Source organism: Euleptes europaea, chromosome 13, assembly GCF_029931775.1.
Source record: "Euleptes europaea isolate rEulEur1 chromosome 13, rEulEur1.hap1, whole genome shotgun sequence".
Classification (NCBI taxonomy): Eukaryota; Metazoa; Chordata; class Lepidosauria; order Squamata; family Sphaerodactylidae; genus Euleptes; species Euleptes europaea.
Genome location: NC_079324.1, coordinates 39,115,688 through 39,237,453, shown reverse-complemented (window position 1 = coordinate 39,237,453; position 121,766 = coordinate 39,115,688). Strand labels below are relative to the sequence as shown.

The 121,766-nt window shown below is 48.2% G+C and overlaps 4 protein-coding genes and 1 non-coding gene across 6 annotated transcripts; 2 read left to right on the top strand and 3 right to left on the bottom strand.

Annotated features, from left to right (window-relative positions):
- The first annotated feature begins 226 nt into the window (after positions 1–226).
- LOC130486403 (tumor necrosis factor ligand superfamily member 10-like) lies at positions 227–12,297 on the top strand. Its single transcript, XM_056859668.1, has 5 exons — positions 227–454; positions 8,224–8,370; positions 9,206–9,242; positions 10,120–10,230; positions 11,856–12,297. Exons 1-5 carry the CDS (start codon positions 242–244, stop codon positions 12,293–12,295), a joined length of 948 nt encoding a protein of 315 aa, XP_056715646.1. The 5' UTR covers positions 227–241; the 3' UTR covers positions 12,296–12,297.
- A 2,607-nt stretch (positions 12,298–14,904) lies between these two features.
- On the bottom strand, positions 14,905–65,062 carry CLCN5 (chloride voltage-gated channel 5). The gene is made up of 13 exons (XM_056859410.1): positions 64,989–65,062; positions 33,788–33,941; positions 27,508–27,659; positions 26,890–26,989; positions 26,470–26,660; positions 26,127–26,249; positions 25,167–25,373; positions 22,726–22,806; positions 21,696–22,238; positions 20,356–20,542; positions 17,493–17,891; positions 16,074–16,290; positions 14,905–15,013 (listed from the first exon to the last, which is right to left on the bottom strand). Exons 2-13 carry the CDS (start codon positions 33,921–33,923, stop codon positions 14,923–14,925), a joined length of 2,427 nt encoding a protein of 808 aa, XP_056715388.1. The 5' UTR covers positions 33,924–33,941; positions 64,989–65,062; the 3' UTR covers positions 14,905–14,922.
- A 13,202-nt stretch (positions 65,063–78,264) lies between these two features.
- On the bottom strand, positions 78,265–89,651 carry LOC130485870 (regulator of cell cycle RGCC-like). The gene is made up of 5 exons (XM_056859017.1): positions 89,624–89,651; positions 84,792–84,950; positions 83,787–83,867; positions 82,842–82,904; positions 78,265–78,347 (listed from the first exon to the last, which is right to left on the bottom strand). Exons 1-5 carry the CDS (start codon positions 89,649–89,651, stop codon positions 78,265–78,267), a joined length of 414 nt encoding a protein of 137 aa, XP_056714995.1.
- A 1,527-nt stretch (positions 89,652–91,178) lies between these two features.
- Positions 91,179–91,250, bottom strand: TRNAE-UUC (transfer RNA glutamic acid (anticodon UUC)). The gene has a single exon. It is a non-coding gene; the product is annotated as a tRNA-Glu (tRNA).
- Positions 91,251–92,265: 1,015 nt separating this feature from the next.
- Positions 92,266–99,200, top strand: LOC130486063 (ras-related GTP-binding protein A). 2 transcript variants are annotated; one of them, XM_056859242.1, is made up of 10 exons: positions 92,266–92,375; positions 94,058–94,091; positions 94,356–94,455; positions 96,198–96,264; positions 96,579–96,801; positions 97,319–97,414; positions 97,641–97,763; positions 98,289–98,380; positions 98,489–98,604; positions 98,884–99,200. In XM_056859242.1, the coding sequence occupies exons 2-10, from the start codon at positions 94,065–94,067 to the stop codon at positions 98,979–98,981; spliced, it is 942 nt and encodes a 313-aa protein (XP_056715220.1). In that variant the 5' UTR covers positions 92,266–92,375; positions 94,058–94,064; the 3' UTR covers positions 98,982–99,200. The 2 variants fall into 2 exon arrangements, with proteins under 2 accessions (XP_056715220.1, XP_056715219.1); XM_056859241.1 differs by having other exon boundaries at positions 92,271–92,494.
- The last annotated feature ends 22,566 nt before the right edge of the window (positions 99,201–121,766 follow it).

Here is a 121,766-nt window from a genome sequence, read left to right as displayed (position 1 = left end):
AATCCATCTGCAAAGTGCACTGAAAGTGCATTATTCGGCATGTGTGAAAGCGCCCCTGGTCGGCTGAGCAACGCCTCCTCCTCCACGTGGTTGGGCGGCCTTCTTTGTTTATCCGGCGGGCTGGGGGGTTTGAACTTCGTCCGCCCAGCCCACGGAGGCGGGCCCGAATCACAGCCGGAGCCGCCGCCTCCTCCTCGGCCGGGAGCGGAGAAGTTCTGGATCGCCTCTGGATGCCGCCAGCATGGCCCAGGCAGCCCCCAGCCAGCCGTACTGCCGATCCGACAGCAGCGACTCGGCGGCCCACATGCTGGCCGACGGGCCGCGGGCCGAGAAGTACCGTCGGAAGAAGCGCTGCAGCCCGGTCTGGCTGGCCGTGGCCGCCATGGGCATCCTGGCCCTGCAGATCGCCTCCAGCACCGGCCTCTTTGTCTACTTCACGATGTCCATCTCCAAGGTGAGGGGAGCGGGGAGCGCATTTTCTGGCCCGCCGGCTGCAAAGCCCTTCAGCCGGAGGGGGCCCAAGCCCCCCTCCCTCGCCGACTGGTTGGAAAGTCCGACGGCAGAGCCTTTGGCCCCCTGGCCACCTCGGCGCTGCAGACGCGGGGTCGGGTTTGGGTTGGCGGGTCTGGGAGTGCCTTTCTCGGGCAAAAGGCCACGAGAGTTCGGTCCGCCGGCGTCTAAACCCCCCTCCCCTCCCCGCTTTAGTCCCATCTGGAGTCGGAGTGGCTTCTCTCCAAACGAGCCCTCTTTTGCTCGCGGGAGAAGCCCTCGGTTTCGGCAGCGAGACGCGCTTTCAAGTAACTCTGTTGGAAACCGCAGCCCGGGTAGTACGAGTCAAAGCACGCTTCCTCCAAAGCCAGGCCATTTCGGCACGGGAAGTTTTGCCTCGGGTTTGCCGCTCTCCAGATGCCCATTTCCCCCATCCAAATGCTCAGAACTCGGTATGGGGGCTTATTTTGCAGCTTTGAGAATTTGGACGGGGGAAAGGTGCATCTCTCTGTGTGTGTAAAGTGCCGTCAAGTCGCAGCCGACTTCAGGCGACCCCTTTTGGGGTTTTCATGGCAAGAGGCTAACAGAGGTGGTTTGCCAGTGCCTTCCTCTGCATAGAGACCCTGGACTTCTTTGGTGGCTCCCATCCAAATACTAACCAGCGCTGACCCTGCTTAGCTTCTGAGATCTGACGAGATCAGGCTAGCCTGGGCCACCCAGGTCAGGGCAACGCGCACCTAGAGAGTGGTCACTCCAAAGCAAAACCTCCCGTGCATAAATGGCCTCAGTCCCGCGGCGGTCAATGGGACTTGCTCCTTAGCAGGCGCGTTTGAGATGAACAGCACGCCCAAGTTGCTAGCCCTCAGCACTCTTGCAGGCGGCCCTTGAATTGGCGTCTCTTCAGAAACTGGCGTGAAGAGCCAGCCCCCCTCTCCAGTTCTTCGGGTTGGCTGCCCAGAGGCCGTCCTTGCGCCGCCGGGAAGGAGCCGAGGGTGCGTAAGGGGAGGGGGGGGCGGCAGTTTGCAAACCTGCGATTGCCGAGCCGAAGTTCTAAAGAGCCAGCTATGCACGGGAGGTTTCGCCTTGAATTTGCCACCCTAGATGCACATTTTCTCCATCCGAATTCTCCAAACTCAACAATGAGCCCCCATTCAGAGTTCTGAGAATGTGGATGGGGGAAATGTGCATCTCGAGAGCGGCAGACCCAAGGCAAAACCTTCCCCCCCCCCCGTGCATAACTGGCACTTCAATGCAGGCGCGCCCTCGGGGATGGGGACAGGGGCTTAAAGCCTCTCTTCTACGTTTTTCCGACCTGAAACGGACCCGGCCGCTGTTGGGCTAAATTCCTGTTGAGGTTGTTTGGAGCGGCAGAGATCAGGAATTGGGGGGGGGGATGCTTCGAGCCAGAGCTCCTCTCCCCCCTCCAGTCACGCTTTCCAAGTATTTTGACGGGCTGCACCAGGATGGCCGCGCTGACCTGAGCAGCAGAGGGATAAACAGCCCTGCGGGAAAGTGAAACCAGATTGCTGCCCTTCCCACAGCTCCCATCTCTTCCCCCCCCCTTCCTTGGAGGAAAAGCAACAATGAAAAAGGGTTGGTTGTCCTGGCCCAAGACCGGGATTTGGTTGCGAGCCTGGCTCTGGAGGGTTTGTGGCTGCCTCAGATTAGGAGCTTGCAGTTTTTACAGACGGGCTCCTTCATTTGCAAAGATAAACCAAAGGCAGGTTCGCGCTCCTTGCACGTTTAAGGCCTGAGTAAACATCAAGGACTTCGATGTTTTGAAATCTTCAGGTTTCCGATTGCCGGAGATACCACGGAGGGTGATTTTCCAAGGTCTGCAGTAGAAACTGCCAGTCCAGTTTATACCTAACTTGCTGAGCGAGAAAGTGCCCTCAACTCAAGATACACAGACTTCCACAAGTGTTGGTGTGGCTTATCCAAAACACAGAACACACTAAATAAAGCATGTGTGTGAGAAAGAAAATCAGTTTAGTATTGCATTTGCTCTATGTTTAGGGTTACCAGCGCCAGGTTGGACAATACCTGGAGATTTGGGGGTGGAGCCTCAGGAGGGGAGAGTTTGGGGAGGGGAGACCCTTCAATGGGGTATACTGGCATAGAGTCCACCTTCCAAAGCAGCCATTCCCTCCAGGTGAACTGATCTCTGTCATCTGCAGACCAGTTGTGGTCCCAGGAGATCTCCAGCCACCACCTGGAGGTTGACAACCCTACCTATGTTGTGCAACAGTAGCTGTTTTTAATTCCACCCCTCCCCTTGGGGAAATGTGGAGGCACAGTTCTTTAGCTAGGCTGCTCTTTGTAGAAATTCCCTCAGTCTGCTGTGATGGCAAAGGGGCTTTGGGCATCTTTCAGAAGGGCCCCAAAACCACTATAGCAAGTCACATGTGTATAATTTTTTCCATTCCCCACATCTGCCATTTGACAGTAAAATCTGTATTTACATGTAACAAACCTGGCTGTCTTTTGCATTTTGTCTGGGCATTAACAACATTCACATACAGGTGCAAGAAAGATATGGGAAGCTCAAAGTTGCTGTGGCCTTCCCCTCTCCCCTTGGCCTGGCTTTTGAGAGGTTGGGAGAAGACTGGAATCTTCTCCCAACCCCTCAAAAGTCGAATGGGATCTTTCACAGTTGCATTTTGGGATGGGATGGACATCAGATAACATAAATACATTTTTGGTTCCTATCAAAATTTAGAAGGAAAAGACTACAAGTTACAGCAGAATGGATGCATGCAAGATGGGCTGTGTTCTGAAGCTAATATATCTCATTTCTGGGGTGGGGGAAGAGTTCTCATGAATCTTGAACCCTTTACTGATGTCATAGTGTATGGGGGAGATCAAACCTTCCTTTCTGGAAGTGCAGGAAGAGAACTGTTTTTCATCAGTCAACAGGTTGTATTCAGGAGGGTTGGAGTGGGACAGATTCTTGGACAGGAGGAAGCCACTGTAGACTAAGTGGATAAGGGTACCCAAGAATGTCTAGACAAGCTGATAAGAGTGTGAGTAACATTCTGCAAACACTGATCAGTAACTTCTGATGGCAAAGGTGGGGACCAGCATCAGAACAGATATTAAGCAGTCTCAGTGAAATGGGGATGTTACAACCAGGGGCTCCTGGAAGACTGTTGGGTTGAGCTGGGGTTCAAACACTACTGACCATCAGTTCAAGTGAAACAAAGCCAGAGTGTGCAGTCCTGTCCCCCCAGGAAAGGTTGCGGCTGTTCAAATGCATCCTAACAGAAAAGGCTTTTGAATGAGAGAGGCCCAGGTTGCATGTGGGGGAGATTTGATGTGAAGAAGCTGCAGCAGGTGAGATATTGGTGAAGGAAAGTGTCCGGCATCTTCAGCCATGGCCTGCTTTGCATGTGGATCTTTTGTACAATAATTAACCACAGTGGGGAAAAGCATTTCCTTGTAGCTTCTTAGAAGTGACCCTTACAGTTTTTTATACACATTTGGCAACCTGCCACTCAACCCTAGGATACAGAAAACGCTGTCTGTTTAGTTTCCTCCGTGCCTGTGGGGGGTGTAAATATTGCCCCCCTTTTCTAAAGGACTGGTACTTGTCTGTCTTTAATACCACCACACCAGGCTGAAATTCACAGGGGAAGTTTTTGCTAACATAGAAAAGTCGTGACTAGTAGAGCTTCCCCTGTTGACCTCTGCCAGTTACCCAGCCGCTGGAAACACAAAGCCTCCATCCATAAAACACAGCAGCCGCACTGGGGCCTGGTGTCTCCAAAAGCCAGTGGGTGATAACAGAGAGGTCCTTCAGTGCAGAATTGCTGCAACTATTTGGTAGAAGACGAAAAAGAAGAGTTGGTTTTTATATGCCAACTTTCTCTACCACTTAAGGAAGAATCAAACCGGCTTACAAGCCCCTCCCCCTCCCCACTATAGACACCCTGCGAGGTAGGTGAGGCAGAGAGAGTTCTAAGAGAGCTGTGACCAGGGTCACCCAGCTGGCTTCATGTGCAGGAGTGGGAAAACAAATCCAGATTAGTGTCCGCCGCTCATGTGGAGGAGTGGGGAATCAAACCCGGTTCTCCAGATTAGAGTCCACCACTCCAAACCACTGCTCTTTATCACTACACCATGCTGTTAGCTTATACTCTCATCCAACAAAGAATTAGAGAAGACAGGGTTATAAGTGGCAGTTGTTCCCAATGAGGTCATGGCAGATGCTGGGCCTGCTGGCACCGAGCACCCCACAAGACATGCATGACGCATGTAAGCAAGGTTCAGGAATATACAAATCCAATGCCTCTGTGACTGACATAATGCCTTTTTTACTAAGCGATAGGGACCCCAAGGCTACATTGTCAGTGGCAAGATTTGTTTCAGTCCTTATATCCCTCCAACACTAGATATATGCTGCTCAAGATCAATTGATCAAGGAGCTTCTAAGGGATAAAAGGAAAGGAAAGCAAGGTTCAGGGTTCCTGAAGTAAGCCAGTCGGCTCCCTGTGCCAGCAGCCTCCACCGTCTCCTTATCAGGCAGTGCCACAAGAGTGGCAACTCCGCGGCGATAAGAGTCTGGCTCTTGTAATTCTTGGAGAAGGTCAGTAAACAGGTGTGTGTTTTGTTGCTGGAGAAGGATGGGAGTGGCCGTCACAGTTCCCCGAACTAAACTCAGAGGCTTAATTTGGGTTTCATTTTCCCCTCAGCTGCAGTCTCAAGTTTCCAACGTTGCGTGCAGGAAAGGAAGGAAGGGAAGTACCCTCCGGCTCAAGAGGAGCCTGTTGCAGGCTGGGATGTTGCTCAGAAGAGCGACTGTTACTAACTTTGCTGCCTTTTCAAAGCTGAACGTTGGTGTGCTCACACATTGCTCCTTAGTTGCTGTTTCTGCCATTACGTCTTGCATGTGGAATTGACCACTGCCAATCAAACAGCTCAAACACAGTTTTTCGTTTAAATGGGAGGCTTGATCACACAAGGCTGAGCAAGGCTGTCAAAGATAGGACATTCTGGAGGACATTAATTCATAGGGTCACCGTGAGTTGGAAGTGACTTGACGGCACTTAACACACACACACACACAGATCACACATCTATATGGTGATGGCTAAATGGAATCTCCTTGTGTAGATATAGTATACTAATACCAGTTGGTGGGTGTAATATCAAAGAGGGCTGTTGTGTTCATTTTTTGCTTGCTGCTTTCCTAGAAGCACCTTGTTTGCAAGATACAAGACCTTTAGTCTGATTCTGCAGGATTCCTTGTGTGTGATTCAGGCCTGAGATCCAGGGGAGGGGGAGGTCAAATCAAGCAGGTGGTGTTACCTCGATCACCTATGTAGTATTTAGTTCTTTCTACTAATTATCCTAACAATAACTTGCTCCCTTGTCTTTGGTGCACTGCCTGATGCACTAGCTTAGATCCTGCAGCTGCTAAAAGCACAGGATCTCTGTTAGGAAAAAGGTGACAATCCCATTGGCGTGTGACGAGCTCTGGGGAAGAAAGTGCTACCCCCTCATCCTTCTGTACACACCCTGCCTATTCTCTTTCTGGATCTTTGACCATGAACTATGAGCATGTGCCTGTGTGTGCTGCCTGCATGGGGCTGAAGAGAAAGGCAAGCAGAAATTCTCTGTAAACATCTTGCCACCTCCCAGGGAGTTAATGAAGATTAGCATTGGTCAGAGAATCTCAAGGGAGGGAGCATAGTGAGTATCTGTGATGTGACACATGTAAGGTCAGAAGAAAGTGCCATAAAGGTTGAAATTGTGTACATAGTTCTTGATAGGCGGTTTAAAAGGAAAGAATATGGACTGGGAGGGGGGAAAGTATGTGAAATGCAGTGAGCAAGTAGCAGAACGAGAGAGGAGTGAAGTGTTCTGATTGGATGAGATGATGTAATTGAGGTGGGAGGTGTGTGTGTGTGTGTAAAGTGCCGTCAAGTCGCAGCCGACTTATGGCGACCCCTTTTTGGGGTGTTCATGGCAAGAGACTAACAGAGGTGGTTTGCCAGTGCCTTCCTCTGCACAGCAACCCTGGACTTCCTTGGTGGTCTCCCATCCAAATACTAACCAGGGCTGACCCTGCTTAGCTTCTGAGATCTGATGAGATCAGGCTAGCCTGGGCGATACAGGGAAGTTAAGAAAGAAAGTTCATTTTTTGTTCTTTTTCGGTAGAGCTAGGTTAGATAAGTACCTTGAGCCTGATGGCCCCAATTAGCCTAATCTCATCAGATCACAGAAGCTAAGCAGGGTGGGCTCTGGCTAGTACTTGGATGGGAGACCAGCAAGGAAGTCCAGGGTCTCTCTGTGCGGGTGATGGCAAACCACCTCTAACCATCTCTTGCCTTGAAACCCCTGGGGAGTCACCGTAAGTTGGCTATGACTTGACAGCACTTTATACACACAGGTTAGATAGGTAGCATTTTCATAAAGTGAGTCAGTAATGGAAGATCTTAGGGATAGGATTAGAAAAGGTTAGGTTTATTGTACACTTTGAACTTCGTGTTTCTTAAAATTAAGTTTGTTCTTACTGGTTTTATTTTATAAACACAATATCCTCAGTAGTTCTGTGTCCTCAACAGTTCTGCAGAAACCTAAGATTAATGGTTTCAGGAGCAATGCCCATGCTGGTCGGCCATAGTTAGCAAATGGGGATTTAAGTGAATGTGGGTCCAGTGTGATCTGCTGGCATCATAGCTGGTGGGAACTGAAAGAGGCCAGGAAACAGATGGCACTTCAGTGAGGGAAATGTCATAGTGTCCTGGTAGGAAGCATCTCAGAGACCAGGAAGACCTATATTAAAAGATGGCCGGCATCTTGCTGTCCCCCCCAGGTGGTTGGAGACAGCTCATCTGCAGTGAGTGGAGACCGTCTCATTCAGCCTTAGTCAGGTCTTAGCAGTGTCTGCAGGGAAACGATGTGCTGACTCAGCCTCACCAGTAGCCTGCAGGCATGTCTGTGGCCCAGCTCTGGCAGGCTCTCTCTCTCGTGCACACTCCTGTTTTTAAACACAAATGTACACACACACACAGAGTTCATTTCACAATGCCTGACCCAGTTCCTCGGGGATCACTGAAGCAATGGGCTGGATGCCCAGTTTAACCACAGTGAGTCACTGCATTGCTGCTCCGTGCTCAGCAGATACAGACTTGCTCCCTCTGGGTCTTTGTTGCCTCCATTTGGTTGGCAAAAACAACTGCCCTCTTGCCACCTCTAGCTTCCTGCTGGCATGTGGGGGAGACATTCCTGAAAGGGGGACAGGAGGAGATACAGCCTCATCTCTGGGATGTATTTTCTGCTTTAGAAACACGCGGCTGGGGCAGCGGGCCTCGTACTGCTCTATTTAACCCCTTGGCTAACCTCCAGCTGGTCAGGCCAGAGGCCACAGCTGTTGCTGTCTGTACTTAGCTTACAGCCAGCTGTAAGGCAGAGATATACAATGGGTTGCAGGCAGTATATTCGCATACACGTTTGTTCATTAATTTACAAAAGGCAGAACTGAAAAATCTTAGCTAACTCTCTGACAAAGTAATTGCCTCCAGGCAGGAAATTGCTCAATGCTTGTGCATAAGGAGATGATCACCTGTGTAAAAGTGCTGTGTATAGAAAGATAGGCACCATTTTTACCCAGCAGAGGCTTCAACTGAGGATACAGTGAGAGGCTGCAGGCTCTCTCCCATCAATAGGCAGGCATTTTGCCCCCTGTCTCCATCTCCCTCCCTAACAGACCCCTTCTTCCTCCTTGCTCAGCTCAAAGCCCAGGCCCAAGGCAGCTCTGAGGAGGGGCATTGCCTCTTGCTCCTCAGCCGAATGCAGGAACTCTCAGACCTGGATGAGTTGATCGGCAACCAGTCGTGCCTCAAGCTGGCCAGCAACATCAAGACCTACATCGCCATGGTGAGCCTCAGGTGGGGGAGATGGTTGGGAATATAGCAATATGGGGGGGCAGGGAGGGCCAGGTTGAGCTCTTTAGTTGCTTCTCTATCCCCTCCTTCTGGTAAATTAATCTCAGCGTTCTCAAAATAGTTGCCAGAGTTCAGGGTTACCACATTTGGGTGTTGACCAGGGCATAAGAACAGCCCCTGATAATGATGGGGGGGTTTCAGGTAGCCGGCTCAAGGTTGACTCAGCCTTCCATCCTTCCAAGGTGGGTAAAATGAGTACCCAGCTTGCTGGGGGTAAAGGAAAGATGACTGGGGAAGGCACTGGCAAACCACCCCATAAACATAGTCTGCCTAGTAAACGTCGGGATGTGACGTCACCCCATGGGTCAGGAATGACCCAGTGTTTGCACAGGGGGACTACCTTTACCTTTAGGGTTGCCAAGTCCAGGTCAGAAAATTCCTGAAGATTTGAAGGTGGGGCCTAAAGAGGGTAAAGTTTGGAGAGAGGATGGATCTCGGGGTTTAATGCCATAAAACGCACCCTCCAAAGCAGCCATTTTCTCAGAGGGAACTGATCTCTGTCACCTAGAGATGAGTCGTAATTCCTGGAGATCTCCAGGTCCCACCTGGAGGTGAGCAACCCTGTAGGGGAGAAGGCATCACAGATTTGGCCAAAAGCATATGCTGCCATCTGAAATAAACCCTGCCCCAACTCAATCTCATTTTTGTCTCAAAATCCAGTTAAAATCAGGCGACCTGCGTTCTCCCTGCCAGTCAAGTAAATCAATTGGGATTACCAGAACTAAAGAAACATTCTCTGAGCTTGTCTTTCCTTCCCTTTCTTCTAGGTGACAGAGAACGTTATTCGTAAGAGTGCTCAGACTGGTGAGTCAAAACAGGGACGGTTGGGCAGGATGGCTCTATGGGTTAAATAATTCATTGCAGAAATCAACTAATAGGTGCAAACTGGGTTCAAAGGAAATTTGGGCAAAAGCGTCTGTTTCCATAACATGGGTAGGCAAGGACGCTTGGACAAACCTAGGATTGGCTGCACCACAGCTGGTGGGGTGGGGAGAGAGAGTTCTTCCACCATGTCTTGGAATGGGTTCCCCCCCATCTGTTCCTCTTTGATCCTCTTGCCTAAATTTTCAAACACAAAAGCCAGTAGTGACCAGCACATTCCGTCCCTCCTCCCTCTAATCCAAGGGTGGGGAACTTTTTTTCTGCCAAAGGCCATTTAGATATTTATAACATCATTCGCGGGCCATACAAAATTATCAACTTAAAAATTAGTCTGCTATATTTGGTGAAACATTTAGCCAAGAGGAACGACCGGAGACGGCTCCAAGTGTCTGCCATGTAGAGCGACTTGGCTTTTGAGCAGATCGCCAGTCTTAGATCCTTCTGAGCTAGAGATCTGCCAGGACCCACGTAGGGCCAGACAAAATGCTTTCGTGGGCCTTACACGGCCCCCGGGCCTGACATTCCCCACCCCGCTCTAATCAAGCTATGATTGGCCGGAGCAGTTTGAGAAAGCGATGCTTCCATTTGCTTCTAGGAAAACCACACCCTGACCCCAAAGGCACCGAGTCCCCAGTAGCAAGAGGATTAAGGAAGGCTGGCTTCTCTTAGGGGTGGGGATTTGGTACCAGGGACAAATCCTCATTCCTCCGACAACACTTGAACTACCCCACCCCCCCATAACCCGTTTCCCTTAACTTCTGACACACACAGGTTGACAACTGTCTCTCTTTTGCTGCAGATACCTCCCAAAAGCCCACCAACTCTTCCGGCAGGCAGCTGGTGATCAGGCAGCCGGGCAGCAAACCTTCAGCACACCTCACGCTCAGAGGGTGGAACCCATCCCAGGCAGGTGAGTGATAATTTAAAGCCAAAGGGAGGGTAGTCTGAGGGGTCAAGTGGAGCCCATGAGCCCACATCACTGTAGACCTCAGTCATGCACGTCTGTTATTGTTGGAGATTTCCTCCATGTGAGTTCATTTACAGGCTCTCACATTGCCCTAGCAGAGCCCCTGCTTGAGCATCATAGAGGCTCCCTGGCTTTGGCACACTTGTCGAGGTCAGACTCTGGCCATTTATGCATGGGAAATTTTGCCTTGGATTTGCCGCTTTCTGGATGCACATTTTCCCCATCTGAATTCTTAAACCTCTGCATGAGGGTTTATTTTTGAGTTTTGAGAATTCGGATTGGGAAAATGTGCATCTAGAGAGCGGCAAATCCAAGGCAAAACCTCCCATGCATAAATTACCTCTGCCTTCTTTTGCTCTGCTGCTGCTTCTTCCACTGCTCTAAGCCAACGATGCCTTGCTGTGGGGGCAGGTCACATGAAGCTGCCTTATACTGAATCGGACCCTGGGTCCATCAAAGTCAGTATTGTCTACTCAGACCAGCAGCGGCTCTCCAGGGTCTCAGGCAGAGGTCTTTCACATCACCTACTTGCCTAGTCCCTTTAACTGGAGATGCCAAGGCTTGAACCTGGGACCTTCTGCATGCCAAGCAGAGGCTCTGCCACTGAACCACGGTCCATCCCCAACGGCTAGGAACTGTTCCAATTGTCCTGCCGGGCACACAGCTTCAAAGACCATGGCTCCGTGGCAGAGGTCAGAGGTCAGTCAATTCTAGTGTGGTTATTCTAGCACGCTACAGTTTATTCTCCTGTAGCAACTGATCAGATGCTTCTGGGAAGCTCACAAGTAGGACAGTAGGGAGGAGGTATCCTTGTCCCGCTGCTTAACTCCAGGTTTTTGCATACATCTACACTGTTACAGCTATCCTTGCAAAGGTCAGTTAATGGATCTTCTCTGTATGGGTTTGTCTGCAAGCAGCAGTGGAAATAGCAATAGCTGCCATTACTAAAGTGAAGGCACTGGGACCTTTGTCAAGATAGGAGGAGAGAGCTGGTCCTGGTTCCCTCGGAAGTTCCTAAAGACAGTCCCCTCTGTTCATGAGCAGGAGAGAGCATGCCACTTCTAGACAGCCAGCATGGTGTAGTGGTTAATATCAGTGGTTTGGAGCGGTGGCCTCTAATCTGGAGAACCAGGTTTGATTCCTCACTCCTCCACGTGAGCTGCGGACGCTAATCTGTTGATCCGGGTTGGTTTCCCCACTTCTCCACATGAAGCCAGCTGGGTGACCTTGGGCTAGTCAGAGCTTTATTAGAGCTCTCTCAGCCCTGCCTACCTCACAGGGTGTATTGTGAGGAGAGGAAGGGAAGGTGATTGTAAACCGGTTTGATTCTTCCTTTGGTAGTAGAGAAAGTCGGCATATAAAAGCCAACTCTTCTTCTTCTCCCATCTGTGCAGGGGAGCTTCCCAAGCGACCCCCACCTGGCTTCACTGCCCCATAAGCTACTCTTGCATGTAAAAGCAGATTGGGCAGAGATACCTGTCATCCATCATGCAAATGCGATCCCAGCCCTAAATGGCTGCTCAGACATTGGCTTCCCTGTGATGCCTCTCCTTATGTTTTCCTTGCAGGTAGCCCAGGGCTCTTTGGGGAGCTGCCTCAGTCCTGCCAGCTCCCAATTCCTTACTGGGCCAATAGAACCATGCATTCACACCTGCAGAACCTCTCCTACCAGGATGGCAAGCTGCAAGTGAGCCAGCCAGGAAAATACTACATCTATGCCCAGATCTACTTCCGCTACCCCACAGAAGGCATGACTTCCCAGGCCGTGGGCCATCAGCTGGTGCAGTGCATCAACCTCCAGAGCAACAATGGGCAGACCATCACACTGCTGAAAGGGGTGGGCACCAAGTGCTGGGCGCAGGATGCCACCTACGGGCTCCATGCTCTTTACCAAGGGGGCCTCTTTGACCTCAGAGCTGGCGATAGGCTCTTTGTGTCCGTCTCCACGCTGGATATCAACTACGATGAGGAAGGCAGCTATTTTGGAGCCTTCCGTCTTGATGCGTGAAGCAAGTGGAACGTCTTGCAAAACAGACTCCTGCTGGAAGTCACGAGCTGCAATGCTGGGTGGGTCATCATATGACCCTTCCGCTTAGGGGGTGAATGTATGGGCATCTGAACCAGATGCACTAGCTTAACTTAACAGACAATGCCCTGTGTCAGGGCTCCTGCTTACTGTCGCAGCCTAACTGCAGGCTCAGCATCTCATAATTTTTTCCATTGTTAGTGGCTCTCCTCAAGAGGCAAGAGCCAGGAACTGAGGCCTCTTGAGACCGAAAATCTCCCTCCCTTCTAACATGGGTGGAGAGGACCCTGAGAGCATCTTGCAATCTGTGGCTCCTGTGTCAAGAACTTCTCTTTGTTGTATGTCTGTTCACACATGGCCAAGGGAAAGGAGGCACTGCTGCCGCGCAGGCCATAGAAAGCAGGTACCTTCTGCCAAGTGGCTAGAACTGGTGAAATAAGAGGGAGCTCCAGAAGCCCCATCCACTTAACAGACGTGCAGAGGGATACGATACACTAGTCTCATGTCACTGTTTAGCTAGTAGGTTTCGAGGCAGGCTGGTGCTTGGACCGAGGGCACAGAAAAACAGCCTCCAAGAGGGCATCTGCAGGGCTTTCATGGATCACAGTGACTGTCTCTCAAGTCTTGCCTATATGTGATTTCTTTTCTACTAATCCAGACCTTGCTGGGACTATTTACTTAAAAATGTGAAACTCATCTCCCCATTGCGCTAGGATCGCTTCCTGAAGATCACCCCATTTCGGGTTGCTCACATAAGTGACCTGACAGCTCTCATGGCATTCAGACAAGAACCACGCTCCTCCGCTTGCTTCAATTAAGACAAAAAATTCACAGCGTCACTGCATTCGCCCAAATGTAGGTCAGTATGTCACCCATTCGCAGAGTCTGCGGGCATCTCGGAGACAGGGGCTAGCGTTTCACTTCCTTTCAGGAGTATATGGACCCAGGTACACCCGTTCAGAGCCAGGCCTCCTGTAGCTTCCCTGCTTTCTTCTCCCAGTGATGCTTACCTACAGGACCCTCCTTCCCCACTCTGCTAAACTGCTGGAGAGGGAAGAAACCAACCATGACTTCTTGGCAGATTAAGTAAACTCCAGAAGTCGATCCCAAAGGAAAAAACGACAGCAAGGGAGGGAGCAACCCCCCCTAATTAAGTCTTAAAGCAGGAATCCTGGAGCCTTTTGGATTTGTCCTAGGTTGCCAGTGTTTTCAAGGCCTTGCTCCTGTGTTCTTAGCAACTATGGAAATGAAGCCTTTTCCTGCTCAAGGGGAAAAAAATGTCCTGCTTGCTAAATGCTTTGTCCTGGATGCTGTTAAAAGCAGAGGGGCCAGGCCCTCCCCAAATCTAACCTCGGTTTGCCTCTGAACAAACCTGAGCCCTTTGTTCTTATAGAGGCAGCTGCCCCTACACTGCATTCTCCCCACTGTTAGATTTGCTAGGCTCCAGTAGCAGCAGAGATCTCACCATACAAGTGACCTGTATTGCGATCCCTGAACCAGATCCTTGTTCCACTGCAAGCACTGGGTGCCTATGTAAGTTTTCCTTACAGCTTGCTGTAGTGCTGAACTCAGCAGGGAGCTTTCCTAACCATTTCTGCCTGGGTCTGCCACCTTCCTGTATTCGTAGTCTCTGGCTTTCTCACATTTCACAGATGGGCCCACTTTAGTGGTGCCCACGCAAATTAAAGCCCGTAGAGGACTGTTGGTGTGATATAACATGGACTTACCCTATTTAACCGTCTTTGGCAATGAGCTGGAGCCTTTGCCTCCTACCCAGACATTTGGGCAACAGGAGGAAGTTATAATCTCAACAAAGTGCGGAAGCCGGGCTCCATCTCAGCTGTTTTGTTTCAAGACAGCACCAAGCTATGACCCAGGCAAAGGGGAAGATGGTCAGAGCTAGAACAGGCAGGAAGCTGCAGGCCAGGCAGCCACTGTCAAACCACCCTGATCTTTCAGCGAGGCTCCATGGATGATGAGGAGAGCAGGGAGAGTCATAACAGCAAGGGTTAAAGGTAAAGGTCCCCTGTGCAAACATCGGGTCATCCCTGACCCATGGGGTGAAATCACATCCCAACGTTTCCTAGGCAGATTTTGTTTATGGGGTGGAAGGAAAGAGTAGGACTCTGCAGAGTTGCTGATTTCTCTCCCCCAGCAAATGTTTCCAAGTAGCAAATCCCATTATGGAGAGGCGGAGTGTTTCTTTTCATAGTGCAACCTTCATTCTGACTTCTGCAGAACATTAGGAAAGCTCCCCTTCCCCAAAACTTACCAGAGCAGAGAGATCTGAATTAAAAAATAAAGCAACAATTTTATTCTGTTATATTGTTTCTTTTACTCCTTCAGGGGTTTTGTTTCCCCAACGCAACTTCAAAGGGTTATATAATAAAGTCTTTTCTTCTAAAAAGAAGATTAATTTCCACAGATTATATATAGTGCAATTGGTTATCTTGTAGAAAAAAAATAAAACATTATTATTGTTCGCTCCATATGGGGAAAACTGAAGACAGCTCTGGATTCTCAATAAAAAAGAGAAGCAAAAAAATGTGGGAGTCCATCTAGAAAGTTCCTTTAGGGAGGGGCGCTGCAACCCTCCTCCACACTTGGGCTCAATTGAACAATATGGAGTCCGGGTCCTGGTTTGCCATTTGTGCGATATGCTTTAATACATCCTTTTTCGTAATGATTCCCAGGAGTTTCCTGAAAGAGGCCATCAACATAAGTAGTTAGCGCAGGGATCTAGTGCAGGGATCTACCCACCCATTGTTATCAGACAGAAGCCCCGCCTTGGTGGCAAAGAGCCCCGACTTTCAGAATTCAATTAGCATCCTGTTTCGCAGAACTTGTGTTTTCTCTCTGTTTAGAACCTACATGATGAGCCAAGCTAACTAACCACACGGTCACGCTATTAAAAACCCAAGCCCATTTCAAGCTGGTTTGCTGGCTGCCTTCTCCCAGTGAAGTATGAGAAGAAAAGTTCTTCGCAAATGCTTGAAGAAGATTCCTTCCCGCCCCCGTACTGCAGTTTCCGAGGAACTTCTCTGTGTGTTTGGGGGGGTGGTCACTTCTGTTAAAAAGCTTTGGAAGTCTTTGAATTTTGTTGTATACAAGAAAACCCGTGCCACAAAAGCACTGATTTACTGCTGCCCGGGCTTTCGAAAAGCAAGAACTGATTGCATCCACTACTTCAGTCGCAAGGTGTTGCAGATTGGTTTTCAGCCGGTTAAAAAAGCGGCATCTTTTAAAAACCAAAACAGACTTGCTAAACTTTGTTTATAGTAACTTTATTTTCCAGCCTTTTTTATATGTGTGATTTGTATATACAATATATTTGTGATTACTGCCACTTATCTCTTGTCGTCTCTCCTTTTCTTGATCCACTTTTGACATGGGAAGAGACTTCGAAAGCTCCTCCCCATCCAATACAGCAGAACCGGGAAGGCACTGTGTTCCGGGGATGGCCAGAAACGCCCTCACCCGAAATGCAAGCAGCACAAATAATGCAACTAACTGGGTCACACCGACCATAAACTCCTAGTGATTCCATTGCACCCCGTTTTAATAGGGCCCCCAAAGATGGATAACCTTTCTTTTAGAGGGATCATTTCAGCTTGTTTTTTCACGTGCCAATTGCTCGTGGCTGTAGTACCAAAAAGATCACATTGATGCAATTTGTCAAGAAGCACCCAAACGCTCAGACAGAGCTTGAGGTAGCCAATCAACCTGCCCCTCTTCACCTCCCACCCAGTATTATCCTCACCCGTTGTGCGTGACCAGGCACTGACGTAGACCAAGTTTGCGGAAAATGTCCACCACAATTTCCATGGGTGTTTGGTCTGTCACAGTGAAAGGACTGAGGTCAAGGATGCTCCGGAGTTTGAGTGTGGACGGGGAGCTGGGAGGCAGCGGCGGGGAGTGGTCAGTGAAATAAATAACAGAGCTGCTCACAATTCCATCTTGCTTCTTCCGGGCGTTTTCTGGGGGAGGAAAAAGGAGAGCTGTTGGGAACCGAACTGAACAAGCTGACCACACACACCACCCTTCTCTTTACCCTTGGCAACTGCCACTGGAGTACCCAGAGGTTTGGGGTGGGTGGGTTTCTCTCGCTGCAGAATTTGGGCCACTTTCACACAGACATTTAACATAACATTAGAACATAAGAAAGGCCATGCTGGATCAGACCAAGGTCCATCAAGTCTAGCAGTCTGTTCACACAGTGGCCAGATGCCTCTAGGAAGCCCACAAAGAAGACGACTGCAGCAGCATTATCCTGCCTGTGTTCCACAGCACCTAATATAATAGGCATGCTTCTCTGGTCCTGGAGAGAATAGGTATGCATCATGACTAATATCCATTTTGACTAGCAGCCATGGATAGGCCTCTCCTCCACGAACATGTCCACATCCCTCTTAAAGCCTTCCAAGTTGGCAGCCATCACCACATCTTGGGGCAGGGAGTTCCACAATTTAAGTATGTGTTGTGTGAAGAAATTCTTCCTTTTAATTTACATTTTTAGCCCTGACCACACCATTCTCCTAGTCCCCCTTCAGTCTAGATCCAACCAAACAGGGCAAGACAAGGCATCAGCACATGGAACTGGGAGGCCTCCGCAAACCCTGTGGTCTCGGGCACCTGATCAAACTACCTTCTTGCGAGGTGCAGGCCTAAAGTCTGCAGTTATCACAGATGGTATTCTACCACCTGTGGTGAAAGCATCCCAAAATGACATTGGGTAAGGTGCAAGATTACTCTAAGGTACAGCTTCGGAAAGGAGAGAAAGGAAATCCTCACCAAGGTCTTACGTGGGGGAAGAAACCTTCTTGACCCCAGCAGCCCACAATTGGGGGGAGAGGTTGTGGCTCAGTGGTAGAGCATCTGCTTGGCATGCAGAAGGTCCCAGGTTCAATCCCCGGCATCTCCAGGTAAAGGGACTAGGCAAGTAGGTGATGAGAAAGATCTCTGCCTGAGACCCTGGAGAGCCGCTGCTGGTCTGAGTAGACAATACTGACTTTGATGGACCAAGGGTCTGATTCCGTAGAAGGCAGCTTCATGTGTTCACTGTGTGAACAGACTGCTGGACTTGATGGGCCTTGGTCTGATCCAACAGAGATGAGAACAAACACTGTGCCTCCCCTCCCAGTGTACAATAACCTTTATGAGTATCTCTCTGCTCACTCACCAATGGAGATGATGAGATCTCGCCGGAGGACAAACCCCACCAGCCGCTGGGACTCTCTCGACACCACCACAGGGTAGCCACTGTAGGTGGTCTCATTGACAATGGCCTCCACATCTTCGACGGTCATGCTATCTTGCGTGAGGACTGTCAGGGCGGGGTCACTGTGCCGCGGCCTCATAACGTCCATTGCTAGAGTCTTGTGAGAGAACTCCTCTTTGGCCTCCAAGAAAGGGTACCCGTTGAGGCGGATGTGGGCATCATAAATGCCCTCCCGGCCGATGGCATCAGCCACCCACTTGCTGGTCATGGCAGCAGCCATCAAAGGCACAATGTACTCCAGCCCCCCGGTGAGTTCGAACATTATAACCACAAGGGACACAGTCATGCGCGTCACTCCTCCTGCAATGCAAAAGCATCTGTGAGCAAGATGAACACTTCCAGACCTCTGTCATACAGATTCTCCCCTTTTACGTGTGGTATAAACTATGTGCATCATGCAGAGCTTGCTAGGACAAGGTGGGAAAAGCAACAGTACAGTCAATCCTCAGTAATGTTAGCTTTGATTTAAACTAAGCAGAAATTCAGGAGCTTGGAAAAAAAATAAATTGGCCAGTTACTCCTAAAGACTAGATGCAGCCCACAGAAGAGTGGAGGCTGCCTCCAGTCCAATAACCATAATGAACCATTATTAACTCAAAAAGCTCCATGTATATATAACCAGACAAAAGAAATCAAGCTGACAGAACACCCTTCACTTAAGATGAAGAGCCTTGCTGGAATAGACCAAGTGGCTATCTAGACCAACATCCCATTCCCCAACAGTGGCCAACCAGAAGTTTCTGGGAAGTCTACAATCTGGCCAGGAAAGCAACTGCCTGTCCACATGGTATGTCTCCAGCACCTGACACTCAAAAGTATACTGCCTTGGATCATGGAGGCTTAAACCTATCATAGCTAATAACCACTGCAGACTTGCTCTCTTTAGCTTTCCTTAAAGCTATTACAGCTAATGGCCATCACCAGGTAAAAACATTCTACTTTCACAGACATTTGTCTGATGTTCATAGTTTGGTTCTTTTAAATCAGCTTTTTTTATTTTAAACACCTCTGAACTTTGGTCTCATGACTATGGCTCTCAGAAAGCGACTTTGTGCTGTCGTTTATAGTTGTTTTATTTTGCCGGTTTGGTTTTCATTTTTATAAGCTGCCTTGCAAGCTTTTCAGGTGAGCGTGTAGCATTTTATTTTTTGAAAAAAAGTTTTAGATAAATGGATTGTGGCAGTGAATTCCGTACGCAAATTGTGGCTTATGCGTGAAACAGTACTTACAAGCGGACCGGATTTGAAGCCGATCCCAGGACGCACAAGAGTGCTGGAGCGCTACAGCTTAGAAATGGTGACCGCTCCCCCAACTTTGATTTCCTTCTTGGGGACAAAGAGCTATTCTTAGGGTGACGATGATGTGTTACTTATAGCAACTTCTTCAAAAGCCCTTTTAAAATAGCCGCTGCTTCAAAAGAGAAGGTAACCTTATAGTGGTAAATCAAAATTGGTGTTCTACACTGATTTGTGCTCCAGTTAACAGAGGTGAGTTTAAGTCAAGTAAACAAGCTTGCAGTTTTACAGCTATTCCTTAATGTTCAAAACATGTGATATTCTTAATTGCCCTGACATACTTATGAAACCGTATAGAATGATTATGCTATTTCAACAGGGAAATTCAGGCTTCAATTTAAAAATATATATCAGTGAGTACTGTATCCCCTCCCCTAACAGTATGTAAATTACCAGAGATAAAGGGCCAAACTTCACACTGATTTGCTCAGGTGCTGAACTCAGAATGGGACCATGGAGCAGAGGCAATTTAACCCTTCATCTCTGCACCGCTAGGAAGCCGCTGTTTGCCCCACTACAGCAAACACACAGAACACCTGTTAAATTTATCCCAAAGGATCAGAGTATCACCGGAGCTGATTCAGGTCGGAAAATGGAATGGAAGAAAGAAGTTAAAATCACCTCCACCCCCCAATAGCCATGCTCCACACATTGTCCCAAATGACTGCTATTTGGGAAGAAAAATACTTGGGAGTTTCAGTCGCTGAACTCCCAGCATCACACAGAGTTTGGCTGAAATAACACCTTTACATCTTTCATAGACTCATAGAGTTGGAAGGGACCACCAGGGTCATCTAGTCCAATCCTCTGCACAATGCAAGAAATTCACAACTACCTCCCCAACACACCCCCAGTAACCCCCTACTCCATGCCCAGAAGATGGCCAAGATGCCCTCCCTCTCATGAACTGCCTAAGGTCATAGAATCAGCATTGCTAACAGATGGCCATCTAGCCTCTGCTTAAAAACCTCCAGGGAAGGAATGCTTATCACCTCCCGAGGAAGCTTGTTCCACTGAGGAACAGCTCTAAATACTAGAAAATTCTTCCTAATGTCTAGACGGAAACGCTTTTAATTTAATTTCAACCCGCTGGTTCTGGTCCGACCTTATGGGGCAACAGAAAACAACTCGGCACCATCCTCTATATGAAAACCCTTCAAGTACTTGAAGATGGTTATCATATCACCTCTCGGTCTTCTCCCCTTCAGGCTAAATTTTTTTACCTGGTGCCTTAATGCAGTAGCATGGAATAAGAAACAAAACTTATGACAAGGGGAGACAATGATTAGAAACAATGACTAGAAACTTCTTCCTTGGAGCTCTGCCCTGAAAATGGAAGACAGGTCATCTGGGTTTCCTCCAGCTGCAGAACTAGAGAGAGTTTCAGCTCAGATTCGGAGGGCCACCAAAGCACCAGCCTGCCCAGCCTTGGCCTTCGTGCCCATGCAGCGAGCTTGCCCGACACTCACCTAGGCAGGCGGCAGCTCCCACCATTGCATAAAGGCCAGGAGTGATGCAGTCAGCCCCCGGGCTGCACCAGCCATGGAAGATGCCCCAGTCGTGGTGATAGTACGCCAGCTGCTCCATCCCCACTCCCAGCAGCCGGCCCACGATGGCCCCAACAGCCATGCTAGGGATGAAGAGACCTGAAGGCACCTGCAACAGAAACAGACCCGCTTGGGGCAACTGGGCAACGGGAAGCAAACTTCGGATCTGTTCGACAGCTGGACCAGTAAAGAGTACTGGGCAGCTCTTTCCCCAGAGACCTCAAAGCCACTGCAGAAAGCTCCATAAGGAGCACTACAGACAGCAAAAAACGCTCAGGCATCCCTGCTCGAAGGTTTGGGGCCCCATGGAAGAGGATGAAGAAACTGCATGCAGATAGCCACAGCACTTCACAATGCGTTCACGTGTGCTCTCGCTACGGCTTCTTATAGCCAAAAAAGGAACGCCTTGGCTCACCCTGGCTCTGTTCCTGTGTCCTGCCCTGTTCCTGCTTCCATTCTCTCCTCCACCCGCTTTGTGCCTCTGCCACCTCTATGTGCCCTGCCAGCCCGATTTTACACTCTCCACTCCCTGACTGCAGCATCTCTCCTCTTGCTGTTTCTTGTCAATGGAACACTTGGCTCCTTCTGTCGGTATATTTAACACGCACCCAGATAAAACCACAGCCCTTCAAGCCGATCTTTCGCGCTTGCCATTTCTCCCACCCTTCTCCCCTTTAGGTATCTCTCTTATTTAGACTGCAAGCCTGAGTCAGGCCTTGCATTTTTTAAACTATACTGCACATATAGTGCGTGGTTTAGGCAAGCACTCCAGAAAGGTGTTATTAGGTGAAGGCAGTCCCCTGTGCAAGCACCGGGTCATTCCTGACCCATGGGGTAATGTCACATCCCGACGTTTCCTAGGCAAACTTTGTTTACGGGGCGGTTTGCCATTGCCTTCCCCAGTCAAGGTGTTATTAAAAAGGTAAAGGTAGTCCCCTGTGCAAGCACCGGGTCATTCCTGACCCATGGGGTGATGTCACATCCTGACGTTTCCTAGGCAGACTTTGTTTACAGGGTGGTTTGCCAGTGCCTTCTCCAGTCATCTTCCCTTTACCCTGAGCAAGTTGGGTCCTCATTTTACCGACCTGGGAAGGATGGAAGGCTGAGTCAACCTTGAGCGGGCTACCTGAAACCGACTTCCGTTGGGATCGAACTCAGGTCGTGAGCAGAGCTTGGACTGCAGTTCTGCAGCTTACCACTCTGCACCACGGGGCTCCTAAGGTGTTGTTAGATATAAACCCTTGACTGCATTTCCTTCTTACCTTCATGCCGAAAGTGAATATAGTGATGACGGCCTTGAAGATGAGAGCCAAGGCCAGCAGCCACATGGCCTTGTAGACTCCTGGCCCGGCAGCTCTATCGGGTAGATCGTCCCCCTTGGTGCTGTTGGCATCATTGATGTAGTCACAGAGTTGGGAGGAGTCCAGAAGGCCACAGTCATTGAAGAGCTCAGAGATCAGCTCGCTGGTGCTCATCCGGGTGTACTCGTTGGGGAAGGCCAGGATGGCTGTGATGGCAGTCACCACAATCACCTCCGTCACAGGGTACTTGCCCAGCTTGGTGGTTTTGCGCCTCCGACACCAGGCTATGTTGCTGCGGATGAAGAAGGCCCCCCAGAGGCCACCGAAGATCCCCAAGAGGATGAAGGGCACCAGCTCTAGCAGATGCCATGGAGTGTGGAACTCCACGTAGAACAGGACGAGGCGGCTGTTCCCAAAGGGGTTGATGGAGCGCAAGGTGAAGGCTGCCACCAGGGCAGCAAAGAAGGACCGCCACAGCGTCTTGAGAGGGAAATAGTAGCTGACCTGGGACAGAGAGGGAAGATTCAGTCCTGGTGGCCTCACGCCGGAGACATGGCTTCAATTACTTGGTTTAATATTACTTTGCCTCCCATACAGTCAGCTTTGTAGCCATGAGTTTCTATCTTCACAGCCATAATGGCTAGAAATCTGGGGTGGTCAATGCTCTCAGGAAGTTGACGTTACAAATTCACGCAATACAAACTGCAGGATGCGCACAGCCAGCAACCAGCTCCAACCCTCAGGACCACCTGCACGGGACTTCCGAGGGATTGCGGCCATTTCCGTGAAAGCGCCACACAGCCAGCAAGTAGGGCTGCTCCAAACTCTGACATCAGAATGCAAAGCACCAATCCAGCGGAAGCAACAGGGCTTTCACGTGGGCATGGGAGCCCCAGGGGTAAGCAGGCTGCGCCTTCCCTGTGAGCCAACCGAGTGAGCTTGTCATGCACTGAAGGAGGTGGTCAAAAGCAAACCTCAAATTCGTACTAACCTCTTCTAGACTGAAGAGCACACCACCAATGGGGGCACCGAATGCAACAGATACACCAGCAGCTGCAGCAGCTGATAAGACCTAGGAGAGAGATCCACGATATAGCTAATGCTGAAGCTGATCCAAGGTACTAATAGATGGTGAGTACTAACATGCATACACTCACACACAAACTTCTCTCTGAAAAAATAACTTTCTAGCCTTAAGGCAGTTAACTTTGCAGCCTTTGGGTATTACAGCTGCATCACTCTCATAGAGTATGTTAGAAGTACAGACTTCAGGGGAGAGAGGCCAAGTGCATCAGTCCCAGTAGGGTAGCTCAGCTTGCTCCAGAGCTACAAACCCTTCCTTTGGAAATTAAGGAGGCAGTTATCCATCTGCTACTTAAAAACAACAACCTGTCCCTACAGAAAAATGGTCTCTAACCTGCCCTTTCTCAGCAAAGTGATTGAGAGAGCAGTAGTGGACCAACTCCAGGTCTTCTTGGATAACTAATCTACTCTAGACCCTTTTCAGTCTGGTTTCAGGACGGGCTATGGGACAGAGACAATGCTGCTAGCTTTAGTTGATCACCTTTTCCTGAGTGTAGACAAAGGCCAAGCCTCTCTCTGCTGCTGTTATTGGATTTACAGTTTACTTTGATACAGTAGATAATGCCGTCTTGTTGAGGAACCTGGAGGCAGAAGTAATCAGGGGATGCGCACTAAACTGGTTCAAGTCATTCCTTGCAGATTGGACTCAAAGGGCTGCTGTGGGAGACCAGTTGTCATCAGTACGGACCTTGTGGAGTTCCACGGGACGCAATCCTATCTCCCACACTTTTCCATCTCTATGTAAAGCCCTTAGGACAAATCATTTGTAGCTTTGGGGTTGGATCTCATCATTATGCGGATGATACCCAGCTCTATATATCCTTGTCTAAATCCCCTGGTGATAAGGTAGAGGTCCTGACTGCTGAGTTAAATTGGCTAAGAGTGAACACATTGAAACTAAACCCTGAACAGACAGAGATAATGCTGGCTGGGAAAGTGGAGCTCTTGAAGGACACTGTGCTCCCCACTTCTGATGGAGTTAAGCCGACCCTTACTGATGCATTTAAGAGCCTTGGGGTTATTCTGGACCCGGCTTTATTACCGGAGAAGCAAGTTACAAAAAAAGGCTTTCTTCCAACTCAGCCTAGCCTGAAAGATGGCCTCTTACTGTGATACAGCTGAGCTGGCCATCTGGATCCATGCCAAAGTAACATGGAGGTTAGACTACTGTAATGCTCTGTACATTAGTCCCCCCTCAAAATCAATTCAGAAACTCCAGATGGTGCAGAACGTCACAACAGCTATTATCGGGAGGTAGATGGAGCACTGTTATTACTCCCATCCTCCAATCCACTGGCTGCCCATCAGTTATTCAGCTCAATGTAAGGTATTAGCTATCACGTGTAAAGCCCTTTATGGCCGCGGACAGTCACATCTGGGAAACCAGCTCTCCTCCTATGCTCCGCCATGACAAGCTCCGCTCACTGGAGCAGGGTCTTCTGCAGGTGCCAACTTGCAAATTGGCAAAATCAACAACTGCCTGTCCACGTGCCTTTCTCTGTTGTGGCCCCCACCTTGTGGACAAGCCTGCCCGAGGAGATCAGGTCGGCTCCCGATCTCATGGCTTTCTGCAAACTATGCAAACCTGAATAATTCAAGAGGTTTTTTTCTGCACAGGCAATAGAGTTGCGCTGCACTACGTGATTCAAAAAATTACTGAGAAAAATTATTAGGGACTGTGGACCATGCTAGCGTGTATGGCTTGCTGCAACTAGGATCCTATGATGGAATTTTGTATCATTTAAGAAGAATTGGTTTTTATATGCTGACTTTCTCTACCACTTAAGGGAGACTCAAACTGGCTTACAATCACCTTCCCTTCCCCTCCCCACAACAGACAACCTGTGAGGTAGGTGGGACTGAGAGAGTGTGACTAGCCCAAGGTCACCCAGCTGGCTCCGTGTGTAGGAGCAGGGAAACAAATCCAGTTCACCAGATTAGCCTCCGCCACTCATGTGGAGGAGTGGGGAATCAAACCCGGTTCTCCAGATCAGACTCCACTGCTCCAAACCACCGCTCTTAACCACTACGCCATGCTGGTGTATGTTTATGATTATGTGTATGTTTATAATTATGCTTTGCTTCAGTTCTCTTTTTTAAACTTCTGGTTGGTTCTTCGACCTTAACCCTGTTGCATTGTTTATAGAATGCCCCATTCGTTGAAAGTATTGACTCACTCCGGGTAATCCGCCTTGAGTCCCAGTGAGAAATGTGGACTACAGATAAACGTAAATAAAAAAACCATTCAGGAAGCCATCTTGTTGCATCCCTTCCGAGAAACTCTTTGCTGCCCAGCCGGCCCGTGCTACCTTCACGACGAGAGAACACTTGCAGCAGCCCTTGACTTACCTCTCGGCGCTTGGCCTCATTCTTCCTATACTTGGTGAAGAGATGACAAAGGATGTTCCCGCAGCAGCAGGCCACGTGCACCAGGGGGCCTTCCTTCCCCAGGCTCAGGCCTGAGGAAACGGCCAGCACCAGGGTCACTGTCTTGATGAGCAGCGTCCACTTGCCCAGGTAGCCCCGAATGATGAAGCCGCTCAAGATAGTTTTAATCTGGAAGGCAAAACACAAACAGGCTGCAGCACAAACACAGCAGTGGTCTAAACAAAGCGGACTCATATAGCTGGAAACCCACTCAATATGTAGGGGAAGAAGCCAGCTTTATATTTATTTACTTCATTTATACCCTAGTGCAGACCCAAAATGGCTTTCATTGTTCTCCTCTCCTCCATTTTATCCTCACAACAACCCTGTGAGGTAGGTTAGGCTCAGAGTGTGTGACCGGCCCAAGGTCACCCAGCAAGCCTCCATGGCAGAGCAGGGGATCAAATCTGGGTCTCCCAGATCCTAGTCTGACACTCTAACCACTGCACTACACTGCCTCACGATGTGCATTAGTTTTGCGTGCCCATTTTTAAGATGGCCAAGTTGAGGTCAACGCACAGCCTTCCAAGCAATCCACACCATTTTCCAGCAGTTGCACTCCTACTGAACTCACTGAGAAAGGAATTAAAAACCAGGAGGCAACGAGAGAAAAAGACCCGCTTTTGAGAGAAGTCCACACCCCTCTTCTCTGAACTGGTTTGCTCTTGCCATCTTTCCTAGGGTTCCTCATGCAGAATATCTACTTTCTGTGCTAGATTCAAGAGATGAAACTGGGCACATGTGGGGAGGAGGAGGACATGCCTGCAAACGGCACGGAAGGAAGGTCCACCCTCTCGAACGAGCCCTCCGGGAAGACCTATCCCTGTTCTCCGCTTGTTCATCAAATGCAGCCCAAGAAAGAAACCTACAAGCCAAACTTACCTCTGGGATCCCTGAGCCACAAGCATAGGGAGCAAAGCCTCTGACCAGCAACACGGCAAGCAGGGAGAACAGCAGTGCCCAGAGGACGTACATGAAGTAGTTGAGGACATAAGCAAAGGCCTCCTGAAAGGCAGAAACACAGAAGGATCCCTGTCAAGCTTCTGCCATGTGAGGAAGAAGATGCTTAGCAGAGGCGCACTGGCATTGCCCCCCAGGGCTTCTGCCTCGGTTTGGTCAAGCAGGACACATGTATTTTGGGAGCAACAAGACTAATGCATAGATATACATTCAGATGTATGCCACCAGTGCCCCTACCCAGGATGCTCCAGTTCCCATTACAAACCCCTGCTTGGTCGCTGGTCAGAAGCTGTGCCCACGTCTTCCATTCCGGACATTTGTCCCTGTCCTGAAAGGTGGTTTCCTGAGAAGTCCAGCAGCAGTGCTCGTGGTTGTACCAGAAGCCCTGCAGGCACACACCCTCTTTCAGGTCTGTCATCCAGTGGGCAGAGATGTCGATCAAACCTGCTATCGCCCCTGTGTTTGAAAATCAGTAGTTTAGCACAGAGCAGAGGACGGCAGACAACCAAGAAAGCCAAACAGGGACCAAATGGGCTCTCTCTGGCTTCTACTTCCACCAATAGGGAGATGTGGGGACTTATGGGGATTCCTTTGCACTCGGAGGAATTTCAAAGGCCTGGGAGTCACAGCGTGAACTGGTGAAAATGGAAGAACAGGCATAGTCCACTAGGTTTTGCCATCTCACCTGCCAACAGGCCGATTTTCAGCATCAACAGCCATCCTGAGAAAGCATCACTGATGCTGTGGATCAGGGCCCAGGTGGACTCTTTGCTTTTATTGGTGATCTGAGAAAGGAGATTTGAGAGAGAGAGAGAGAGAGAGAGAGAGAGAGAGAGAGAGAGAGAGAGAGAGAGAGAGAGAGAGAGAGAGAGAGGCTACACATTTAGCAGGCTGCTGGCAAGAGAAGACCACTTAACATCCATGGCTTTTCCCACCCCACCTCCCCGCACCCCACCATTTGTGCAAGGAGCCGATAAAATGTCAGATGCAGCAAACCAACCCCACCCCCAGCTAATATTACAGCTGCATGTGCAAGGAAGATTTAGACACACTGTCTCCCTGCACCACTTTCCCGGCCAAATCAAGAGCCCCATGCAGCTGCTCTGAAGCTTTTTTTAAAAAAGGAGAAGGAGGAAGGAGACACCCTGAGGACAGATCTCCTGTGCCGTTTCCAGTTTTGCTGCCAAGTGGGAATTCTCAGAACACTTCCCCGCAAACACACCCATCCTGATGCCTGGAGAAAGGAAATGCTCAGAGATGGAACAAGAAGCAGCTCCAGCCTCCCTGCGAAGCCCCGACTGACCTCTCTGTGCCTGTCACGGTCCCGAGACTTTTCCCGCACCCAGTCTATTGTGTTGAAGTCTTCGTAGGTCCCCACGCCAGGCAGCGGCTCTTCCAGGAAATCCATCATCTTGCTTGCGCCGTTCATCGTGCCTCCATTATATGAGGAGAATCCTGCAGAGGAGACAAAAGAACAAAAAGCGCTCTTGATTGATGATACTAGGGCTTGCTAAAGGCCTGGAGGGAAGGATGGAAAGTGGTGGACTGTCAGGCTTGCCTGGAAGGGTCAGAACAAAGAATTTCCAGCACTCTACCTGCAGACAGCCAGGTGCCCTGAGAAGCCCAACAGCAGCAGTGACTGTCCCTAGTAATCAAAGATATTGTACCTGCTTTTGTGCTGGTCGTGGACCGTAATAAAGTTTTAATGTAATGTAAATGTAATCAAAGATAGCTTAAAATGGAACCCCATATGCAGAAGCAGGCTATCACACCAACAACTACTAATAGCCCTTTCCTCCATGAGAGACTAAGGGGTGGGGGAGGAGCTAATGGTGTGGCATATGGGGATCGCTCCTTCCTAGTAGTGGTCTTCACCTGTGAAATCTAGTGACTTCTGGGCCTCCCTAAGCCCCTGGAGCATCTCTGCTATAAATAGTTGGCTGCTGCTGGGACTGGTGGAGGGCTTGACCTTTTGCACCTTAATACTGCATGCTCTTCTGCCAAACAGACAGCTAATGTTGGGTCAGGGGCCTGGAAGGTAGAGTAAACTTAAGGGGAGGGAGGGAACATTCCAGAAAGAGTCAAAGTGGACCCTGAAGAGGCAGGTAGATTACCCAGCAGAGGTCCTTATATCAGTCGGGCAGGCTCAGTCCATGCCAGGCTCCTGATCCTGCCCTGGTGCAGACGACAGGGCACGTGTGCCACTGGGAACAGATGGGCATCTAATCCATGCCTCTGCACAATGGTGGAGCGAGTGCCAGCTGGCTGTTGGAAATCCACCCCACCCCTCACTCTCCACCTTGGCGTGATGCACTGCCACTTCAGCCAAGGCAAGCGACACAGTGGGGAGCCTTCCCCTCCCCTCCCCCACCCCCCACAGACCTGGATGGAAAGTTCCATCTGCAGACTCCTGGAGACCATCGAGCCAGGGAGAGCCAGACGGACCCTTTTCCATTGGGGTTGAAAACGCTGCTGCCGAGAACACCCACAACAGGCAGCCCAGAAAAACTCGTTATAAACCCACAGAAGGGGACGCAGCGTCCCAAGAGGGCAAAGTCGTTTCCCCAAGCAGGTGACTGGGCCAAGTTAATCTTTAAGCGGCTTCCCCTTTAAAGCAAGAGGTAGGCTGAAGAATAAAATGGCTGCTGGGCTCTGAGTGACTTCTCCTGCTTCTCTGAGCCAGGTCAGCAGAGCCACGGGGCTCTCTGTTGATGGTGACCGAGTCAGTTCTCCAAGTGGCACTTGGGAGCTATTCCCCTCCCCCCAAGACAGCACACGAGTGAGAGAAACTCCCTCTTTATCTCTCTTGACCTCCTGAAATTAGCCCCTCTTGCCTCGCATTCCTGCCCTAGCCAGGCCTGCCTTTCTTCCTTTTGCAATCTTTTATAGCTTGGAGCCCTTCCAGCCACGCAGCTTCTGCAACATTGCAAATACAGCTTAAAGGGCATCTCTCTAATCCTCGTGCTGGAACGAAGGAGGGTGCCGCCCCGGGGGGACCTGGCAAACAGCCTCCCCTGCCCTTGAGCAACTCAGAGGCTGGCAGAGGCGGGCTGCCTCCGAAGACAAAGCGCCAGTTCACAGCAACTGGTCAGCAGTGCAGAGAAAGCTGCCCCTCCCCACTTGTCTTCTGGTCCCAGAGACAAGGTCTTCCCGGGGCCACACAGTCTTGGCAGCTAACCCCTGAAAGGGACTGGGGTAAGACTGATGCTCCCTTGGAGCAGGCAGCCACTTTCTCTTCCTTTCAACGGCACAACACCCTTGGGGAGGGAGAAGGGGGGCTGGCAGAGGGTGCTGCCGCAGCTGCCTTCTTTCCCTCGCCAGGATCCCAGCTGTGCTGCCTTCCCTTCCGCTCAACACTCCTGCCAGAGCCCCACGCTGCCGGCACGCCTGGCAGCCTCTTGAGACAAGCTGGTCAGAGCCTGCCCTCTTGTGGAAGAGGGAGGGTTCCAGCTACGGGAAGGAAGCAGCAACAGCAGCATCTTCCCCTTCAGGACAGGGGGGGCAGAGAGACAGCAAACATGCGAGGGGGCTCTCAATTCTCCTTCTCTCCTTCTGTTTCTATCAATAGGCACTGACTTCCCAGTTCCACAGAACATTCAAAACAGGACCTTGGGCACGAGAGATAAAAAGATACCTGCCTTGCAATGGAGTTTCTTATATATTCCTTGGCTGGACCCTATCCCCACCCTTTGCTGACACCAGCTGCTATTCATAGAATCTACAGTTGGGAGGATCCATAAAGGCCATCTAGTCCAACCCCCTGCTCAATGCAGGATCAGCCTAGAGCATCCCTGACAAGTGTTTGTCCAGCCTCTGTTTAAAGACAGCAAGGATCATGGTGAGGGAAAGAAGGCAGCTGTGGCAGTGCCCTCTGCCAGCCCCCCTTCTTTCTCCCCAAGGGTGTTGTGCCATTGAAAGGGAAAGTAGGTTGAGAGCAGATGTGTACAGCTAATGCGTGCTATCTGACTTCTGCTTTGGATGCCTATGTCAAAAGAACGGTTCTGTGAAGTTTGAAAACTCATGTCCATTACTTCTGAACATGAATTGGCCCCGTGGAAAGAACTGCTCACACTCCACATGCCCGTCCCCCCCCACTGAATCAGTGGTGGGGCTTCTAAGATCCCAGATACTTTTGAAAAAGACATCAGAGACAGCTAAAGAATAGCACAGCATAAAGGTTAGGAACATAAATTGGAATCTTCCAGTTCAGATCTCAGCCACTTTCTCAGCTTCAGTATGCAGTGCAGATAATACTAGCCTACCTTACAGGTAGGTACTGTGGGGTCATCAATTCATAGGGTCGCCATTAAGTCGAAAGCAACTTGATGACACTTAACACACACATACACCTTACAGGGCTGTTATTAAGGAGCACCAACACAATATATGCAAAGTGCTCTGGGCCCTTAAGAGAAGGGCTATCTAAATACTCAGCATTGTTCAGCTACCCAGACAATTCATAAAAGAAAGAAAAAGGGGTGCCATTTTGATTTTGTTCCTTGCAAACATTCTCCATCAGCCACTAGAGAGCCAACGTGGTATAGCAGTTACTGTGTTCAACTAGGATCTGGGAGATCCAGGTTTCAATCCCCACGGAAACTTGCTAGGCTTGGGGCCAATCACAAACACAGCCTACTCACATGAACACATGAAACAGCCTTATACTGAATCAGACCCTGGGTCCATCAAAGTCAGTACTGTCTACTCAGACTGGCAGCAGCTCTCCACGGTCTCAGGCAGAGGTCTTTCACATCATTTAGTCCCTTTAACTGGAGTTGCTGGGGATTGAACCTGGGACCTTCTGCATGCCAAGCAGATGCTCTACCTCTGAGCCACGGCCCCTCTACATCATAAAGTTGTTGTGAGTATAAAATGGAGGAGAGGAGGATGGCGTGAGCTGCCTCTCACCCCACCTGCAAAAGTTCTCCACGGTTTCCAAGCCTCTGAAGGACATGGTCCCTATGCCCACTTTTTATGTCAGAGTCATTGCTTGGGCACGACCACTGAAAGCAGCAGGCTCAACAAGGAACAACACCCTTTGCCACAGGAAAGCTAGTTTTGCAAGCTGCAGCACCCTACAGGGATGAAGCACCTTCTGCACTTGAGGACATTCTGAAGAGGCTCATCACTCTGAGCCCCTAAAGAAGAGCCTTGCTTACCATTCCCCACCCACATGCTTCAATACCCAAAACTTCCCTGCTCTTTTCATTACAGAAGGCGATGGGCCAAAAAAATACAATCAGGACTTTTTCCATGGCAACCTCTGGCAAGCTGCTAAGAGACTGTATATCATATTTAACACTTGGATGCTGGTTTGCAAAAGGGGACACAGGAATTCGGAAAGTGCCACACCAGCAGAGGGGTTGGAACAGGCTGCCAGAGGAAAATGCATCTCAGGGACAAGTTGGCCCCTTCCAATGATACTGCTGCTGGTTTGCTCCCGTCTCCTAATTTTATGGCTGAGGCCACCTCCCAGCTAGCCAATGGCAGCAGCGACTGCAGCAGAGGCCAATGGCTGGCTGCTGCTAAATACACAGGATAGGCTGCTGTCAGAAATTGACATCCTCTATCAGCTGCTGAGACTCTCAGAGCCCTGACAGGACTGACCACTAACCCAACCTGCTGTGTCCAGGAGCAGGAACAGGCTCCTCCCTCCCCACTGCAGTGCTGCGCTGTGCCACTTTATGGCAAGAGCGGTCTTAGCCAATGGGCAACTCTGGCAGCTGTCCTGGGCCCTGAGAGCCAGCGTGGGGTAGTGGTTAAGAGCGGTGGCCTCTAATCTGGAGAATCGGGTTTGATTCCCCACTCCTCCACATGAGCAGCAGACGCTAATCTGGTGAACTGGGTTGGTTTCCCCACTCCTATGCATGAAGCCAGCTGGGTGACCTTGGGTTAGTCACAGCTCTCTTAGAGCTCTCTCAGCCCCACCTACCTCACAGGGTGTCTGTTGTGGGGAGGGGAAGGAAAGGTGATTGTAAGCTGGTCTGATTCTTCCTTAAGTGGTAGAGAAAGTCAGCATATAAAAACCAACTCTTCTTCCTCTTCTACACTGGGAGGAGCCCCAACCACCCATGTTTCCCCAGAAGGAAGATGGGAAAGAAGATGACCAGGCTCCTGCCACCATCCATGCCTGCCCCATCTGGGGCCTGGGGCAGCTGGCTTCCAGTGGCGGCTCCTGCCCACCTCGCACAGGCAAGGGCCTCCCCTTGCTCAGCTCTGGCAGGGGGGCTGGCAATGGAAGTGGCGGTGATTCTGGGGCCCCATCCTGGACTTCTGCCCAGGGCCCGAGAATCGCTAAGACCACCCCTGCTCCACGGCACCTCCCTTTCCTACTCTGCCACCCCCTTGAGCAAGTGGCGATGGAGGCTCAGAGCAGCAGTTGCCACTGCCGCTGGGGGAAAAGAGGCCACAGGCAACACAACAAGAGGAGGTTGCTCTCTGTCCCACTGCTGGTCCCCACAGCAACCACGATGTTGCAGCTGCTGCTGCCTCTTGCCTTCACTCCCTCCGGGTGCTGCTCCCTCAGGTGGCAGCTCCACACCTCTTCTTAGCCGCAGCTTCCATTCCCACGCGTGCTACCACTGTCAGTCATTCACCTGCACAGTAGCAAGGGCAGCTAGGCGTCTGCCACTGCCCCAGGGGAGAAGGCAGCAGCGGCCAGGAACAGCACCCCCTTGCCCACCTGCCTTCTGCTGAGCATCAGCTATTGCTGCTCCTAGCTACCATCACAGCCTGTTCAAATCGACAGGCCAGGGATTGGCAGCTGTGGCAGCTACTTGCCTGGCATCTTGGGCCGAGGGAGGAGCCATCACTGGTGGCAGCATAGCTCGTGCAACTGGAGGAGGACCTCACTGGACAGCATCTTGCCCAGGATCCCCCTCCTAAACCATCCTCGAGTCAGCTCTGTGTGATGTGAGGTTTTAGCCCTCACTGCACGTGGGGCGACACTGTAATACGTGATCTTCAGAACAATACCACAGCCTACTCCAGAGTGCCCCAAGACAGCTTCTTCCCCACCAGTATGAATGAACCGCAAGACCCACTATACTTCAGCTGTACTAGAAGCTGGCAATATATAACAAAACCAGAACACCAGGCTAAAGAATAAAGAAATCTATCCATCTATCTATCTATAAAACAACAGGCATAAATAACCTATAAATAACTGATCTCCTTTGGATTTCCTTATCTCCTCTGGACTTCACCCAACTTGTGTTGGTGATCTCTGGTGGCTGATATCCTCCCACGGAATTTGATGCATCCTACTTGACTTTTCATTTATTTCTATACCACGTAGTGGGATTGGGTTTGTTGTTACTTTGTATATCTAGGTGATTTATATTTCATAGTAAGTTATAGGTTATTTATGCCTGTTGTTATATATATTTTTATAGAGATAGACAGACAGACAGATTCTTTAGCCTGGTGTTGTTTTGGTTTAGTTAGATATTGCTATTTTACAACACTATTTTTTGTTTTGTATACTAGAAGGTAGCAACAGGTGTACAAGAGCTCATGTTAGCCAGAAAACTTGGCAACTAAGAAGAAAGATACCGAGAGTCTGCAGGCAGCCCCAGCATTACCTTCCGCCATCTCTCTGTCCAGAGGGGGCACATCATCCACCATAGAGAAGTCGAGGGTTCCCCCTGCGACCTCCACCATGTCTTCATCACTGGTGCTGCTCTGGAAACTCCCACGTCGGTAGCCTTTATTATCCATAGCCAAGAGGTTCAAGACCTGCAATGGGGGAAAGAAGAAACATGTCAGCCATGCCACAAAGTGAAGAAACTTTGTCGAAGCTTGCCTCTTAGATGGGCCTATCACAGCAGTCTGGGCTGAATAGGAAACCATCCAAGTCAGTAGTCTTTTGAACAAAGAAGGCTCCTTTCTCTCGAATGAAACATACTGAGACCACTGAGAGAGCCAGTGTGGTGTAGTGGTTAAGAGCAGTGGTTTGGAGTGGTGGACTCCGATCTGGAGAATCGGGCTTGATTCCCTACTCCTCCACACAAGTGGCGAACGCTAATCTGGTGAACCGGGTTGGTTTCCCCACTCCTACACATGAAGTCAGCTGGGTGACCTTGGGCTAGTCACAGTTCTCTTAGAGCTTTCTCAGCCGCACCTACTTCACAGGGTGTCTGGTGTGGGGAGGGGAAAGGAAGGTGATTGTAAGCTGGTTTGATTCTTCCCTAAGCGGTAGAGAAGGTCGGCATATAAAAACCAACTCTTCTTCACTGCACTGCGAGCAACTGTGTGTGTGTTAAGTGCCGTCAAGTGGCTTCCGACTCATGGCGACGAGGGCTCTGGAATTTGGCACCTGGGAAACCTCAAGTTTTACTTTAAAACAAAACAAAATAGTAATCTATGCAGTCTTAATGGCAAGGGTCTCCCAACCTCATTGAACCAGCAGGCGCTTCCACAATTCTGAGAAGGGGTAGTGGGTGCCATCACTAAGCGGAAGCCACTGGGCCCCCTAATGCAAACCCTCCCCCCCTTATCTATTTCTAAAATAAAGTTTCAATTAAATGAAACTTGCAGAGGGGCGAGTAGAACACTGCAATTTTGGAAGGGGGTCAGGGAAATGTCCAGGTAATGGGACAATTGCCAGAGCTTCCTAACATTTATCCAGTGGCCTCAGTTGCCATCTGCAAGTCTTTGCAGGATCAGGAACACTAACGGGAGAGTTCAACTGAAATCAGTAATGTGGGATTCATTAGTCTGTGCACTATGGTCTCTATTTGGTATGCCAATGCATACACTGACTGAAGGGATTCTGGATATAACAGATGCCAGGAGGGTGGGGTGGGTTTCTATAGCTGACTAGGGGAGTTGAAATCCTACATTCTCTTCGTCTCTCATCCTGGTTCCTCTTTTATTCACTTCAGCTTCTCACAGCAAGGATCCTCCCCCCTCCCCTTCTGGTGCTGGTGGCAAAGTAGCACTGGAGCCAAGCTGTGAGCTCAGGAGCATGCGCCTCTTTTAAGTTGTGGCTACTCCCCGAACTTTGTAGAAGGCAGCTGAAGCGAAGCTCTCTTGCCCCCACTGCATTCGAGGAGGAGGAGGAGAAGAAGAGTTTATATGCAGACTTTCTGTACCACTTAAGGGAGACTCAAACCGGCTTACAATCACCTTCCCCTCCCCACAACAGACACCCTGTGAGGTAGGTGGGGTTAAAGAGCTCTAACGGAGCTGTAACTTGCCCAAAGTCACCCAGCTGGCTTTGTGTGGAGGGGCGGGAAAACAAACCTAGTCTACCAGATTAGACCCCCGCCGCTCATGTGGAGGAATGGGGAATCAAACCCAATATTCCAGATCAGACTCCACCACTCCAAACCACTGCTCTTAACCACTACACCACGTTGAGGTCTAAGATGGGAAAGGGCTTTCCTGGGACAGTTTCAAGTTTTCTGTTGCATTAAGAATCCTTAATCAAACACAGAAAGCTGCTCTGCAGCAGCAGAGAACAAGGAAAGGGGTGGGGGAAAGAAACCCAGCATGGCGAGCAGACCAGAGACAGGCCAGTTCAGCCTGTCTGTGCATTGAGAGTTTCCACAAGTCATTCCCAGTCTCTCACTCGTCAGGAAGTCAGGATAACCTGCAATACACCCCTAGCCTCAAGACTCTGCTCCCAAGAGGTGCAAATACAGATCCAAAGCGGCTAGCTACTCTAGTGTAGTGCAAGGTTTCAGATGCAGAGGAGAGGGAGCTCACAACTGCACATGGCTTTCAGGGGCCTGGCTCACCCTTGCACTGTGTCATCGTTGTCCCATGGGTGGCTAAGATGCAAGTGTACAGTTATGGTCACCACACCTAAAAAAGGTAATTACAGAGCTTGAGAAGGTGCAGAAAAGAGCATCAAAATGACTAGGGGACTAGAGCAACGGCCCGATAAGGAGCGGTTAAAACACTTAGGGCTGTTTAGCTTGGAAAGAAGGTGGCTAAGGGGAGACATGATAGAGGCCTATAAAATTATGCATGGTTTGGAGAGAGTGGACAGGGAGAAGCTTTTCTCCCTCTCTCATAATACTAGAATGCGGGGTCATCAGCTGGAGTGTGTCAGATTCAAAACTGATAAAAGGAAGTATTTCTTCACGCAACGGATAGTTAAATTGTTGAACTCCCTGCCCCAGGATGTGGTGATGGCTACCAACTTGGAAGGCTTTAAGAGGGGAGTGGACATGTTCATGGAGGAGAAGGGTATTCATGGATACTAGTTAAAATGGATACTAATCATGGTGCATACCTATTCTTTCCAGGATCAGAGGAGCATGCTGAATATATTAGGTGCTGTGGAGCACAGGCAGGATGGTGCTGCTGCAGTCGTCTTGTTTGTGGACTTCCTAGAGGCCCCTGGTTGGCCACTGTGTGAACAGACTGCTGGACTTGATGGGCCTTGGTCTGATCCAGCAGGGCTTTCCTTATGTTCTTGTTTGTAGAATTGGTGTGAGAACTAGGGGTGAGACGAAAGGGCATTGCCACAGGGGGCCATAAAACTTGGACCCAAATATAATACATGAGCTATCCAGTACTGAAAGGGCTCATGGTGGGAACCATCTTCTGGACCCAAAGAACTTGCAGTGGTCTCAGAACTACAAACCTGCTTTGGACTTTGTGCCCAGTAGGAAAGAAAGGCAGCAGGGCCAAATAAGTTAAAACACTTATAGTCAAAAGAAAGCTGACAAGCACCAAGGGACCGGCTCAACTCCATGAACTGGGACCCCTGGAGAAGGGAATGGAAAGGAGGCTTTATGGTGAGGAATAAGCAGTGTGTGTGTGTGTGCGTGGGGTGGGGGGAATCAGGAAGTACATGACAAACACTTTCCTGAAACATTACGAGCGCTGCAGAATGTGCATGAAGAGAACTGGCAGTAGTGATGCCGGGGGACGAGTTAGCAGGATCCTGGCTTTGGAAGCAGAGTGGAGTGTGCTGAAAGTAAAGGGGGGAAATGCATACGGAGTCTAACTCTTTGGGGGCTTGAGGGGGGCAAAAAAAAAAAAAAAGAGAGTCTGAATCAGCCCAAAGCACCTTCCGGTGTATCTCAGCTGTAGAACAGGCACTGCCTGTAGCAAATACACTCGAGCACAATTAATTACCTTGAACGCTTTGCAAACACTCATAGGAAGAAAAACCACGCCGTTCTGCCACAATCAGTTCCACCGGCAAACAGTTATTTTAAAAAGGTAATGCAAAGCAATTGGACTGTTGTGTCAACACCTTCAGGGCTTGGCCAGATGCCAGTGCCACGCCAGATGGCCACAGCGCAGCTGAAAGTTGGCTCAATTGCTCACGCTGAAGCTGGTGCCATGGCATCTGACAGCGAGATTTCCTAGCCTTGAGGGGCTACTAGCCAGTGAAAAGACAACTCATAGCAGTAAAAAAACACCCCACAGAAACAGCAGCTTTGGCTTCAGAATGAGCATTTGCAAAAGCTATCTGCACACTATTCTTCACGCAACGCAGAGTTAAATTGTAGAACTTCTTCACAAAATGCATAGTTAAATTGTGGAACTTCCTGCCCCAGGATGTGGTGATGGCTGCCAACCTGGAAGGCTTTAAGAGGGGAGTGGACATGTTCATGGAGGAGAGGGCTATTCATGGCTACTAGTCAAAAGGGATACTAGTCATGATGCACACCTATTATCTCCAGTATCAGAGGAACATGCCTATTATATTAGGGGCTGTGGAACACAGGCAGAATAATGCTGCTGCAGTCGTCTTGTTTGTGGGCTTCCTAGAGGCCCCTTGTTGGCCACTGTGTGAACAGACTGCTGGACTTGATGGGCCTTGGTCTGATCCAACATGGCTTTTCTGATGTTCTTATTACACTACTAGAAAACACAATAACACTAGGAAAAGTTGAAGGCAGTAGGAAAAGAGGAAGACTCAGCATGAGATGGATTGACTCAATAAAGCCACAGCTTCAGTTTGCAAGACCTGAGCAAAGCTGCTAAATGATACAATGTTTTGGATGTTATTAATTCATTGGGTTGCCATAAATCAGAAGTGACTTGATGGCACATAACATGCACTCAGCCCTGCAAATTTAAGAGGAGAAGCACAACAAGCACAGCTTAGGCATTTGTTTAATTAGCAAAGTTGATCCTGCCCACAAGATTCAAATTTTCTTGGCTCTCCGACCCAGTCAATGTGCAAGCCCCCTCCCCTTTCTCAAAGTCTCTGGCTAGGCAGCTTACAGCTAAGGCATTCTTCAAATGGCCAAACTTGGAAGTCTACTGGGCAGATTAAAATGCTGAGTATCTGTCGCCTGGGATCCTAGACTGTAATTGAGAGGGCAACAACAAGCTGCTGCTCCCTCCTAGCCAAAGGAAATGCTTATGAAACTGGGCCAACACAGCAGAACATTGTGTATCGAGAAGAGGCCGCCTCCATCTGGAAATACTGGTCCAACGAGCCGTAACACTTCCTTCCAGTACCCACCAACGCACTCAGATACGGACTCTCTTTGGCAACTCTCTTGCTTTTTCTTCCTGTGGCCTGCAGGTGGTGCACTTCCTCACCAGACTGGATATGCCCAGCGCCACATTCACAGCCTGCTCAGCAGTTATGACACAGCAAACCCCTTTGTAAAAGCGTGGTTCATGTGCCCCTTGATGACTCGGAAACCGATGATGCAGACACCCTCCGCTGAAGATATACGGCAGGCTTGGGATGATATCGACATGAATGTTCTTAACTACAGCGGTGGCTCTGAAATGGCTCGTTCACACACACAAATCACTATGATGTTTCAGTCACTGGGTGACGAACACACATGTGCGAACCTGCCCATTTAACACACAACCAACATACAAGTTTACAGCTTGGATTAAAAACACCATGCCTGCCCTCACATTACTTGAGAGAAGCAGATTTTACGGTGGAGAAACTGAGGCCGAAAGACAGTGACTCTTCCAAGGCCACCTTCCCATTTAACTCCTACAGTTGCGTCAGTGTAAGAATTTATATTTTGTGACACTGCACCCACTATGACTCCTGGTTTTCTACAGGCTTGCATGCAAGGTGCAATTCACGCTGGAAACGTCTTATGAACAGCCCCATACTCTAGAGCAAAGGTTCCCAAACCGTGCTCTGCGAAACATCTCCTAGTGCTCTGTGAAGAGATTAGAAAGAAAAATACTGCTGTCATTCGGTTTAGTACATAGGTGCTAGGTGAAAATTAGTGCTCCGTGACAAATTTCTCTCCTGAAAAAGTGCTCCATAACTCAAAAAGCTTGGAAAACTCTGCTCTAGAGTATATGTTCACCTGGTGCATCAAGAGAGAATTTTTCACCACCAAGCTCAGCTCCAAGGGCAGGCTATGGGATCCACAAAAAAGGCATCACCCAACACCGAATGTACCTAAGGCAGCACAAGCCTGCAACATAAGAACAGCCATGCAGGATCAAAGGGGAATGTCCATCTAGCCGAGCATCCCGTTTCCCACAGTGGCCCTCCAGATGCTCTTGAAAGGCCTATAAATAGGGCACAGAGGCCAAGGCCCCCCTGCTATTCAGAAGTACTCCATCTCTGGCTGCAGAGTGATCACGGCCTAGCCTTGTTTGTCTCAAAAAGTTTTCCAATGGCCTTAAAAAAGGTCCCGTACTTTCAAAAAGATAATTTCTGCAGGAATATTATACTAAACCATTCTTTGTTTTAACTTTTAATACTTAATCTCTGTTCTTTAGGAGTCTTATACATACATTGATTATAATAAAAAATATTAAAATGTATTAAATATGTATTAAATGTATCAAAAATGTTTTGTATATATAAAAAATCTTAATACATGCAATTCATACCTATAGGCTGATGAAGCCTCATTTGGTGAAACACAAATAGTTACCTGGGATTTGCGTCCTTTTCTATGCGGTCCTGAACATCCAACTTGTGGGTCCCATCAGGAATAAGAAGTTACCCTTTTCAAGGGATTTTTTGACCTTGGTACCACTAGTGAAACAGAATACAACCGTCGCATTCGTGAGATTGTTCTAGCCGGTTTTGTGGCTTTTGGCTTTGGACTGTGTGTGTACCTATGATCACTATCAGTACATTGTGGGACCATTTTGACCATCTTGACCATTTTGGCTAATTTGGCCACGTTGTCTTTTGTATATATTGTACATAGTTGCTGTTCAGTACCTCTTGTGTGTTTAGTCATATCTTTGCATGTTATCATATAGGTTAGTTAGTCATGTTCTATAGTATGATTCATTTTTTATAAACTGTGCACGTTTAAATATTGAGAGTGCTGTGATTTGTTTTGTTTTGAAGTTAACAAAAGCCCTGGCAGCTTTCCTGGTCCCCAGCACTCAAGAGTGGCTGCTTCGTAATCCCCAGGAATGAGAACATTTAAACAAAAAGCAAGTGGGAACGCTTTTGCCAGCTGCTGGAGTAAACAAGCAAGCAACAGAGAGAAAGGAACAGGGTTTGGCCAGATGCCAATGTTTAAAAACAAGGAAGACAGCGACGGAAGGGGTGAAACAAATGTACACATACACACTCTCCAGCGAGTGGTTTTCCCTTGTCAGAAAGACAACTGGGAGAGCCACCGTCAGCGGATGCATCCGTTGCCGACAGCAAGTTCAACTTCCCCAGCCGTCAACTACCACCATATACACAAATGTCATCACCACCCCATCCTACCATTAGGAGAAAATGCTCCTAACATAAGATGTCCAAGATTGGGGACATCAAGATTACATTATGTGACTCTAGTAGTAAGGTAAAGGTTCCCTGTGCAAGCACCGGGCCATTCTTGACCCACGGGGTGACGTCACATCCCGACGTTAACTAGGCAGACTTTGTTCGCGGGGTGGTTTGCCAGTGCCTTCCCCAGTCATCTTCCCTTTACCCCAGCAAGCTGGGTACTCATTTTACCAACCTCGGAAGGATGAAAGGCTGAGGCAACCTTGAGTCGGCTACCTGAAACCAACTTCCGTTGGGATCGAACTCAGGTCGTGAGCAGAGCTTCGACTGAAGTACTGCAGCTTACCACTCTGCACCCCGAACCTCAGTCTTTTTGCAAGGTGGGGCTTGAAAGTTAAATGTTCTTATCAAGCGTAAAAAAGAACAGAGGACTGTTCAAGGTGGGGCTTGAAAGTTAAATGTTCTTATCAAGCGTAAAAAAGAACAGAGGACCTTTCCTTCCACATGCTGAATTCTCTTTGGCTTACCCTCCCCAACATCCAACTGATGAATAAAGAATACATTATCGGCCACCACTGTGCAGAGGCATGAAACTCACAGGCTGACTTGGGCCACACACAATTTCTCAGACCTAGCCTACTTCACAGGTTCATTGTCATGATAAAATGGAGAAGGAGAGAACCATGGTTGGCACCTGGAGCTCCTTGGAGGAAGGGGGAAATGTGATTTTTAGATATAGCCCTCAGATCCAAGACCCTGCCTCTTCAATAAAAGACAGGGATCCTTCGGCACACTAGGAACATGGCCTCGTGAGGAGATTCTTCTCCAGCAGGACTGGCCGGCTGCCACTCCGAATGAAGATTTGTTGCACTTAGGCCTATTCCAATAATTATCAGTTTTGGTGCAGCGAAGGTGATACAGGAACAAGAAGAACTTCATGCACATGTGATGAAGCCAAAGCACATCTCAAAGGAACATCCGGCAAAACTGCTGCACATGATCTCCATGGGACACGGGGCAAGGAACAGCTTTCAAGTCAACGCGCTTAGTGTCATTTTACCAGAAAAATGCTCCCAACATCCCAGCAGATTTCGATCAATTTTAGTGCCCCCCCACAAAAGTTTGGGGGTCCCGCTGGGGGTTTGCACATTGGAGCAAAGGCAGAAAGAGAGGCCAAAACTGGCAACAGTGCTGACTGAAGGGAGGACCTTTCTTCTTGTGTGCCACAAACAAGTCACATTTGAAACCATATCAGTACTTTGGGGATACCCTTTCCGGAAGAACCTGAACACTAGCAAGTGTTCCCCCACATTCGCCTGGCCTTCTGCTGCCATTTCTTTGGACACTCAAGGGCTTGTTAAGACCACGCCAGGTCCCCATTAAAATCACTGTGCAACAAAGGGGCCTACAGCCGACCTCACCTTGCTCCTGAAAGCCTCCCTTTTTATGTTGACAGTGGCATAACGAAAGCCGCCAGATCCTCCCAGGGAGCCGGAGCGTATAGCAGCCCTTAGCAACAGCTGCTCCTTCTCCTTTTTATTATAGCTATGTGGGTGTTGCTGGGTGTTTGCAAACTGAAACCGCATCTCCCATCCCCTCCACCCCCTCACGTGCTGAATCACAGTGAGACCCCTCGTCTACACCCTTAACAGGTGCCGCACAGAGCTGAACGCTGACCTCTCACAACTTACGCGCACACACAGAATGGCAAATAATCCAGACGCAAGAATCTGGTATCACTTCAGCTGACGGGACAGCAATTTCCTTTTTGAGACACTGTTGGAAATAGGGTGGCTGACCACCAGAAATCCAGGCAAGCCACTCTGCTAAAAAAAGCCACAAGTCTACTGGCTGCGACTCATTAACCCCCCCCACACCATACACAAAACCCTTCATATGCCGTTACAAAGGTGTGCAATCCATGCCTCGTACCCCTAAATGCCTTCAACTGTCACTTGGAATATTTCCCAGATGGCTGGAAATGTCTGTTGGCCTGGACCTCCTCCACTTCGCCCTGGCACCTTCTTTTCCTCCAGGAATGGATGATACTCTTGCATCTAGGCTTAGGTGCCTTAACTTTATTTATAATCTCTTTCATTCACCCAGCAGAGGCTGCTGAAGCATCTTCATCAACCAAGGTGCAAACCAAGAGGGCAGGGATCTGTGAAGGTGTATTTGGCACAGAGCCTTCTGGCCCATTGCAGCTGATGGTATAGCCCCGATTGCAGACCCAGAGGCAGAAGGAGCTCAGAAGAAGAAGAGTTGGTTTTTATACGCTGACTTTCTCTACCACTTAAGGAAGAATCAAACCGGCTTACAATCACCTTCCCTTCCCCTCCCCACAACAGACACCCTTTGAGGTAGGTGGGGCTGAGAGAGCCGTGACTAGCCCCAGGTCACCCAGCCGGCTTCATGTGGAGGTGCGGGGAAAACAAACTGGTTCACCAGATTAGCGTCTGCTGCTCATGTGGAGGAGTGGGGAATCAAACCCAGATTAGAGTCCATTGCTCCAAACCACTGCTCTTAACCACTACACCACACTGGCTCTCAGGAGGATTCAGGAGCTGGCTGTTGGTAAAGGTTTGACAGAAAGTGATTGGTTCCCACTCCACGTTTGTTACTGATCTCAGCTGCCTTCAGTATTCAGCTCACACTGGGAGGGAGTTAAAGGTAAACACAAGTGTGCTCTTGCAAGGGAGAGAGGAAGGGTACCCGGGATGCATATGCTGCCAGATCACTGGGAGCATCTGATAACCCATGCAGTTTGCATGGGTGGGGGGAGATACAAAGGAATCCAAACCCATAGTCCCTGTGTGCCACTGGGGAGTTGTGAGTTCCCTCACTGCTGCCTCAGTGGCTGTATTCCCTGTAGGTCTGCCTGGTCCCTCTTTGCCACCAGTGGGAGGTTTTTGGGGTGGAGCCTGAGGAGTTTAGGGAGGGGAGGGACCTCAATGCCATAGAGTCCAATTGCCAAAGCGGCCATCTTCTCCAGGTGAACTGATCTCTATTGGCTGGAGATCAGTTGTAATAGCAGGAGATCTCCAGCTACTACCTGGAAGTTGGCAACCCTAATCCCCTGTGTTTGGCAAAAGGCTGGTGCTCCCAAGCCCCTCCTACTCCAAGACCTGAACCTTGTGTGGGAGAGGTCCTGGCAGTTCTATCGGCATGACGCGTGCAGACTGAGCTACATGAGCATGCGAATGCTGTGGCTGGAGTAGTCATGTTTCCTTCCCTGTGCAAAAGGGAAGTTGGTTGCAGGAAGGGACACAAATCGATATCTACAGAACTGCCTGGAGTATATTTACCCCAGGGTTCCTCCTAGCCACACTGGGGGAGAGTGCTGTTTGCCTCCTTAGGGTGTTCTATGTAGAGGCAATGGTGGCTTTATTGGGGGGTCATCGCCACCTTAGCGTGACTACTTGTCAACCATCTCTGTCATATGAGTGTTTGCAGTACACCACAGGGATCGGTGGCTTGTGGTGGGTGGCTGTGGCTCTCCACATCATGGTGGGGTTTTTTGGTTGCATATTTGCCCTCTGCTGAGCAGGCATGGGATACCAGCTAGCACCACAGGTACCACACTGGCAGTGGGGTCATAAGACTAAGCTGTTACTTCCTTATCAAACCTAAACTTATTTTACTGCTTTAACGTAAAATGCATTATTTACAGGTTACCACGTAAACAAAACAATGTTAAAGTCCCAGAGAGGTAGCCATGTTAGTCTGTTGCAAGTAAAAACAAACAGGAGTATGATGGCACCTTAAAGACTCACAAAATGTCATTCCAGCATACGCATTCAGGGACTAGAGCCAATTTCTTCAGTTACTATACGTCTTCATTTTCTACAAGCAACAGTGCAATGCCCACTCTCTCTAGTATTTGCAAAAATAAACTACTGCACACTATGCTACCTTAGAACAAGTATCCTGAACACACAAACCTGATTCATACTGAGTCATATCTTTGGTCCATCAGGGTCAGAACTGTTTACTCTAATAGGCAGCTGCTGTTTAGGGTCTCAGGCAGTTTTCTTCCACATTACCAGTACCTGATGCTTTTTTTTAACTGAAGATGCTGGGGATTAAACCTGGGACTGTCTGCATGCAAAGAGATGCTTAACCACTGAGCCATACCCGCCCCCGTCTTAGTTTTTGCTATTTGAGGGGTAGGGAGAAAAGACTGAAAATAGAAAGCAACGTTTGTAGTAAACACAAGTGTGAAACTCAGACAGAAATTGTCTCAGTTGCAACAAGACTAGCAGAATATTTATATTGTACAACATGAAAAACAATGAACTCTTCAATACTATATAATCATTATACACATTAAAGCATTAACTGTGGACAAAATTAGCCACAGTTAAATAAATGTATCATATACTGCATATGTCTACAGTATATACGAGCATTGTCTAATGCTGTAGATAGTCTGGCATAAACATGATACACATTTTGAGTGACTAAGCCTTGCCTTTAAAAGCAAAACTCATTCCCAAAGAAGACATTTTTCATATAGGTTTTCCCCCCAGTGCGCCTCCAAATTTGTATTTTCATCTCTATTAATATTCTTGCAAGATCTGTTCTAAAATATTACTTCTATGACTGCAGATAGCTTTAGATAGCTTTGTTTGCTCTCCTGGGCAGACTCACCCTGGCCATGACTTCTGCTCTGAAGGTCCTCCTACTATAACTGAGCGCTGGAAAACTGCAAGGCCAGAGATCCCATGCCCCAAAGACAAAAATGATGATTATAGATAAGTTAGCCAATCAGCTAAAGTGAAGTTAGATGACACTAGCAGCTCTAAGGCAAATTTTCAAGCAAGATGCATGACTGCATTTTCCATGAACTGACCAGCTTCTTTGAAGGTCTCCCTACACTGAATTGCTTCCTGCTCTCTGACTGAAATCCCAGAATATACGCTTGCTGCTTTACCCACTGACATTGCACCATCAGAGTCTGACGATTTCCTGCAAGCAGCAGAACACTGCCTTCCTCTTCTGAAAAATCAAGACTACCCCATATGAGATCCTGTCTTTAACAACGGGTGGGGGGGGGATATCTTAGAAGGAGCACCAGGCAAACTTTCTGTATTGACCAAGATTTCTTCTCTGGATGCTGAATTTTCAAAAGATGTCACACGCTCCAGACATCAATTTATTCGAGACTATGCCAGAATTCAAAAGATCTGAAGAACTCCGTTGTTGTTTTTCAAATTAAGGAGTGTGTTAAGTCAACTCCTCTCTACTGTTCAGAGAATTCAGCCTTCTAAACTAGGATAACAGCAAGATACATTAATGTTGTCCCTTAGCCACAAAGGGACACCCAGAAAAGACATGCCAACCTTCAGCCTGGTTATTAATGGCTTGCCTTTCCCCCTTCTTGCTGTCCTTCAGATATCACTTTTCTAACAGATTGCCAGAACTCTCTAGCATAATCTTTTGGAAGGACATGACAGGCCAAGTTCCTGGTCAAGCTCCTCCCTCTCCCAGGTTTAGGAATTCCTTGGACCACTCATCCAGAGGTAAACCAGCAGGTGCAGCCATCACAGCCCTTTGTGTTTTCACAACCTGCTCTGAACTTCCCAGCAGGCAAGTCTATTGGATGAACTTCATCACTGCAAACCAATGACCGAGCACGCAGCAGGAAACCTTTTTTAAAAAAGCACACTACTCGGACGAATAGTTTTGGAGAACATCCCTGAAAGACTCAAAATACAACAGCTTCAACTTTCAAATGCTGTTTGCAAAGAACAGAAAGGGGAAACAAACAGGAAATAAGGTAGTTGTCTAAAATGGACCCTGGGCATCTGCTGCAAGATGCAGGAAAACGGAGCCTTGTGTACTCACCGTGACAGCTCCTTCTGTTCTGGGTTGAAGGGCATCTTGTCAATCGCGGGTGTTGCCATCACGTGCCCAGGGAAGCAGGACTAAAAAATTTTTTCTTCAGCTTCCTGTCTCCCTGGGCAGGAAACCCAGTTTTTGGACTCGCTAAGCTAAGGAGACAGGTAAGTGCACGCAAACAGCAAGCAACACAATGCACTTATAACAAACTATGAACTCTTATGAACAATAACACATAAAGGACAACCAGGAAAGGGTTCCATAATTGACTTTAGAAAAAGATGGCGGACATAGGGAGTAACCTGTCGCAACAGTAATTTTGAAGATGCCCCAAAACATCTAACCCCTCTGACCCACAGGAACTTTAAGTCTTGGAACTAAATGGGCGGGCAAGATGCCCTTCAACCCAGAACAGAAGGAGCCGTCACGGTGAGTACACAAGGCTCCGTTCTCGGTTCTGGGTGGAAGGGCAACTTGTCAATCGCGGGATATCCAAGAGCTAGAATACTGGGTGGGATTTAGGACTTATCCAAGACCTGCTGCAGAACCCTTCTACCAAAGGCTGCGTCCGCAGAGGCCATGGAGTCAATCTTGTAATGTTTAATGAATGTAGAGGCCGTAGACCAAGTGGCCGCCCTACATATCTCATCAACAGAGGCTTGCCTATTAAAAGCCGCTGAGGTAGCAGCACTACGCACTGAGTGTGCGGTGGTCCCTGTTGGGGGAGGGATCTTACAAGCCTTGTAGGCTTCAGTAATGCACTGTCTGACCGCTGCACTGATAGCAGAGCTAGACATTTCCCCCCCTTTGGATGGGTTAGTTAAGGAGATGAACAGCGCGTCTGATTTTCTAATGGGAGCAGTGCGCTTGAGGTATACCTTTAGGAGCCTTCTCAAATCTAAATGGTGCCATTCCCTTTCTTTGGGATGGGTGGGATCCGGGCAAAAGGAAGGTAAGTGAATCTCTTGAGAACGGTGGAATAAAGAATTCACCTAAGGAATGAAGGTGGGGAATGAAGGCCTGAGGACCACTTTATCTTTGTGAAATATACAGAGGCCCTCACGTGCGGACAGTGCCCTCAGCTCGGAGACTCAACGAGCAGAAGTTACCGCTGTGAGGAAGATGGCCTTCACTCTCAACATCCTTAAGGGGATTTCCTGAAGCGGCTCAAAGGGAGGTCATGTCGCATTAAGCACCACGTTGAGATGCCATGTAGGGAAGCGATGGACAACTGGAGGTCTAGTTTGAACCACCCCTTTTAGGAAAGATATAATGTGTGGATGTCTAGACAGTGGTGAGTTATCCATCAAGGATAACACAGTGGACAGTGCCGCCACCTGTCTGCGTAAGGTGGAGGCTTTGAGACCCATTTCTACTCCCTCGTGGAGAAACTCGATTATGGGTATCTCTGGGGATAGCGGGTCGACGCATTTGCGCCTACACCACAGTACAAAGGCTCGCCACGAGGTATTATAGATCCTTCTAGTGGATGGTCTTCTGGCCTCTATCATGGTGTCGACCACCGCTGTAGAATATCCTTCCTCTAAGAGGGATTTCCTCTCAATTTCCACGTGGTTAAGCGCAGCCATTGAGGGTCTGGGTGGAATAGGGGACCCTGATGGAGTAAGTCCAGGGTGATTGGGAGTTCCCAGGGTGGTTGGACTGACAACTCCCGTAGGCTGGGGAACCATGGTCTCCTCGGCCAAAGAGGAGCAATGAGGATAACTGTTGCTCCTTCCTTCCTGATCTTTCTTATTACCCTCGGGAGGATGGGAATGGGAGGGAATGCAAAAAGAATTTCTTTGGGCCATGGGGACATGAGAGCGTCCATGTTCTCCGCTTCCGGATGGAAATAACGAGTGAGAAACCTTGGGAGGAGGTGATTGCTTTCTAAAGCAAACAGATCCACCCTGGGCTGACTGAACCTCTGAACTATCTGTTCGAAGACCGACCTGTTGAGGGCCCATTCGCCCTCGTCTAGCACTTGTCGACTCAACCAGTTGGCCTGGAGGTTGAGGACCCTGCTGATGTGTTCTGCTGACAGAGACAACAGATTCGATTCGGCCCAGGATAGAATGGTCTCCGCTTCCTGATGTAACCTGGAAGACCTCGACCCCCCCCCTGCTTGTTGAGGTAGGCTTTGGCTGATGTGTTGCCGTCTGGACCAAAATGTGTTTATGACGGAGGAGGTGCTACCAATCGGATCGCCCTGAGTTCTAAAAGATTGATGCGCAGTTTTCTTTCTCCTGTGGACCAGAACCGCTGGGTCATGAGGTTTTGGCAGGTGGCTCCCCACCCTTCCAGACTGGCATCTGCATAAATTTGTATCTGATTCTCTATGACGAAGTGCATCCCCTTGTTCAGGTTGGTGTACTTGCACCACCACAGGAGCGAACATCGGAATATCAAGGGAAGCGGGATTGTCTTGTCTCTGCTTTGAGTAATGAGATCCTGGTGAGGTTGTAGCAGTCTCTGAAGTGGCCTTGGGTGAAATCTGTCCCATGGTACCGAGTTGAGGCAGGCTACCATTTTTCCTAGTAGTTTGGCCAGAGTCATAAGTCTGCCCTGACTGGAGCTGATTGTGGTTTGAATCATGGATCGTATTTTGACAATTTTGTCCTGGGGGAGAATCACTAGATTCTTGTGGGTGTCTAGGATGACCCCCAGGTGTTCCAATCTTTGTGTCGGAATTAGATGGCTCTTCTCCATGTTTACGAGAAAGCAGTGGTTGGTGAGGATCTGAATCACCCTGGTGGTGTGAGACAACGCTTGTTCTCTGGTATTTGAGCAAATCAGTATGTCGTCTAGGTAAGGAAAGATGGTTATTCCTTCCTGACGAAGTAATGCCACCAGTGTCACTAGAATTTTTGTGAAGACACGGGGAGCAGATGCCAGGCCAAAGGGGAGTGCCCTGAACTGGTAATGTTTCTTGGAGTAGCAAAACCTGAGGAACCTCCTGTGAGTCCGGTGTATTGGGACATGGAGGTAAGCCTCCTTCAGGTCCAAGGAAGTTAGAAATTGGTCTATTTGCAGGGCTTCCAAGATGGATCGGAGTGTTTCCATGCGGAATTTTCTGTATTTCACCCTCCTGTTGAGATGTTTTAGGTCTAAGATAGCTCTCCAGTCCCCATTTTTCTTGGGGACTGTAAAGAAAATCGAATATACCCTGCTGCCCAGTTCTGATAGAGGAACTGGTTCTATGGCCTGTATTTGTAATAGATGTGAAATGGCCTCCAGAGTTCTCTGGTGCTTTTCTTTTCGAATTGACCTTGGGGAGTTTACGAATTTGTCATTGGGGAGACTCGTGAATTCTATTAGGTATCCCGTGGATATGAACTGAGATAACCAGGCATCCGTGTAGGACCTCTCCCACTTTGCGTGGAATTGTAGGAGCCTGCCCCCAACTTCCGGATACCTGGCGTCACTGTTTTGTGTTCTTGGAGAACTTGTCTACCCTATTGTTTGCAAACTGTTGGTGTCCCGGGGGGGGGGGGAAATCTGCCGCCCCCTCTACGAAAGGAGCCCCTGCTGTTGTTACTCCATGCACCCTACAGTTGTCTGGCCTAAAAGGTGCCAGAGTGCGGGATGATCAGAAGTTGGGAAATGAAGTTGAGGACTTCCCATCCTTCTTGTATGATTTTGGAAGGACCTTCTTTTTATCTTTATTCTCTACTAGAATCTTTTCTAGTCTGTCCCCAAAAAGCTTCCCTCCGGTAAAAGGATATGACATAGTCAAAGTCTTAGTTTTAATTTAATTTTGCCAGGGCTGGATCCAGAGTGCCCTTCTAATGGCAATATTAGATGAGGTGGCCCTGGCCGCGAAGGACATGGCATCCAGGGACGCGTCTGCCATGAAGGCAGAGGCCTTGATGAGTCTATTGAGTCCCTCTGATAATTTACGATTGTCTCCTGTGTAAAGCTGTATTATTTTTCTGAGCCACACTATTGTGGTTCTAGCCATAATAGAAGTAGCTGCGGAGGCTTGGCTGGCCAAAGTAGAAGCCTCATGGACTTTTTTGGATAGGATCTCCGCCTTCCTGTCTATCGGGTCTCTGATTGTCCCCATGCCATCCTCAGAGGGGAGGTCTGGGGAGTGGACCGCTGCTACAGGAGCGTCTATCAGGGGAAGTTGGAAGAGAGCCATGGCTTGTGGCACCATGGTATAGAGCTTCTTCGTGCTAGCGGGGAACTGTCTATTGGCTAGAGGTTTATCAAATTCGGTCTGAACCTGGTTCTCGAAGAATTCTGGAAAGGGAATTGTGAGGGAGTGCTCTGTTCCATGTCTGGACTGTCCGTACAAGCGACAGCCCAGGTCTCTGTCAGATCTCTGTCAGTAGAAGGGTTCAGGCCTTGGCTGGTCTGTTTCCCATTTAGGCCCCAGCTGGAATGTCCCGTTCACTTTCCTTTCCTCATTCCTTCCTCCCTCCTCCGATCTTGGCTTTCTCAGGCTTGAGTTAATGAGCTCCTCTGATGTCTTTGATGTGTATTCAGTAGCTTAGCTTAGCACTGCTATCTCTTGGTTCTCAAAACATGTAACCGCCATCTGCATTATGAAACAGTTTATATTCTAGCCCTTTTGACTATGTGAGCACTTGTAGCTTTGGACCATGTAGGCCCTGATCTTACCTGAAGCCTTCCAATAAACTTACCTGCTTCTGAACGGTCGTCTGAGCGAGTGATTTTATGGAAATTGCCCAGGGAGGTTGGAGAACCTCACAGGAATTTCCCAGACTTGAGGTTTGGTGCTTGGGAAAAATTCCTTAGTTCCTTTCTTTTTGGATTTTTGTCTTGGACTCTGCGATAGGGACCGGATCCTCATTAAGGTCCAGGGCTATTAAGGCCTTGTTTAACAAGCTCTGGAAATCCTCCACCAAGAAGAGGGGAGGATGTTGTTCCTCTAACAAAACAGGGTTGTCCTCATCAGAATTGAATTCGCCCTCTTCTTTGCTCTCTGTGTCAGAAACTACTGAGGATAAATCCTCCGCAGGTTGTAGAGGTTGGGAGCCAGGCTGGGCTTTTAGAGCCGCCTTGGTGCGCCATTGTGAAGAAAGGCGTCCTTCCTGACCTCCCTGCTCCTGTTGAGGGGGAGGGGGAATAGAGTGAGAGGGGCCTGGGTCGTCGCCCTGTAAGATAGGGGCAATGGACTCTTTGAGGGCAGACATCATTTGAGCCTGTCGATCTAACACCCCGTTAAACAAATCAAGCATCTCCCTTCATGAAACAGGAGCCTCGTGCTCCGATTGAAATACATTACCCCTCTGTTGCCCATCAGATATGGATGAGGTGCCTTCCATCAGTGGGCTTCTTGGGCCGAGGAAGCTCCTGGCGCCGTCGCGCGCATTTCGCCGCCATGCACACCATTTTGAGGCGGCTCGTCCGAGCGCGCCTTCTTTGGAGCCGCCGGTCCCTCAGAGCCACGTGCCGTGGAACCACCGTTCCGGCCGCTGGCATTCTCCCTATGACGTCGCCCTGTCGAGGCGACGAGGGCTAAGTCGTGATCTTCCTCGGACAGAAGGTCTGAGTCAGAATCCCTCCTGCCGTCCGCCATCTTGCCAAGCAGAGCGAAGTGTGGGAGCGGAGACGGAAAGTTGAAGCGACTGGGAAGGGGAGGGGGCGGCCGTGGCCGTAATCGGGAAGCGGTAACAACGAAGGGAAGTCGGACAAACAGGAGGAAAGGTAAGCTAGACACAAAGGTAAGCACACAAAGAAAAGTTCTGAGGTAACACGGAGTTCACTAACGAAGCTGCCACCCTAACCAAGGCAGGACGGAAACTGGGTTTCCCGCCCAGGGAGACAGGAAGCTGAAGAAAAAAATTTTAGTCCTGCCTCCCTGGGCACGTGATGGCAATACCCGCGATTGATAAGATGCCCTTCCACCCAGAACCGAGAATGAGGACATTCTGTATGCCTAGTTAAACTTGCAGAAACAGAAAGCTTTGAGCTGGTCATGTTCCTGCAGTACATGATGGGCTCCTTAATGTCAGCCTGCTGAAATGTATACTGCTGATCCTTTAAGCTCTGTGGGCAGATGTTTACCTAAGTCTACTCCAAACTTAAGTCCTGGATACAAGGGGCCTTAGGCAGGTCCAAGGAGAGGCAGGGTTACCAGCAGTGAAGCTGAAAGCAAAAGCAAAGCCAAAAGGTCCAATATGAGCAGAAATAACCTTGAGGACACAGCTAGGCTGGATTGCAGCAGAAAAACCCAAGGCTCATCTCCATACCGAGCTTCCCAGGCTGGTTTAAGGAAGTGGCAGAGCTAGAGGAGGAGGAGGAACAGGCAAGGAAGAAACCACAGAACTGTCAGCACAAGAGGGAAAGACTCCTTTGCATGGCTTAGATATCCTCCTTGCCTGGTTATCTAGTCTACTCACAAAGAGGGTTGCCAGCTCTGGCTTGGGAAATACTTGGGTATTATGAGGGTGCAGGCTGGGGTGGGCAGTTTTGGAGGGGAGAGACCTCATCAGGGTATAATACCATAGAGTCCACCCTCCAAAGCAGCCATTTTCTCCAGGGGAACTGATCTTGGTAATCTGGAGATCAACTGTAATAGCGGGAGGTTGGCAGCCCTACTCACAAAAATGTATGTAACACCTTCACCACAAAGTGGTATGCATGATTTAAAACAGACTTTGTAAAACACGCACAAGTTTGGATCTATTTTGGCTTTTTCAAAATGGCAGCAAACAGTTGAAAGGCAGGACAAGAAGCACCAACTCTCCAAAACCACAGTGGAAGAAGACTGGCTTTGCTTGTTTGTGGAGTACAGGTAGCGATGGAGGAAAAGGAAGACCTATTGGTGCAGGTTTGAGAGTTCAGGAGCTACAACAGATAAGGCCCTGCTCTGCATGGAAGCTGGTTCAGCCTCCATAAAAGAGAGAAACTGAAACAGGATGTGGGAGGCTAATATGAGTGACGGCACCTGAGATAACTGGGACCCTGGGCCATTCAGATCTAGAAAACTCAAAAACAGCACCTCAACTTGAGCGCAGAAACAAAGGGATCATGACTGCATGCCAATATGGCCAAGAGCCAGGCAGGCAAGACCTGGGTACAAAACCTTTTGCTGAGGATCAAGCATTTGGAAAGCCTTTCCCTCCCCATAAAGGGACTATTGGCACCCCAATATATAAAGTACTCAGCAAGACGAGCGGGCATCACCAGGGCCGTATTCTTCAGCCTCCTCCATGGAAAAATCTCCTGGCAAACCCACCAGACCCAACGTTTTTGGTCATCATCACAACTGAAGCACTCTCCAGGTCAGTGCCTGAGATGTTGCTTGCATTAAATGACCAGTACGCAGCAGGTAACCTCAACAGCGCTTTGCAATACGGTACAGGAGGAAGGGATTTACTCTGTGAAGGCAGAAGAATTGCACTGGTCACGTACAAGCTTTCTGAATCCCAGCCTCAGCAGAGGAGGAAATATTTATCTAGGCAAATGCAAAACAAATTAACACAATTCCAAACTGGTAGCCGTTTTAGTCTGTATTGGCAAACAGAACAGGTGTCCAGTGGCACCTTAAAGACCAACAAGAATTTATCCCCAGAATAAACCCATGTGAATCAGAACTCAAATACATCTGACAAAGTGAGCCCTGACTCACAAACACTGACACAAGAGATTACAGCGGTGGAGCGCGCTGGAAGAGAAGCAGCACATTCTTGCTCACTCCCCAAACCACAGAATCCAAGCTGTAAGAACAACTTAACATGAAATCCCTTCACATAAAAGATGTGACCCAATTTTCCAGGAAACCATTGAGAAAGTTGAAAGACTGCATCGCCTCCAGAAGCCAACAATTGTGCAGATAACTTTTCCTTGGAAATCTCTAGCTACTGCCCTCAATAAAGGCAGACCTGTGAGCTATCACTCCAAGTTCCTTCCTTTATGCATAATAAGCCCAAGCTGTTGGTAAAGCACTGGTGTGATGATCTGAATCACACATGTCGCAGTAGACAGCATCTTCCCATGTGCCTGCCAGATTATTATAAATTGTTAGTAAAAACCTGATAAAACACAGAGCATCTCTTGGGGAGGGGCTGTGGCTCAGTAGTACAGTATCTGCTTGTCTTGCAAAACATCCCAGGTTCAATCCCTGGTATCTCCAGTTAAAGGGTCTAGGCAAGTAGGTGATGTGAAAGACCTCAGCCTGAGACCCTGAAGAGCTGCTGCCGGTCTGAGTAGGCAATACTGACTTTGATGGACCAAGGTTCTGGTTCAGTATAAGGCAGCTTCATGTGTTCATATGGTATCTCCACAAAAGCCCTAGAAAATAGAAACCAGAGACTCCAGCATGAAGCTACTGAAATGGAATTCAAGAAGTTTGATTTAATCTTGCAAGTGCTTAGGATCCTCGGCCTTGACAGGTGCTGTTAACTAGCTTAGCAAAATGAAGGAAATCGCATTCACCACAACTTCTGCTATTGTGAAGGGTCTCTATATTTTTCTTCATTGCATTTGAACTTTATCTCTCACCTTGCTTTTCCAGCAGTTCAAGAACCTTTCACCCCGATGATTACCAAGTTATTTTCAACATAACCTCATGTACTATCTGCTTAGTGCAGACCCACCACACATATATGACCAAGTGAGCTCTAGTTCACAACAGCTTATGCTGGAATTAAAAAAAAAACCTTTGTCATTTATGTGTCACAAAGCCCTGGGCATATTATTCCTAATATAACACAATTAATGTGTGTGGTGCCTGCATAGATACACCTGGGCCAAGCAAAATCTGAATTCAAGGGCTCTGTCTAAATTATGTAAATGAGGCAAAAAAAAAATTCAGAGAGTCCAGCTTTCCAGATGCAGAAGGCAAACGGTAGGTGGTTCTCTTCGCCACAGACAGCTGGCTGGCGACTGCTGGAAGGAAAGCGCTGGGCCTTTGGCAAGGCAGTTCCAGTGTTCTGACTGCAGGGACCAGGGACCTGCCCTCCAAACTCAAGAGCTGCTGATTTGATCTGAGCACCTGAAGGGGCTTTAGATTGGTGTTCCACAATCTGTCAGACCCATCACCAACCACAGCAAGTAACAAGCTGCTTTCAAAAATGGGTGGCATTTTTTAAAAATTCTTTCTGTATATAGAGAATCTGTCCACTTCAACATCTTGTCTACAACAGCAGCCAGCCACATGACTCTGCGAAGCCCACAATCAGAACACAAAGGTAACATTTGTTTGATTCATGGCATCTGGCAATCAGAGAAATACTATGTCTGAACATGGAGATTCCATTTAGCTATCATATTCCCTGAGTTTCATAAGCCTTTCTGAACGCTATCTAAGCTACTGGGCCTTATCAAATCTGGTGGCAGTGAGTTCCATATATGTGTCGCCTGAGAAATGGCACTTCCATTCCAAATCTGGTGATTTTGATTGGGTGGTCCCAAGATATAGTGTTAGAAGGGGAAAAGAACCCCCCACACACACACACAAACACTTTTTGTTTTGTTTTATAAACCTCTGTCACATCCCTACCCCATCCCAGTCCCCTTTATCCTACACTTCCCTTTCCTCAACTCACAGATTGTTCCAGTTGGCCTGGCACCATGGGGTTTGCTGTGAGGGTTCAATGGAGAGAACAAGAAAATCCCACTGGGCAAGGGCAAGCCTTGGCTGCCAGTTCTAATGTGCTTCTCGGGATCCCTACCTCAGATTCCTGATGGAGTATGGGGATTGTTTGTAAACAAGATGCCAACATGACTAAACAGCAAGTTCCCCAGGAGCTCCATCCTACATCCAAAGGGTTTGGGCAATTATGTCCCTCCCACTGTATTTAAACAGACTGCCAAAACATAGGAAATGAGGCACCCAGTTTGATAATGAACACTCTGGCATTTAGCACTAAGCCTGAGGGAGCGTGCTTGATGCCGGAGCCTGAAACGCCAGGATGAAATACCACGGGCCCAAACTACAATTTGGGACAAATTTATTCTGAGCCAAGGATCTTAGAGCTTTGTCACTGGGCACCTTTATCAGTAGGGCAACATATTCCATGCAAGTGAGCAAGCGAAACTGGAAGGGAGGTGACGGGAAGAAGGTTGGGAAATTCTGTGGCAACTCTTCTGCCATCACCAACCATGCCACAGGCCAGCAAGGGGTGGGGACTGCCATCAAAAGTGACCATGGGCAAGGCTGCATTTATTGGATGCAACCCCATTCACCGATGAGCAGTCCAAACACTGGGTAAGACAACAGGGCAGGGTGCACAGAGCTGCTAAGGGTGTGTGTGTGTGGTGGTGGGGAGAATGGTTCCCTCTCCATAGCTGAAGAAACTGCCGCCATGTATTTAGGTGTCAGCATGAAATTTCCAGTTCCAGAGATAGTTCTTAGCTCATTTTCCTCACACATACATAACAATGAGAGAATGGGAAATATTTCTCTTATCAAGTCCAGCAGTCTGTTCACACAGTGGCCAACCAGGTGCCTCTCGGAAGCCCACAAATAAGATGGCAGCAGCATCCCTGACTGTGTTCCACAGCACCTAATATATTCGGCATGCTCCTCTGGACCTGGAGAGAACAGGTATGCATCATGACTAGTAGCCATTTTGAATAGTAGCCATGAATAGCCCTCTCCTCCATGAACATGTCCGCTCCCCTCTTAAAGCCTTCCAAGTTGGCAGCCATCACCACATCCTGGGGCAGGGAGTTCTCTCTCTCTCTCTCTCTCTCACACACACACACACACACACACACACACACACAGAGGAGTACTTCCAGTTTCAAAGCATTTCCACAAGGAACCATCCCCACAAATAGGTCTTCCTAAATGGAACCAAGCTCTCTTGGTGGCTGCGCAGACACACAGACAAAGGTTTTCTGAAAGAAGAACACAGAATGAGGAGGCTCCGCTTGCCCAGTTCTTTTCCTGTCCAATTATGGTGTCCAGTCAAACAGGTTTTACAATGTTTTAGGTTTTACGGGGTTTTGTAGTACTTCAAAAACCTGTCTGTCCGATGTTGACACTGGAATAGGGGGGGAAATGGACGTGTGCACCCACAGAAAACTGGCTCTATCACATCAATGCTCTGAAAAACTATAATATGTACATAGCGAACCTTCCAGAGATGATGTAACTTTTTTCTGCACTTGAGGCTCTCTCATGGACTCCTCTGTGTACAGAACAAGATACAAGCCTCACAATTTCAGAGGCATTTGGTTCTAGGCAACGCAGTTCTAGCCCGAGCAAATTTCAAGATTAACCACGGCAGTAATTTCTGCAGAGATCACATGAACACATGAAGCTGCCTTCTACTGAATCAGACCCTCAGTCCATCAAAGTCAGTACTGTCTACTCAGACCGGCAGCGGCTCTCCAGGGTCTCAGGTAGAAATCTTTCACATCACCTGCTTGCCTAGTCCCTTTAACTGGAGATGCCAGGGATCGAATCCGGGACTTTCTGCATGCCAAGCAGAGGCTCTACCACTGAGCCACGGCCCCTCCCCACAGTCTTACGGCCAGAGTGACTGGCCGATTTAAAGAGGGAAATTTTAACATTACTAATCTTACAGCCAGATGCTAATTGTCTTATTAAAAATATACATCTACTCTATTATTCTTCTGCGATTATAATTGTTATTATTACTGAACCTCAATATGCTTAATTATTATAATTAAACATCAATATACTGATAAAATAGTTTCCATTTTTCATGAAACTGTTCATAGTTCTTGTTGCTACTTGCCATAATAGTCATTTTAGCCATGGTTGAATATTCCATTAGTTTTTCCTTCCATTCTTCTACATCTGGGAGGAGTGCCTGTTTGTGATTTGGAAACTGATCTGGCCGCCAGTTTGTTATCTGGCTGCATTCAAGATGCTGCTCATTTACCTCCACAGCTGGGACCCGCAGTTTTGGGGGACTGGCGTCACACACTTCTGTCCAAGACACAGATGTATATGTTAAACTCACAATGCAAATGTCATGACAACTTCACTTGCAGCCCTGAAAACTGGCACTTACAAGAATATCTGCTAGCCTGGGAGGAAATGTGTTGAGAACTGTGCCAAGAACTGGTCTTATTTATAAGATGTTCTTAATGTTCAGCACATACCAAAGACAAAAACCTGTACGTAATATTCCCATTTTGCAGATGGGTAAAATAAAGCTAAGTGGAACAACCCACTGGAGCCAGCATCAAGCCACTTTTTCCCAGGTCCAAAACAGCAAGCTGCCAAGTACTGCAGTCTAGATCTAGGCTACAGAGGCAGTGTTTAGTTTGATTTCATTAGACTACTTGCTCTTCTTATCGCCTGTGATCAAACTGTAAACTGTCTCCCCCTCCCGCACAGAGAAACAACAAATCAAGGTCCTACAGCTAATCCATACATAAAAAACACAAAACCTGATTACTAGCACAGAGAGGAAGGCATTTAATCCTCACACTTCTCCTCCCCTTTCCCAAGCATTACTAAAATTATGAACCAAGGTTTGCTTTGACTTTGTTTTCCAAAAAGAAAATACACTTTGTTGAGATGACGAACTTCTACTTAGCTATACATATGCACTTGTTCTAACAGCCCTGTAAAGGTGTGTGTGTAAAGAGCCGTCAAGTCACAGCCGACTTATGGCAACCCCTTATGGGGTTTTCAAGGCAAGAGACTAACAGAGGTGGTTTGCCAGTGCCTTCCTCTGTATAGCAACCCTGGACTTCCTTGGTGGTCTCCCATCCAAATACTAACCAGGGCTGACCCTGCTTAGCTTCTGAGATCTGACGAGATAAGGCTAACCTGGGCCATCCAGGTGAGGGCTCTGTAAAGGTAGGACAACATTAGTATGGCACACAAAATGCCAAGACTAAAAAATGTAGTTTGTTGGAAAATGGCAAAGAAAGAGTTAAGAGGCAGACATTGTGGATTGTTCTCAGAGGTGAACCGCTTCAGGTGTTCTTCCCCACTGGTTTTAACTTGGTCAGCTGCATTCCAGACCTTGGAAGACAAATGTCAGGGGACAGAAAACGTTTTTCCAACTCCACCCAACTTCCTTGGAGCCATTCCTGCACAGGGCTGGAAAACAAAACCGTTCAAACACCCAAGCTCCAGCCTTCAGTTTCTAGGAGCTTGGTGAACAGGCACCTGGGACCCTTCCAGCCCTGCTTTAACCTAAGACACTGTTGTGTCCATCCTATTAATTAAAAACAGTAAAAAGTCATCTGAAAATTACACACCTAAACCCTTTGAGCACAACATCATGTTTTCCCCCCTCTCTCCTTCCCCAATGTATTTTTAAACCAAATAAGTGCATCCATATCTTAGCAAGCAGCACAGGCCACTCATAATGGGAAACGGGGGGGGGGGAGGCTAGAAGCAGCTGGAGCCCAAGCCGCAGGAGGACATTGTGCAATGGTGTTCTTGGTGTCTGGTGCCAAGCGCCCACGAGCCTGCATTGGCCATGCACGCCCCTGGCCTGCATTCTGTGGCCAGGCTTTCCTCCTGTTGGCTGGGTACCACCTGACAGGCAGAGCTGCCAGCCCACAGTGAGCAAGCTGCAAACAGACACGTCACCCCACACACCCAGGCCGCCTCGGCTGAAGCAGACCTATTATCCCTCCTGCATCATTACATACCAAACATTTTAACCCTATGGTATATGCCCACGCTCGCAACTAGTTTTGTGGACAGCCAGCCAGAGGGGAGGATCCAAGGCCCAGATTTCCCATCTGGGTAGCCTGCAAAGGAATACAACGGCCACCAGTTCCTCGGGCAGCATCACAGGTGATGCCAGGACAGTCATGCCAAGGGCTACCAGTTATTGAACACACACCACTCCCTATAATTTGCAATTAGGAACCCATCCCCCCAAAAAGTGGAGGAAGGGCAGCACATGTAAATTGAGAGAAACAAGAGAAGATCGGCCTTAAACTGTTACCAAATCAGGTTCTCATGAAAGAGAAATCAAGAGAAGCCTTCTGCATTTCTGTTTTAAAAGAGGCAATGTTTTCTGGCATTCTTTTCCTGCATGGAAGCTCGTATCAGGGCGACAGTTCAACACCCTGCTCATCAAAGTGCTTGATTCAACCACCTTAACCAAAACAGGATATTCCAGTAGAAAAGAGCAAGAGTCCAGGACCCCTTAAAGGCTAACTAAATTTCTGGCAGGGTATGAGCTTTCGTGAGCCACAGCTCACTTCTTCAGATATTCTGAAGGATATTCCAGTCCTCCAAACTGAATCTTACCAGAGCTTTTCAGAGACGCAAGGATGGATTGGAGTGAGTTGATCCCGGTGATTGAAAGGGGTTGGTCTTGACATGCTTGACAGAAGCTGGCAAATGTAAAGGCCTAACATTAAAGCTTTCCTGCAGCTCTGTGTGTTCTCACTTTCCTTGAATGTATGAATGAACACAGTAACTGGGATGCTATATTGACACTGTGCTAGTGTAGTAAATCATTACTGCTGCACAAACAAATCTTCTGGCACATCAAAACAAACAATGGGGGTGAGCCATCGCAACTATACAATGAGCCAAGCTGTATGGAATCTCTGTGCACTTCTTCAAACCAAAGCCCCAAAGCAAGGCACTCTGCTTCGCCCCCCCCCCCCCCCAATAAAAAAACAGGCACACTGTCAGAACCTTCCATATCAGTTGGGGACCATCATCACCAGGCATTTCCAATTTTTTTTGCCATCAAGTCACAGCTGACTTATGGCAAACCCGTAGGGTTTTCAAGGCAAGAGACTTGAGGAGGTGGTTTGCCGTTGCCTGCATCTGTGTCAGGACCCTGGTATTCCTTGGAGGTCTCCCATCCAAATTCTAGGCAGGGTCAGGGCTGAGTGTGTATGACTGGCCCAAGGTTACCCAGGAAGCTTCCATGGCGCGAACGGTGATTTGAACCTGGGTTTCCCAGGTCCTAGTCCGACACCTGAACCACTACATCACGCTAGCTCCTAGGCATCCCCATAGCCTTACTATAATCTGAGAACATGATGCCAAACTCTTGCACCCTCCCCACTGGGAGACACAGGCCACTGTACAAGCCCCTAACACCAATTCCTCTTTCACATCCTTTTTGATGGGAAACTTGCACAACCCCCAGCCTTCCCGGAACAGTCAGGGAGTAACACGCTTGTACTTTGAAAGAGAACAGTCCATTTATTGATTGAAATTTTACTCCACTTTCAGACAAAAATAAAAACAGATAAAATGGTTTTCATTATTATACATTTATTTGTTAAAAGGGGGGAATTTTTCTCCTGCACTACAAGAAACTACCATTAGAAGATTGTGGGGGAGGTAGTTGTGAGTTTCCTGCATTGTGCAGGGGTTGGACTAGATGACCCTGGGGGTCCATTCCAACTCTATGATTCTATGATTCTAAGACACTAGCGATATTGTGAGATGGGGCATGTGCCAAAAACCCAAATCTTCCCCTTTTGGGAAGCTTACAGTTCTTGCTAGACAGCAGAGATGCAAATCTTTGCTTCCCCTTCCCTAAGCCTTATTAAGTAGCCCGGCCATTCCCTAGGAATCCCGGTTCCAACCTGAGAAACGAAGTATAAAGAAACTGCACCAGAATCCATGATCCTTCCTTTGACCACTGACTAAGCAGTAGGCTCCAGTAGGATGCTTCTCCCCCCCTTATAACACTTTTCCAACAGAGCTCTTTGTTGCCTCCTTTTCCTTGGAATCAGCAATTAATGCTGTCGAGCAATTACTCCTTACTTCTACAAGAATCACACCTTCTGAGAGGTGATACGATAACTATCTTTAAATACTTGAAGGGCTGTCATATAGAGGATGGTGCCAAGTGGTTTTCTGTTGTCCCAGAAGGTAGGACCAGAACCAACGGGCTGAAATTAAATCAAAAGAGTTTCCATCTAGACATTAGGGAGAATTTTCTAACAGAGCGGTTCCTCAGTGGAACAGGCTTCCTCATGAGGTGGTGAGCTCTCTTTCCCTGGAGGTTTTTAAGCAGAGGCTAGATGGCCAACTGTCAGCAATGCAGATTCTATGACCTTAGGCAATTCATGAGAGGGAGGGCATCTTCTGGGCATGGTGTAGGGGTCACTGGGAGTGTGGGGGGAGGTAGTTGTGAATTTCCTGTATTGTGCAGGGGGTTGGACTAGATAACCCTGGTGGTCCCTTCCAACTCTATGATTCTATAAGTATGCACAGGCAGAACTGAAAGTTCAAGAGGTGCCCCAAGCATGGGCCTACGAAGCCGGCACCATCACTTCAATGATGCAAAACTCCAAGAACAAAACAGAAGGAAACCCCCATCAGACTCTAGCTTTTGCATCTGTTTCTTCCTGGTTCCCTTTCATTATTTTCCTCGACCAAATCATTGTTCTGTTAAGCGGCTTTTTCTGTGGGGGAAGCGGTGCATAGACAGTTCAATGCCATTTAAATCAAGCGCCTGCCTGAGCCGCAGAAGTAAATCAGGCACAACAGAAGAGTCTGAAAAAGCCGGAACTCCAAGTTCTCTGGGAACTCCATGTTACCTTCAATATCAACCCCATGATCAATCTCCACAGCCTCAGCTAACTTGGAAATTTCTGGGTCAGAAACATGCTAAAATGCTGGCAATCTAACATTTTAAAAAGACTCACGGAGAACGAAGAAGATGGGAAACCTGGCCTACAGGGCTGACGAGGAACCTGGAAATTACTTTTTTCCCCAGGGAACTGCTACAGTCACTGGAGGCTTGGGAAAATGGGAAATTAAGAGCCCTGCTGGATCAGATCAAGGTGGGTTCAGCATCCAGTTTTCTACAGCAGCAAACCAAGGAAATTTACAAGGAAGGTAAAAGACAGCAGCTCTCTTTGTAACCAGTCTTCTAAGGCAGACTGTCTCTGACTTTGGGGGCTTTACTTGGCTCTGGTAGCCCGCAGCTGACGACAGACAGCTCTTCCTTCCTGAACTTGCTTCCACATGAAAGTACTTCAATCAATCAATCAACCATCACTTTTATTGGCATAAAAAGGAATAATCAGAACAGTCTAAATACATCCAGCTTCAAGTTTAAATTTTTTACATTTAAGATACAAGCTCCCTAATGCTTATTGCACGTTGTAGGAATTCTGCTACCCGATTGGTTATGTCTAGGTTCTGGTTATTCAATAAAAACAATAATTTATATTTATCAGACGACTCCTTCTTTTTACTTAGCAAGGGTAATAAGAATTTGACCCGGATTTCTGCATACAAAGGGCAGTATAACAAAACACGAGTAACAGTTTCAACATGAGCATACTCACAAGGACAGAGTCTGTTCATATATGGAACTTTACGATATCTCCCCTCTCTCAGCGCTGAGAGCAAAACGTTAAACCTGGCCAGCATAAAAGCTCTTCGTTGATGCGGATTAGTTAAATGATAAAAACACGAAGCAACTTGGTTCAAGCAAAAGGGAATTTCCATACTCAGCGGGGAGCAGGTTCTCCTAGCCGCACTCATAAGTTCTTAATTCACAGTGGGTAGCCGTGTTAGTCTGTCTGCAGTAGTAGAAAAGGGCAAGAGTCCAGTAGCACCTTAAAGACTAACAAAAATATTTTCTGGTAGGGTATGAGCTTTCGTGAGCCACAGCTCAGTGAGCTGTGGCTCACGAAAGCTCATACCCTACCAGAAAATATTTTTGTTAGTCTTTAAGGTGCTACTGGACTCTTGCCCTTTTCTACTCATAAGTTCTTGTCATACTAAGATTCTCAGTGACCTATAAATACAAAGAACCATGGCGAATTAGATAATAAATGCAAAGGGGAGTATTAGAATTTTAAATGGACAGAGGAGGAGGGAGGGGAAGTTACAGAAAGTATTATAAACATATGAGAAATGTTTTTTTTCCTATTAAGACAAATGATGATGAAATTAACTGTAATATTATTAAAAATAATTCAAAACAATTAAAAAAAATAAGCTCTTGTCATGAAAGTACTTCTTCTTGGGCTGCGACACTGAACGGTGCAGGGTAGTCGGCACAAACCTCGCTCCGCAGGCCTGTCGAGGAGCTCTGTGGAGGGGTGAGGGGGACATAGGTGGCGTGTGGGACTGGGGGTGGGGGCACAGCCCGCTAGGACAGCCTGGCCGGGATCTAGTGGGGCTGAAGGAGGCCGGTTGCACGGGCTGCCCTTGTGTCCTTAGGGGGAGTCCGGGATGAGGGTCTCTGGGATACCCCAGAAGGCAAGGAGCGCTATGGGGCACGACAGGTGGAAGGCTTAGGTGACAGCCCCGTAACCTGGGGCCCGTCTTGTGAACCCTGCGGGACAGTCACTGGCGTCCCTGGCAGCTCTTTTGCGGGTTCTTCCATCTCGACAACCTTACCCTGAGCCCCACTTTCCGTGCCCCCCCCCCGGCTCACCTCAACGGGCGGGCGGCCACCTGCGAGTCGAGGGCGGCGCCATTCACACGTCCGCGGAGTTCGTCATGTGATTCCAACTGCCACCTCCGAGTCTCTTGTTCTGCGCGTGCGCATAAGGCTTTCGGGAGGGGGCGCAGCCGCAGTGCGCAAAGAGTGCCCGGGTCGCCATCTTTAATTCGGGCTTCCAGTCGGGACTCATGCTTCTTCTTCTTCCCTCCCTTCGGGTGACTTAGCTAGTCGTCGCTAAGGGAAAGTCTGGCTGAAGTCGGGGACAAGGGGACGGTGGGATTGGATGAATGAAGTATGACCGGCAGAAGCCCAACAGGTGAAGCTTCCCCTGTGAAGTTTGGCCTGATGAGCTTCTACCTGTTTGTCAAAAGCTTGGGAGGAAAAGAAGCCACCCCCCTTTAGGGAGAACTTGTATTCGACTCCCCCCTCCTGGCCAGTTGTGGCATCGGGTGGGAATTGTTTTAAAATAATTTTAGTTACACATTTTAGTTTAAAATAATTTTAGTTACACATCCCAATATCATATTGACTATTATTTAAACGTACATTTTAATAATAATATTAAAATAATATCTTGATTCATGTTGCTATTATGCTGTGTGGAAAGCTTCAGCAGCAGCAAATGCCAGCCCTGCCTTGAAGAGTCAGCTGAGGAGACGGGAACAGTTGTGACATTTGCTTTCTCTCTTGTAATGGCTGTGCGAGTTTGAAACTAAAAAGCAACACAATCATTGGTATTCATACATTGGTATTCATAACACAATCATTGGTATTCAGTGCTCAAAGCACTTCATGCACTTGGTTACAACAACCCTGCAAGGAGAACTAGCAGTATCATCCTTATATTGCAGAATTGAAATGGTGGTGAGGTAGAGTGACTAGCCTGCTAGGGCCATCTAAGAGAGCCAGTGTGGTGTAGTGGTTAAGAGCAGTGGTTTGGAGCAGAGGACTCTGATCTGGAGAACTGGGTTTGATTCCCCACTCGTCCACATGAGCGGTGGAGGCTAATCTGGTGAATTGGATTTGTTTCCCCACTCCTACACACAAGACCAGCTGGGTGGCCTTGGGCTAGTCACCCTCTCTCAGCCCCACCTACCTCACAGGGTGGCTGTCGCGGGGAGGGGAAGGGAAAGTGATTGTAAGCAGGTTTGAGTCTCCCTTAAGTGGTAGAAAAAGTCAGCATATAAAAACTAACTCTTCTTCTTCTTAAGGCTTGTGGCTGACGTTTGAATCACAGATCTTCCAGCTCACAGCCCATTCTCTTGCCACAAGCTGTAGAGATCAGACCAGTATCAACGCCTGAACATCTTTATTCCTCAAATCAGGCCCTGCAGACAAGGCCAACACCCGCTGCAAGAAGCAGGGCATTTTCTGCTGTGGCCCTGTTGTGGAGGTACAGCTGGAGGGATTTTTCCTTGTTGTACAACCTTCCTTTTCCACTTGGCCTTTGGCGACCTCTCTTTAGATGGATTAGGGGAGGGGCTCTGTGTGCAATATTTAAATTGTTTCAGAAATAAACAAGAGTTGTGTGGTATTTTGAAGACTAACGACATTTTATTCCAGAATAAACTTTCCTGGACTAGAGCCCATTTCTTCAGTCACAATAACTGGATCCTGTCTGTTCTAGGGACTTCCCATCAAAGGTGCTGGGTTCTCCTTTTTGTCCCCTACTTGTCCAGGGGCCTGATTGTCTGTCTGATTTTCCCTGAGTCGTGTCTCTGTCCTCCTTTTCCTGGGTACTGATCTTCATCTGTCACTCCATTGGCTGCCCATCAGTTACCAGCCACCACATGCAAAGCCCTTCATGGGGTTGGATCCTCATATCTGAAGGACCACCATTCCTGAAGGATCACAACAACAGTTGATCCTGCAAATGGGCAGGATCAACAACTTGCTGGTACACGTGCATTCTCTGTTAAGGCCTTATGGGATGGCTTGCTGGAGAAAGTCAGGAATTCTCCCATGCTCCTGGCCTTCTGCAAACGATGAAACATTTAATTATGCAGGAGGGCATTTTTATAAAGGATTTTTTTTACCATCAAGTCACATCTGATTATGTCGACACTTGGTGGGGTTTTCAAGTTAAGAGATGTTCAGAGGTGGTTTGCCATTACCTGCCTCTGCATTATGAGGCTAGATGGCCATCTGTCAGCAATGCTGATTCTATGACCTTAGGCAGATCATGAGAGGGAGGGCATCTTGGCCATCTTCTGGGCACGGAGTAGGGGTCGCTGTGTGTGTGTGTGGGGGGAAGGTAGTTCGGAATTTCCTGTATTGTGCAGGGGGTTGGACTAGATGACCCTGGTGGTCCCTTCCAACTCTATGATTCTATGACCCTTGTATTCCTCGGAGTTCTCCCATCCTAATACTTGCCAGGGTGGACCCTGCTTGGCTTCTGAGATCTGATGAGATCAGGCTCTCCTGGACTATAAGTACAGTAAATAAATCCTCACCATGCTTTCACCCATATTCCCATTACACATGTTAGCATAACTAGTGGAATGTATTTTCTTGATTAGATTGTTTATTTGCGGCCCTTGGCCAGATAAAACAAGATACATGGACTAAAATGGTCTTACCCACAAAGGTTTACAGTCCGAGTCTTATCCTGTCCTGAAAACCTCCAGACTAACAAAGACTACAGTCAACAATAGCCATGCAGATTAGCTTTGGATTTCACACATTAACAGATCACTTAAGGATACAGTGGTTCCATATTAACATACCACACCCTCATTAGCACATTATCTTGATACTTACAGGACAATGATTAGCACATTACCTTTGATACTTTTTGCAGGACAATGATTCAGCTCAACCCAACCCCTTTCTGACTATAAATTACTCTTCCTACACACTTGACACTGAGAGACACTGTCCTTCAGTGTTACTCCTCTGAAGATGCCTGCCACAGCTGCTGGCGAAACTCAGGAAAGAAAATACCAAGACCACGGTCACACAGCCCGGATAACCTACAAGAACCAATGAACTCTGACCGTGAAAGCCTTCGACAATACGGTATTTTGGCGACGGTATTTTGGTCACGTCATGAGACGACAAGAGTCACTGGAAAAGACAGTCATGCTAGGAAAAGTTGAGGGCAGCAGGAAAAGAGGAAGACCCAACAAGAGATGGATTGACTCAATAAAGGAAGCCACAGCCTTCAGTTTGCAGGTCTGAGCAAGGCTGTCAAAGATAGGACATTTTGGAGGACTTTCATTCATAGGGTCGCCATGAGTCGGAAGCGACTTGACGGCACTTAACACACATACACATTCTTTCCGACATTCTCCTGTTTCTCCTGATCATTTCGTATGCTTTGATATGAGCTGCGTTGAACGCCTGCCGTCAAAGTGGCCGATAAGTGCTTAAATTAATTGCAGGATTGTCGGTTTAGCTGGCTCTCGACTGAAGAAGAAAAGGCGCTCTGTGACACCCCTCCCGCAGTGTTTGAACGCTCAGAAGAATAGAACCGGGGGGGGGGGCTCTAGAAAGTTGCCTGCGATTTCTCGCAGTGCCTCGTCTGCCTTGGGATCCTCCATCCGCTAGGATTATAATCCCTTTGGCTGAGCTCTGTGTGCGACTCCTGCGCAGACTGCAGTGTAGGATCTTCGGGAGGATTCTTTGCTGCTGCTGCTGCTTTTTAAAGGTCACTATTATTCAGGTTCAGCGTTTCCTTCGGCCAGTTCCGAGCAGCTCCCCGGCCAGGGCTCGACGCTGACCGGCTCCGCACCGGCTAGCCTCCAGCGCTCCCTACCGGGCGCAGAGGAGCGTTGCTTCCTCTAGTGGCAGAAAAGAGAAGCCGAACCGACGCCCTTGGCGCGCGCCCAGAAATGCACGGGACTCTTGCTCCTGTTCCTAAGGGCTTTCCGCATGCATCAGGAGAAACCCTAAGAAACTGGACTCCAGCTGCTAGCGGTCTTGCGCTGTTTGCAACGGGACAGGTTGTGTGTACCTAATCTTCTTTCTCTTGGCTTCGCCCTTATGTTGTGAATATCCAAAGAACTAAAGGAGCCCACTGAATTACACGCAACGATTATCAGTCCACAATAGTCAGGCTGTCAAGAAACGGAGGGGGGCGTTCGATCGCTCGGCCGAAGGATTTTTGCGAGTTTGCAACAGAGACTCACAAGCCTCTTCTGGTTAAGGGAGCGCTGGTCGATTCCCCTGGCGCTACGGTTGCGGCCAGGATCCAGACTGCGGCTTATTGTTGATTCTGCAGGCTGTCTGTATACGGCCGCCTGGATGTTTGGGTTAAGACACCGGATAAACGCATTCAAAAAGGCAGAATAAACCGAGTAGATTATTATCTCACGTTACTGCTTGTGCATTTCTGCATCATTATGGGGGAAAGTGTTGAGGGCCCCTGGACCCCAAAAAGCAGAGGCCAAGGCCCCGCCCACCCATTGCAGCTAGTTGAATGGAGGCCAGTGACCATGCCCTCCCCAATAAAAGAAGAAGCATTTGGCTGTCGCTGTCGTGCGTGCATCTGACCTCACCCCAGTTGACCGGTCGTTAAATAATCCTTCTCATTCATAAAATATTGTTAATCTGCAAAGTGCTTTGCCTTCGCCACAACACTGCAAGACAGAATCATAGAGTTGGAAGGAACCACCAGGGTCATCTAGTCCAACCACCTGCACGATACAGGAAACTCACAACTACCTCCCCCACACACCCCCAGTGCCCAGAAGATGGCCAAGATGCCCCCCCTCCCATGAACTGCCCAAGTTCATAGAATCAGCATTGCTGACAGATGGCCATCTAGCCTCTGCTTAAAAACCTCCAGGGAAGGAGAGTTTACCACCTTCCGAGGTCGCGGTTGTTTCCATTTTACAGAAAAGAGGCTGAGACAGGGGGGACGTGCCTGAGGCCTCACGATGGAGTCTTTATCAGTGATATCCATGTCAAAATATTTCAGACCTCCGGCAGCCTGCATTTCCGATTAACTCTTTTGCATGTGCGAAACTAACGCATGCAGCCTGCAGATGGCGCCAGACGGATTTCTTTCTTGCGCTGACCACGTCGTTGACTTTGGTTTTAGGCGAAGGGAGACCTCTCCGCACCGCGGACAGCCGGCTCAGCTGTGCCACGTGGCGGTCTTTGGAGCTGGCGCCGCAGCACGCTCCGATCACTCTCCTCCCCCTCGCGACGTGTTCCGCGCGTGTACATGCAGCGTTCTCACGTGAGGTTTCCTCTCGCGCAGGTACCTGTGCCTTGATGGCTCATCGTCGGCCGTTCTTCTGTTTTGCATGCAGTCTACTCGCGCCGAGCGATGCTGCAGTCCTGTTCTGGGATTGAGACTGAATTAAAATGGTGTTGGGAGTATTTAGAGTGTCGGATTGGCTCTAAATACTGAGCATTATTAAGCTACCTGGACAACCAGGGACCAGAAGAGAGAAAAAGAGGCAGTGTTATGGTTTTGTTCCCTGCTTTATTCACCATCAGCCACTAGAGAGTCAGTGTGGTTAAGAGTTCAGACTAGAATCTGGGAGATCCAGCTTCAAAGCCCTGTTCTACCAGATCCCTGTTCTAACTGCTGCTGCAGTGGTCTTGTTTGGGGGCTTCCTAGAGGCACCTGGTTGGCCGCTGTGTGAACAGACTGCTGGACTTGATGGGCCTTGGATAAGCCTTTCTTATGTACCATGGAATCTTGCTGGGTGACAGACCAGTCATACACTCCCAGTGTAATCTACCTCACAGGGTTGTTGTAAAGATAAAATGGAGGAGAGGAGGGTTCCCAATGGAGAGAAAGGGGAGGGATAAATGAAGTAAATAAATAAACCTGCTTAGGATTGCTCTCCAGATCTTGCACATGAGCTGTGTGAATACATGGAATGCCTAGTGAGAAGCTGAAAGTGCGCAAAGAAGCTCAGGGGCAACCCTGCCCCAATCTCACAGAGCTCAACAGAGGATGAAAATGACCACCTTTCAAAATAACGTGGCATGTACCTTGCAGCAGAGCTGTGGGAAGAAGGGTCAGGTGAGAAACCATCCTCTTGCGCCTACGCACTTCAGGCTGTGTGGCAACATACTGGGAATCCACACACAACACACCAGACTTAACTGATCCTGGTGAACTTGGCAACTGAGCTGGATTCTCCTTGTCAGGGAAGCCCCAAGATGCCTCCCGTTTCAGTTAGCAACTGGGCCTGGACCACCTTAGCTTCAACAGGGTGGCTGTGTCACGTGCCAGAGGGCACCTTGATATTTCTACAGCTGGTAACTGGGGAAAATATGATGCTCCCCCAACTCTAAAAGGTGACTATGGGCAGCACATCACAGCTGGAAAATGAGTGGGCACACTTCTAGTGCACAAAAGATACCAGTGAAAGTTTTTCTGTTCCGTATAGGTCATGGGGGACAGCCTTACTCATCGGGTTTTGTAACTTCCTGGCTGCATCAGACGAATAATGACTTAGAACCGTGGGGCTTAAATCGGCATCCTCCTGCTGACGTGACGTCATTAAGATCCAGACGGCCTAACTAGGCAAGCGCTGGCTTCCAGAAGCAATGCGTACAAACCAGTACTCCTTCCATGGTAGATCCTCTGCAATTGGACCAGATGAACCAATGCCTTGCTCATGCTGGGGGCTAAGCTAGTTTTCCCTGGTCCATTTCCTCCCCCCACCTCACCCTGGGTTGAGTGGGGCTTTCAAACGAGTGATTCTCCCACAGACATTCTGTGGTGGGTCTGGCCCAGGAGGGGTTGTGTAATGGGCCCCCTTGCATTTGGCTCTTTTCAGCCCCTAAGCTGCTCTCACAATGGGAACTTTTCCCCACAATGTTTAACTTTGGCCTACTTTTCTGTAGCTGAAACTCCTTTGGTGCCCTATCTCTGAAAGATAAACAGTTGTTTACTCCCTTCTCTGTGATGGCCGTTTAAAAGTCGGAAAGCTGCCAACATATTTCACTTTTCTTTTAATTTCATTTTGTCTAGGCTAAATGCCCTCTCGTTCCTCCATCCTTTTCTTATACAAGTCAATCCCCCAGACAGCTTTCGCCTGCCTCTTTTCCTACCTGTATTGGCGTCTCACTCAAACTCAGCACACAATGCCTGAGGAGGCCTGCCTGGGATATTCTGACCCCTTAATGTTGCTTACTAACCCTTGGAATTGGTGCCCCACATAGTTCTGGGATCCAAGCCACCATCTCCCAGATGATGAAGAGGAGGAGTTGGTTTTTATATGCCAACTTTCTCTATCACTTAAGGAAGAATCAAACCAGTTTACGATCACCTTCCCCTCCCCTCAGCAGACACCCTGTGAGGTAGCTGAGGCTGAGAGAGCTCTAAGAGAGCTGTGACTAGCCCAAGGTCACCCAGCTGGCTTCATGCGTAGGAGTGGGGAAACCAACCCGGTACACCAGATTAGCATCTGCTGCTCATGTGGAGGAGTGGGGAATCAAACCCAGTTCTCCAGATTAGAATCCACGGCTCCAAATCACTGCGCTTAACCACTACACCACGCTGGCTTTCTCACGCTGATGAAGTGAGGTTTGTTATTCCAGAGGGAGAGGCGTGTTAGTCTCTGGTGGCAAAACCAAACAGGACGGCAGTGGTGTCTTAGCAAAATGTATTCCTACATAAGCTTTCATGAGTCAGAGCTCACTTCATCAGATGCAATGGGGTGTACATGCATAGGAGGCATATTTATAGGTAAAGTGTCAAATAACAGAAAGGTGTCTAACTTGGTTTCCCTGTTGTTTAACAGAGTTTCTCAGGCTTTGCTTCCTGCAGCCTCACTAAAATAGGGGCTGGGGAGAAAAGGGGAAAGGTTGTGAGTCCTTTGCCCTCATTACTTGACCAACCTTGATTTCTAGGAAACACGCTAATGATCTTGCCCAGATTCCAAATTCCCCTGTGACTGTCTAACGACAGAACCATGTGACTCCCAAACATGTGCCCCAGTACCACCCTCCGCTCTGTTTACATGTTGCTGAGCAGCAACTTTGCAAAGGGGAAATGCCAAAATAGAAGCAGTGTGGTGGGGTGACACGTTGGGAAGGGGAAATGTCACACGCACACACACACACACACACCCCGTGAGAGAATTGCCAGTCTAGAGCAACACAGAGGTTGTCATCAGCCCAAGCCACTCTGAGACATTATTGCTTGTACAATGTGGGTAAAGTTTAGGTTGATTCTGGGAAACCCAGGTTCAAATTCCTGCTCTTCTTGGAAACTCATTGGGTGGCCTTGAGCCAGGCATTCTCTCTCAATCTAATCTTCCTCACAGGAGGTTTGTTGTGAGGATAAAGTGGAAGAGCAGAAATTGATGTAGGTATTTATTTACTTCATTTTTACCTCACCTTTCTTCCCAAAGTATCTTACATAGTTCACCTCTCCTCCATTTTATCCTCATAATAACAACAACCCTGTGAGGTAGGTTAGACTATGCAAGACTGGGCCAAGGTCACCCAGCAAGCTTCCATGGTAGAGTGGGGAATCAGACCTGGGTCTCCCAGATCCTAGTCTAACATTCTGACCACTATACCCTATTGACTATTATGTAAGCTGCTTTGGGTACCTATTGGGGAGAAAAGTTGGCTATAAATACATAAAAATAAAATAAATTCAAAGTTTAACATATGAGTTAACAGAAAGAATTTACTGTCACATGGTATGATGAAGGCCTCTAGTACAGATGGCTTTTTAAAATGGTTCATGTAGACAAATTTATGGAGGAGGAGGGGATGTGGAATGGTATAGTATAGCCCAATCTCATCAGATCTCAGAAGCTAAGCTGGGTCAGTACTTGGAAGGGAGATCTCCAAGGAAGACCCAAAGAGGAAGGCAATGGCAAACCACCTCTGCTTAATTACTTGCCTTGAAAACCCTACCAGGGGTCGCTATAAGTTGACTGCAACTTGACAGCACTTTACACAGACATGTGGAGGAAGAGGAGGCACTGGCCACGATAGTTAATCAGGCACTCCATGTATCGAGGCAGTCTACCTCTGATTACGATGCTGGAGACAATAGCAGGCAGGTGGTTGCCACCTTGGAGGCCTGCTTGGAGACTTCCTAGAACATCTGGGCAGCTGTTGGGTTCAGGATGCTAACAGAGATGGGCCTTTGACTTAAGCTGACCAGACAGTTTGCACGCTAGGATTTTTCAAGGGCAAAACAGAACACACACACCCCCACTTTGAGATTGCCAGTTCTAGAGTCTGCATGATGAAAATATGTTCATTTGTGTCAGTAACATGCACAGGTAGGAGAGCTGACAGGTTTCTAGCAAATCTAGCTGACCCTCTTTGCAAATGAGGTTGCTGACTTTTGCCCTGGTCCTTCCAGAACTCCAGCTGCTGCAAGCGGATTGGCTTAGGCAGGAAGATTCCTCTTGCCAGTCTCTGCCTCTGTTTCCCCTAGAATTTTCTGCCCATAACAGACGTTTATGCGCAGACCTTTCACATACAAATCTTCCTTAGGCCTGCTTTTCCACCCTAGGAAAGACTTCACCAGATGAATCTCTGCCTGCGTTGCCATTGTAAGAGGCACAGGAGCCTGCCAGAAAAGGGGGGCAACTCTCTTTAGAGGCAAGGATTCTCGGCAGTCCCATGACAACTGTGCTGCTTTTGAGGAGTGCTATCTCCCCCCTACCCCTCCAGAACAAGAGGCCCTGTCTTCTGGCTTTTCTGGTGTGTGCCTGCAATCGACTTCCAACCATTTGCATAAGAGCTGTGGAGACCACCAAGAGCCCAGATATGAGGGATGTCCCCCTCATATCCTCCTCCCTACCACAATTGCTCTGTGCATCCTTACAGCTGATTCCCAGGGTCTGTTTCAACTTCCTTTGCACAATGATAGCCAAACAATGCAGGGAAGTGACCCAGCAGGATAAAGGGGGACAGGATGCCAGGGCAGGACAGGCTGCACAGAGGCAGCATCAGAACCCCTGGATGCTTCAGAGGTGAAGTCATTCTCCTACAAAGACGGAGGAGGAGAGGAGAAAATCTGAGCTCTGCCCACCATCTCTTCCCACAACAAGCGGAAAGGTTGCTGCAAATATACAAACATTGAGGCCTGACAGAAGGAAAGCCATCTGAACCCTATGCGGCAGCCATGACAAAATATCTTTCCCATATGTACAGTGTGGCCTTTGAACACTACATGTGCAGGGGAGAGAAGAAGAGAAGAGTTTTTTTTATATGCCGACTTTCTCTACCACTTGAGGAATCAAACCAGCTTACAATCACCTTCCCTTCCTCTCCCCACAACAGACACCCTGGGAGGTAGGTGGGGCTGAGGGAAGAAGAGGAGGGAATGAGAGGCTGCGCTCAAAAGCCTTACCGATGTGTGCATGTTTTTGTAACTCGAAAAAGTGTATAAATTAGATCCAAACTTTAAAATGTCAGAGGAATCGCTCAAAGTGGAGCAGTTTGACCATCTGCTTGTGCAGATACTGCCAAGATCATTGGGCTCCTTCTGCCAAGAGCCCTTACTCTGCCCCTCCTTAGAATGGCAGTGGTCAATTTAATAGGTTGATAACTGCACGCATCATATATGGGAGACATATATAAATCAGTATTACAACTAGAGTCCATCTTACCAGATGTTTGAGTAATTGGTAATATATTATATAACCTATATACATGCCTGGTTTGATTTAAACTGTTCGTATATGTATATATTTCTGTAAATGTGTGCAGGTTTTACATGGGTTTCAATTGACCACTGATGAAGGCCAAACAGGCCGAAAAGGGTCTGGCAGGTGGTTATAGATATCAACCTTAGGGAATGCCATTGTGCTATTTTAATGTTTTTAAATAATTTTAATCTTGATAGCGCTTCTAATAAATTGTATATGGATTCATTCTACCCAACCTTGGGTAAGAACGAACAGCAGGGCCTTCATCCTAGACTTCTTCTCAAACCCAGGAAACATGACCTAGAGATACGCTTTTTTTAACATGGGGTTCACAGGAATATCACACCCATACTGCAGTGCAATACATACAAGTTTCTCGTTTGCTAGATTTTGTTTTGTGGGATGATATAATTAACACTGAAGTACATAGCACTGTTGTCTCATCATAGACTCAACAAGAGATGTATTGATTCTTATAAAGGAAGCCACAGCCCTCAATTTGCAAAATCTGAGCAAGGCTGTCAAAGACAGGACATTTTACAGGACATTGATTCATAGGGTCGCCATGAGTCGAAAGCGACTTGATGGCACTTAACACACACACACACACATAACACTGTTGCATCCTTAACGCTCATTGACCGGCCATAACCCAGTCACACCTTGGCTGTTATGACCTTCAGATACAGCAGGGTGCCGACAGCAGGCATAGAGGGGTACCCACTGCCAGCAGTGCCTGAGTTTGCAGCAGCTGGGGAAACATAACTGCTGGCTGCCAGCGTGCGCCCATGTGCATGATCACGTGCAGAAAACATAGGGCTCACATGTGGGGACGAGGCGCAAGCTGCCTCCTGCACTAACTGGAAGGGCCCGGCTCCCTAAAAGCCTGCCCGTGGTCCAGTTAGTCTAGCTGTGGTCCATATCCCTGTGTGGGATTCCCCTGCCGTCTCATGACATTTGTCATCTGGGAGGCAGCAAATGCTGAGCGAGGAAGAAACTGTGACACACACGAAGCTGAGTGAAAGGGAAAGAGAGGCTTCAGTTTCTCTTCCCTTTCCCAGCCAAGTAAGAGAAGTGGCTTCTTCTGGAAAACTCTTAAGAGGATCTGCTTGCTTCCCCAGACTTCTCGGACTATCGCTTCCTGAAGGCACGCAGCATCACCAGCCTTGAGCGCAAGGTCACTGAGGTGGAGCGTAGTTTCCCCCCTTGCAACACATTTGGTTTGCTCTCCCTTCCTGGAGCAGCAGGCGGTTCAAGGCAGACTGTCCCTTTTTGTTTGGAAGAAAGAGAAGTCCACACTGGGTGACTCAGTAGTAACCTCATCTCCGTTTACAATATTACAGGGTGAGAAGGTATTGTGGAAGTGCAGAGGAAGTACACAGACCAGCCATGATTAGGGTTGCCAACCTCCAGGTGGTGGCTGGAGATCTCCTGCTATTACAACTGATCTCCAACCGATAAGAGATCAGTTCACCTGGAGAAAATGGCCACTTTGGCTATTGGACTCTATGGCATTGAAGTCCCTCCCCTCCCCAAACCCCGCCCTCCTCAGGTTCTGCCCCCAAAACCTCCCACCGGTGGCGAAGAGGGACCTGGCAACCCTAGCCATGATCTCCCCCAAGCCACATCTCTCTGGTCTTCCCAAATCCCACCAATGGACATTTTTTTCCAGTCTGTCTTGAACACATTCTTTCAGAATAGGGAGGATATATTGCAAGGTGGCTGTGGGTGAGGACCCGTCTACTGGCCTGACACGGCCAAGAGTCAGAAGCCAAGCCCAGGGAGAGATGAAACGCCAGCCATTCTCTACTTTGCTCAATACGGCAGCATGACACACACCATGACACCAGTCTGGTACAGGCTCTCCCCAGGGATGTTGCTGAGAAAGCTGAGCTGCCTGGGATCAGAAATGCACACCAGACACACCCCACAGTATAAGCAACACTCATCCTGGCCCTTTCCCATGGGGCCGCCCCCAAAGCATCTTTTATGAGAAATGAGTGAGACCAGTTTTCATTACTGCTCACCATAAAAGCAGACACTGTACCGTGGTAGATTTAAGTCTCCAGATCTTTCACAAAATGGTACCTTTCTCTCTTGAAGCCCCTAAACAAGCAGCAGTCCCACCTCAGTGGATTTCTTTCTCTTCTGGGACTCTGAGTGGGGAATGCCGAAGATCGTTTTTTCAGCAAGCCAGTGCTTTGCTGGGTGGATTCTGTACAGTCTGGGGCACATTTGCAAGATCACTGCACACAGACTAGTGACTTCTCAGCACCTTCTACTCAGAGGTTTGTAGCCCAGCTACCTGGGGTCACCTGGTTCATTCTTCAAGAGTGGGGTGCAATTTTTATTCCCCGAAAGGGCCTCTGAGTGCAGATGCTATATCAGGCATTTAGCTGGCAATGTTTTCCCCAAGACCTGGCTATGCAAAGATAGGTTAAAAAAAACTATCTGCTGCTGAACTCCTGTGTGTTAGGCACAGACGCCTGCCAGATGAAAAAACCACAAGCCCACAGGTAGCTACTTCCTTCCTGACACACTTGTGCTGCACAGGAGAGCAAAGCAAGACATCAACCGGGCTGGAAAGAGACACATGACAACATGCACAGACAGGGAGGGGGGAAATAAACACTGGTGGTGTTCCACCCAGCAACCAAGTTGTGCACTGAGCAAGCTTAGGCTGTTGGGGCACCCGTGCTGTCTATATCCTTCTCCTCTCCCTTGCGTGCATACGATGGATTATAATGGAGACTGGACACTGGGGGAGAAGCAGCATGGCCAATAGCCCAGAGTTTTTGGAGACTGGCACACCGGAGTTGTAGAATGAGTGTATGTGCTCAGCAGCATCCGGAACCAAGACCCTACCTGAGCCAGGTCTCTTATGCAACAAAAGGGGCAGAAAATACAAAACAAATACAAGGGAATACCTATTATTCCTACCTCCTTTGAGCTCTTCTTCTGGGTACTCCAGTCAGGTCATCTATGCTGATCTACAAGCCCCCTGTTTTTAAGAGGGGCTGTGGCTCAGTGGTAGAGTACTTGCTTGGCATGCAGAAGGGCTCAGGTTCAATCCCCAGCATTTCCAGCTAAAAAGTTTAGGTGATGTGAAAGATCTCTCCCTGAAACCCCAGACAGGCACTGCTAGTCCGAGTAGGCAATACTGACCTTGATGGACCAATAGTCTGATTCAGCATAAGGCAGCTTTATATGTTCGCATCCCCTTTTGATACCACCCACCTGAAGCAAAGACACAGCTGCCATGGAGGACTCCTTGTTGACATTACTATTAAGAACATATGGCTGACAGTAGTCGCAACTTAGTGTAGTGATTAGAGTGTTGGACCGGGAACAGAGAAACCCAGGTTCAAATCCAGCCTCTGCCATAATGTTCATGCCATGGGGTGATCTTGGGGCAGTGACTTTCTCTTAGTTTCCCCCACTTCAAAGGCTTGTTGTAAGAATTAAGTGGAGAAGGGGTGAAGCATGCAGGCTGCCCAGCCTTGGATGAAGGGCGCTCAGTGTTGAAATGTAGTAAATAAACTCCCCCCCCCCATCTCCACTCTGGAAGGGGAAGAACTCAGTGCAGGCTGAACACAGGAAGGTGAGCTGATCTGAAGGTGTCCCAGAGGGTTTTTGACCCCTGAATGGGTCCCTCTTTGCAATCAAACACGCCAGGCAGTACCCCTGCAGGACAAAGCCCCGCCCAACACACACACACACTGTGGGTGCTTTCCCCCCTTTCTGTGGCGTGAGCAATACTCAGCGAGGGGGCTGGCCCTTGCCAGGTTTGGAGTTTCAGAGTATTTATAATGTTGGCGGTTGCTTGGCAATGGCTCTGCTCACGTTGCGCTTCACATGGGCAGCAGATGCCTTGTGGAAAGCCTGACATCATCCATGGTGGCGGAGGGAGGAAGTGGCTAACCTCACAGGCCCTGCTGAACAGGCAGGCTTTTGAGCCCAACAGGGAAAGGCCCTTTCCAGACCAGCTTTTAAGAAACGCTGCTTCTCCCTCTTCAGATTTCAGGCATGTGCACCAAGCCTCATCTGCCACCCACTTCTCCACGGCCATGCCTTCTTCCAGCCCACATGGTGTGGCAGTCAGAGAGTCGGACTAGGATCTGGGAGACCCAGTTCAAGTCCACCATGAACTTCAATGCTGGCTGGGTGATAGGGTTGCCAGCTCCAGGTTGGGAAAAACCTGGAAATTTGGGGGGTGGAGCCTGAGGAGGGTGGGGTTGGGGAGGGGCCTCAGCAGGGTATAATGCCATATATCTACCTTCCAAAGTATCCATTTTCTACAGGTGAACTGATCTCTGTCTCTTGGAGATCAGTTGGAATCCCAGGAGATCTTCAGCCACCACTTGGAGGCTGGCAACCCTACTGGGTGACCTTGGCCAAGTCACTCTTTCTCTCATCTTACCCTACTTCACAGGGTTGTTGTAAAGACACAGTGAAGGTAGTGAGAACAATGTTGTAAGCCACTTTGGTTCCCATTGGGGAGTAAAGCAGGGTAGTAATTTCTATACAAGTCATATTGAAATAGATACCACACTGCTGATTCTCCGCACTTGCAGCTGCCTCTTTCCTGGGTCTGCCAAGCACTGCTGTCCTCAATGCAAAAACTGGGCCCTCAGTAAGAGAGAGGAGATGCCTAATTGTAGTTTATGCACCAAGTGGCTTTTTGGAAAGGTGCCATCCAGTTTTGGGCACTGCCAGCAGGAGAACTAGGGTCAAGTCCGCCAGCAATGAGACACGGGGAAGAAGAAACAATGTGCCAACACTGGCTGTGGGACTAATTGAAGACACAACTTGAGTGGAGACTCTCCACTCTTGGCTTCAGACCTTCTGCGCTGGGCTCCTTCTTGGCTTGAAATTAAAGCCGAGGGAGGGAGGGGTGGGTGGAGTCCCCACTTTGAAACCAGCTCCCTGGGAGGCCCTCCGGAACACCTCCTTGGCAGCATTTAAGCACATCTATTTTTAAAAAGTAAAGGCCTTCTCTAAACCTTCTTCATTGTTTGTCCTTCTGATGTCTGTTTTCATTGATGTCCTTCCTTGTTACTTGACCGTGTGCTGTTTTGAATATTTGCGGCAAAGCAAATAGAATGTTTTATAAACAAAATAATATCGCTTCTTATGTAGCAGTAAGAGCCATTTTGCTAAGTCTATCCACAACAGGCCGTAAAGGGATTAATACCTAAAGTGCTCTGATTCAATCACCTGCACCTCTGGATTTCAGGCTGCAGGCAGGGCTGGGAGAGATCCTCAGCATTCCCTACAAAGCACAGAACAACCCCCAGGGAAATTATTTGTGGCCCAAATGACATGTTACATTTTATCGGTGATCGCCAGGGTGAGCTGAACCCAGGCAAAAGCTGCAAGTTCCCCATGGCAACTCAATATAGAAATGCTGCAGAGGTCCAGTTTGGTTCAGGCACATGTTGCCACGAAGGAAAGGCTCCAGCCGTCCCTTAAATGCCATTTTCCCAACACAAAATGGCCCTGCACACCCAAAACAGCCCAGCATAGAAGGCAGGAGGCCCTCTTTGCATCCCATTGCCGTCCTGATTAGAATTGTGCCCCTGTGGTGCTTCTGAACAGAGTTGCCACAGGGAATACGCAGCTGGTCTCCTGTTGCAAATCCATGATGGGACCACATGCAGTTTGACCCACTGTCAAAAGCCCAAATTTTTGCCCTTAGCAGCCAAACACATCAAGCCTGCAAGAGCTCGCTTTATTTAAATAAACTTCCGATGCAAACAAGACTCAAAAGAGATCACTTTGCTAGTTTACAATATTTACAGTGGGATATAGCTACAGACAAATAAACCTCCTCCCCCATCCAGCAATAAACAAATATGGGAGTACCAAGTGGTGTATGCCGCTTCAGTCATCTTTCTCCTTTCAGCAGAGGGACCCAATACATACATGCATGATTCCTCCAGGTGCACAAAACCTACTCCTTCTGTAATGGAGACTAAAGAAGCCCCAGCCAGAAGAGCTTCATGTACGCTTTAAAAGCTACCCATTTTTTATTGGTTTTGGAAGCAACTCCCAGGGGTTGGAGAGGGGAGTTGAGCAAATGAACTTTGAGGATAGGGCTACCAATTTCCATGCTTGATGAGATGGTTTAAGAACAGTCTGGTTTTGGGATACCTTAGAGCCCCCTTCTGAAGAAAGCTGGCACTTGTCTTCCCCTTCCTGCATAGCTTTCTTTGGCTTTATAACTTTCCCCCAAGTATTACTGGAAAAGGACTGTTGTTCATTGTCATGCACCAGTTCATTTTTAAAAATTATGCCAATTTTTTAAAAGCCCCCTCCCCCAAAGTGATAAGCCGTTCCACTATCTTCCTGCTTTCATTGCTGGGTTTGAAGACTGGGTTTTTTGCTTATGATCAAGCAGTCAAAATGCCAAGCCAGCCTGGTCACAAAATTGACTTCCAGTTCCTTTTCTGAAGAGAAGAAGTTGCAATTAGGACCGATTGTTGGAAGAGGGACCAGAAGTCTGACGAGGTGAACTTCAGTGGTTCTTCAGGGCTGGAAGTCTGATACTACAGCAGCCAGGAGAGTTCCTTTTGTTCTGCCCACACAGGGCAAAGGTGCAATAGGAAATGCATCACCCAGGAAAAAGGAACCTGGCCATTCACATCTCTGTAGAACAACAACAACAAAAGTTATACATACACACAACAGCATAAGTTCGACATCTCTTTGTTCTTTAATGTACATGCCTGCCTTGCAAGACTTTGGCACCTGGAGCAGCCTTCTAAGTCATAGCAAATTCCTAGTCTTTATTTCACAGGAAAAGCTTGCATATTATGCATCTCTGTATCTTGCAGCAGGTTCACAAGATGTCAGGATTCGTAATTGTCCACACAAATGCCAAAATTCATAGCAGAAGGCAAAAGCAGGGCAGAGGGCAGACCACAAGCGAAGAGAGAGTTCATTTTAATATAGATTGTGTTTCATTACTGAAATGCAAAGTTTGATAAAAAGGGAACCAGGTTTGTTGGGTTTTGTGAAAACCTCCTCAAAACCTGCCAGACGATTAAAAACACCCTTTATTTCAAGATAGCATTAAACAGATACAATAGCCCTGCAGCCACAATAATTCCACAGCACTAGGTGTTGGGCTGCATAACTTTGAACAAGCAGCAGCAGCAGGCAGTAGTAAGCCAAGCCCAACTCAGCAAGATGGGAGCTTTTCAGCACAGCATAGCACCCGGCATTGCTATGGTAACGTCTTCATACGTACCTTCCAGTACTCTGTCTAGGTCTGCAATGAAGTCCTCCAGCTCTTGAGTGTCTCCGAGTTTGGCTAGGACACAAAGGAGGACAGTGGTCAGCTTTTCCCATTCCCTCTCCTCTACCAATCCAAAATGAAGTCAATAAACTTGGAGAATTTCAAATCTGAAATTCAACGTTTAGGATGGAGGGGGGAAACCCCCCTGCATATTTTGCCTTCTAAAAGTACTAAAAGTACTGGGACTCCCAATCTCTACTGCCTCTGACAACTTGGTTCCATCTCATTTAGCAGCAATCTTGAAGAGATTGAAGGAGTTAGATTGGGCCAGTACGGTTGGGAGGGCCAATGTATTAAGAGTTTGAAACTGTTATTAAAAAATACTGTTCGCACTTTGTTTGGCCCCTTTAGCTGTGAAGACATCTTCCAACCATTTTTTAGCAGTGGCATCCAAAAACCCTTTTAAAGCGATGTTTTTTATAACATTTCCAAATTCTTGATACATCGCTGGGAATACCTAGTGCGGTAACAGCCTGTGTCTCACTGAAGGTTCTTTCACACATGCCGAATAATGCACTTTCAATGCACTTTGCAGCTGGATTTTACTGTGTGAAATGGCAAAATCTACTTGCAAACGATCGTTAAAGTGGATTGAAAGTGCATTATTCAGCATGTGTGAAAGAGCCCTAATAAAGCAGCAAGGAAATAAGTTCAGGGGCTAACAGCACAGAAACAGCTAGGCCAGATCTAGCTGCATAACTGGCCGTAATGTAGGTACTGTCATAACTGAGCATTGCCTAGGACACAGAAATATATCCAGACCCACCGAAAGATGGGGCAGGAGTCCACCCCCTCCTAGCTGTGGCAGAAAGCTGCTCCTGAGACCTTTGCGAGTTGCACTTTTAGGCCGGCTTCTAGCCCCGCCCTTCTCCATACGACCTCGCCTCTTGCCCTTACCTGTGGAACAGGGCGTGGTCACGGGAGTGTTGAGATCTTCCTCACTGGTGTTCAAGCTGCTGCCAGGAGACGTGCTGCTGCCTGCAGGAAGAAGACGATGAAGTCTCAGTAGCACCTGGTTTTTTGTGTGGCGGGTGGGTTGTCATTCCTGGAGTGCAGTCAGCGAAGTGCGGTCACCTCACCAACCTGCCCCCACCTTGCAAGCAAATGTACCACTATTGCTTGTGGTTACCATTCGGTGAGCACCAACAGTATGCAAAGGGCTGTATCAAAACCAGGAATTATGCCCTGTCTGCTCACCTAGCTTGCCATTGGTGCTAGATGCAAGGCAGACAAGAAGCTGACAATGAGAGGGGGTGGGGTGGAAGAGTTGGGTCATGAAGGGGCAGAAGTAAATAAATGACAGGCGTTAACAATAATATCCCGGCCTACTGATGGGCTCCCAGCCAGGGCCGGTGCCAGTCATTTTTGCGCCCTAGGCAAGGCTAACTACTTGTCCGTCCGTCCCCCCATTGCTAACCAATTTTCAAAAACAGATGTCTTGTAGAAAAAATAAAAGCACAAAACTTTTTATAAGACGTTATAATTAATTATATTCCATAGCACTGTTGTGGGACTTATCTTAAATATATATATATAAATTGTCAGTTGCGTTTTTTCCCAAGAAACTAATCTGTTTAAAACGGTGCCCCTCAGGCCAGTTCTGCGCCCCTCTGAGGTCTGCGCCCTAGGCGACCACTTAGTTCACCCAGTGGTAGCACCGGCCCTGCTCCCAGCAGATAACCAGGCAGCAACACGCCTTGGGCAGTCTCTGCTCTTCTGCCTCAGCGATATCAAGAGCTGGCGCAAGAGAGTGGAAACAGCCTTAACCATAATGACAGATTCCTTTAGAGACCTTCAAGCGATCCAAGGACACCCCCATAAAGCCAGAGGGTGGTGAGCAGAGGGAAAGAAACAGCCTGTCTTTCCCCAGCCACCCACAGAACTGGCTCAGGTCACACTCACTCTCTGAGTCATCGATGCCGCTGTCGTACAGGCTGGGCAGGGTCCTCCTCTTCAGCTCCTCCAGATGCTGCTCATACTGAGAAGCTTCCCCCTTGTCGAAGTCCTGCACCACCTGGTCAAACTCCAGCAGGAAGTCATCCAGGCAGCTGGTGGGCAGCACTGCGGAATGGCAAACAGATGGGCTGAGCACATGGGCACCACATAAAAGCACCAGGTGCTTTTAATGCAGGTGTTTTGGAGGTGGTGGTGGGTAGTTATGTCAGGCTTTATTTTATTCTGTACGTTTTTCATTTACCATTTGTAAGCCACCTTGTGCTGTGAGCAAAATGGTCCCCTGGCGGAGCATGCCTGCATAACTGAGCAACAAGACACAACTCTACACACCTTTGCTACTAAGACTTTGAAAGCATATGGAGCAGTAGCACCAGGACATGGACAGTATATGTCCCCTTCCTTACTCTGGGGCTAATAATGCCTCAGAAGTGACCTGTGGCAAAAAATGAAAGCTTAAAGCACATTTCCCCAAACATAAAAAGGAGTCTCGTGGTGCTTAACGCAGTTTTCTAAGCATGATGAGTCCCATGATTGCAGCCAGGAAAACTTCTGCCCTTTAAGTGTTCGACTTTAGGATGAGTCACAAAACATCTTTGGGTGTTTCTTTTTCTGTAACACATTCACAGGTCCACCTCGCTGGAATCTCATGCCCTCTTGTGTGCTTCTCCTAGGCATCTAGATGGCCACTCTTGGAAACACAACCCTGAGCTAAGCTGCCAATTGGCCCCATATGTCCACTTTGGAGTTCCCACACTGTGGCTTCTAAGCAAAGCAGGGTTGCCAGCTCCAGGCTGGGAAATAGCTACAGATTTCTGTAGTGGAGCCTGAAAAGGGTGGGGTTTGGGGAGAGACCTCAATGCCATAGAGTCCAATCGCCAAAGCAACCATTTTCTCCAGGTGAACTGATCTCTATTGGCTGGAGATCAGTTGTAATAGCAGATCTCCAGCCAGTACCTGGAGGTATGCAATCGTAAAGCAAAGTCAAGACAAGACTGAAAGATGCTGTGCAAGAAGACATTATGCCACGGTCCCCTCTAACTGTGCCAGGCCAACTCAGAGCAATATCCAGGGTGAAGTGTTTGGGTCTCCTGATGGGTATCTGCTCCAGTGATTTGTACAACTCCAGGGAGCCACACCCACTGGAATGCAAGCCAGGTGACCAACTCACTCAAAACTCCAGAGGTCAGCAAAGCCTGACCCAGGAAGAGCAAGGCCATTTCTGCATGGGAAGTTTTGCCTTGGATTTGCCACTCTCTAGATGCACATTTTTTCCATCTGAATTCTCAAAACTCAACAGTAAGCCCCCATGCAGAGTTCTGAGAATTCGGATGGGGAACTTGTGCACCTAAAGAGTGGCAAATCCAAGGCAAAACCTCCCATGAAGAAATGGCCCAAGTCACCTGACCCAGCACCTAGAACAGGATTTCCCAGCCTTGCTGAACCTGCAGCCACCTTGGAATTTTGCTACAACAAAACGGCTGCCAGGAGGGCTGGGCCCAGTCACAAAACCTTAGCAGCCTTCTACCATTGACCAAACGGGTGCTCTCTGCAGGCCTCCCTCCTGGGCTTCTGCCACTCCAGTGAAAGGGAGAAAAGCCACAAGGGGACAGCAGGAAGCACCTGGGCAGCCACAGGATCCCTGTCGGACAAGGGACTGCTGACCTACAGCAAGCCGGTGGCAGAGTCGGGAAAGAGACTCCAGCCTCCTAAACAGGGTTGCCAGGTCCCTCATTGTGCCAGCGGGAGGTTTTTGTGGTAGAGCCTGAGGAGGGCAGGGTTCGGGGAGGGACTTCAATGCCATAGTCCAATGGCCAAAGCGGCCATTTTCTCCAGTTCGGCTGGAGATCAGTTGTAATAGCAGATCTCCAGCTAGTACCTGGAGGTTGAATCAATATAAAGTTAGCCTGTTGTATATAAAGTTAGTATAAAGTTAACTCATGCTACACAGCAAATAAGTGGATAGCCTTGTAGGCGCCTTTACCAGGTTCACATTGTGAACTAAAAGGATCATATTTCTTGGACATTTTGTATTTGTGTATTTTTGTACTTTTGAAATATTGTCGAAGGCTTTCACGGTCAGAGTTCATTGGTTCTTGTAGGTTATCCGGGCTGTGTAACCGTGGTCTTGGTATTTTCTTTCCTAAGGAAAGAAAATACCAAGACCACGGTTACACAGCCCGGATAACCTACAAGAACCTTTGTACTTTTGTATTTCATATATGACTGTATTTTGTATACAAGCTGTGTCTTGTTACATGGCTTTTGCACCTTGCTGCACTTTCTTGACATAATTATAACAACGCTCACCCTTGCATATTACTTGGTGTTTGGCCATTCTGTTGTTCCTCATCTAGTACCTGGAGGTGGGCAACCCTACTGCCAAGCTTGATCGAGATTCATTACAAAGGCCACTTTCCAAGCACGTAACACAGGCCAAGGGGCAGAGCCGGGCACCGTTCGGCAAAAGTCCAGCCCCGCGCCCAGGACTCGCCCTCCCTCCGCCCCATCCAAGCTGTCCCTTGGGCCATACGAAGGTTGGGGCCAAGGAGCGCCCCCTGCCGGGAGGGGGGGCTCGCCAGAGGCATGCAGGGGGCCGGCCGGGCTCCCTGAGGCCGGAGCCACGCCCCGAGGACCGCGCCTTCGAGGCCGCGCCTTCGGGGCTCGTTTCTCTGGCCGCCTCCGCCGGGCCAAAGGGGCTTTCCGCGCTCACTGCCCGCGGAGGGGTGGGTGGGTGTTACACGCGGCTGTGCGCACGTCTGGAGGCAGAGGCGGGACAGAGTCGGCTGCCGTCCCCAAAGGCAGAAGGGGGTGGGGGGTCTCCTCTTCCGAAGGCAGCGCTCCCCCTCCATCAACGCCCAGCCACGAGCGCAGGAGGGGGGTGGTGTTAAGTGCCGTCCAGTCGCTTCCGACTCCTGGCGACCCTATGAATGAAAGTCCTCCAAAATGTCCTATCTTCGACAGCCTTGCTCAGATCTTGCAAATTGAAGGCTGCGGCTTCCCTTATTGGAGGGGACCTCGGGCGAAAACGCAGGGGAGGTTTCGCCTGGGCTTTGCCGCTCTCCCGATGCCCATTTCCCCCATCCCAATTCTCTCTTTTTTTTAATTAGTTTTTATAAGAAAAACATAACAAATTATAAGTCACATAAAATAAAATACAAAAAGAGCACTTATACTACGGTTTCTCCCATTCTCCAAACTCAACAGAGTTTGGAGAATTGGGATGGGGGAAATGGGCATCGGGAGAGCGGCAAAGCCCAGGCGAAACCTCCCCTGCGTTTTCGCCCCTAAACAAAAGTAGCGATACCCACAAGCCTGGAAGCCAGCGGGATTCTCGCGGGCCTGTTCACACGTGACAGTACAGGGAGACCCGGGCGAAGGAGCAATTTTTTCTCCTGTTGCCCCCGGACCGCCCAGGCAGATCCGTCCCTGTACCCGTTCGAGCGGGCGGGCAAGGGTACTGTGCCCCCCCCCACTTCACCTTCGGCGAGTCTGCCGGGAGGGGGGAGACAGCGGCCCGCGGCAGATCTCGGTCGGCCGCCAGTCCTTTCGCTTCGCCCAGCTTGGTGGGGGTGTGGGGGGCGCCGCCCCCCCCCCCGCGGTGCCGCCCCCAGGAGCAGGGAGCTGCTGGCCCCTTCGGCCGGTTCTCCAGCGAGCGGATGGAGGAGAGGCGGCCAGAAGAGCCAGAGGGCTGGGTGGCAGCCGAGCCGGCAGCGCTCCGGAGCCATTCTTGGGGAGCCAGAAACAAAACCCGCCGGGAGACGCGGAATGCCCGCTGCTTTGCCTACCCTACCCTATCCTCCCACCACCGCGTCGAGAGGAGCACCCCCTTATACTGCCTGTTGCGACAAAACCAGACCGACGTTTTGTGGCCCAAGGCCACTTATGCCCGGGAGGTTGTGCCTTGGCTTTGCCGCTCTCTAGATGCACATTCCCCCCATCTAAATTCTCAATCCTCAGTCATGCTAGGAAAAGTGGAGGGCAGCAGGAAAAGAGGAAGACCCAACAAGAGATGGATGGACTCAATAAAGGAAGCCACAGCCTTCCATTTGCAGGATCTGAGCAGGGGTGTCAAAGATAGGACATTTTGGAGGACTTTCATTCATAGATAATTCACAGTGGGTCGCCGCGTTAGTCTGTCTGCAGTAGTAGAAAAGGGCAAGAGTCCAGTAGCACCTTAAAGACTAACAAAAATATTTTCTGGTAGGGCATGAGCTTTCGTGAGCCACAGCTCACTTCTTCAGATACAGCTAGACATTGTAGCTGTATCTGAAGAAGTGAGCTGTGGCTCACGAAAGCTCATGCCCTACCAGAAAATATTTTTGTTAGTCTTTAAGGTGCTACTGGACTCTTGCCCTTTCATTCATTCATAGAGTCGCCATGAGTCGGAAGCGACTCGACGGCACTTAACACACACACATTCTCAAAACTCTGCAGGGGGGCTCATTGCTGAACGTTGAGAATTTGGTTGGGAACGTGCATCTCAACAGCGGCAAACCCAAGGCAAAACCTCCCATGCAGAAATGACCGAATGTTTTCTGGCTTTCTGCTGGGACAAGATTTGTTGTGAGTCTTGCAGGTGCCGCAAGATTCCTGGTCTTTAGGGAACGGCGAGGCCCGGCAGGTTTTCACGGACTCAACACAGGCGCAGCCCCGTGCATCAGCGCAGACGGCACACCCTCACCCGCCACGCGCCCCCGCAGAGGGATCAGCATTCCCTCCGAAAGAAACCGCCTGCAACCCGAAGCAGCGTTCGGTCGTGCGCGGGCGGCGCCACTGACCTGCGTTGCTCGCGGCGCCTCCGTCCATCCTGCACCGCCGCGGGCCGCACGAGACGCCAACTTTCCCCGGGTCTCCCAAGGCGCGCGCGCGCTCTAAACGAAGGGCTGCTCCGCGCGGCAACTTTTGTTCTCGAAGCCTCGCCCCCTTCTGCCGCCGGCTCAGCCAATCGCCGGACGCGGTGGGCGGGGCTTGCCCGGGGAACTGTCACAGCGCGAAGCGGATCCCAAGGAAGGCGGGAGAAGGTCGAAGTTAGCGGAGGGCTGTGCTTTGCGGCAGGGAGGAGCCATTTCTTATCAAACGGGGGTTGGGGGCGTTTGTTGCATTTTGGGCCTATGCATTCATGGAATCCATAAATCCTCAAGCGGATGCATGATTGCCAGGGGCAGTTCTTAACCCGGCGCCCTAATAGCCAGGCGACAGGGCTCTTGAGCACGCGCAGAGTTCACCTTTTCCAAACCTCCGGGTTAGGGAAGGGACTTTGCAGCCTTGAACTCCGGTATATGTTTCTCCCCGGAAAGCAAGCACCGCTTGGTGACTTATTCCTTTATTCGTGATTAAGTGCATATCTGTCTCTGGCTTTGGCAAATGAATGTGATTAAATTCGCTGCCAGACAGTGTCGTGATGGCCACCGGCATAGATAGACGGTTTTAAAAGGCGGGTTAGACAGATTCCTAGAGAATAGGTTTATGAGCAGCTACTAGCCATGGCAGCTGAAGGGAACCTGCACCCACAGAGGCAGTAAACCTCTGAATACCAGCGGCTGGAGGTCCTGCTGCTGGCCTTCCGGACGAACCGGTTGGCCCCTGTGCGCGACAGGAAGCTGGATTAGACGGCCTACTGGTCTGATCCACCAGGGCTGTTCTTGGGTTCTTACATGTACAGAACCAACTGCCACAAACACCCCAGTTCGGCTCATGAACAAGAGCTGGATCTTCTCTAATTGGTATGTACCGCTTCAAGTGCTTTCCTGCCCTTCCCCTACTGATGGTGTGAACGTGGAAGGGGTTTTCTGAACCCGTGGATTGCCACGTCGACGGCTCCAATCAATCCCAAGTACAGTGAAAACACACAGAAATGTTGGGATGGGATCTCCTGCTTTTCCATTAATCCAAAAGCTGCACGGTACAAGCGCATTTAGAAAGGAAGCCTACTCAGGTGTATTCAGTAGGCCTACTCCCAGAAAAGTGATGTTAAGATTGTACAGAGCCGCCTTTCACTTTTTCAAACCTGCATACCCACAGAAATGCGTTGAGTGGCGCAAGTGAATATAGAGACATGCATCTCAATTCCTATAAGGCGCATATTTTTTTTCTGTACGAAGGACGTCTCTCTCGCAAACGGTGCATCAGCACCTCCTGGTGGCAAAAAGCTGCTAAAGTCGCTGCTTTGATCTCTGCTTGGAAAGCATATACGCATTTTTGAAGTGTTTTAAATTTTAACAATTCCTGTTTTTTTTTTTTTTAAAAAATAGATTGGTAATTGATCACAGTGTGTGCAGGCAAAATTTAAAATAAATTGTGTACAATAAGAATCTGAAGGAAAAAAATAGTAACTTCCCATACCGGGAGTCGAACCCGGGCCGCCTGGGTGAAAACCAGGAATCCTAACCGCTAGACCATATGGGAGGCCGTTGTGACAACCTCTGTTTTAGGACTCTTCTTGTTCATTTTCGTTGCGCTTTTCCCTAATTTGTATCCAGCATACATGAAACGGCGGCTCTTTACAAAAAAGTCGTAGTTACTGATTGTAAACGCCGTTTATACCAGAGAGCATGAAACCAGGGAGAAAGCAAGCAGAAAAGAATTCCAGTGGGTGTGCAGAGTAAGGTATGCCTAACTTAATGACATCAGTCGCTGTGCACTGGATCGGGCTGCTAAATGGAAACCTTAGACAAGGAGAAGAAATCACAAACAGCGCGTGGCAAACGCTTGACCTGAACTGTACGTGCGAACGGGACACGCGTTGCTTCCTGTGCGACACGCTGAATAGGAGCCGAGAAGCCGGCTACTTTTCGTTTCGCAGGCAAGCCTGATACTAGTTATACTAGCAGCTTTTCGCTTGTTCTGTATCTTCGGTTTTTGCATGCAGGAACATCTTAGAAAACACTCCACGTAAAGCTTTTCCTGGCATGAAGATGAAGCCTTTGCAAATGCTTATACTGCCTACTTTCTGCATATCAGGAGCGGAAAAAAGAGAGGACCATAGGAAGGGAAGGGGAGGAAGTACAAATTCCTCGTACCAACCGCTTCATTCCCACTTCCCTGACACTCCCCCGCCCCATCAAGTCACAGGGGGCTTATGGTGACACTGCAGGGTTTTCAAGGCAAGAGATATTCGGAGGTAGGTTGCCATTGCCTGCCTCCGGGTCACGACTCTGGCATTCCTTGGAGGTTGCCCACCCAAATACTAACCAGGGCCGACCCTGCTTAGCAGCTGAGATCTGACGAGGTCAAGCTAGCCTGGGGCTATCCAGGTCAGAAATCCCTGATCCTAGATCTATGTCATTTGAAACATACCCATAAGAGAAATGGGGCGCCTGGCTTCACTAAGGGCGGCAGTCACAGCCGCTCTAGGCGGTTCCATCTCCATGGCTGAGAAGGCGCTCGTCACCTGACAGTAGTGGAGGAAAAGCAAGGGAAGAAAAGGAGGAGGGGCTAAGTCGGAGTTTGGTCACGTGACAGTCCCGAGACACGGTTGTGGGGCTGGGTTGTCCTGAGCGTCGAAGCTGAAGTAGGCGATACCTGCGCTGGGTGAGTGGATTACGCGAGGCCGGGGCCTTGAGGCCTGCCTGCCGAGGAGGGAGTGGAGGCCGCCCTCCTCTCCACGCCACTGCTCCCCAACTCTTCCGCCGGGCCGGATCAGAACAGAGGTGAGGGGGACTGGGAAGTACTGAAGGTGATGTTTTGCTCTAATTCAATTGACTAAGGTAGAAATATTATTAAGATTAAAGATTTAGGTTTTCAGAAATGTAGTCTGATTGACATACGAAGTATTGTATTGAATTAGAACTTAAATGCAAAGGTGTCAATAAAGTTATCAGAAAGGTAGAGGAGAGAGGGGAAGCTAACGTAAATATATGAACTAATTAGATGTATAGAATAGAGAAATATTGTTTATACTATATAATTATTTTAATGAATGATGGAAACTACTGTACTATAAAAAACAATAAAAAATGTTATATAAAAAAAGAACAGAGGTGAGGGGGACTGGCAGGGGCGACTGGGGGAGACTGCTGGGGGTATAATTGGGGTGCCCCAAGCTCACCTACCTGCTCTCTCCACTTCTCTGGGTCTTCCCCACAAGGAAGAATGGGGGGTGGGAGGGGAGAGAGAGGAAAAGGTTGCGGGGGTTCAAGGCTGCCTGCTGCTGTCCTTGAAATAAAACCCTCGCCTTGCTGTGTGGGTCTTTTCGTACTGATTCTGCACCTGCTCAGTCCTGACACTGGAAATAGGCGTTGGAGCTTCAAGAGAGCCAGGATTGTGCCCTTTGCCACTCTGTGTGAGGCTCCAGGTAGGCGTGGTGCTGACTGTTTAATACAGCACAGAGGAGATGTTGGTGGGAGTTCAGCCCCAAATGTTGCAGGATTTAGATGAGGATAGTTTGCTTCACGTTGAAGTCACTTCTATGTCGGAGCTAACATGTTGTTATAGAAGATACTAATGGTGATCGTAAATACAAGTCAGTTGCTTGTTGTTTTATATGTATGTGGAATGCAGTGCGTGGCAATATGTGCCTGTGGCGTGTGAACGTAAGAGCTGCCATGCAGGATCCGACCAATGGTTCATCTAGTCCAGCAACTAATGTTCTACAGTGGTTAACCAGATGCCCCCACAAAGGCTACAAGCATGTCACACAAGTCAAAACCTCTCTCTGTACTTGCCCTGAATAAGTTGGTTCTTTTTGGTCCTCATGACTAATACGGTAGTCACTGATAGACCCATTATCTGTGAATTTGTCTAATTCCTTTAAAGCAAACTAAGCTATTTCCCCGTCTAGAAGCATCTTCCGTGTAGCTACAAAAGTAGCCCTTGCTAGTGAAGGAAAAAGCTTTGCTACTAACTAGGGCATGCCTTTCATAATGAGCTGTGAGTCAAAGCCCTGGTTTAGGGTACAGTGTAGGAGACCTGCCTTCTTGTGGGCCCAACAGTGGCCTGATGTCACATCTACAGAAAGGGGTGTGCTAAAAGATCCACTGTTACACTTAGATGCTTCTTGCTGCAGAGGTTTTCTTGCTTGGGGTGATAATGAAGGGCTTGCATGCTTTGTTTTGGAAGGCCTAAGGCAACATGTTCCCCATTGGTGAAGGAGCTCTCTCACTTGCTAGAATGCCTGTGTCTGGGCATAGGTTCAGAAGAGAGGCATTTGTGACCTAGGCATTTGGAACAACTAGCTAATACCCTGTCCATTGTCTCTTCATCTGTGTTTGCAGGTGTGGGATGCCGAACACAGCCATGAAAAAGAAGGTAAGACTTGGATCTGAAGCTTGACTTTGGCCAAAGCATAAGGATGTTTGCCTGCAGAATGCTGAGCTGTGAGCCTTCTAGGGTGTAAATCCATGGCTGTATGTTTGTATATCCAATAAATTGATGCAGTATATAATTGCTTGCAGCTTTCCAGAGTCCTTTCCCAGCCAAGCAAAGCAACAGCTGATGGGGGGCATTATCAATGAACTTTCATTGCTTTATTTTCATCAGAGAGGTGTTAGAAGTAATCCTGTTTGTTATCAGGTGCTGTTGATGGGGAAAAGTGGGTCTGGTAAGACCAGCATGCGATCCATTATTTTCGCAAACTACATCGCACGGGATACCCGGCGCCTCGGAGCTACAAGTAAGAATTTCTCTTTCAATCAATTCAAGCCTTTATTGGCATAGATCTTTTAAATACTGTAATCAGTGGTTAAAATACAATCTTTAAACAATAAAATATCAATAAACTAGTTAAAACCTATAAATCTTAAAGTGCTATGTAATCAGTTTGATAGAGTTTAACTCTGTGGAGGAGCTTGGCGCAGCGCTCCTAGAGAGGTTTCCAAGAATCTTGCTACCATCAATGTTATATGCGCATTACTGTCTCTTAATAGGTAGCGCACTAGGCCCACATCTGTTTGGACCGGACTATCCTTAAGTAACGGTAACAGGAATTTTTCCTGCGGGAGCGCATGAAGATCGCAGTGTAGTAAGATGTGGGCTTCCGATTCGGGTTGCCTCTTTGTGCAAACACAGAGTCTCTCTTCGTAAGGGATTTTGATGTATCTGCCTCTAGTCAATGCTGTTGGAAGTAGATTTAAGTGAGCCAGCATAAACTGACATCTTAACATTGGAGAGGTCAAGTTTGAGAAGTAGTCTGGAAGCTTATCTCAAGCTGGATAAATGCCAAAAAAGTGGTGAACATGTTCTTACTGCGTTGGAATATACAGACTGGCTTTCAATATCTAATATCCTTTGTTTTAGCACTCTAAAAGCTTGAGCTTCATTTAAAAGAAGAAGGGACTAATTTCTCTTTATCGACCCTCTGGGGCTCTTTTGTGCTAGTCTGGCTTTTAAGATTGCCATTTGAAAAATTCAGTTCTCTTCTGTTTTGCACAAGCAGAGGCAAATGAGTTGTTTCCCAAAGTGCTTGTTGAAGCCCAGAGCCAGTGCAGTCTGGGGGCCATCAGGATGTTTGAGCTGCTCCCCCTCAGCAAATGGAGTGAAGAATGTGTGATAACTGGATCCATTGAGCTCTGCTGCTTAATTCTTTTTTATTTGTGCTGAATCCAGCTATTCCCTAGCATAGGATACTGTTGCAATGCCAGTGTGGCCTACTGGATTAGCCAAGGATGTCCTTCAGTGGAGCGCATGGGCCCCAGGTTTCTACAGTGGGGCTTATAAAGAGGTGTTCTAGGGGACCATCCTGAGGATTTCTCCATGTGCAGTAAGATTGTTTAATTTTTGGCTGCTCTTTAGTAGCATAAGAACCTTGGGTTCTGCTCTGGTTGGTGTGCTGGCGTCCTTTCTGAAGGGAGGTGAGGTGGGGATGTGGCTCAGTGCTTTGCACGCAGAAGGTATTACGTTTAATTTCTGGCATCTCCAGTTAAACCAATCAAATAGTAGGTAACCTTGGATAGGCGTGCCCAGTCAGAGTAGACAATGCTGACCTTGGTCCAATTCTGTATGAGGCAGCTTTATGCGTTCATGTGATATTAGTCTGAGCAACAGCAAATGGTACTAAGGCAGTGTCGTAGAGCTGGGTTTGTTGATGTACCTTCATTGGGAGTCTGGAATCTGATGGAGCATCACACTCTTTCCATAATAATAGCTGAGATAGGGAAAAGATCTGAAGTGGGTGAACAGGCAAAAAAGAATCGCTGTCTGGTGGGATAGTGATAGGAATTGCTTCTGGGGAGTCTTTCATACAAAATATGCAGATGGTTACGGGTGCCTGGCAACAAGTGTAGGTCAGTCAAGGCTATAATAGACTGGTTTGTGCGTGGGCACTAACTTGCAGTTCTGTGACTGAGTTGATGGTGCTGCTGATCTTTGTTCCAATCTGCAGTACAGTGATCAGATTTCTCCTGTTTTGTTTTTCAGTTGATGTGGAGCATTCTCATGTTCGGTTTCTGGGCAACTTGGTGTTAAACCTATGGGACTGTGGAGGGTAGGTATTTCTCATTCACATGCTTCAAAATATTTGGAAGGATGGCCAGAGTGTGATGGCAGCAGAGGTGATTCTCCTGAAAGGGCTGTTGTGGGAAACCTCTAATAAGTTCAGGCATCACAAGTGGGTCTTGGACTCAGTGGGTCTAAAAACTGAAATACCTTTGAATGGGTAGCCTTGGATATTATTGTACGGACACCAAGAGCAGGATGAATTGGAGTAGAAACCAAGGCCCTTGCTTTAGAAATGTGAGAAATGAAGGTTTTCATAGTGGCTGAATGTGGGTGGCTCAATTACTTTCTTCCTCCTTCCAGACAGGACACCTTCATGGAGAATTATTTCACTAGCCAGCGTGATAACATCTTTCGCAATGTGGAGGTCCTGATCTATGTCTTTGACGTGGAGAGCAGGGAGCTTGAGAAAGACATGCACTATTACCAGTCATGTTTGGAAGCCATTCTGCAGAACTCGTCAGATGCCAAAATCTTTTGCCTTGTGCATAAGATGGACTTAGTGCAGGAGGACCAGCGTGATCTGGTGAGGCTTGGGGCACCCAAAGTGATGCTGGAGTGCATTTTCCCCCAAAGTGAATTCCTCCTTTCGCCCTCTTTAACTTCAGTGTCTTGACACTTTTGGAAACCTTTTTCTCCTCTTTCCAAGGATAGCTTTTGGAACTGTAGCTACTAAAAATCATCCAGAAGCTCCTAGGAACAGACATAGCCTTAAAGATGTTCTTGGTCAGCAGTGACCAAACTTGGCAAAGGAAAAGACAGTATCTGTATTCTCTTCCTGTGTAAAATTCACTGTTACTCGTGTACTCCTTTCTTGCTGTCTGCTACTGCAGACCTAGCCAAAAGTTCTATGGTCTTTGCAAACCTAAGTCATAGTAACACAATTGGGCAACAATGAAATTATGGACATTTAACTTCTTAAATGGAGTGTCCTTGGCAGAGAATTTGGATTCTTTGGGGTTCAGAAGCCTGTCTAGCATAGAAGGTGAGTCACTCTAACCACAGCAGAAAAGGTGTGTCACTATCTGACTTTCTTCCCTTAGATTTTCAAAGAGAGAGAAGAGGACTTGAAACGTCTATCCCGTCCTTTGGAGTGTGCCTGCTTTAGAACATCCATCTGGGATGAAACTCTTTACAAGGTTTGTACCACTTTGTCTGCCCCCTGTGTTCAGCTGGTCTTTTCCCTCTTATTTTACTCCAATGTGCTGCAAAGGAGGCAGCGTGAACCTTCAGACTGGATGCTACCAAGGTTCTCTCGTGTACAGCAGTGGAGTGGGGCATTTTTCTGTGGGTTCATCCCACAGTGCTAAAGTAACATTTAAAGACTGGATATAGAGTTGTCTGCTGTGTTTTCTCTCTGGGCAGGCTTGGTCCAGTATAGTCTACCAGCTGATCCCCAACGTCCAACAACTGGAGACGAATCTCAGGAACTTTGCTCAGATCATTGAAGCTGATGAAGTTCTTCTGTTTGAAAGAGCCACGTTCCTGGTGAGAGAGAGTGCAACCCCATAGGTTCTGTCTGCTTTGTTGTTAAAAATGTGTGTTGTGTTTGGTTTTTGGAGGCCTTTGTTCAAATTGCACCTCTGGCCTGGGTTGAGGAACTTGCCCAATGCTTTCCTTCTCCCTGTCGCAATGAGGAGTTGGAGTAATAGGACTATCACTGAGGAAAAAGCAAATAGCTTCACACATAAAAACTGATGGTTCACCCTCCTAAGAACCCAGAGGTGGTTGCTCCATTATTTGTATTTTACAGATAAGGTTTTGTCCAATAAGGACTGGTGGCTGATGTGACTTCTGTTCTCCCAGGATTGAGCCTGGTGTCTCAGCCACTGTTTGCTTTGACTCTTGGGTGCAGCACCCTAAAAGACCTGGCTCAGTATAAGAAAAACCATGGTTTCCTTTTTTTGTGTGTCTCTCCATTGGCTGAATGCTTGGAGTTCTGATTGAATCTCTGGCTTGAGCTGTGGTACTACTGATGCTGGTCCTACTTATAGCAAATACCTCTCCCAACAGGTCATTTCCCACTATCAGTGTAAAGAACAGCGTGACATCCACAGATTTGAGAAAATCAGCAACATTATAAAACAATTCAAGCTGAGCTGCAGGTGAGAGCATGTTTTATTTTGATGGATGTTGTGAAAAAAGTTCTGGTTTGGAGCACCAAACTCCACCATTATGCTAATAAATGTTGTTTCTGTCTCCTTTCCCACCAGCAAACTGGCTGCCTCTTTCCAGAGCATGGAGGTCAGGAACTCCAACTTTGCAGCCTTCATCGATATCTTTACATCAAACACTTATGTGATGGTTGTCATGTCAGATCCTTCCATACGTACGTTTAAAAGAGCAGATATTCTACGGTAGCGAAAGGTCATGCTAGCTGAGTGGTGGGGGAGAGGGGGATTGGCGCTAAGTACTGGCTGAGCAAGCAGCATTGCCAGGTTGCCTTTCCTCTGTGCAGAGGTACTGTTGTGCCTTGCTTGACTGAGGCAGGCTTGCTGTTCCAGACCCCCTGGTTCAGTCGCCCTTCTCTACAACCACTGCACAGGGTCCCCTTTTGCACCCCCTGAATCTGTTGCTCTCGCTCATCTCCTGTCTCCTCTTTTTCCAGCTTCTGCAGCCACGCTGATTAACATTCGAAATGCCAGGAAGCACTTTGAGAAGCTGGAGAGGGTGGATGGGCCAAAGCACAGCCTACTGATGCGCTGAGCAGTCAAGGGGGAGGGAGCACCAGCGGAAGGACTGCTCCGTTCCAAGGAGACTCTTAACATTGTGGGTGTCTGTTTTGTGGGCTTTGAAATGAGTGTGCTGCTTTCCACCGCAATCTTGTTCTTTTCTCTTAACGTCGGCTGCTGGTCCACAAGACAATGTTGGGATGTGCTGCGGACCTTCCGGAACTGATTTGGGGAAGGTCTCCTACCAGGGCTGGGATTTTGCTCCCAGTCTTACAGACAGCAAGGCCTTTCCCCAATATCTGCTTGGTTCCAAACAATGATAAACTACAAAGATGGAATATTTGCTATTTTATCAACAAGTTGCTAGAGTACATTTATAAACTTCTTCTTGTCTTCAATCATGGCAATAAATTTTGTTACCGGGAACTTGAGTTTCCAGAGCACCGGAAATATGTAGAGGTGTGTGAATACCTTTAGTTTTATACTTCAAATACTCTTGATCTCCCCCCCAAGTGTGTGTTACAGACTGTTCATTTTAGTGTTGCCTTGAGTCATCATTGCTGCTGCTTTTCTGTTTTATTTCTAATCTGCCTTTCCGAAAAGGCTCAGCAAAATGTACAGAAAACTACAAACTGATGTTGAAATGCTCAGTAACAATTGCCTGCTACCAAATTCAGAACAGCAAATTTAAACTACCATTCATCTGTAAAGCTTCCCTAAAAAAAAACTTTTGCACACATCCCTAACATCAGTGTGAGGTCTTACAAATCTTGTAGGAAGCTTCCGAGAAATGGTGATGGTGTAACAACAGAGAAGATTTTACAGAGACCAAAGGAACCCAGGTGGTGGAGGAGTACAATTAGGAGTAATTGATGAGCAGGATTAACAACATGCACAAATTCAGGCCAGGAGGGATGGATCAGCGCATAGTGGTTAAGAGTGGTGGACTCTGATCTGGAGTACCGGGTTTGATTCCCCACTCCACATGACCTGCAAGGTGACCTTGGGCTAGTCACAGTTCTCTGAGGACTCAGCCCCACCTACCTCACAAAGTGTCTGTTGTGGGGAAGGGAAGGGGATTGTAAGCCGTTTTGAGACTCCTTAAAGGTAGGGGTATAAAAACCAACTCTTTTCTGAGAGGTGGGCTCTTAAGTTATGATTTTTGCAAAGGGCTTTGAAGATTAGAACAACTTTGTGCCAAATCTGAAAGCTAACTTCTAACCAGTGCTGCAGTTTCAGCAATGGTGTAATGTGTTCACAAGGACTCCCCCAGGTCAGTGGCTGCTGCATTGTACACTACTTGCAGCTTCTAAGATGTTTCAAGGGCAGCCTCATGTAGAGTGTATTACAGTAATTCTCATCTAGAAAACATTCTGGCTAGATGTCACTGGAAAAAAAGACCTTGGTGCTGGCTCCCACCTGCTTGTTTAATTGTCTCCTTCATTTAGTGCCCTGCAGCTGTTGTCCAATTTACTATTACAATCCTTTCTCTTAATAGGTCAGCAAACAGGCTTTGGACAAAGGTGTTCCTACCCTGATGGCTACTCTCCCTTGGGAGGAGAGGAGTGGGATGAGAATTTTTGTGTACAAGTTGACCAGTGGTTTTCAGAGAGACTTGCACTATAGATTTATGAGGTGGTGCTGCTTCTGCAAACGCCAAGCAAAAATGCTGTCCTGAGTGTCAGCCACAATCAAGTCAATGGGAGGCGGAAATTTGCCCACTGACCCCAGGTGCTAAGCAAAGGATAAGAGTTAATAATTACCTTTCCAAACAATAAGTTGCAGTTCAAACATTACAGAATTCCTATGCTCTAGTTACGTCTGTGGAGAAGACGTTGAAAGGTGAAAGCTGTGGTGTGTGTCAATTTTCTTGTGTGTTCAGATAGTCAAGTACATAGTAGTAGCTGGTGATTCTGCTGTTAGCTAAGGCTGAACTGCAGAACAAACAGCTGCTTGGTGCTTCAGCCCTGAGGCAGAGTGCGACAACAAGAGTGCCTGGGGGGGGGGGGTCGGTCAGGGTTCCCTGAATTTTTGTGTTTATAGTCAGCAGCTGGAACCCACAGAAGGTGTGGATGGCAGCTATGTTGGGCCACTGACAGGCATCACAACCCCAAGAAGAGCCTTGCTAGACTTGACCAAGAGTCTAATCCAGCATCTTCTTTCCCACTGTGGTCATGCAACTGCTTGTGCAAAAAGCCCACATACAGGGCAACAGCCCTCACCTGGCGCCTCCAGCATGCTGCCTCTGAACATGGAGGTTCCATTTTGTTATCATGGCTAAGAGCTGTCAATGACTAGTCCTCCATGACTTCCCCCAATTCCTTTTCCTAGGCTAGCCCAATCTTGTCAGATACTGGAAGCTAAGCAGGGTTGTCCCTGGTTAGTAATTGGCTGGGAGACCACCAAGAATGTCCAGGGCTGCTATGCAGAGGAAAACCATGGCAAACACCTCTGAATCTCTCTGGCCTTGAAAACCCTATGGGGTTGCCGTGAGTCAGCTGTGACTTGACAGCGAAAAACAAACCTTGTGCTTGCTACCGCATCTTGTGGCATTGAGCTCTGTAGGTTAATTCTCTTGCGCGAAGAACTTTTTTTTGGTCCTGATTGTTTCATGGGAACTCCCTGAGTACCAATGTTATGGGAGAGGGTGAAAAATGTTTCCCTGTCCTCTCTGTGCATACCTATATGAATCACCATACTGTATCCTATGACTCCCAACCCCCTTAATATTTCATCCTTTTGCAGGGAAGGGATTCAGTCCCTGGATTCTTTTTCTGCACCTTTTCCAGCTCTCTGATGAGCTCGAACTGGGATAACTGGAACTGAATGCAGCCATACCCTGCATTATGAGGCTGGTTGTCATTCACAGGAGGCTTGCCTCTGCCTGGCGATCTTAGATACGGCATTTGGGATTGGTGAGCAGATCTCATCAAAAAAGCCGCTCCAATGAGTGGGCAACACTAGGAGAGTGGCTTTTAAATTCTTTGTGCTGCTTTCTTTGGAGCTGATTTCAAACTCAAATTGGGAAACAGCCAGATACTGGCATTGTCTGTCTCTCCCCCCCAAAAAATAAGGGCTTAAAGGAGACTGAGAAGGGAGGTTTCATGAGCAAAGAGTTAACTCCTTCTCTAGTACTAGAGTCTTCGCCATATCCCCACCCCCAAATGGCTGTTATCGGAGACCAAATTACCCACTGGGGGGGTCTGATTGTGAATCTCCAGCATCACAGGAATTTTGACACTAATGCTGGAATGCGGTTCTGGAGAGGAAGGGATTGGCCTGTCATATGGCTGCCTTAGTCTTTTGGAGAGGCGATGCTAGATGCTGCCGAACCTCTTTTTGGTGGGCCTGCCACAAGCAAAGAGGGGCACAGTGACCAAAGGCAGAAGATGTTTTCTTTGCCAGCTGAGGAGGCTCTGCTCCGGTTTTTAGTTTGTGCAGAAGCGGGAGGCTGAGGGCTTTGCCTCCGGGCTGTGTGGATGCCTCGTGCACTCCTGTGGTCACTGGTGATGGTGGTTCTTGTGGCAGCTGCAGCTACAGGAACCATTTAAGGGTTTCTCCTGGCCCCTGCAGTGGTGGGGCTGGACGGGCTTCCTGGCATCAGGCTTTCCCTTCAGGAGGCGCTGAAGCACTTGCTTGTCCGAGCGTTCCTTCCGGAAGTCATCTTCAAAGATCTTCAGCTGCACAAAGTGGGAGAGAAAAGGGAGACTAGGTGGGTGGAGGGTGGCTCTCAGTAATACACTGGGGCTAGCAGGAGTACTGCTAGGAAAGCAATGGTAGTAGAAACAAGGAAGGTAGACTTTCTCTACCACTTAAGGCAGAATAAAACTGGCTTACAATCACCTTCCCCATCCCACTGCAGACACCCTGTGAGGTAGGTGGGGCTGAGAGAATGTGATTAGCACAAGGTCACCCAGCTGGTTTCATGTGTGGGAATGGGAAAACAAATCCAGTTCACCAGATTAGCCTCCACTGCTCATGTGGAGGAGTGGAGAACCAAACCTGATTCTCCAGATCAGAGTCCACCACTCCAAACCACCGCTCTTAACCACTATACCATGCCATAGGAGGGGGGAAGCCAGCTGCTGCCACCCTGTCCTAGCACTGGCTGTGTAGACCCCTGGTTCAGAAGGGCTTTGTATACTGGAGTGAAGAGGAGGGGGCTGGCAGCAGGGAGAGCCAGGTGAGCAAAGTCTTTTTGCTTAGCCTATGGTATACCTACCCTTTCTCCTTGCATAGAGTTCTCTAGCTCTCCATGCCTGCCCTGTGCAGAGGAGAGCGACGAGGATGATTAGGGGCCTGGAGACCAAGCCCTATGAGGAAAGGCTGACGGAGTTGGGAATGTTTAGTCTGGAGAAGAGGAGGTTGGGGTGGGGGGACATGATTGCACTCTTCGAGTATTTGAAGGGCTGTCACTTAGAGGAGGGCAGGGAGCTGTTCCTGTTGACAGTAGAGGATAGGACTCGCAATAATAGGTTTAAATTGTGGGAGGAAAGGTACCGACTGGATATTAGGAAAAGATTTTTTACAGTAAGAGTTTTTTGATAGTGGAATCAGCTACCTAGGGAGGTGGTGAGCTCTCCCTCAGTGGCAGTCTTTAAGCAGAGGCTGGACAAACACTAGTCTAGGCTGATCCTGCGTTGAGCAGGGGGATGGACTAGATGGCCTGTATGGCCCAACTCTATGAGTTGTTGTAATCTCACTGCAAGTGTTGTAATCTCATTGCAGAATTTGCTTTACTGTGCTTGGAGAGGTCTTAAGCCAACTCTCCCTTTGCCCTCCTTCTCCCCCTGCTGGAGCCAATGTGCCTTTGTGAGAATTCTCTGGAGAAATCTCTGGAGACAGCCCAGTGCAGTGGGAGGTAGACAGTCCATCGGCCCTAAGGAGGGTTTCTGCATGACCCTTGACCACCCTGAAGCTGCCCCTCTGGCCCTTTCTCCCCACCCGGAGATGCCCACTTGCCTCATTCAGGGCGTAGCTGTGCTCACCTGCTCTTTCAGCAAGGCCATCTGCTGCCTCATCTCCTCCTCCTTCTGCCTGAGCTTTGCATTCTCTGCTTTGATTCGCTGCCGATCCTTTTGCTCAGTCCTGTAATCTGCCTCATAGATCTCTGTCTGCAAAAAAAGCATAAAGCAGAGGCAGACTTGGCTGTCATTTGCAAGACGTCTGGCCAAGTGATAGCCTTTGAGGTGAATGGCCATGGCCGGAGAGCTCTGCCATGGCTTCTGACTTGTCTTGGTGGACCTGTCAGGCTCTCTTGCTAGCAAGGCTCCTGGCCTGTGAACAGCTGAATGACTGACAGAAATTAAAGAGATGCAGCTTTGCAGGCATGGGGAAAAGCTTTACCAACACCATTCCTGAAGCAAAAAGAGGTTGTGAGTAGCCAGCACTGTTTCACTTCTGTATTTCACATAAGGGTGCTGGTAAGTGAAGGCTTTCCAGTCATGGCCTGAAACATCCCTAACCTCCCCCTCCCCTACTTTTTAAAATATCCAGCCTGATGATGAATTCTGGGGGACTCAAAAGCTTGCTCATGTTTTTGTGTCATTTTGGTTAGTCCTAATAACAGTTATTTTGTGGCTTCTGGTTTTTGGATTCTACCTAATGCCTGTGTGTCGTACAGATGCTAGCTGCCTCAATGTGCCCCTGCTTGGGCAGAAAGGCTAGATACAAATGTTGTAAATCAATTTGAAACTGTTTGAAGCACGGCAGCCCTGGCAGTTGTAATAGCAAAGCCCTGCTGCTGCCCTATCACTCACCCGTCCCAGCTAGCCTTAATTCTTCCTGGAAGCCCTGGCCCACTGTCTGTCTCTTGCTTCACTCTGCCAGCTGCCTCCCCTCCTTGCCTTACAACGCTCCATGTTCTCTCCATTGGCAAATGCATCAAGTTGGAGCTAGGTAGGAAGTTCCTCCTCTCCTGCTGCAGCAACCAAAGTCCTTTCTTTTCTCGATTACCTGGCACTTCAGGGCCTCCAGGTGGTCCTTGAGATCAGAGACCTCTTTCTCTGCAGCTGCTGTCCCATTCACGCTCTGTAGGGCAAAGCACTGATGCTCCTTGGTCTTGGAGCCACAGGTAGCTGGGGGTGGTATGTGGCACCAGTTTGGTTTTCTCTCTTTCAAGCTCTTTCTAGGAAGGATGTGCTGGGGAGTTGAGAAGTCTTCATAGGGGAGGGGAACAGATACTTGGGATTCCTAAGGAAGAGAACAGGCAGTTTTTGGGTTAGTCTAAACTTGACATGGACAGCTGGCTCCTCTGTAGACACGTTACTGAATTTCATGACCATGCCTGACTCTCCCCCCACCAAGTGTTGTAATGCCATTGGTTAGAAATATGACCAAAATTGATGCATGTGTTTTGAACTGTCTGTATCTAAATGGCACAAAAATGGTGTAAAGATGGCATTTAATGTATGTGTGGCATAAAAGAAACAGATGACTTGGGAACACCTGCAATGAAAATGGGCAAAACTACATACAGAAAGAAATGAAAAGAGGGATATGTGTTCATCCTTGTTCCTACACACCCTTGACCTGAGGCAGCTTTTAGTTGGGGTTGGCTATTATTTTGTTGGAGGGTTGTTGGTAGGATGCAGCTTTTAAATAAACTATTCACATTTCCTTTTCTGTGGGTGGATGAAGACTAGCAGGAGCTCATGCAGCAGCTTCTAAAGATATGTAACTTTCTCTGATCCTTGGGGATGGGGCAGGGGAGAAATCTCAGAATTAAGAAATGAAGTACAGATCAATAAACAAGACTTGCAAGGAGAAGCACTGAGATTCGATCCACATCCCGCGCTCAAGCAACTCCTTAGTATGGTAAACTGAATATTCCTCTGGTTTATCCCTGTCTCTATTGCCTTCCCTTCCCTTTATGGTCTCTTTTACATGAAATTGTAGGTTGTAGGCTCCTCAGGGCAGAGACCTGTCATCTTGTTCTCAGTAAAACACTATGTAAATAACCACTCCAGTTGAAAGGATCTCAGGGCTGGTAAAGACCTCTCACCTGAGAGCCCAGGGAGCTGCTGCCAGGTAGAAGAGACCTTACTGAGTGGGATGGAATGAAATGGTCTCACTTTGTAGAAGGTGACACTTTGTAGAAATGACAATGATAGGGCACAAGCTTGCCTGCAGAATGTCTCAGCTTCACTTCCTGGCCTCTCCAGTGAAAGAATCTCACATGGCAGCTGCTTGGAAGACCTTTTCCTGCCTGAGACCTTAGAGCCATGGCTGTTCAGAGGAGTCAGTGCTGGGCTAGGAGGAGCAGGATTCTGACGGTGTGAGGCAGCCCTCTTATCCTGAGAGCTAGCCAGACCAACTACCCAATCCTCTTCCCACCAGGCCTTCCTCTTCCTTGGGGAGCTTCTGCCAAGTAGTAAACTCCCCAGTTGCAAGAGCCAGCCCTCCAGGCAGATCCCTTGGTACTCACTGGCTCTGGCTGCTTCTCTGACCTGGAAGACTGTCTGCCTTCTAGTTGCCTCACGTATTCCTGTAATGCCTGGCTCCTCTTCAGCTCCTGGAAGAGGGTTTGTTCATAATACTCCCTCTTGTTCTGTGACAGAGAGAATGAAGAATCGGTGAACTGCCTGAGACCTTATACATGGTTCCGCCCCTGCCCCCGGTATTCTCCCCCCTTCCCTTGCCTTATTCCATCCTAGGAAGAACACAGAGCTCCTTCTGTCCTTGGGCCACGGCAAGGTTGCCAATTCTGGGTCGGGAAATTCCTGGAGATTCTGAGGGTGGAGCATGGTAGGTAGAATTTGAGGAGTGGGGGGGACCTCAGCAGGGGTGTGATGACACAGAACCCACCCTCCAAAACAGCTGTTTTCTCCAAGAGAACTGATTTCTGTTGTCTGGACATCAGTTGTAATTCTGGGAGATCTCCAGCCCCCACCTGGAGGTTGGGAACCCTAGCCATGGGTGAGGGTTGTCCCACAGCTGTAGTTTCTCCTTGGAATCTCCTGTCTACTCCTCAATGTCTTGTCCACCCTTTCTCCCATCAAAACCTACTTAACCTTCCCTACCCTACCTTTACCACCTTAGGTCCCTGGACCCCACGGGCACATGGTGACCACTGATGGGTTTCCTAGTGCTCACTTGCTTCTTTCTCTGGCTTTTCCCCACCTCATTGGAGAAGTCTTTGTGTCTTCAGGGAGCACCTTTTCAGAAGCTGCTGCCTCCATCATAGGATGCTTGGCTTGCAACCTCCCAACATCTTGTGATTGGGCCCAGTCAACCATTGTGTGTGTGTGTGTGGGGTGCCTACTCCCCATTCTCAAAATACTGAAATGTACCCACACACTTAATGAAATTGGAGGGCCCTGGCCTAGGTTGTACAGACTGGGGGGGGGCAGTGAAGGGGCCAACCCATCATAGGCACTCACCTGCTCATGTTCTAGCTTTGCAGACAGGCTCTGTGCTTGCAGCTTGACCTCCTCCACCTCCTCCCGTAAGGCAGCCACTTTGTGCTGCAGCCCCAGGCTGGTGGAGTGATAGATGAAGTCCCAGTCCTGGTTTAGCTTCATCAGCTAAGGAGGTAGAAAGAGGAAGACGTGACAGGCAGGGATTGTGTAGGAGGTGTCTGCTGGGAGGGAGTTTTTCCAGTGGGAGTGTGAGGGGCACCCAAGAGGGATCGGTAGCTGTAGCCCTCGAATTGGTCTCATGGGAAATGTGCAGTGGGTCACCTCAAGCCTCCTTAACGTGGGCAGAGAATCCCCAAAACATCATCTTTTATCAATTCAAAACCCCTGACTGTTTTCCTGTATACCAGGATCAACCACTTAACAACAATAAAAACACTTTCACAAAATCTAACAACAATGTAGAAAGAAAACATGAGCACAGCCAGCATCAGAAAACTTAAAGCAAACCCTGATCAGGAAAAACCCCACCAGACAGGGATGCCAGCCTCCAGGTGGAACCTGGGGATCCCCCAGAATTACAGCTCACCTCCAGACTACAGAGATCAGTTCCCCTGGAGAAAATGGCTGCTTTGGAGGGTGGACACTATGACATTGTACCCCACTGAGGTCCCTGTCCTCCCCTGGCTCCTTCCTCAAATCTCCAGGAGTTTCCAAACCTGGATCTGACAACCCTACACTCCCCCATCCCCTGCTGGCAGCAAGGGGGGACCTGGCAACCCTACCACCTGCAGTTGTCTCTGCAGAGAACGATTAATAACTGCACTTAAAAGGCCCTGAAAAAAAATAATTTTAGCCGGAGTCCTCCCTTAAACAAATACAATGCAGAAGCAAATTCAGAGGCAGAGAATGACATGAGGAAGGTAACAAGCCTGGCTTGCTTGTGCCTCTTTGGCTATCTTCCTTAACTAGCTCCAATCCTTATCTTTGGGGACTGTGGTTAGGTCTGGCCTCAGGCCCTAGAGCCACATCTTCCTCTGCCCTGATCCTGCAAAGACTCTCAAGCTTTGGTCCTGTAAATCTGCCCAGACCCTGGGCATGAGAGCACCTGTCGCCCTCCCTCCTGACACCCACCTCCTTGTTGATTCGACACAGTTCGGTATTCCTGTTAAGAAGAAGCAGCTTCTCCTCGTCAGCTGAAGTCACAGTCATGTTTTCGGAGATGTAGGTGATAATTTCCTCCGAGTCATTCCTGTGGGGCACGACAACCCCAATGTGCACTTGGGGAGGGCTCTGACTAAGATTAGAAGGGAAGGGGGTGTCAAGTCCTCTTTACAGGGTAAGCAGTTATTAAAATGACTCCTGCACTGCCAGTCAAAGCCCACCTTATATCTACTCCCCCCATTATTTTAGGGTGACCCAAAAATCCTTGGAAGATTAATCTCTGTGTGAAGTGATGTTTTTTACCCCTCCCCCCCCCCAAAAAAAAATCTCTGGGCATTTCCCAGACTTGATTTTCCCCCCCAGCTCATTTCTCTAACTTGGTGCAAACTCATTCTGAAAGGTGTGGCTTTCTCAGACTTCTTGCTGGGGGCCCTTGCTGTTGCTTCCCACACCTACTTCTCAGAAGAATTACATCTGGCTTTCATTAGTGAGTCAAACCAACATAACCATCCTCTAAGATCTGTTACGGTAACTGGCCCTCGGTCTCTGTGAGCTTCATGGCTGAGCAGGGCTTCACTGCAATTCTCCCTACTGCACATCCGAGAATCCACAAAGCCAAGCAACACGAGGACATCTCCACTCTTCTCCAGAGACCACTGGAGGCATTTTAAGAGATGAGGCTGGGCTAACAGAAAGCACATCCCCTCCATCTTTTGTTGTGTCTAACCAATCCCCAGTTTATGGAAGGAAAGGGAGCTCATTGGGAGCTCATCAGGTCCACATAGGAAGCCATTGACCAGCAGTAGCCTTCTGGGTAATTGTCCTGGCCCATCCCCCAGGGAGGTATGGTTTGACCCACCTGGGATAAGTTTCTGCATCCTGCCCCTTGGGAGTCTTCTCATCTCCTTGAGCCAGGACAAAGTCCTCAGGGGGGCTCTGCTTCTCCAGAGCAGCTAAGAGGTCTGTCCCATCATGCTGGAAAGCCAGAATTGAACCTGCCTCCATAGCAGGGGATGTCTTTGCGTGGGAAGCTCTGTTTGTCCCTGCTGAGGCCCTGGAGCGACTCAGCACCCCTTCACACATGTAACCACAGGGCCTTGCCGAACCAGGAAGTCTTGTGGTCTTTCACAGAGGAAAAGAGTCACTGTCAGCTGCTGGGTGGAAAGAAGGCAAGAAGGGGAAGTTCCTCTCAAACAGCCCCAACACTGGATTACTCAATCACTGGGTCTAGTATCAGTTCCTTGGCACTAGGGTTGCCAGGCCAGCTCTGGGTTGGGAAATACCTGGAGATTTTGGGGGTGGAGCCCAAGGAAGAAGGGGGGGACTTCAATGACATAAAGTCCAATTACCAAAGAGGTCATTTTCTCCAGGTGAACTCTATCAGTTGGAGATAATTTGTAATAGCAGGAGAACTCCAGCTGCCACCTGAAGGTTGGCAACCCTACTTGGCACTTTCGCACCCCTCAGCTAGGGGAGCCTCCCCCCTGCCCCCAAAGACTGTCCTGTGTCCCAAGGGATATATTTGCAATGGCAAAAGCACATCCCTCAGCTATTAATTTGCTAGATGGTTTCATTCAAGCCATTATTTTGCCATCATCAACTTTCTATCTGTGAAACAGACATCACAGTACTGAAAAGCCATGTAATAGCTTTTATTAAGCTTGGCCGAAAATGACACAAAATGACTTTTAAGTTCTCCAGAATTTTTTTTATCAGGTTGGGTGTTTTAAAGAGATGGTGGAGGAAGGAGAGAAAATGTCTCTGACTATGGTTGCCATAAGTCGGCTGTGACTTGACGGCACTTTACCCACACACAGGATCTTAAGACCTTGCCTTGAAGCATACTATGTGAGATGCTGAGCAGGTATGCGGATTCAAACCTGACATCAGCACTATTTGCATTGGCATACCTGCTCAGCATTTCACACAGCATGCTCACAAGACAATGTCTTAAAACCATAGCCTGATATATCACCCCCCAATTTTTTAGAGAAAACATCTAGCCCAGTGAAGAGTTCTGGAGAACTCAAAAGCTTGCACACTATTATGTGACATTATTAGTTGGTCCTAATAAATGGTATTGCTTTGTTTTTGGTTTTTGGTTTGGATCAATCAATGCAGATACCTGCCACCTCTTTCTACTATAATAATATTGACCTCCCTTACAGGGTGTTTGTAAAGATTAATGAGTAGCTACATAAACCTATTGTTGTGTACAAGTGCTTTTTAATAAGTAGGACGGACATGGTGAACAGAATTGCAGGGACCCAAGGTATGGTTGCCAGGTCCGTCTTAGCCACAGGTGGGAGGTTTGGGGGGTGGAGCCTGAGGAAGGCGGGTTTTGGGGAAGGGAGGGACTTCCGTGCCATAGAGTCTAATTGCCAAAGTGGCTATTTTCTCCAGGTGAACTGATCTCTATTGGCTGGAGATCAGCTGTAATAGCAGGAGATCTTTAACTAGTACCTGGAGGTTGGCAACCCTAGCCCATGGAACTGCAGAGGCCATGTGATTTATTTCAGATAATGTTTTTGTTGGATCTAGGTGGCCAGGTGGAATCTTTCCTGGGGGCCTATAGAAGACCTGCAAGTGCCTAAGCTGACCTTAGTTCACAATAACATGGACTTCAGCATATTCCTCTAGGCTGAATGTTCTTATCTTCACAAAGCCCCGTGGGATGGCCCTGTGATTTTTCTGAATCTCTTTGTGTGTTTTTTACGAAGGCCTTTGCTGGTAGGGTAGTTTGGCTGTCACTTCTGGAGTCTTGGAGCTGAAGGTCTGTAGAGAGATACGTCTCAGGAAAGAGCATGTAGGTGACATCCTTATTTGCTATGTTCAGCATCTCCTTCTGGCTCTGAAAATTTTATTCCAGGCAAAGGCTGCCGCCTCTCCAACTGTAATAGAGTTTGCTACCCACCCACATACCATGACTGTGGGGGCTGCTTGCCTTGCACTGAAAATGTAATTTTGTGCTCTTAGAATATAGCTCTAGTTAAGCTTAATATAGGTGTAAAGGGGAATTTTTGTTCCAACAAGGGGAATTCTTATGTGTGTGATGGGAAATTTGGCAAAGGAACAAAATGTATTTCACCCATGCTGTTGCTCTGCTACGGCTGCTTAGCTTGAGTCCATGTGATTTGGAGTATCGCGGGCATTTTGCTTGAATAGTAGCTACCTAGGGTCAGCCTTGGTTAGTATTTGGATGGGAGACCACCAAGGAATACCAGGGTTGCTGTGCAGAGGAAGGCACTGGCAAAAACCACCTCTGTTAGTCTCTTGCCATGAAAACCCCAAAAAGGGGTCGCCATAAGTCGGCTGCAACTTGACGGCACTTTACACACACACACATAAACTGTAGAAAGGGAGATGGGGAAAGGCTTGACAACATTTCCACTGTGGTGAGGCATAAAACCTGAATGAGCTGCTCTGTTATTTTCTGCATAGAATATGAAGGATGACTTGCTGAGCCTTGTCCAGCAAAGGAACATCATAAACTCCCAAATGGTGTGTAAATACGATGTACTTTGAGATTGCACAACATTTATAGTAACTAAACAGTGACCTGCTGTTATGTATGCATAGGTTATACACAAGGCCAGAGACAAGAGTTCCAACATCAACCATTTTATTCAACTAAACGGGAGAAAGAGAACCACACTAACTGCACACAACCCAACTTATATACAATTCCCAACCACCCAGAGCCACACCCCCAAGACTGTGATTGGATGGTCCAAAGTCCACAGTCCAATAGGAAAAACAGACGATGGAGCCTGGAGCAGGGCCTCAAGCTCAGTTCAGTCTAGCTGAGTTCAACAGTTCAGCAGTCCAATAGTTCAGCATCGACCTGGCACCAACTAAATACATTATACCTGCATTACAAAGAACAGCTTTGTACCAGCCATTCTGCAAAAAACAGTGTAGGAGTCAAGACTGTAATTCAGAAGAATTACTTCTTGACAATCAGTTGGATGTACTAAAATGAATGATGGAGAATGGCCCTTGGACTCCATTGCTTCCTTCCCAATGACCCTAGAGCAGTGGTGGCGAACCTATGGCACGTGTGCCAGAGAGGGCACGCAGAGCCCTCTCTGTGGGCACGCAAGCTGTCACCCCATCACATCTAGAGAGTTGCAAATCCAAGGCAAAACCTCCCGTGCGTTTTGGCCATTTGGTCCCTCCCCTCGTCCGCCGGCCGCGCTAAGACCTTGCGGGATCTGCCTGGGCCTGCCTCCCGCCTTCCTTTCTTCCCTGCTTCCTGGAGCCTCCCTATGGGCCTCTGAGCGGCCGAGTGGCTCCGGAGCAGCAGCAGGCGGTGGCGGGGCGGGCATGGAGCTGCGAAGCCGGGGGCTGCTGATGCCACTGCTGCTGGCCACCCTGGCTGGTGCGCAGTACGAGAAGTACAGCTTCCGCGGCTCCCCGGTGGCCGAGCTGCTGCTGCTGCAGCATGCCTACGCACTGGAGCAGTACGAGGGAGAGGACTGGAAGGAGAGCGTCCACGCCCTGGAGGCCAGCCTGCGCCTCCACTGCCTGCTGCGCGACAGCAAGGCACACTGCCACCAGGAGTGCACCGGTGGCGGCAGCGAGGCGCCGGGGGAGCCCTGGCTCAGGGAGCCGGCCTTTGGAGAGCCGGGCCCCAGTGTGGCGTCGGACGAGGAGCTGGCTGAACTAGAGCTCTTCGGACATGTCCTGCAGCGCGCCTCCTGCCTGTGGCACTGCAAGCGTGGCCTGCCTGTCTTCCAGATCCGCTTCCCGCCGGCCGAGACCCTGCACCACTTCCAGCGATGCACCCCTTACCTGTACCTGCACTACGTGCTCTATAAGGTGAGGGGCGCGTCCCCCGGAGACCGTCCAGCTGCGCGATCCTGGGCAGAGCAACTCCACTAGCATGGGATGAAGTTGGGATGTTAATGTATGAGTTGTTTTTTCTAAACTAAAACCTCAGTATTCAGGTTAAATTGCCGTGTTGGCACTTTGTGATAAATAAGTGGGTTTGGGTTGCAGTTTGGGCACTCAGTCTCTAAAAGGTTCGCCATCACTGCCCTAGAGGTATGATGACTACTGTAATGCATTCAAACTAAGGTGACTGGTTGTTTACACAGAGGTCCTGAGGGGCTGTCTCCAAATGGACAAACCTTCAATCCATGGAATAAATGTTAGACTGATTGGTCTCTATTCCAAAAGCCATTAGAAATCATTGACAAAGGTGAGGATCCTGAATCATTCTAGACCAGTGGCTCCCAACCTTTTTTTGACCAGGGACCACTAGGACTTTTTTGTTTGGTGCAGGGACCCCAAGGTTCAAAATAAAAATCCCGAGAATTTGAAAATAAACTTTAATCATAACTGTTAGTTAAACATTAAACTTAGAAAAATATTTGAATATATATTTTTATAATAGAGAACTTTTAATTGAAATATTAATTTATTATGGGTTGATAACTTTGTTTCGCGGACCTTAATTTAGTTCTCGCAGACCCCTGGGGGTCCACGGACCCCCTGTTGGGAACCAATGTTCTAGACCTTCCAGGCTCAGAATAAAGCCAGACAAAAACGTGTTTTTCTCATCCACATAGGTGCATTGAATTAGATTGTGATCCTGAGTACTGTTCACAGTCACCTTGCTTAGTAAGCTAATATCAATTCTTGGATCAAAGCCCCCTCCCCTACCACCTCTCTCTGTTATATGGACAACACTTAGAATTTATGGAACGGTCTTTCTGGAGGTTCAGAAATTTCAGTGGTGCTCACGGCAACTTTGTAAGGTAGGCCCCCCGTAGAAATGCATCCTCTGTCTCAATGGCCACGGAAGGGATTTGGGTGCTGTACTGTTGGCAATGGGAAACACTACTGTGATGAGATGAGGGGCAGGGGGGCAAAGGATGCTTTGACAGCTATAGTGACAGAAGGGAGCCCAGATGATGCTGTGGCTGGGAAGGGGAGAAGGTGCTCTTTGCCAGAAAGGGTATCTTTTTCCAACTGAGAGGGATGACACTCCAGTTTATTGATGTGGAGGATCCAGGTTTGACTGGAGGATCCAGGTTTGACTGGAGGATCCAGGTTTGGCCGGGCTTGAGCCCCAAGGCTCTTTTCTTTGAGTGTTCTGTACATTTGAAGGAATGATTTCCTATGACTAGGCCTACTCTGGCTTCTCCTCCTGCAGGGGCATATGTTTTGCTCTACCACGGTAACACCAATCCATGTGCAAGCATATGGCCTTATGGCACGTGAATCATTCCTTCCTCCTCAAACACACAGAGCAGACTTAAACACTGTAAACACAGCCATAACTATTGGATCAATGAGTGGCATCTGCACCAGAATAATATTTCCTGTGCTGCTCTTGCAAAAACCATTCTGTCTAATCGATCATCTGCTGCAATGGAAAGCGGGTAGTTTGCTAGTTTCTTTGTCCCTTTCGCTAGGCATTCTTGAATCCATAATTCCCTGCTTTTCTTTAAAGACTGCGGGTGCCCTCATTGCACGTGGCTTTTGTACATGCAGATCTCATGATCTTCACATAGCCTTTTTCGGTGGTCAGAGAGGACTCTTTCTCTCCTTTTCACTGACAGAAAAGCTGGTTAGATCCAGCCCCATAATACCCAGGTGCCCGTGGCATCCAGGCCCTCTGCTAACAGTGATGTAGGGAACAAGTTGAGTCTCCTTAATGAATGCTTCTTTGTGATCTAGGAAACGGTCCAACATGCCATGGTTACATTGCACTGCTATTTGATATATGCATACTGGACATACTAAAATGTTGTCACACACATAAAGATCCTTCTTGCTTCCTGTAACATCCGAAAACCCCACTATCCAGGGTCTAGTGATTTTAGCAGTTCCAATCTCCCTTCCTCTTTTATCTGTGATTCAGTGGGTGTGTTCTCAGATCCTATATCTATAGTGTTGCCAGGTTCCTCTTCCCACCAGCGGGAGTTTTTTTGGGTGGAGCCTAAGGAGGGCGGGGTTTGGGAGGGGAGGGACTTCAATGCCATAGAGTCCAACGGCCAAAGCAGCCATTTTCTCCAGGTGAACTGATCTCTGTCAGCTGGAGATCGGTAGTAATAGCTGGAGATCTCCAGCTAGTACCTGGAGGTTCTAATATATTGTTACTAATGCTGAAACAACAACTGTTATGTAAAATCACAGCACAGGCTCAAATTTAAAGGAAGGTATTTTTATGATAATTATATTGTTAAACTAAGACTATGTACACAATGAATTATATCCTAATCATCTGAGGAACACAAGTAATACAAAGGTTACTTCACCAACAAAATCAAAAAACCGGTTGCCACACCGGAGATGAAAATACCGGACCGTCCCTAGACCAATATAATACAGAAACTAAAGTCCAAGGTTCAGAATTGTGATATCCAAACGTGGTGTAGAGTAAATAAATGCAAATATGCAAGGGGTTAACATTGCCAGTATGCAAGGGGTTAACATTCGGGGACACTACAAGTGTGGCGCCTGCGCAGTATGTCGCTACAGCTTACCCATTAAAGAGGTGAGCGCTTCAGGGTCGAATTTTAAATATACATTACAGAGTTTCACCAACTGTTCCTCAAAAAATATTATTTATGCAATAATTTGCCCGTGTTTAAAAATGTACATTGGGTCAACAACACGCCCCCTTAGGATCCGGATTAGCGAGCACAGAACAAGAGTGCGTGCGAAGGTCCTTGAGGCGCCCCTCACGAACCATTATTTGGAGCAGGGACATTCTGAGAATGACATCCTATTTTTTGGGATTTGGCAGTATAAACAACGACCATACTATCAGGATGATATAGTTAAAATTCTCCACCAACAGGAATTAAGGTACATATATTTGTTTAAAACTTTATCCCCTGTAGGATTAAATAATGAGTTTGATATGTCTAGTTTTCTTTAAGTGATGGTAATTGGTCTCAGCTGTCTAGCATTAATGATTTGAGGATTGTAATTTAAGCCTTACCCTCTGTACTTTCTATACCAGCCATCAGAGTATGTAAGACACGTGTTAGGTCTGCTGGTCCTTTGGGTAAGTGCATATTTATTGTATTATTGTATTAAGTAAAATAATGTGCATCTGTTACTATTGGGCTATAATATTCTTGAATATATTCTTTGATAATATTTGTGAATACTTTTGACTTTTTCTAGAGGTCTGTGAACCCTGTAAAAATTGTATGAAGCTAATATACTTACAACTGATGAAGCTTAGATGCGAAACGAACACAGATCCGGAAGTGTCGTTTTGTTGTTGAAATGTCTTGTTGACTGGAACTCTTCTACTTGGAACACTTGGATTTTGCCCTCCTAGACTGCGCACGCAATCCACCAGCGCGAAAGTATCTTATGACAAGTTGCTGGAGAGTTTTTCTGCAACTTATTTGCATTTATTTACTCTACACCACGTTTGGATATCACAATTCTGAACCTTGGACTTTAGTTTCTGTATTATATTGGTCTAGGGACGGTCCGGTATTTTCATCTCCGGTGCGGCAACCGGTTTTTTGATTTTGTTGGTGAAGTAACCTTTGTATTACTTGTGTTCCTCAGATGATTAGGATATAATTCATTGTGTACATAGTCTTAGTTTAACAATATAATTATCATAAAAATACCTTCCTTTAAATTTGAGCCTGTGCTGTGATTTTACATAACAGTACCTGGAGGTTGGCAACCCTATATATCTAACTAAATAATGTTATCCGACCTGAGCCTGGTTTTGGCTGGGGAGGCAGGGCTACAAAACAAACAAACAAACAAAAACAATTTGTCTTTTATTTTTTGTGTTCTTTTGGTATCAGTTTTGCTGGGAAATGTATTTCTGTTTACATGGTTCTGAAAGGTCTCATTTCAAAAAGATCATTATTTCTCAAGGGGACTTCAAAATTATGCTTATTTATGAGTTCGGAGTTAAAATCCATAAAACTTCTCCCAGGTTTCTCTGATTTTCCATGGTTTCAGCAGGATCAATTGTTGATAAACAATGTCCAGAAATCCAGCTGTCATTCCAGGCAACTTTGCTGTGATAGCAAAAGCCTGAGCTGATGCAGGAGCAAATATAACTTGTTTGCATCTTGGAGCCATGAGCATCGTTCACTGCCAAAAGCTGAGAATATAGATGCCACCAGCATCTTCTGACTCATTCAGTACTTTGTCTTCTTCACACTTTCTATTGTAGCATGAACACCATCTTTAATGTGCTCAACTGTTTTTTCAAACCGATGAAACTTTGGAAACTGCATATTTTCTGAGTGGTGAAAATTCTTTTTTCAATTCATAAATTCCCAACCGCAACAAGCTTGCACAAATCTAGTAAATTTATGACACGGAGAATATTGTAAGCATTAAATGGAAGTTTCTTCAAAGTGACTTCACCTTTACTTATTTAATCCATGCTTGAACTTATTAGGTTGTTATGAGTCCGTCCTTAAAACAGGATACTGACATAACAAAGCAGCTGCAATTGCCAGTATATCATCCTGTGTTTGTCAAGGAACTTTCTGAGTGTTTCCAAAACTGACAGTTCCATGCTTTTTCATAACATTCCTGTAAGGACTTGGAATTTATGTTGCATGGCCTTTCAAAATTAGGAGGCATTTTCCATCCATAACTCTGTCCAAGTGGTGGTATCTTTTTTGTTTCGTTTGGCATACCCCCAATAAATATTATTGGCCCTCCTCTTTGGTTCTGATATTGTTTATGCATTTTTATTGAATTATTATATAATTTTAAATGGTTTGATGTGTCTCACTTTGGGGGCCCTGATCAATTGGAAAGATGGCATAAAAATATTTTAAATAAACAATAAAATACCTAAATCTCTCACAGCTTTAAAAGTAATTATTTTTGTTCAATATCAGTTCGACTACAATTATGCAATATTTTCAACCAAAAAAATTATTTCATTGTTTTGAATTAAGCATAACATAGCAATTGTAGATTTTAACTATTAAGCATTGTATATACTAATAAAGAAGTTATGTAAGACTGAAAATAAAATTAATGTATCATATTTTTCCAGCAATGTCTTTAAAAAGTGGATTAGATCAGTAAGTAATCTTTAAATTTCCCATTTATTCAGAGTAAAACCTCCATGCCTCCCAGTCACCCACAGCTTGTACATTGTCTTTTTGGTTTGTCAGAGCAATGTGATTTGCCTTTTCTGCCAATTCTAACATCTTTTATTTCCAGTCTCTTTTGTCTGGCTTTCCCAGTATCCTTATCTGTTCCAAACGGAGTTGGACCCACATTGTCCTAAAGGGAAACACAGGGCTGTGGGTTTGGTAGTCAAGGTGCTTCCTGCTCCCCCAGCTTTTCCAAAGAGTACTGGCTTGACATCTCCTCATCGGAGGGCAACCATGTATTCATTCTTGTGCTTAGAGCTTCAGCGAGAGCTCTCATACAAGACTGCCAAGACAATCCAAACCACAGCAGCTGTGACAATTCCCCAAATGCCTCAACTAGCCATGTTCTTCCACCTGCTTCCTGCTGCCTAGCCAAATTCACAAGGATGGGGTTTGGGCTGCTTTTGTTATCAATGAGAATTCTACAGAAGCTCTGCCCCCCCATAGCGTTGCCAACCTCCAGGTAGTAGCAGGAGATCTCCTGCTATTACAACTGATCTCCAGCCGATAGAGATCAGTTCCCCTGAAGAAAAGGGCCGCTTTGGCCATTGGACTCTATGGCATTGAAGCCTCTCCCCTCCCCAAACCCTGCCCTCCTCAGGTTCCGCGTCAAAAACCTCCCGCCGGTGGCGAAGAGGGACCTGGCAACCCTACCCCCCCACACCAGTGCCCATTCACAGCCTCCTCATTACAATCCACAGTCTTTAAGTTCAAGGTGGCCAGGAGATATAAGAGAACAGACAGCATCCTTCACTGCAGCTGGCAGCACTTCCATCTTTCTTTTGCAAGATGATGTTTCCTTTATTGTAAAATCTCTTTATCATAATGCACTTAAAAAAAAACCTGGAGTGAAAAGGGGCACAGGAGAGAGATTAATGCATCCATGCATGCACGCACCCAAATCCTTTATGAAGCCAAGAATTGTTTGGTCCAAGACTGTAGATGCTGTAACCCACAAGCCGGGTATAGCCATTGCCCCTCAGACTCAGAGCTTTGATGTTTTTGTTTCACACTTGCAACCCAAATAACAGCAGCATTGGCCCCTGGTTGGCCCCTGTGTGAACAGACTACTGGACTGATGGACCTTAGTCTGATCCAGCAGGGCCTTTCTTATGTTTAGCAACTACTGGTACCCGGTGCATGGCTTTGACCTGTGAAGCCTACTTTGTGCAGGTCTGCTTTAGTCCAAGAAGGAATGAGTGGAGTCTTCTCCACCAGCAACACAAGTCCTGGAAATTGTACTTCATGAAGAGCCTTAGCACCCCGATTAGAACTCCCTTGCACCCTCCATGAAATTCCCAGGATTCCTTCAGGAGACAGAACAGCCATTCAGCCACTTTAGGTCTGGTCTGCAGTCACCAGAAGATGAAGCCGGAGGTTAGAATAGGGGAGTGGGTGGGTCAAGAAGGCTTTACTTCCAGTGGAGACATCACAAGAATATGTGCTGTTAGACATGGCACACAGATGTTATTGTGTTCCTTTTCTTATGAGATGCTTCCTGTCATTGGTCCAAGATCCCATTCTCTGTACAAGTACAGAACAACACCTACTTACCTTTTCTGGTGACATCACCTGTCAGCTTAGTTCAGAGAATGCTCTCAGAAATGTACCTGTCACTGGTTTCGTACAGGATCTCCCGCTCCTTAATGCATGTTCTGATTTTTGCAAGGGCTGTCACATTCCAGGTGTGAAAGGGTGTCTCTGCTATACACACACACACACACACACACACACATCTCCCCTCAAGAACATTTGTGGGCCATTTTATACATTGCATTTTTCCTGCAAGCAGCTGCGTAGAGTGGGAGGGGAGAAGAGTCCACCAAAGCGTCCACTGTTTGTGCAAATGTCTCTGCTGCTGTTGCACGTGGTGGCTTTCAAGGCAAGTGACCACGTTGTTGCCACAGACCTTCTGCTCATGGCGGTATGCCGGATTCCCTTTCTATCCCAAACTTCCATGCTGGGAAGATTTGTGAAGCCAGATGACACCCACTTTGCCTGGGCTGCCTCTCTCTTTTTTGGACACCACTGCCACCCAGTGCCCCAGACTGGCATGACAGCTGGCTGCTTCTCAGAGTAAAACAGCAGGGGGAAAATAATGGTACTTCTCTTACACACACACTTCCCAACAGTGGCCAGAAAGCCCTGCCTATGCATATGTAGGTATTTGGTTTTGGCCATTTATGCATGGGAGGTTTTGCCTTGGATTTGCTGCTGTCTAGATGCACATTTCCCCCATCTGAATGCTCAAAACTCTGCATATGGGCTCTTTTGGAGTTTGGATGGTGGAAATGTGCGGCAAATCCAAAGCAAAACCTCCCATGCATAAATGCATTTTGTTTGGCAATCTAGGGTTCCCTAAACCAGTTTATTAGGAAATTCCATCTGGGCCTACCTAGCTGGGGGTACAGCAGACTTGAAACAGAAGTCCTGCCACCAAATTTGGGATGGTAAACCGCAGTGCATACAACCTCTTTCCTGCACCCAGCAACCTTATTGATGGGGAATCTCTACTCACCATGCCTGAGGCATGTCTCCCCTCTCCTTTTCTTGCCTCTTGTCTATCTCCTTCTCTTTCTTGAGCCCACCTCTGCATCTCTCCCCCTTCCTCCTGGAAACACCACAAGAACAAATACACTGTAGAGATATGTATGATGTCACTGGATGCAGAGTTTAGGTTTTGGGGGGTCCTGAAGCACAGCCGGTAAAGGAGGAATGAAGCATCCATTGCCCAGTTTCAATCTTGGAACAGTCCTGAATGTTGCTTTCAGGCTTGTATTCAAATACCTGGTGAATTTACCTACCTGCTTACATACTATCAGATATTTGTTCAATATTGTTCCAGGCAGGGCTCCTGTGCCTTGAACAGTTGCCTCCTGTGCTGCTAAAAGCACAGGAGCTTTACCAAAAACAATTTGGCAGCTCTAGCAGGGATGAGGCAGAGAATGCAGGAGCTGCCAAGCACATGCTCCACAAAATCTCCTGCTTACCTGGAGTGCACCATTCAACACTGCTACAGTTTGGTTTGTCCCCCCCTTAACAAGCTGTTCCCACCCCGGTTGAGCATCTGCCTATCATGCAGGGTTCTGCCCATAAACGAGGGTGAGGAGAATTTCCCTGTGCATGGAAAACTATGCCACCAATGCCATGCCAAAGAGCAGGGATGGTTTGGTGCTCTAG

Coding starts and splice junctions, on each gene's coding strand:
- LOC130486403 (XM_056859668.1), top strand. CDS start 242: ATGGCCCAGGCAGCCCCCAGCCAGCCGTACTGCCGATCCGACAGCAGC. Junction 9,243..10,119: donor TCGTAAGAGTGCTCAGACTG/GTGAGTCAAAAC, acceptor CTTTTGCTGCAG/ATACCTCCCAAAAGCCCACC. Junction 10,231..11,855: donor GTGGAACCCATCCCAGGCAG/GTGAGTGATAAT, acceptor TTTTCCTTGCAG/GTAGCCCAGGGCTCTTTGGG.
- CLCN5 (XM_056859410.1), bottom strand. CDS start 33,923: ATGGATAATAAAGGCTACCGACGTGGGAGTTTCCAGAGCAGCACCAGT. Junction 22,239..22,725: donor TGCTCTTCAGTCTAGAAGAG/GTTAGTACGAAT, acceptor TCTCTGTCCCAG/GTCAGCTACTATTTCCCTCT. Junction 15,014..16,073: donor TGCCTGGTCACGCACAACGG/GTGAGGATAATA, acceptor GGCCTCTTTCAG/GAAACTCCTGGGAATCATTA.
- LOC130485870 (XM_056859017.1), bottom strand. CDS start 89,651: ATGGACGGAGGCGCCGCGAGCAACGCAG. Junction 84,951..89,623: donor AGGCGCCGCGAGCAACGCAG/GTCAGTGGCGCC, acceptor GCCATTCCGCAG/TGCTGCCCACCAGCTGCCTG. Junction 82,905..83,786: donor GACCACGCCCTGTTCCACAG/GTAAGGGCAAGA, acceptor TTTGTGTCCTAG/CCAAACTCGGAGACACTCAA.
- LOC130486063 (XM_056859242.1), top strand. CDS start 94,065: ATGCCGAACACAGCCATGAAAAAGAAG. Junction 96,802..97,318: donor AGGAGGACCAGCGTGATCTG/GTGAGGCTTGGG, acceptor TTCTTCCCTTAG/ATTTTCAAAGAGAGAGAAGA. Junction 98,605..98,883: donor CATGTCAGATCCTTCCATAC/GTACGTTTAAAA, acceptor CTCTTTTTCCAG/CTTCTGCAGCCACGCTGATT.